Source organism: Mytilus californianus, unplaced genomic scaffold, assembly GCF_021869535.1.
Source record: "Mytilus californianus isolate M0D057914Y unplaced genomic scaffold, xbMytCali1.0.p SCAF_9, whole genome shotgun sequence".
Classification (NCBI taxonomy): domain Eukaryota; kingdom Metazoa; phylum Mollusca; class Bivalvia; order Mytilida; family Mytilidae; genus Mytilus; species Mytilus californianus.
Window position 1 is genome coordinate 19,352,252 of NW_026262745.1, and position 144,179 is coordinate 19,496,430.

Below are 144,179 nucleotides of genomic sequence, written 5' to 3' on the forward strand. Positions count from 1 at the left end.
TTGCCAAAATAAGTGTGGAGCTGCCACATGCAAAATTGATATAGTAAATCATTACGTTTAGCTTGTTTGGATTTTAACAAAAAGAATTTAAGCAAAAAAGTGCAATATTCAATAATGTGACATTTGATAAGTCTGGATTAGCATGGCAGATGATGCATGAAAAGCTGTAGACACTAACATTGTCGACTTGCCGTTTTCATTTCAATTGTAGTTTATGATATTGATCATGGCTTGTATTTTGAAAATTGATGAATGAGATTTGAACATCGATTACAACAGTTGCCTTTACTATATATCTAATAATATGATTAATTTATTAATATTATTGTTTTAAAATATGTACCTCGATCAAAAGTAAAATACTTACCATATTTATCTCGACATGATTAAAATTGATACTCCATAACGAATTACAAAACTGTATTTATTTAACTTTGATATTTAGTATATATAAACATCAATTTAATGATTGGAAATTATCTTTAAAACATTATATAATTGTGTTTTTTTGTTACACACGATGATGAAGGTCATAGAAAAAAATGCATATAAATAAATAAATGAATAGAAGAACGAAAAATCAAAACAAAAACATTATCGTGATTGAAGCTAAAAACGTAAAATGTAATACAGTACAGAAAATCTGTCAGTTAAATACCTCTCTCTCTCTCTACCTTTAATTGCGCCCTTCAATTATTTGAATAATTGTATTACTATATCTACAATTCGTCTTTAAAATGTCGTAATTTTGATGATTGACAGAATAAATGTATCATATTTTTACATATGAAAAGAAGATGTGGTATGATTTCCAATGAGACAACTCTCCACAAGAGACCAAATGACACAGAAATTAACAACTATAGTTCATCGTACGGCCGTCAACAATGAGCAAAGCCCATACCGCATAGTCAGCTATGAAAGGCCCCAAAATTACAAATGTAAAACAATTCAAACAAGAAAACTAACAGTCAAATTTATGTATAAAATAATGAACGAAAAACAAATATGTAACACAGCAACAAACGACAACCACTGAATTACAGGCTCCTGACTTGGGACAGGCACATACAGAATGTGGCGGGGTTAGAAATGTTAGCGGGCGCCCAACCCTCACCTAACCTGGGACAGTGGTGTAACAGTACAACATAAGAACAAACTATAAAATCAGCTGAAAAAGGTTTAACTCATCAGATGGATACAAATAGAAATACATCTAACAGAGTAGACGTAGACGGGTACTTGTACATCCTAACAACAAAAAGACACTAAGTACAGATCTGAGAGTACTCGCAGTTATTGACAGCTAGTTCAAAGCTAATAACAACTAATAAAAAAATCATGCATCTAAGACTAAATTTTCAATCAATACACATCCAACATCCAATGGATTTAGTATAAAGACGTCATAGAGACGGTTAGAGAAAAACATGACCTTGTGCAATGTCACGATACAGCTGGTATCGACAGATTGTAGAGCCATGAATGTGCATATGTATATAACAATCATATTTAGATATAAGAAGATGTGGTATGAGTGCCAATGAGACAACTCTTCATCCAAGTCAAAATTATTAGTTTGCTTTTAATTTACTGATAACAAACTCAATATTAATACCAATAAAAACAATATTCAAAGACCTAATTACAATGTTGAATTGGTAACCTTTTAGAATAAGTTTAGTTACAGGATCGATAAGTTTATCTGGATCGTTTCTAAATTTCCGGGCTCGGTAAACAACATCTCCGTTAAAATGAGGATGTGCTATCCCGTTAGAAATAAGTTTTCTAGAGGTACAACCTAACTTCAAAACCAATCTTTAAATCTATGGAAAAATTTAGTAAAGGTTTTAAGTAATTTGTGGTAACGAAATCCCTGACTTAATAATTTACCAGTAATACATAAATTACGTTCATTAGAATTTAAAACGTCACAACAGACATGGGCATAGCGAACGAATTATGATATATAAACACCGTAAGATGGTGCAAAAGGAACATCACCATCCAAAAAAGGAAAATTAACAATAGGGAAACGAAAAATCGTCCCTTTTGTCGTAAATTATAGCGTAGAGTTTCCCGTGTAAAACTGAAATCTAGGAAAAGACAGTTATTACCGTTTATATTTGATTTATTCAAAGGAAGTTCCTTTTTGGTAAATTTCGGCAGTATATTTAGAGAATTCTTGATTATTAAACGAAAAAATATCATCAAAAGAACGGTAAGAGTTGTTGAATTTATCATTTAAATGCAATTTAGACGGGTCTTTCATGAGTTTGGTCATAATCTGTGACTCATAATAGTACAAGATCAAGTCTTCTATAGAAGGGGCGCAATTGGTGCCCATAGGAATACCTACAACCTGTCGATAAACTTTGTTGCCGAAACATACATAAATATTATTAAGGAGAAAATTAACAGCTTCAATCATCCCATCACACCTCCAGTAAGTATATCTAGCATATTTACCTTTCTCATTAGAGAAGAAGGCTTTAAATGAGTTGCAACAACTGTATTTGCATTCAGATTTAACAAACGACCATTCAATTAAATAGGAAAACTTTGACAAGATTGTGTTGAAGTGTAGTGTAAAGAGTTGAAAAGTCAAAACTGTCAATAGAATCAAAAGGACCATCAAAAGTGCGTTATTTATTTAAAACATCCAAAGAATTTTTTACACTCCAATAATATTTCATATATTTTATTACAAAAGTTAATGATAAGTTCTTTGATACTAGTAGTAGTTGTTAAGGTACTAGTTAAAATCACTGAAAGATTAGTTGTAGAACACTTACTAGAGGCCGAGATGAAATGAAACGGTATTTTACTGGGTTTTTTTGTGTAGTTTAGGTAACCAATACATAGTAGGGACCTTCAAATGTTCAGAAGAGGCCTTAAGCTGTGATGTGGTTATGATATGATTGTTTACTATATGACTCTCTGTGGAGCGCACGGAACTGAATGTAGATGAATTTAAAATTTCATTCTTAAGAACATTCGTGTAGTATTTACGGCATACCACCACATTGTTAGCTGCGGTACAAACACAAACGGCTTTGAAAGTTCTTGAAGTTTGTTTTTTATTCTAGAAATAGGCGTATTATGAACTCTTTTATATATTTCTGAAATATTTTCAAAATGTGATATTCGAATATCCACAACATTCATACATTTATTTAAATAAGAATGAAGAGATTTTTTATCAGATTATTGCCGTTTACACTAATTTTTACAATACGATGAAAGAGCGTCTTTAGAACATTTTGAGAGACTTTGTCGGTTTCGGCATTAAACGTCCATTTCACATACATTTAATCATCCTTTCGTAGAAACTGGTCAAACGAGTAGGTTATCATTAAAACCAATGTTACAACAATTTATAGAAAAAACAAAACAAAAACATAAACACCAGAGTAAGTCCCAGCCAAATAGCGTTCTAGAGAAAAACATTACAAAAACAAATCAACAAAGATAAAAATACCAACAACCGCTGGAGTATATGTTCGATACCTTTTACCAACCGGTTAGTATTAATTGTTAATATAATTCATATTGTGGTACAGTACACAACACAAGAATTCTAAAAAAAAAATCAGTATTTTGATATCGATAATTTACATTTGTGTGAAGATCAAATTATCATTTTTATTTTTCGCTGTTTTGAATATCCTTCTATTTTGTTTAAATTTGTACATGCCTTCAACTTACACTGTATTTTTTCAAGGTCACAATTGGAAGGCGAACTAACTTGATTTATTTTTCCTTTTTATTTAATTAATAAAAACAGTATGAAATAAATACAAGAATATCACAGATCAATATGTGTGTGAACATGTCAATATACATATGTCAACAATCATGGTTAAAGCATCAATGTTTCTCCATATATTCATTAATGAAAAATCTAGGTGGTAATACAAGAAATCATATATATTTGAGATGTTATTGCTGACGTGTGATATCTACAACATTTGTATGTTCAGTTTGCAGATGTTAGACGACATTTTGAAACACATAATGCGATTTCTTTTTAAGATTCATAGACAATATAAATAAACAGATATGGTATGAGTGCCAATGAGACAACTCTCCATCCAAGTCACAATGTATAAAAAGTTAACAATTATAGGTCAAAGTACGGTCTTCAACACGGAGCCTTGGCTCACATCGAACAGCAAGCTATAAAGGGCCCCACAATGACTAGTGTAAAACAGTTCAAACAGGAAAACTAACGGTATAATCTATATAATGAACGAGAAACGAGAAACACTTATGAACGATACCAACAAACGACAACCACTGAACAACAAGCTCATATATTTAATTACTTCTAAAATGCACACATATTTGGGAGAGACAGAGGGAGAATTAGAACTTAGAAATAGTTGGTTGAAAATTTCGCATGATAGAGGTTTTAAAGGATAAAACTTAATGTATAGGCTATTTGTATTAAAAATAAATGATGCAATACAAACCCAATCATGCAGTTTAAAATCAGTTTTCTACTTTTTATAAAAAGAATTTTAAGGTAGGCATTTTGGTATTCAGTTTGCAATTAAATCTAACATGATCGTTTTTTGGAAGTTCTAGTTGCAAGACAAGAAGAGTGGAATACTGTTGAAAAAAGCACAACTTTTTACTCTCTTGTTTCTGTTAAGTAATTCTTTTCACGTTACACGTCAAGTTCCCATCAAATGAAGACATTGACATGAAAGGATTACAGATTGTCTTCAATTAGAACAAGTTCAGGATATTTAGCAGGGTATAAAAAGCCCAAAAATAATTCAATCAATCAAACAATCAAACACTCTTTAATGAATTCATTCCTATTCCTTAGTTCTATTATTTGCAATTTTTATTCCCAATTAAGATAACCGGTATAACGATGATTATCAGAACTGTTTCAAGCATTTTATGTATTTCATTTATTCATCAATATCTATGTTTACTTCAATATGTTCCTTATGGTAGAACAAGGTATTGGTCATAACAATATTCATGAACAAACATTGTAAGAACATAGACCAGAGAAAAAATATAAGGGAAAGTAGCATTATCATACTTAAGCACTACCTTCAAATGGTAAGCAATCTTTAAATGTGTTTATACATGCATTGTGTTATTTATACAAACTTTTAAAGTACATTTTTTATAATTACATGTAAAACAGAATATACACATGTTTGTTTAGGTTCTAAATGCATTTTATGAATATCATGATATAAATAAAAATACTGTTGTGTTGCAAATACACATCTCCAAATCTGCGTTTCTCACTGTATGCTAGTGAAATGCATAGAACAGAGAATGACTGTATGGAATGAAAACAATGATTATATGAACGGTGGCTGTATATTTTTAATGAATAACCTAAAATAAATAAATGAGATGACTAAGATTAAAATGATGCAACATTTTATGTTGCGTATAGTTTTCTCCTACACTGCATTTGTGGAAGTTACGTCTACACTAAAGGACCTTGAAAGAAAACACGGTCATACACAGAACAAACAGGTCAAAGATACCGGGCATATGCTTTTTGCTACGCCAGTCACGTGTAAAACATTTCACAGCGTAATTAGGCATATTGGTACAAAATGTAACGCTAAGTGCTGTTGAAAAACAGAGGCTTATAGTACGATAAAAAAAACAAATATTCAAATTGAATAAAGAAGTAGATTTGTATTTTTGAAAATATGGGCATAAAAGTAAATAAAACAATACGTTATTCTACTCATCGGAAAAAACAAACGCCAAACAAAAATGAGAAACATAACCGGGAGATCATTGGGTACTGTTTACCCTTCCGAAGCACCTGAGTTCATCCCGGTTGTTGATGGGATTCGTGTTGCTCCATCTTTAGTTTTCTGTGTGATGTTTTATAATCATTGATAGTCTTTACGTGGTGTTCCTTTTATGACATGGTGTTTTCTGTTTCGTTTCTTCTCTCTCTTTTCTGTCACATATGTGAAAATGGTTTCGGTTTAACACTAGCAATCATACATATAAAAGTTTACGGCTATGGATATGACATGAATTTTAAGTTAATATCGACAACTCTAACAGAGAGGCAAAAGATAAAAAAGGGACTTTCAAACTCATAATTCTAAAATAAACTAACAACTCCATGGCAAAAATAGAAAAGGACATAAAGACATCATAAATACTAAAGACCGAGCAACACGAACCCCACCAAAAACCGGGGATGATCTCAGGTTCTCCTGAAGGGTGAGCAAAACCTCTTCCACATGTGACGCCCTTCGTGTTACTAGAAATTAATTATTCATATTGACGTGAGTACATAAACCACCCGAGCACAAGTTTGTGATAAACATTAAAATTAACATAAAGGGATTGATTTCAAAGTGGTTCAATCTCAGTTGGTTTTTGTTCTTGAAAATTTTTTAGACAATGACATTGTGGTGTTATCGCAAACAATAATTATCAGATCTACACAAATAAGTTGACATGCATCAGGCGAACGAGCTGGAGGTATGGGATACACTGAATATGTTTGAAGAGACATATAGATACTGTTATCATTAGCATTGATATGAATTGAGCATGTACATTTAGAAAAAGATTTTATAAAAACATAATGTACAAATGAATAACAATCCATGATAACACTGTCTTCACCTATGTTTTTTTTTCGACAGCTTTGACTTATTATTTCAGTTATTTCTGCACAACACAATTCTTTTAATACTGATGCATTTTCACAAGCCGCAAGTTCATAGAATGACTTCCATTCTATCTTGATAATTTATTTTCTTGTTATTGATGGTAGTGGTGGATTTTTATTTTCATCCAGAGGTGGTTTTTCTATAGGCGGAAGCGAGTTATTCTTTTCCTTTGGCGTCTGAATATCAACTACGACCTTTGGAGATGCTGGATCGATCGCTATAAAAATATATTATTGAGAGGGAAATTATATTTTTTCATTTCATTACAATACTAAATTTAAAACTGTGAACTTGCTTCACATCTACAAATCAAGCTTATTTAAGTGTATTTTACCTATGCCATTGGCACGCTATTCATACCAACCAAACACAGACAGATAAAAAAATCATGTGAATAATAATAGCAAACACATTTTTTATTTCAATACATTTTACAGACCAGGTTACAACGATGAAAAATACAAATTGCTTGAGTTTCACCTGAATTAACTAATGCTAAACCAATACTGTTACTGTTAATGTTTGATCATGATAGTTTCATGCGACTAGTATCGAAAACCCGTGATCCAAAACGCTGTAAATTACGAAAATGAACACTTTGAATGTAGATATGTCTTTCATTGATTTACACTAACTTTTACACCTGAATCGTAAAATTACGTAAATATTTTCTATATAAATGTCATCGATCATATATAATCATAATCATAAATATAGGAATATATATTAGGATTATAATATTTAACTATTAACTGAAATAAATTGTAGCGAAAAATATATCTACTATTAGTACCATAATAATTCACTAAGAAAAAAAATGATAAAAGGCATTACATGTATTATAGTATACATATTATCTAATAAAGAAAAAAAACAGCTAATGCCAAGCCGTAGTACAAGGTAATAAATTTATTAAGCTTTCTGAATACGGTCTTTTTATGAAAACAGCTCGGAACCAAAGTTCCACATTATTGTGCATTTCGAAAAACCTATGCTGATCCTCAATATTTAACTATTTTTAATATAATACTTCAAACAGTGCTAAAATGTCCTCTTGGCCAAAATGAAAATACGTGGTTCACCTGATGGTTATGAATCAATAATTACAGGCACATTGCAATGTTAGACTTAAACAAGCTGATAAACAGTGATAAAACAGTCTCAATGTCTGCTTTTAACTTTTCTTTTGAAATAAATATGAAAAATGTCTTTAGTTCAAAGTTTTCATTCTGATGCTTAGGGATTTGAAACTCCAGTCAAATCACAAATGTCCAACTTAAAGAACCAATTTATATAAATGTATACGTTAGTTTACTTCAAAGTTGCCTTTTGTATATGTAAATAGTGCGAGTTTATATCTCGTTGAACAAAAATATTATTAGAACCTTTGGAGACAAATTAGAAAATTTTGATGTAATACACGTTTATATTGCCAATTTAATCAAATAAGTTTCCATCGATTTACTTCATTAGCAGAAACTGATACTGTTATTACTATAACCATTGATACTAAAATAATGAATTAATTCAATACTAAAAATGCATACATTTACTCACACCCTGGGTGTATTGATAACGCCTTTAGTCTTGGATTCCTCGTCTTATTTGATGAAAAAATTACATTTGTAATTACTTATTTACCTTTTATTAGAAGTACACTTAATAAAATGCTTGCTTTTGAATTTTTTAATCTATACTTTTACTTATTAAGAAGTTGATAGAAATTCATTAATCCTTTTTTGAAATTTTCATATGAGCTCATATCTACTTTAGCATAAAACCAGTAACACATATGCAGTGGGTGTCATATGTCACAACAAGAAATTGTTTTTTAAAAAAGCTGTTCTGACTGTTGTATGCATTTTTTTTTTAATTTAAAACATGAACATAGATACATTTCTTATAAAAAAAAGTAACCATAGAAGCTAGTTTTCAAATAACCGTATCCTTGTGGGGATAGATATATAGGGCAATTAAGGACCATAAATACAGAGGAAAACAACTTCTTTCACTAAACATGTTGAACAAACGTAACCCAGTAACCGTTTCAATCCTAAACAATGTGGTCATATGATGCTTTGGTTTTTTTTCCCCACCAAATTGAAATATATAGTGTTACTTTACCACGGAAGGTAGTCCTACTGACCATGTCGAAGCATGGTCTCAAACATATGAGTCTTTCGTTTTTAACTACAAAGTATACATTTATATCTGTACAAAGCACAACATTTAGTTCTACCACTTTTTTATAAACCACATAAATAACACGTATAAACGTTTAGTAAACAGAGTCTACACACAACAAATATAGGGAATACAAAGAACATAACACAAGGTTCAGGTTTTGCGTCAACTAATAACAACTAAGAAGGTATTTGAATACAAAGGAGTAAACTTTGTGATCTTTAACAATACTCATGTTACCTATGTTGGACGGAAATATAATACTACGCCTGTGATTTCTGGCAGTGGACGATCCATCTATTGGATAATTTCCATAAACAAGATGTATTAACAATTTATCAACAATGGTACCGTTGTTGGACTTATGACATTCGAATGTTTGAATTCTTATTTTATTGATAAAATTGGTTACAGGAAATTTAATAGCTATTTGAAATTCAAAATATTCGAAAACTATAATTCCAAAATGTGATGTCAAAATCTGTTAAGTTGGTCATTTTTGTTTTATCAAATTGATATACTACCAAAATATAATTATTATAATGATAACTGGTCATGACTAATTCGAATTCAGTGCTCAAGACTGTTTTTAGAAATAATAATTTGATGTTCTGGGCCCTTCGATTGCTGCTGTCACTTTGACGTATACCTCAAGAGTCCTTCTATTATTTAATGATAACAAGTTCTCAGTTTCAGCTTAAAAATGCATATATGCTTTTAACAAAGTCAGACATTTTTAATTTTGTAATTCGAATGCACAAAACTGCATAGAAACATAAACTAAAGCATTTAAATTTCTAGACAAATCATCAATAATTTCTTGTTCCTTACAATATTAACATGCATGTTTGTTAATTGATATATTTTTTACCTGGTTTTTCAGCGTTTTCCTCAGATCCATTCTGTACTTTTGATTTTTGCCATGGGAACGGTTTTTTCTTATACTTATGATAAAATATAAATCCGCCAATAGCACCCGCTATTAAAATGATGAGTACAACAATGACGCCAGCTATAATTCCAACATTAGATGAGGAGGAAGACGCAGCAGACGCCGACGTGAAAGCTGTACAAAAAGTAAAACAGTTATATCTAAATATTTAGAGATTTAAATGCGGGTTAAAAAACAAATTCGTCAAAAAGTAAATATTTTTATATATGTTTGAAATAAAAGTTAATAATAACTTAAACATATGCACATAAAATCAAAATTTCAAGCAATTCAAATGTGCAGATCTATAATGTTGATCTATTATGGTTTTCTAAAATCTTTCTTTCAACATTTTTATTTACATAAAATATTTTGAAAACAGAAAAAATCATAAATTACTTACGACAGGTTTCTGAAAGACAAACAGACATATATATCAATATGTTTTTAATATCAAATGAAACCTACACACAATAATACACACACACACATACATATAGTGACTAGAAAATCAACCTTATATATATATGATTTGGGATAAGTCGTCCTTGTTCCATACGTACATGTACGAGAAGGTAATGCCTCCCAAACGAAAGCTGATTTTTTTATCAGCTATAGTTAGAGGGGAGTATGGCGGCTGCGAAGTGATAGGTGGCGTTTCCATCAATGTAAGACCTACTCCTACATAATGCACTGTATAAATATATCTGCGTGTGTGTTTATAAATACTTTCAACTAGAAAATAAGATAAGTATCGAATCGTCAAAAATGGGAATGCTACACAAACAGAAAGAAAACATAAAAGTTTTAAGATTTACTGCAATGAAACTGATATAAAATAGTCATATACGAACAAGATGTTATAAAATCGTAAAGACAATATTTCGGCTCAAATAAAATTGAGAATGGAAATGGGGAATGTGTCAAAGAGACAACAACCCGACCAAAGAGCAGAAAACTGCCGAAGGCCACCAATGGGTCTTCAACACAGCAAGAAAATCACGCACCCAGAGGCGGGCTTCAGCTGGCCCCTAAACAAAAATGTGTACTGGTTCAATGAAAATGGACGACACACTAAACTCCAAAACATATAAATGAACTAAAATTAAAAACATACAAGACTAACAAAGGCAAATGAACTGAACTTCTTCTGTGTCACATAAAAATGAGTTAAAAGACAATATGTAAATATCTCCGAATTCTGCACAAATTTCTTTCACCTGGCTATCATTTTTTATCAGTAGCGCAAAGCCGACATTGGTCCCTTTTTTTAAATGTTTGATCAAACTAAGAAAACAATATTATCATTGTCATATAAACTTTTTATCATATTCGTAATACTTTGATCTAGAGTAATTGTTTGTTTACAGGACGGAGCACCTGCGATCAACTCCGGTTTTGTGAACTTGTTTATCTTTTCATCGTTATTTGTTCTTTGTTTTTTTTTCGCCTTTGCGTTGTCTCTTCTCGAAATGAGTTTTGGTATCTTCCGTCTCTTTTTTGTACAATGCATGTAGAACAAATATATCGGTGAAAATAAAACGGTTGAACTAAGAGAATGGGAATACCAATAGAACAATAACTATATATATGCTGACATTAAATACAGCCTACCGTAAGCTGATAACGATATTAAGACACTGGCTGCATCTGACGTCCTTGCAGTGGCGGACTGTCCCTTTTCACAGCTTCCTGGGTTTGAGCTGACTGATGAACCTGATACAGCCTAAAATTATTTTACAGAAAATAGTTATAAAATATCTAGTCAGACGTTTTAAATCTTTTGGCTTGCCATTAAAGTAAAGGGTTGTTTTCTTTTTTGTACCAGCATGGGTCTTTGCTTAACAAGAGAAGAATTGAAACCTATCATGTTGGTCATAGTGTCAGTGGACTTTATAATTCTCGAAACTTGCACTGAATATTTAGATAGGTTGGAATTTGACATTTGGTCATTTTATAATTGTTGACGAAGCTCGAAGTATGTTAGATGTGTTATTAATTTACATATTTGATGGACACATGAATATATTTACCAAACATGTGAATCTTGTACCCGTCGTGGAATCCGCATTTATGATAATAACATAACTGGTAGAACCAGAAGTTACGTATTTTGTAGCGTACAACTCACCATCGGCTGCAATATAAAAAAATCTAATTTAGAAAACTAAGTTAAACAACAACTGTAGCAGGAACTGTTTAGTTTTATACTTATCACATGATTTTTTTAATCGGGTTCATTTTGCACTTTTATGGAGACTATTATTTTTCTTTTCTGAAGTTTTCTTTTTCATGTTTACCATTACCATATTTGTATTCATCTATCTTCGACTCAAAACACTGATAGTTTTAGAATAACCAGCGGTATGTTTTCACGTTTTTCTTTTATTCAGGTAACTTTTTTATAGACATGTAATGTTTTAACATTTAAAATACTAGCATAGCATGTACTTCAAAATATTATCAAATCATCATGGATAAGGTGACATTAAAACAAACTTTAAAAGGGCCAAACACACTAAGACTTCTACATGTTGAAAATATATTTGTACTGAACTAGATTGATTTATTACGCACACTGTAATGACACTGATGAAGCCTTTTAAGAAATGTTCCTCGAAGCTTACTAAGAAAAAAACCAATAACAAAATGCATTGTTTGGCTATCGTGTGTTTGCTTTTAAAAATTAAATTCAATACTAAGACTTATTATTTGAACTCTACCAACGCAAAATGATAAGACCAAAGTGCATATTTAACAATCAAACACTAGTTAGATTGATATTATATATGAATGATATTCATGAAAAAATGGAAAACGACATAAGACAACAATCAAGACTCAAAGAGAAATGAGGTTTTATAAGAATACATAGAGAAAAATAAGCCCTAAATTTATCTTTTCCAGGTCTATTGTGCTATGGGTTGGTTGTCACGATGGTGTGTGTCCAACATGTCCTAAATGCATATGAAACCAATAAAAACATAAAAACAGTATAAGCGACAAGCAAATTACCACAGAGAGACGATAGTGAACGAAATAATAAAAACTGACAGCGGCTAATATGAACTAGAGAAAAAATGTTTCAAATTTGCTGCGGAAGAATATGATGACATCACATTAAAGTTCAATTACAGTGCTTAAGACTTTTGAAGCATATGTGTTAACAGGTTTGCTTTAAGATAAATTCATATATCAATTATGAGTTTCAAAACAAAAGCAAAAAAAGACCAAAAAAAAAAAGAGATTCGGATTTAGTTAATTTTGCAAAAAGATTTGCAACTTGCAATTGTACAATGTATCGAAGGAAAATTAACCATAATATTGAAGTCGTGATACATTTTGTGTGTCTTATCATTTTGTAATTTAAAAATGAGAATTTATTTTATGTCTGCATCTTGAACAACACAGATATTTAACAAGCAAAACTATACTTACTTGAGTCAAACATGGTTGTACTACATTGTGTATAATTAAATGAAATCGTTGTTCTATTTGAACAAGCATCCCATACAGAACCAGTACCACAAATACCGGAGGTCGAGGCATCTGTTACTGTGTAGGCGTATACTCCTAACAGCGCATCAGGAAACCATTGCTTTACGTTGGCCTGCTGATCTGAATAACAATGAAATCTTCACTGTATAATTGTTATATAAGTTTAATCTTTAGGGTGTATGAACGAACTGCAGCCTAAAATATAGTTAAGCTCTTTTCTACATGTAATTCTTTATTAGCATACAATCTAACTATTTCATACCTTAAAGTTATTTTAAACACTATGATTTACCTTTAAAAAAAATTTGAAAATCAAAGTCAATTAAATATTCCACGATATTTCATTGATAATTGAAATTTGTATTGACTCTCAGACGATTTCATCGGGGAACAAAACAAAAAAGGTAAACCAGTTTCATTATGTTACAAAAAATAAAAACAAAAGGAAACCCAATTATTCATACGAATATTGTTAAATAAAATAAAGGTTTAGAAAGATCAAAATAACTTTATGACAAACAGCCTTATAAAAACGAAAAGCCTCACACATTTTGTAGAGAAGCGTTTGGTTGGTTTTGAAAAGGTTATTATCTTCGCGGCCAACGACCAAGAGAATTACATCAAGATAACTTAAAGGATGAAAACTTACTCTCTTTTACTAAAACATGGAATTCCTCAGCACTTGGTCCAGAGGTTGGATTACATACTGAACTAATTGTTACTCCAGCATTTGCAATAGATACTTCAACAAATGACACCCTGTTACTGCCAGCGTCAACTTCTATATCTATTAGTATACAAATACAGCTTTAGATTGATGCAAATAAAAGAACATTCATTTCTTCGTTTGCACCTTATGCTTCGTCGATGAAGTAATAATGATACTTTAAAGTACATTCACATCTTTTTGTCACATAACAATATAGAAATGTTAAATTGAAATTTCAAAGATCCTTTGTTATAAATTGTTTGTAAGCCATGCGTCTTATAAATGAATCTTTTTTGTTTAATTTTCGTTACAAGATATTTTTTCTGTTGAAATATAGTCAATGCAAGTGCATGCGTTATTTTTGTTAAATACTTAATACACCGACCTCTTATACAAATCAGTAGGAATATACGACGGAAAGAATTGACAAACATGAGATCGATATTTTGGATAATGATTTTTGGATGGAGCAATATTACAGATCTTAAGGTGTTTCGAGCTGCAGAAGAAAATGTAATTCAATTGCTATCTAACATTGTTTTTACTTTCACGTCACAATATCATGCGATGTTCAAGACAAATTCAAATAAATAGAACGTTTGTTAGAATAGAAAATCAAATCAAAGTCTTGGGTATTCAAATGCAAAAACGAATTCCAGTGTTCGCTGTTACGGTTGCTACTATTTAACGATATACGTTTTTTCGATTACAGTGATGATGATACGAGTAGTATGACAATTGTTCTCTAATTCTCTTATTCCATATCAATTTTTAACATGTACTGCTGAGTGATTGACTCGGTGTTGACGTGGGAGTCAAGTAGAATTTTCTTTCCGTCCACTTATTTTATTTTAAAGTCACAAAAAGTCAGCAATACTGACACAAACTATTCGAAAGATAAAAATTTACAAAAAGGACTCGCATATCTATCAATTCATAAACGAATTTTCCCCAGATATTAAAGGAAAGACAAGCTTCTCATTTCGAAACTTGAAAACTTTAGTGTCCATAGTAGAGGAGAATCGTATCTCGCTTTATGAAGTGGTAGAAGCAAACACCATCAGAATTAGAAAGAAATATTAAATTATTAAATCAAAAAGACACAAATACAAAATTTGAAAAACTTTAAACAGATAAAAAGATTGAAGAATACAAATAACATTACAAGATGAAAAACATGGAGATGTACTCAACTGCCTGTTCGTGCTTAACAAAGAATGGTGAAAACGTAAAAGAACAGTGTACAATACATTTATACTCACTGGAATCAAGATAATAATAATAACTATAGTCGGTTATTTTTGTATATCTCACACAATAAAATCCGTAGTAAAAAGGTCCATAAATTTGTTCATTGTTGGTACTCCTGGAATTATAGTTCAATCATCATTAAGATTAAAACGTAACAAACAATCAACCACATCCGAATAAATAATTGATTTCAAATTGTAGGTTAAAAGGTATGTTTATTTTCGGTTTTACCTGTATAAGAATGTTTTTTGTGGATCAAAACAGTCAACCAAATAGTTCCTGGAAGTGAATAATTCATCAGCGATGTTTCTTAGCTTATTTTGACAAAATTGAACCAAATTGGCTGCAAAAAGCGAATTATTATTTCACTATATCACTTTCATTTATGATTGAACAAACAAAAAATACTTATTTTTTTTATATATTTCGTAGCTTATGCCCCTTTAAACGAAAACGATATGATAATAGCAACAACAAAAAAGTGATGCAAGAAATAAAAATATTTAATAATAACAACTATAATCTAAATTTGATATTGCTTGCACATAAGCAGTTGTTATGTGGAATCAGTTTTGTAAGAATGACATATTTGTGCTAAGATTTGGCATTCCAATTGCTTTTTGTGTGTCATAATCATTCATTTCATTTCTTAAGTAAACAAAGTCCATAATTTGAAACAAAGAAATAAAAAAAAAAAAAACACTCTGAACAATTTTGTCTATAAATGACTCATCAGTGACGTGCGAATCAAAAAAGTCCAGATAAAGTATGAAGTTTAAGATGACCCGATGAGTTTCTTGTTTGGCAATATTTTATTTCTATAAAATATTCATGATTTAACAAAAAATGTATTACCGTATGTTTATCTAATTAATAAAAAAGGTCACTGCTTTTTGCATAAAAATAAGTACAATTCTACCATAGGGGCTTGAATATATCGTGATTTTACCACGGGTTGTCCCTTTATGCCGATATTTTACCCCTCGCTATCGTTTTCATGCTAATGATTAAAATCAGTCGAAAACATGCGTTTTTCTCATGCCGATGTGCACATAATAATATTTTTGATTTAATAATACAATCTGAAATTATCAGTGAAGATCGCGTTTACAAATATAATGACGGTCATAAATCAAATGCCTGATAGTATGTCATTGGGCGATTTCGAAACTAAGCTATATTTCTGTTTGTTTTGTTCACACATTTTTGTCAATATAATGGAATTTTATACGACTGTCATACAGGTGAGAGGTATAGCTAGTTATAAAACCAGGTTTAATTCACCATTTTCTACATGAGGAAATGCCTGTACCAGTCAGGAATATGACAGTTGTTTTCCATTCGTTTGATGTGTTTGGGCTTTTGGTTTTGCCATTTGATAAGGGACTTTCCGATTTGAATTTTCCTTGGAGTTCGGTATTTTTGTTATTTTACTTTTTCAACATAAATATTATGGAAGAATTTAGTAAATCTAGTCATTTTGTTGTTCAGAACTCCATAATGCAGACTCTGATATATGGTATTTCCACTTATATATCTGGTTATTATATATGAATCTTATAATGTCATTACACAATATTTTGAAAAAAAGACGAAAAGACTGTTTACATGGCTAGCTATTAGACTTCGTCCATGGTCATAGGTAACACCTACCTCATAGTAAAGTTCAAATTAAACTCTTTCCTATAGAATTAAGTGACTTACTTAAATAGCCAATGAGTGCTGTCACTTTCAATACAGGTAAATTCAGACCAAGTTTTGGAAAGTGCTGTAACATCCCATCCAGATGTTAACTTTAAGTTACTGTTTGTAAATACAACAGTGCCTCGTCTGCTGTCCCATACATTTCCATCCAATACCGTTGGCAGTGTGCATGCACAGTCTGAAAGAAATAAGTTAACACTAATGAAGGTTTTCGATTTGATACTGTATGGAGAACGAGCGGGCTAGCAGTTTGTGAACCATTCAACCAATGCTTTTTCAATTTTAATATGTTATTACTGATAACAAAAGAAGGGTCAAGTTCGATATTCACGATTTTCACTTTTGCGGTCAGGAGTTATGGTCATTGATTGATTGGAAAAGGACACTTTATGTCGTTTTCATGCAATAACTTGTGAACCATTTAAACAATGCATTTCACATTGTAATATGATGTTACTGATGACAAAGTTAATGTCAATTTTGATATTGACAATTTTCACTTTTGCCGTTCAGGAGTCACAAATCATTTGAAATAAAACGGCTAAAAGAAAGACAACAATAGCAAAACAGAAAACTTATTAGTAAGCAACACGAAACAAAAAAACAAAGAAAAACACGGGATGCCCCGGAATGCTTTGTTATGACAAAGCATTCAATTAATAACAAACTAGCATTTCATCCTACATATGAATGATCTTCATAATGAATGAGGAATAACTTGTGAAAGTTTATAAAGTTAATGGATTTCCATTTGGTACCGTTTAATTGTTTCACGTTTGTATTTTTATGTCGGGTATTTTATATCTGACTTTATGATATGGGTTTCGTCCATTGTTGGAGGCCGTACGGTGGTCTATAACTGTTTTAATCCACGTCTCATTTGAAATCACACCACTTATTTCATATTACTTAGATTCATCTCTCATCAGATAATGTGGAATTCCACAAATATGACATACCGAATTAGACTTATCATCGGGTGTGTACTTATATGAGCAACACGACGAGTGTCAAATGTGCAGCAGTATCTGCTTACCCTGTTAAATCACCTGAAATCATCCCCGGTTTTTGGTGGGGTTCGTGTTGCTCAGACTTTAGTTTTCTAGTGTTTTGTAATCTGTTGTTGGTCATTTTGGTCTTTTTCGTTTTTTGCCATGTCGTCGTCAATTTATCTTCGACTTATGAGTTTGAATGTCTCTTTGGTATCTTTCGCCTCTCTTTTAGTTTAGATTTTAGTCCATCTTTAGGTTGGTATAAGTAATGGAAAATTCTTGATAAACAGTATATATATTTGATATTATAATAATTGCCCTCCATTTATAAGCATTTATACCGGCCTTTGAAAACATATCCATTAAAACGGCATATGCATGTATTTTATACGTTATTGCATTGTTTTGACAGAGCATTCAAATTATAATATTATTTTTATTGTTTTACATCAGAAAGCAAGTGCGTAGAAGATAGAAGAAGAATTTAATAAGATGATTAAACGTCCATTGAAAATTATTTTTTATATATATAACTCTTTATATGCATCTTATACTTATGTATTAATGTAACTTTACAAAATATCAAATAGAGCTAATACACAAAAACACCAGAGTGTGCTTTCATTTGAACTGTTAACTTTTATAAATTTTTTTCAGTGTACATTAACTTCATTGAAATGTTATTGAAATGAACGATCCATTGCATTTATTCACATTAATCACATTTATTAATTTATTTCATAAACTTTCAGCGTCTCAATATGGGCATTTTGCTGAAAGTTATTCTATTGTTACCACATACGGATGTTGTTCCGTTGACATATACCCCAATATCTTCCTTTTTCATAAACTCGTTTTCATGGTACATGCATTTGGAAAATACTTTAAATAATATATTCCTTAATGGAGTAATGCACATTTTCTTATCCAAATAACTTAACTTAACAAGTAAAAATTGAAATTCAGTTTGCATAGTTTTGTGTAGTTTTATAGACAATTTTGTTAGATCATTCATTATATACACTCCTTTTTAGAGTAGTCATGCAAAACTATGATTTACTTTAGTAATCCATTTTATTGATCTGAATAAAAATGAGTTTTGTTTGTATGTTTATTTCAGAATTAATTGAAAAAAATTGGAACCTACTGAAAAAGGTTATTTTCAAAAGCAATTGCGCCATATAAAGCGAAGGATATTTGTTTTTAAATTTAATGTTGTACCTAATCATAGATTTCAAAAGCAAAGCAAAACAAATCTCATTTAAAACATTTGTTTTTTTTAAGGTAATCAAAGACCCGTTGAAAGACTACGCATGTGAAATGGTTCTTAAGCCAGTGAGGATAATCTAATGGGCAATGCATTATATAATAAAACAAAATAAGATATAAAAAAACAAAACAAACCTAACATAATAACAACAAAAAACTGCCTAATTATACATTTGTTAACGAAAAAAACACAAAATAAAAACAGTAAATATACTAGATATACAGGATACATGTGCAAATGTTGACATAGAAAGAACACACAATTGAAAAGCACTTCAAATTAGAACAATCATTCGCCAATTGTGTATCTAACTTCCAAAGTAAGTTTAACATATATTCTCGCTATTACTTAGTCTAGTAAACTAGCGTCAAAGGTCATAACCATCACTTGCATGGTTTGTAGAGTGTTGTATAACCTTTCGTCGTTTTTCATTTTTTGCTAAAGTTTTGTCGGGCTATCTTCAATTAATGTGTGTCGATTGTTCCTTTGGTATCTTCCGCCTCTTTTTCGCATACTACTTCTCAGTAATCAAAGTACCAAAGACAACAGTCATGACTGTTTGTTTCACAGCGGAATTGCAACTTCCACCGTAAATTTACAATTAAATATATTTACTTATCACTTAGAAATAAGTGTTTGAATTGATAGAAAGCTTCCAAAAGCACAGCTTGAATAAGTTTATCTGTTTTTATTATTATAAGTGGAGTTGACTATAGTGTATCATGTCAAAATATACTTTGATTTCCCTGTTACAAAGAAAATTGTAATCCGATATTAAACTGTCTCTAGTCAAACGAGATCGGAGGAACGTGGTCTATATAGGCAAAAGAGAGGCGAAAGATACCAAAGGGACATTCAAACTCATAAGTCGAAATTAACTGACAACGCCATGGCTAAAAAAGAAAAAGACCAACAGACAAACAACAGTACACAAAACACAACATAGCAAACTAAAGACTGCGCAACACGAACCCCACCAAAAACTGGGGGTGATCTCAGGTGCTCCGGAAAGGTAAGAAGATCCTGCTCCGCATGTGGTACCCGTCGTGTTGCTCATGTAAGTACAAACCCGGTGATAAGTCTAATTCGGTAGGTCACATTCGGGGACAAATGTTCGGATGTATATGTGCTTTGGTTTGTTTATGTCAAGGAGATGATGTCTTGTTGACGTACCCCAATATCTCTTTATAGCTATATGTATCCATGTTTTGTAATAATGGCTAACACCGTCTTAATGTTTGAAATGTTATGACCCTGTCATCACGACTGATAATATGGTTGATTTTAAAGACTAACAGAGAGAGCTATGAACTGTACAGGGGAGTCCATATTAATGCAAGAAGATGTAGATACAGATAGATCACACAGTAATCATAGAAACAAAATAACGAACAAGGCAAATCAGTAGAACCACAAAATGACTCTAAACAGATAAGAAATGTCCTTCTCACACGTCCAGTTTACTATTATCACGGAATTTGGCGATTTCAAAGTTGGATATGTGACATAGACACATCTCTTCCTGTAAAGGTATTCAGCAAATATTAAAAAATATGTCATTAAGTTTTGCAATGTTAATAACAGTAAAATATAAACACTGATATTTCGTGCAAACACGATGTTCTTAACCGTGATCCATACGCATGACCATGTTGCAGGTTAAAATTGTCTTTTTATACTCAAAATGTTCCCTTTTTAATTTCTACGCACAATATAGATAAGTCTACAGAAAGAAACAATGGAATGTGTTTGGTGTTGTTATTTCAAACAATAAAACCACGGCTACAATAAAACATTACTAAGTAAATCCTTCTTTTTAGATAACTTCCATTTAAAATTTGGGTATCAAAACGTTGTGACCCTTATATATTTAAGAATAACACACAAAACACAATGCTAAAACTTAACTTTTCTTTATAGTTTTTAACAAGTACTGTACTAGAAAGACAACTGAAACTTGTGTTTAAATATTTGTAGTGTGTACCTATTATTACAGACTATATGAACTAATAAAACAAATATTGATAGCTTTTATTTTTTCCCAGTAAGGTAGATATTGGTTTTGTCTGCCTTTATCATTAGACTTGATGACCTCAATAAGTCTTGAAGACACATTCTCAATACTAGTAATTAGAATCGAGCTCGATTTAAACAAGAAAACACTTATTGTCTGAAATTTACCAAATGTTTACTTTCCTGATCCAGGGTTTTGACAGAAATCATTGATTTGCTTATTTTTATATGATTGCATCCTATATTCCAATTTACATTATCTTATTAAAAATTGTAAAGTAATATGATACTTCAAATTTAGCAAAAAAGTTGTGAATGTGTTGTTTTTTTTTCTTGAATGGTTAAGTTTTACTGTAAAAACAAATCGTGTACATAGGCTTTCTTATACGTGAAAATCCTTTATTTTGTCCGAATCGTCAGAAATGTAGTGCTATTGAATTATTGTCCTCCTGTACTTAGTGGAAAGCTGTTCCGTATTCGGTGACTTGAACCATGACATCTTTTGTTAGACAATTCGGAAATCACACAGGGTTAAACCTCGATGACAAAAAGGTAAACAAACGTGGAATGAAGATAGGTATAACCGTTTGTGAATAAAAACATTTGACGCACCAAATCAATTTACAACTGTTATGATAAAGTTTGACAAACAAAAAGGAACTCGCAGAAAGTTTTGGGTTGATTTTTAGTCAACAGATAACGATAGGTTAACTTCGACATCAATACCCGAAGGTTAATCAGCAGCAACATTTTTCTATCAACAATCTTAGAATGAAGTATTTTTGTCGATTATACGTTATGGATTCGTAATTAATGTAATAAAAACATGCACAGGACTAAAATTAGTATATATGCATGCAGTGGTTCGATAATTGCCAGAAACTAGTTTCATATGACTTTAAAAATATTTATAAATTGATCCAAAACACTTAGCGTACAGTCCAACTGGCCACCTTTAAGAAAATGTTACACAAGAGCTACTTATTGCCACCATGTATAATAAATGAGAGTGAAAGTATTCAATGACACCGGTGCATAGTGATGGAATCAAGCTAATACAATAGACATAAACTTTAGTCTGGGCGAACATAATTTATGTATTAGTTGTTATTAGCTTTGAAAGTAACTGCGAGTACTTTTATAAGAATAAGGAGTTGTAGATTGGTACGTTGTGTCTTTTGTTTTTATGTTAAAAGATTTTGTTTGGTTCGTTCATATTTGGAGATTCAATCCATTTCCAACTGATTATTACAGTTTGTTCTCATGTTGCACTGTTAATCTATTGATTTTCCCAAGTAAGGGGAAGCGTTGAGCGCTCACAACCGCGATCATTCCCGCAATTTTATTTATTTGTCTTTTTAAAGTTAGTGCCCTGTAATTCAATTGTTGCCGTTGGTTGTTTTCTATTATATCTGTTTTTAGTTTTACTGTTTTGTCAAAATCAGATGTTTATTTTTGTAATGTCGAGACCTTGTATACCTGACAAAACAGTATGGGTTTTGCTCATTGTCGGAAGGCCGTACGCCTTTAGCATTTATTGATAATAGCCAAAAGTAGTAGGGTATTTTTTGTGCACTAGAACACTGGAAACTCCTTCAAGACTGAACGAAATAAAGAACATAATAAACTTTGTGAATGAAGGCATACTTAAGAAATATAACCTTTGATTGCGTATGTCAATTACGGCCTATCTTCATGGGTACAATATTCTTAGACAATTCAGCTATGTTTGAATAAATCGATAATACAAGACACCTAGAGATTCAGCTTACGTACATTTGATTAATATCAGGTTTAAACAGTATACATGTACAATTAAAAACATGTCTAAACTATTGTTTTCGAATCTAACTTTTAAAACCTATTCAAATGATCCAAACATTACCTAAACGAGTAACTTGTTATGAAAAACTAGAATTGTCTCAGTGAACATTCAAAAACACCAATTAATCAGTTTTAGATATTAGAAATTACAACTTAGAATAATCGATAATTGAATTATAACTCAATCATTTATTGGCATAATTTGCTATCAATTGTATATATAAGTAGCGCAACTAGTGAAGAAATATATGACCCAAAGGGACCCAAAAATAATTTCCAAATCCATCTAAGGTAAACTTTGCCTGAAGGAGTTCGAACCCTAGTTTCTTTATGATTTTGAAAATTTATAAACGGACGATTTAAGAAATGTATGTTATAAATCATGTCAGTACAGAAGCATTGACTGATGAGCTTATGATACCATCGGGGACTAATATTTCACCAGCACTGGTATTGACCAAGTGCTTTAAAACACAATTTTGAAAAATGTATGCGTTCAAAGTGCATAATTATTGATAACGTAGTAATATGGACAAAACAAGTCTAATTATGTAAATGTACCTTCATTCCTTCGGCTAAGTGAAATTACATTTTTCGGTATTTAAAGAAACATGGTATGAGAGTACAACTATTTCCTCCTTTAAGGACATTACAATACATCTATAATCATTTATTCAAACATGCACTTGCTTTAACCTTAATCCGGAATATTTTTTTTAAAAGACCTTCACAGAAGATTTTATGGATTTTCGTTGTATGGTCTGATTTAAATAATCATACATTACATGCAATTGATGTCAAACTAAAATCATTTTCTCTAAACTCAACTGATAATGAACTTTACTTGGCTTTATGATTAAACGCAGTTTATTATTGAACACATGGATCATCTATTTTGTCTTCAAGTAGAGAAAGATCAGTACTAAGGTACTGGTTTTGTTAAAGACCCTCCAACAATTATCATAATAAGCAACACGTTCATAGTGAACACAATTTGATCTGAAAGGCATTTTTGAACTTTACCAATCTTTAGACTGAAAAATATTTGGTATGAAATGTTCAGTTTGTTAATTGATTATTAAACACATCCATTCCTTCTCAGACACTTCTGAGGTCAATAAAGGTTGTTTATTTTTGTTTTTAAACTCTGTTACACAAAACATATTAAACAGTACTACATCGAATATAAACATGATTTCTGAACAATACATGATTTTGGACAGGAATTTATCTGACAAAACATCTTATATTCAAACCACACAGAACATTTATATAATAAGACATTTCATATGATGTTAACTGAGTCTGATTTTCAACGCAGTAGTCCATAAGGTAACAGGAAGACTTATCACCCTATCCGGACACATTATTCTGACTCTGAGCCGACCAATCTTTGCTTTATTTCTTTAATGTCGCTTGACTAGCGGAGAAGCCGCAAATACAAGTTTTAAGTCTTTGGTTTCACCGGGTCTGGGTGGAACCTCAAGACGAGCACGCTACCACGAGACCCCAAATGATAGTCTTTATTTCCTTAATTCATATAAGACGGACCAGAATAGGAAACAAAAGAACAATATTGAATCTAAATGGTGTAATTATTTTTCTTGAATAAAAACTATAACTCATTAATTAATTTTCCATAAAGATATGTCAGCCTGTTTAAGAAATCATGTTACACTTTGCTTTTATTTATTTTGTTCCTTCTTTTGTATTACTGAAACTAATACAAATTTGACCTTTTATAAATTATGGATATGAAACCCTCCTCTTCGATTGAATGTCGCCAAAGCTAAAAGAAAATTATTTTCGTTAATTTTATTTTTTGGCATTAACATAAGCGTTATAACAGACTTCGCCATGTTATACCTTTTTATTTCAAATAACTTGAGTAATTTGACTTTTGTCCCGAACATAGCCGTTGTAAGTTTTTTTCTTAACAAACGGAATGTCTCATACATGTTTGATGTTGTTTGGTGAGTTAGGTATTGAAAGGACTGATATATCGTTCGAAAAGATAATAATTATAGACATGTCGGTTTGGTCAGCAAATTGTACTGTTACTCAAACAATCATTAAAATATTCAGAAAACACTGTTAACATGTGCATCTATATAACAAAACTTTACAATGTTAATAATGGTAAAATTGAAGACGTTGCTTTTAGCACAAGCAAGTTGTATTCGAAAATCGGTATAAAAGGAGCCAAGATATGAAATCATAATTATTCTACTACCTCAAACAACCTTTAACAATGCCTATTTATTTCTTCTAGCATTTACATGCTTTCATCTTAATTAAGAGTTTTTCAAAATGTCATTGTAAAAAATTTTATAAGTTTTTGTTGTATAATCTGATTAAATAATTTATCTTTAAAGACAACTATAGTTAATGTAAAATTAAAGCCATTTCTTTATAAAATCCCACTTTTGTGGAAGTGATCTGTGTGTCAGGTATAATTTTATCTGACTTATGATTAAATGCAATCTATTAACTAACACTTGAATCGTTTACTGACTCTCTTGTAACTACAGAAAAAGAGAACTATGGGACTGTTGCTGTTAAAAGACATTCCAGCAATTATCAGACTAAATAATATAGAAAACTACAATACAGACTAAATAATATAGAAAACTACAATACAGACTAAATAATATAGAAAACTACAATACAGGATATTAAGTGAATGATAGGTCTTCTACCTTTCAATAACCAAATGAAATCGACAGTTAAAAGGAATATATAATTATTCATTGCAATATGATCACAGTAGTCAGATTTTGAAATGAAAGACTATTAAAAATCCTAACTATTTTTGTTTTCAGTCTGTCAGTCAACTGTGAAACATACGTACTGCAGACAGAATATTTCATACTTGTCCGACACTCAGCTTGAGGTCAATTTAGGTCTGCTCAGTCTGTGTTTTAATATTCAGTAGCTATAATTGACCTGTGAAAACAATACATACTGAAGATTAAAAACGACTGAACAGTACTAGATCGACAGCAAACGAGATTTATGAACAATTTTGGGGTTTTGACAGGAATATACCTGAAAATACTTGTATCTAAACAGAACAAAAAATAACTGTACCATTTGTATGTACAGATATGTCATAAAATGTGTAGATCAGAATGTCTGTTTCAGACTAAGACTACTTTACTTCTTTGATAATATTAGTATATGTATTCTCAATTCTATCAATTGCAATCCATTAGGGTGAAACACATTTAGTAATGACTTAAATTTGAAGATATCTTTCATACCTTTCTTCATTGTATAAATTACAGGTACCATAACGGTTGACGACATTTTAAAAATCAAAATCATTTTGTTTAAAACTCTATCTATCAATCAAACTACACATCGGTATAGAATGTCTTGGTTTGAACCGAATAGCAATTTAGGATATACCATTGGTACAAATTTGGATGTCCCTTAAAAGTTCTAAATATATTTTCAGAGATACATGTCTTGTTGAATCTTTTTATTTTTACATCATAACTTCAAAAACGTACTAAATTTTTTTTTTACTCAATACAAATATTTTAAACAAGACTACATGTTGTAATGTACTATTATATTATTTATTTATGTTTTTCTCTGTCCTTAGTGTTCTTGTGTTTATTTGTACTGTATTCTCGTAACGTAATGTTGTCATTTTAGAGGTATTTTTAACATCGCCATATAAGCAGGAGGTTTGGCTAGCCATTAAACCAGGTTAAAGCCACCGTTTTTTCTTAAAATGTCCTGTACCAAGTTAGGAATATGGCAGTTGTTATCAAATAGTCCGTTTCTATGTATGTTGGCGTTTGTTTTTATCGCAATTCAGTGTTTCTGATGTTCCGTTGTTTCCCTCTTATAGTTGATGTGTTTCCCTCGGTTTTGTTTTGTGATCCGGATTTGTTTTCGCTTAATCGATTTATGACTATTGAACAGCGGTATACTACTGTTGCCTTTATTTACCAAGTGGTCTTACTAATAATGATATTTCAGATACGCGTAGAAACTGCAAAGGAGGAAGTAAGGGGCTTATGCAATTTAGGACAAGTTTTATCTTTGGAATATAATCTAAAGATCTGACATGTTATGGTCTGCTAACAATAATGATACATGCAGGATCGTTGAATGGTTATCCATCATGTTCATAGGAAAACATGTATATCCAAACTCATCAACGTTACCAGGCTCATAATTTTGAATGCAAGATGCTTGTTTCGTCTAGAGAAGACTTATCAGTGACGCTCGAATCAAAAACGTCAAAAGGCCAAATAAAATACGAAGATGAAGAGCATTCGGGGGCAAAGGTTTTCCATATAAGATAATCAATACCTAGGATGGAAATTCATTATTATTTTGAACAATTCAAAGTTTTGTAAACAATTAATCTAAAAATATGACAATATCAATGATAATGCATGTCAACACAGAAGTGCTGATTAAGATATTTGGCTGTGACTAAGACACGAATAGAAAATTATCTCACTTCTGAAAGTGTTGCAGCAGGGGTAGGAAAATAGGAATAAAATGAAAATGTAGTTTTGTTCTTATGTAGCATGTCGTTTGTGAGAACTAATCTGTGAATGAAAATCTGTGTCGTCTATGAAACGCATATGATTTTCCATAGAATCCTTTCTATTCAGAATATTTCCGGGTACCATGAGATACCTCAATGTAAAAATTTGAAAGTATAATTTGACAATTCACTGATGTTAAAAGTGGAAATGTGGATAGGATGTTATCAAATCCTTATTAGCTAATTAATTGATATTTATGTTATAAGATAATTAATAGTTTTGCTATCATGTATTTTCTTGCAGGAAGCTTAAGACTTATATCTAATTTTTGTCTCAAACCATACACGAGCCACTTTAATACTAGTCTGTAATTGCCAATAACACCAATGTTTAATATTTTTTAATTACTTTTCTAGCAACTCCTTAGTTTCATAATGTTTCTAAATTCCAATTTACTGTATTGTATGATTGAGTCCAATTATAAATAGTTTGTTAAACTAATACGTATGCTAGCTGTCTGCGATTGAAAAAAGTTGGTTATTTATATTTCAGTAAGTTTAGTCTTTAGTAATGGAAATTTTGGGTTATATTTCTTGTCCTGATAGTAAATTCATTTAAGGTAATTCCTCTTTTTTAAGGTTTATGCGACAAAACGTTTTTCGATAAAACAATGAAATTAGTAAGAATGACATATTACGTAGGCCCATGCTGATGTGGGTTTAATGAATAAAAAACTATATGCGTGAAGAACGTCAAGACGTTACTTGTAACAATACACACAGAAATGAAAAGACACATGTAGGGTTTAACATTCGGCTTTCAATTCACGATTTATGGCATGGTGTTGTCCGTTTTTATTGAACTTGTGATTTTTTATTGTCCCCTTGCAAACTTCGCAGACGCAAACACGAGTTTGTTGACCGTTATGGAATACAATAGATATAAGAAGGTGTGGTATGAGTGCCATTGAGACAACTCTCCATCCAAGTCACAATTTGTAAAAGTAAACCATTATAGGTCAAAGTACGGCCTTCAACACGGAGCCTTGGCTCTCACCGAACAGCAAGCTATAAAGGGCCCCAAAAATGACTAGTGTAAAACCATTCAAACAGGAAAACCACAGGTCTACTCTATATAAAAGACGAGAAACGAGAAACACTTATGAACCACATCAACAAACGACAACCACTGAACATATGGTTCCTGACTTAGGAAAGGTGCAAACAAATGCACAATGTATGTATTTTACAGATGAGGACGAATATGTTCCAGCTGTCGAAACCATAATCCCGTCCTCTTTTCCTCGAATGTGACATCACAGAATAAGACGTTCCACAGATATTTTACTTACATGAGTAACACGACGAGTGCCACATGTAGAGTAGGATCTGCTTTCCTTCTGGAGAGTCTGACACCAGCACCAGTGTTTTGTGGCGTTCGTGATGCACAGTTTTTATTTTTCTGTGTTGTGTTTTGTAGACGGTTGTTTGTCTTTTCCTCGTATTACGTTTTTTGCAATACGTTGTCGTTTTGTCATCGACTTATTAATTGAAAGTCCCTTTGGTATCCTCCGCCTTTCTGTATCATCTCTCACTCTAAATGCAAATATCATTTGTCCTGTTATTGTCGCTCACTCCATATCTAACGAAATTGTAGATGAATTCAACGGGGATTTTCAAAGACGTGTCATCAACAATAGATATTTTTTTCAAATGGAAAACTAAGAATTACATTAAGGAATGTCTTTAGATATAAGAAGATGTGGTATGAGTGCCAAGAGTCAGAGTACGGTCTTCAACACGGAGCCTTGGCTCACACCGCACAGTAAGCTATATAGGGCCCCAAAAAATTACTAGTGTAAAACCATTCAAACGGGAAAACCAACGGTCTAATCTATATAAAAAACGAGAAACGAGAAACACTTATGAACCACATCAACAAACGACAACTACTGAACATCAGATTCAGCATACATTCAAATTATAGGCATGAAATTACAAAAAAAAAAACATTCGTCTGAAAGACAAACTTTTAAACAAACTGCAGTGTATAAACATTTTAAGTAATATATATATATATATATCTCATGACGCATCAAATGTACAAAAGAATGAAGAAAGGTCACCTTGGGTTACAATGAGGAACAAATAATGTTTAAATGTTTATCTATATCAATGAAGCTGATCACATATAGACTTACATTTTATAATTCTATACCTATAGAAAAACTAGTGAAAAGGAAGGAATGAGTGGCACAGGTTCATCAAATACATATTTCTATTGATTAAAAAACTATTAATCTGATATATGAAAAAATATATAAGCCAAGTTTTATTACATGTACCTTTTTGAATAAGAAAAGCAGATTAAATACTGAATTGCATTTTTATAATAAATTTATTATTTATGCAACTGGTGCAATTTATGCAAGATTCTACTGTCATATTATTATTCATTATGGTGAGAATGTATCAAAAGTGACATTTCAACAGTTTAAATAAAAAAAAAAATTATGAATGTGAATATATGTAGGTAGGTATGTTTTTTTATCTTTAAGGTAGGTATATAGGTAGGAAGGTAGGTAGGTAGGTAGGTGTACTCATATCCGTAATTTTATAACAAATTTAAAAGAACTAAAGCCATCCTTTCATTAATTTATTTCAGCTAAGTATTATAATTTCAGAAGGTTTGTAATCCTTACTAAAACATCTCAGAGTCAGTACTAGAAAGCGTTGACAATATTGAGGCGTATTCTGGACATTTTATTAAATATTCACTGCTTTAAATAGCACACGACGTTTGTTGTAATTTGCAAATTGAGTAGTTATCTAAACAATAAACAGGAAAAGCAACCCAAACCTTAACCAAAAACTATAAGTGTACTTTGGTCCTTTGTGTCCGTATATATAAAGTTTTACATATGCAAATACATGGGAAATAGTATAATACTTCTTTTATAATTTCAACGTTCTCCTCTTCAAAGATGATCAAAGATATACCATTGAAAGGTCCAGTTCTCAACATAAAATATATAACGGGATATTACAAAATACGACTCTATCTGCAAGTCAATATAAGGGTACAAAGGAATAGAATGATATGTTTGCTCTTTGGAGCCATTATAACCCCTCCTGTCTCTGTACACACTTATACTTCAGTGTTGTATAAAAGTTGTTCACATGTGTTAGGGGTGGCTAGGGGTAATGAAAGAGGGAGAGGGAATGGTGGGGTTGGGGAAGGGTAGTAAAAATAGGGATATACTGGGAAAAATTCTTGATCGTTTTCGTCTTGGAGTAAGGGGCGGAAGTAGCGGTAGGAAGGAATTGGTAGTATTGGGGAGTGAAGTGGGAGTTTGGGGTAGGGAAGTTCGAAATCCACCCCTCATGTGGGATATGTTGTTGAATAGTTTCCATATCAATGCAGATTCATAATCATATTATCGTAGAAAAATCAACTGTTTCATATTTATGACGCTAATTATTTCCTGTGTAGTGTAAATACCCACCTGGAGTAGATCACTCTAGAGTATAAAAACCTATACTCATGTATGTAATGTCATCTGTATATTAAATATTGTGTTATTAGGAAGACAATAAATAATGTAAGGTATTTTGATAGTTGCATGACTACATTTAATTTCATGCTTACTTCTATTGTCATTAGTAGTAATTGTCGTCAGTTTTCAACTGCATTAGAATAACTGCCCAATATGTAGTATTGTCCTGTGTAGAAAACGCAATAATTGAGTACGATTTATTTTTTACGGGATATCATATTCTGTCAATACATACTTTCAAAATAACAAAAAGATGATAAAAAAGGAAAATTATTGTACCGGGTATATAAAGAGGTGCGGTTCAAAACCAAAGAGTAAAGGAACAGTGCTTTATTTACAAATATCTGTTCTTTTTGTTTTTGTTTCACAGATGATAAGTGTCTACTAGAATAGCCCTATGGTATGCCTTCTGAAAGAACGGATTTTTACCGTCACCATTAGGTTGATAGGCTATAGGACTCTTTATTATGTTGTGTCATCCTTGTTGATCTCTTTGGCATCGCAGAACTATCACGGACGGTAATACATTTCTTTCGTATAGGACATCTATATTTCTGTTTTCAGAAATAATATTTGTAATAAGCTTTTACTTTTTTTTTACATCAGATTTGATGACAATTATGTATTTTTATGGGGGAGGGGGCAATAAGTGTTAATCTTGTCTGTCTGTGCGTCCGTCCGACGTCCTAGAATTAGTTTCAGTTCTCTAACTTTAGTTTGCCTCAACCAAATGGTGTGAAACTTATATACAATACTTATTACCACAACACTCAGATCAAGTTCGAATTTGGTTGGCGTCACTTTTACCGTTATTGAGTTATGTTCCTTTATAATGTTATATGCAAGCGGCGGCATTATTTGTGTCCCATGGACACATTTTCCATTTATTTCTATAAATTCGAAAACAAAATAGGGGTTTAGTTCTTGAAAGTATTTCCTCCTCTTTCGTCAGGACACTTGAAAATCCTTTAAAAATAAGAGTAGAACCACTTTCCTTTGAGATTTTCACTTGTAGGTATAACATCTTCAGCCCACTCCTTTAACATAAACGTAGATCGCCCCCTGTAGGAAAATTGACTTTTATTCAATGTAAAATGCATTGTAATAATCTACTGATTTAAATAAAATTATCATAGCTCAACTGAAGTATTAAATGAAAATGATATAGGCCTTATTATCATACTGCTACTAAAAGAACCACAATTTTTATAAATGAAACTAATTCTTCCTAAAACATTGAAAAAGATTACCCATTTCGAGGTGAGACAATAACAGTTAAAACATTTTTTTTTTCGTTCAAGGCAAAAAGGATCAGACATAAGTAAAAGATACTTATGAAGTCTTCTCTACAAAACAATATATATAACAATACAAATTGAATGTGATCATGCATTATATAATATAAACAACATAAATATCACTTATCTATACTGAAAAAATGAAATGGCATAAAGAAAGAACGACAGAGATAAGGATGATGATGATGATAATGATGATGATGTGCGTTTTACCTAATTACTTACAATGATACACATACATAGAAACAAAAAGTATTATAATACCAAATGTAATGCAGGAGAAAAAGATCTATAAAAAAAATACTCACCTATGTAGTCAATCTTCAAAATGGTGAAAATAAGTAATCGGATCGCTAAAGTCATGCAAGATTCAACTGTCTTATTATTATTCATTATGGTGAGAATGTATAAAGAGTGACGTTTCAACAGTTTAAATAAAAAAATAAATTATGAATGTGAATATATGTAGGTAGTTAGGTAGGTAGGTATTTTTTTTTATCTTTAAGGTAGGTATATAGGTAGGTAAGTAGGTGTACTTATATCCGTAATTTAATAAAAAAAATTAAAAGAACTAAAGCCATCATTTCATTAATTTATTTCAGCTTAGTATTTTAATTTCAGAATGTTTTTTAATCCTTACTAAAACAGCTCAGCGTCAGTACTAGAAAGCGTTGACAATATTGGGCGTATTTTGGACATTTTATTAAACATTCACGACATTTGTTGTAATTTGCAAATTGAGTAGTTATCTAAATAATGAATAGGAAAAACAACCCAAACATTAACCAAATACTATAAGTGTACTTTGGTCCTTTGTGTCCGTATATATAAAGTTTTACATATGCAAATACATGTGGGAAATAGTATATACTTCTTTTATAATTTCAACGTTCTCGTCTTAAAAGATGATCAAAGATATACTATTGAAAGGTCCAGTTCTCAACATAACATATATAACGGAATATAACAATATACGACTCTATCTGCAAGTCGTTACAAGGGTACAAAGGAACAGAATGATATGTCTGTTCTTTGGTGCCATTATAACCCCTCTGGTCTCTGCACAAGCTTATTCTTCAGTGTTGTATATATGTTGTACACATGTGTGAGGGGTGGCCAGGGGTAATGGAAGAGGGGGAGGGAAGTGGAGGGTTGGGGAAGTGGAGTAAAAATAGGGATATGCTGTGAAAAATTCTTCACCGATTTTCGTCTTTGAGTAAGGGGAGGGAAGTAGCGGTAGGAAGGAATTGGTAGTATTGTGATGGGAAGTGGGAGTTGGGGGTGGGGAAGTGCGAAATCCACCCCTCATGTAGGATATAAAACAGGTCTTGTTATGTTCTGGAGAGTTTCGACGGGTTTTTTTTTCGTCTATGCAAGAGGGTTGCTACCATGTTTTTCTAGTTTCCATATCAATGCAAATTCATGATCATATTATCGTAGAATAATCAATTATTTCCTTTGTAGTGTGAATATCCACATGGAGCAGATCACTCTAGAGTATAAAAAACCTATATTCATGTATGTAATGTTATCTGTATATTAAATATTGTGTTATTAGGAAGACAATAAATAATTTAAGGTATTATGATAGTTGCATGACTACTTTTAATTTCGTGCTTATTTCTATAGTGATTTTTTTAACTGCATTAGAATGACTGCCAAATATGTAGTATTGTCATGTGTAGAAAACGCAATAATTGAGCGCGATTTATATTTTACGAGGTATCATAAATCTGTCAATACATACTTTAAAACATAACAAAAAGATGATAAAAAGGATAATTATAGTATATAAAGAGGTACGGTATAAAACCAAAAATTAAAGGAACAGTGCTTTAATTACAAATATGTTTAATGTTTAAATTATGATCAAATTTCAAAAAAACTATTAAAATACATAAGGGTATATTGGCTAAAGACGAAAATGTTGCTGCCTTTCATCTGGCCAATAGAGTAATTACAAGTTTTTGTTTCACAGATGAGAAGCGTCTATTAGAACAGCCCTATGGTATGCCTTCTAATACAACGGGTTTTTACCGTCACCATTAGGTTGATAGGCTTTAGGACTCTTTATTATGTTGTGTCATCATTGTTGATCTCTTTGGCATCGCAGAACCATCATGGACGGTAATACATTTCTTTCGTATAGAACATCTATATTTCTGTTTTCAGAAGTAACATTTGTTATAAGCTTTTACTTTTTTTACATCAGATTTGATGACAATTAGGTATGTTTATGCCCCCGCTGCAGCAGAGGGACATTAAGAGTTACATGTACCCTTGTCTGTCTGTGCGTCCGTCCGTACGTCCTAAAATTAGTTTTTGTTCAGTTTGCATCAACTAAATGGTGTGAAACTTATATACAATACTTATTACCACAACACTCAGATCAAGTTCGAATTTGGGTAGCGTCACTTTTACCGTTCTTGAGTTATGTCCCTTTATAACGTTTAATGTAAGCGGGGGTATCATATGTGTCCCATGGACACATTCTCCATTTATTTCTTATAAATTCGAAAAAAAAGAGGGGTTTAAGTTCTTGAAAGCATTTCCTCCTCTTTCGTCAGGACACTTGAAAATCCTTTAAAAATAAGACTAGAACCACTTTCCTTTGAGATATTTACTTGTAGGTATAACATCTTCAGCCCACACCATTAACATAAACGTAGATTGCCCCCTGTAGGAAAATTGACCTTTTATTCAATGTAAAATGCAGTGTAATAATCTCCCGATTAAAATAAAATTATCATAGCTCAACTGAAGTATTAAATGAAAATGATATAGGCCTTATTATCATACTGCTACTAAAAGTACCACATTTTTTATAAATGAAACTAATTCTTCCTAAAACATTGAAAAAGATTACCCATTTCGAGGTGAGACAATAACAGTAAAAACATTTTTTTTTTTCGTTCAAAGCAAAAAGGATCAGACACAAGTAAAACATACGTATGAAGTCTTCTCTACAATACAATATATATAACAGTAAAAATTGAATGTGATCATGCATATTATAATATAAACAACATAAATATCACTTATCTATACTGAAAAAAAGAAATGGCATAAAGAAAGAACGACAGAGATTAGGATGATGACGATTTACTTACAATGATACACATACATAAACAAAAAGTACTATAATACCAATTGAAATTCAGGGGAAAACAGATCTATAAAAAAATACTCACCTATGTATTCAATCTTCAAAATGGTGAAAATAAGTAATCGGATCGCAAAAATCATGGCAAAAACTTTTAAAATATGAAATAGCACCGTTCTTAATGTTGTTCTATTGTCAGTAAATAAATCCTAAAAAAAGATCACATGGCATCCATTGTTTTCTTGTAAACATAAGAACAAAAGTACACAAAATAGGTTACTAATTACAGTATATGTGAAAAAATTAACACTGACTCCTATATATTACAGGTCTGAAATCGAATACCGTTTGAATATTGATAATCATTTAACCGTTGATTTTCAATTTCAATAGCAAGGTACGTCACGGATTTTGTCTCGATAAAATCTGTCATGGGCTCAGGAGAGATTGTTCTTATCAAATGACTATTAATTAAGATTTAAATTGTTAAGATCCATAACAACAATTCTTTCTTAACACAAATGATCTTATGAATATTCATGAAAGAGTTCATACGTCCATTTTTCACGTGTAGATTTTACATGACCAGAGAGACTTTTAATTTCTCATAGGACAAATATTGTTTAATCAATCTCAAAAGGTGTATGACTTCGTAAAATTAAATGAAAAAAGTATTCATTGGAAAATCTTATTCACTGTACAGACAAGGCAACAAATATTTTCTCTCAATTGGTTTTTCTCTAATAAAAATCGATATTTTCATCCGATATTATACTTCGTATTGAAAGGTTCGAACAAGCTTTGGCTAAACAGTATAGACTAAACACAAACATATTTGAAATCTAATTGAAAGGACTCTCAGTAAGATCTTTGTGAGGTTATAAAAACTTTTGTATTGATTTACTAATGGTACATGCACATTGTCAATACCTTTCCTGTGTTAACAAAACACTATAAGTCTTTAATTTGATATTGGATATTTGTGTTCAACTTGGTGTAAGGGGCAAAACTCTATATATTTAAACTATCTATAATGTAGTGATTTTTTTTATCTAATCGTAAAAATTAAAACTTAAATTGAATGGGCGCGGATATAATTTTTGAAATCACTATGGTCACTAGTACTATTACCTATGAATCAAGACTTTCGTCAAAAACGTAGAAACCATTTCATTTGTGCTACAAAACATATTTCATTTGCTCCAAAAGAAAACACTTTATTTGAGCCATTAAAACAGATTGATATTATAAATGATACAATATTACTTTTTACAAGTTTATATTATTTACTTGTATTTATCTCTTCTGTTCGCAAGCATTTTATGTTACCCCTCGTCAGCACGGAGAGGTGGCAGTAGGTGTGGAACAGGATACGTTTCGTATAAGGTCTTTAACAAATATTTACAGCTTTTAACGTTTGCATCATAAAACTTTGTGGGTCACCAATTTATGAGTACCCTCAAGCAATCAATTAAATTCATTTCAAAGCCAACTACAACTTATAAATAAAAAGCGATTTTCCATACTAAAAGTATTTGAAAATATATTCCATCTAACTGTTGAGGTCGATGGCTTACGGACGCGAAGTTAAAAAAAAAAGCGTTCAGGTTTATATATATTATCCAACGGCGAAAGGGCAGCAACTCATGATAAATATGATTAAAAAGAGGTTATTTCAGCAATGCTTTATATCTATAGTCTATGAAGTCGTAACGTGAACAACTGTTCATTTCGCCAATGAGCCAATGAAATAAAGTTTGAATAAATTACTTAAAAACTGTATTATTTATATGATTTTTTCAAATGTAGCAGCCATTCGGTCCCAGAAGTGCTGAAGACTTGAACTTACTAGAAACTTATCAATAAATAAATATCCCAAGAAATATTAAACTACCGTGACAATTTATGATGAAATGTATATCTAGAATCAGAAATCAGGATATCAGATGGTCCGTGGAAAGGTAAGGAGAAAAATAAGGAAAGAAAAATACACTGTAAAACAAACAAACATGTGAAAAAAGAGTATCGTGTAAACAATGCAGAGTTTTAGATTTTTATATATATTGGCCTCGAGCATCACCGAAGAGAAATTTATTGTCGAAATGCGCATCTGGTGCAGAAAAACATACCGTTTAGAAAGAACATTGGGGTAAAATGCAAGCATTGTCTATTGTCATGGAAACCGTTATAGATAGAGAAGATTTGACACGTTTAGAACTGTTAAGGAAGAAATGAAGGAGAAAGTATCAATATAACTTTAAAAACTCAAAAGTCGAATGAAAATGTCAAGATCATTATATTATCGGTGTCGACCAAAACTGTCAGAGGTTGCCTTATAAGAGCTATCAAGGACGTCATTCGGTTTATCAAGGAAAGTGTTCTGTCACCTGCGTTTGCATTAAATTACATATTCTGTTCATTGAGTATGCTACAGTTCGTTAGGATTAAGTTTTGTATATTTTATTTATTTTCTAGTTGACATGTCGTTTTGGGGAAATAGTTATTAGTATTTATCAAAATGGTTCAACATCGCAACGAGAACAACAGTAAATTTAAGAGTCAATTGTTTGTAATCTCTGAAAACAAGTAAAATGCGACAACAGACTACTTCTAATCTTTATTACACTCTATCAATAAAAGTTTGAGGAGAGGATATTTACAGCGATATTTGCATCTAAACATGACAAAAACACAAAAGAAAGTTAATGTATAAAGAATTATTTCCTGACAAAAATATCCAAAATATATTCTTGACGAGAAAATTAGATTTAACTCAGTCCGTTGACAATTTGTAACCATAAAACTTCCTATGATGTTCAATTCGAATTATAGTCATTTCGTACCCTAACCATTTCATACCTTGACCATTTCGTACCTTGACCAGTTCGTACCTCATGGAATATTTATATGTATGCCATTTCGTACCTCTTGAAATATTTCTATGTATGTCATTTCGTAACTCACGGAAGATTTATATGTGTGTCATTTCGTACCTCATGGAATATGTATATATATACCATTTCGTATCTTATGGAAGATTTATAGGAATGCCATTTCGTAATTCATGGAATATTTATTTGTATGTAATTTCGCACCTTATGGAATAATTATATGTATCCCATTTCGTACCTCACGGAAGATTTATATGTGTGCCATTTCGTACCTCACGGAAGATTCACATGCGTATATATGCCATTTCGTACAATATTTCTCAAATTGAAAAAGCCATAGCAAGTTGTTTGATTGGTCACATATGGTGCAAATTCTTATGCAAACATTTTTATTCATGACTATCTTCTTTAGTGAATATCCCATTCCACTGCATTTCACGACAAAACAATTGTTAATACAATGTAACTATTAAAACAGTCGCAGACAATTATTCCTTTATTGGTTAGTTAACAGGTTTGTAACTTAGGAAAATATATACATTTCTCTTTTAAATTAAGAAACAGTTTATTGTAAAGATATTTTGTAATCATGAAACTTCTGACGTCAACTATTGTTAATTATGCATATTGTTAATATTGTTTGTAATATGCCATATGTATACACTGTATTTGAATACACTGATGAGCCGTAAGGCTCAAAGTTAATAAAGAATAAACCTTATATTTTTGGAGTTGAAAAATTAGTTTAGAATAAACCCTGCAAACAAACAAAATGTAATTAAAACTATTAAAGTTTCCATGTATTGCTTAATTAAACCAATCATAGGTCTTTAGAAATGTTCTACTGCTGGAGGCATTCTATTTATGTTATAATAAAACTTTCTCTTAATTATACATTTTAAATTTGTGTTTTACAAAATCTCCAATACCGATGGTGGGGCAAAATTTTAATGATTCACCAATATATATATTATACGAAATAGTAAACATGTATTTAGTCTATGAGGTACGAAATGGTTAATGCAGTTGGCCCATAGGGTACGAAATGGTTTGGATCTCGGGTACGAAATGGTAAATGTTGGGTACGAAATGACAGAGGTACGAAATGACTTGCTACCTTCAATTCAAAGTTGTGTACTCTTCGTGATATCGATGGATAGATCAGGCAGTATACAAGTTACATAATTAAATGAATAACAATAAAAACTTATATGATTCACAATGAATATAATCAGTTTCATTTCCAGCAACGTGTCTTCTCGCTAGGACGAATATGTTTAAGTGTGAATAATTCATTGAAATCACAAATGCCTCCTTGGTATTCCTTGTATCGATATCAGACGAATAACGAAAGGTAGCATTTGTTATACAACGCACAAACAGGTTATCTTCATTGAACGATATTGGAATAACTAAATATTTGAACACAAAATAATAAAACATAAACGATATCTTATATTCGTTTTTTATTTGGAAAAAAACATTTGACCATATCTAATTTAAAAAATATTCATCGGTGACCTTTTCATAAAAATTGGTACAAATAATTTTCATACGCAATCAAACCTAATTTCATCTTAAAAAAGAGGGGTCAATGAACTCGTTTTCAAGTTAAATCAGTCTGAATGATAAAAATCAGTCGAAAAATGCATCTTTACCCGATATGTCACAGTTTGACGTCGCGAAAATAGCGAAAATAACATTTTACGTTAGCAACGTAATTACCTCCCCTGTAACTGTATCGTATGCCCTTAAAAGGCATTGGTGGTGGGCAATAAGAATATTCTGGCAAACGTTTAGGACACTCAAGCTATTATATATACATAAGATAAGAACAAAAGCAAATGTTGTCTCATTTTGGTGTTATGGAATTAATTATAACTTAGAATTGACGAGTAGTTTTAGATTAGAAAGGGTCGATTTGTTGAAGTATACTTAGGCACCAAATTTTGTGTTGCAAAAAGGGGGGGGGGGGTTATTCTCTGGACAATCATTTTCGCCAACTAAAATCATGAAACAAACTGATTTTTTAATGATATACAGAAACAAGATATTTCTTTTTATAAATCAATACGTTTTTAACTAATTTACAAAAGAAACAAACTGTAATTTATTTTTTGCTGTCCTTCTGAAAGCAATTTTTTGTTTCCAATATATCTACCAATTATTGTTATTTAAAACCATGCCCAAACAACAGATGGATGGTCGGTGTCTTATAAAAGTAGGGAAATTACCAGTTGGGCGTGAATCGTTTTCATTTCAAATCTGGGGATAGCTACAGGTAGAACTTTTCTTCCTGAACAGCCTAAATATTTCAAGGAATAGGATATAGTATTGTTTTTGCAAGATTGAATGCCATTAGTGAATTGGTACATATATATGGTTTTTGTCTAACCCCAGGATATCACCAGATTCATATATATCTGTAAATATGAATTTTCTAACCAAAGCCATAACCGACAGTAAATGTTTAAAATGAAAACAGGCTCTCCACGACAAAAAAATAGAATGCCATTTTTACTGATAGAGACATCACATTCACTGAAAAAATAAAACAGCACAACATACAATACTGAAAACTAAAGTAAAAAAAAAAAAACAGGAATATATTCATAAAAAATAGGGGTGAACGCAATTGTTCCGTGAGGGTAATCAGTTCCTGTTCCACTAGTAGCTCCCGGCGTGCAGCTCGTTGCAAGTAAAACTCCTGTGATAAGTGTCATATATAAGGCATTTTTTATATATAATAGACGTGCTTAGTTAGATTTTGCATCCAAAGACATCATGACAAAATAAAAGTAAATTAAAACAAATTCGGAAGACAATATACGTTTACCTTCTACAGATTTTTTGTTTTTGTTTGGCGAAGTTTGGTCTTTCGTATTCATATTTTTTTATGTTCTCAAATTGCCGAATTTTTTTCACAACTGCAAATTGACCCCTTTAAATACTTTAAAGTTGGGTTCATTATCATATCACATTGTACAGCATAATGTTGCTACATCCTCATCTTTTCTTTAATTTGTTGATCTATTGGACCACAGTCCCAGGGTCGGGGGAGGATTGGGCGCACACTAACATGTTTAACCCCGCCACATTCTGTTTGTGCCTGTCCCAAGTTAGAAGCCTGTAATTAAGACAATTCAGAGGTTGTGGTTTGTTGCTGTATATCCTATTTGCTTTTCGTTTATTGTTTTGTACATAAATCTGCTGTTAGTTTTCTCGTTTGAATTGTTTTACATTTGTCATTTCGGAGCCTTTTATAGCTAGCTATACTGTATGGGATTGTTCATTGTTGAAGGCCATATGGTGACATATAGCAGATAACTTCTCTACACCATTTCGTCTCTGGTGGAGAGTTGTCTCATTGGCGATCATACCACGTCTTCTTATTTTAACAGGATCTATGACAAATGTGAAGATACCAGCTTTAACATTGTCAGCTTCTTGTTTCTCCACTATAATAGCATACCCTCTGCTGCCACCGATTCCTTGGCCTCGCCTGAATTCTTCAGGCTATTTAGGTACAGTGAAAACCGGAAAATCACGCTCTGTTAATATGCTCACCAAGAGTATAAATAGAATGTGATCATTTTCCACTTTCAGCTAGGGTTGTACTGTGATCTATAGCCCTTAAGCTTTTATTTGATATCAACACGATACTTTTTCCATTATAACCAGTTCTAATTTGCTAATATATACCCAATTAACAATGTTCTTACCTATATGTTTTTTTTTATCACAAAGTGTTCATTAGATAAAACAAATAGTAGTCCGATTTCTACAGTAGCCCGAAAATTATAAAAAAGCTCAAAATCTTGTCCTTGAAGTTCCTTTTTTCTGCATGCAGATTGGAAGAGGGGAGTTTTTGGTTAAAAAATATACTTCTGTCTAATAATGTTGATACACAAGAGACATGTATGTATCTTCCAGCCGCTCGAAAAATTTCTAAACCATTGGGAATAGCATTTCAAGAGAGATTTTGGAATTCTTATATAAGTTTATAATAATTTCCTAAGTCAAAACATGATACATAAAGAAATCCAATAAAAAAAGAAAACTCACAAGATAGTTTGTTCAAAATCAATCTTATTACTATAAACCAGATTATATAAAAATAAGGAGGCATAGTATGATTGCCAATGAAACAACTATCCAACAAAGTTCAAATGAAGTGGATATTAGCAATATTAGGCAATCGTACGGCCTTCAACATTGAGAAAAACCCATACCGTAAACTTGGCTATAAAAGCCCCGATATGAAAAATATGAAACAACTCAATTTAGAAAACTAATGGCCTAATTTATAACAAGAAAAAATACGAAAATAGAATATGACAGACATGAACCAACGACAACCACTGAACCACAAGCACATATAGTGGGTGGTGGGGTTAAACATGTTTGAAGGCGCCAACCCTCCCCCTAACCTGGGACAGTGGTGTAACGGCTCAACACAAAAACAAACTATGCAAAACAATAACCAACATTTCTCATTGATTTCAGTCCAAAATAATGCAACAATTGAAACTTCATGACTTTATGCATGCTAAATGACAACAACATGTTGAAATATCCTATTGTTGCAATTTATGGACTGCAATTTGACACCAACATATTTTTTCCTTATAAAGTTTATTTGATATGATTTCTAAAGTTGATTTGATATGCTGACTAAAGTTGATTATGTATGATTACTAAAGTTGATTTGATATGCTGACTAAAGTTGATTTGGTATGATTACTAACAACAAATAAGACTAACTTTGATTGTAATGGGTATAGTTCTTGGCCACCATTGCTTTTTTCGTTAATTTTGTCACTTTCAAACATTTATGGGGGCGGGTTCAATATACCGTCATTTACTCAAGAATCAGACCGGAACTTTAGATACACCATACCTCATATCTGGAGAACAGGCAATATATGCCCTCAATTTTAGAATTTATTCATACATTTTTGTTTTATTCAAAATTATAGGTCAAAAAGTGTTCTACAAGGATCATCAATCCTTCACCTTTCATTCAATCTGCGAAGGACCTATATTGTTTTAAATATGTACTACGTTCCATTCTTTTTGACCGAGTTCGAGTTGGTAGTGCTACATCTTACATAGTCTACCCGAATCATTTGTCATATACATAAGTTATTTCCTGCCAAGTTATTTTACATATATCTCGATGTGCTCCGTGGTTGTCTAAGTGTTTGTATTGTTTTTTGCACGCTTCAATGTAATTGTCGGGATAAATTATGACAGTACATGTTTGATTTCTTTGCCAGATTTATTTTATTGATATTACTGCATGGCTTTGTTCTTCAATTCACAGTTGTGACGTGAACGTTAGTTTGCAAATAATTCCGCTCAAACCGGTCCTAGGAGCCGTCTTAAACTTGCAGCGAGGTGAGATTTTTTGGCTCCGTGTTGAAGGCCTCATTGTGACTTTGAGATGAAGAACAGCAATAAAAGCGCTGTTCATTTGCTTTTGTGTTTATTACTGTGCACATAGTTTCATTCTGTCATGGATGGATACCCTATATCCTTTCCTTTCTAATTGAAATTTCACATACTTTTCAGTAATTGGAATAAAACCACTAAGTCTATTCCCCTTTTCTTTCTATGTTAAATTCTACAATTCCAAGCATTCGTTGCTATGTTGTCTTTAAGTGAAAGTCTTTTCTTAACAAAAGTATTCAGTATCCTTGCGTGTGCTGAAACTTTGAACATACCTTTAATTACATACAATACTGCACTTGTTCGTTCCCGAAAGTTTGGTAGCACAAATATAGGTACTTCTGATCTGAGCAACGGTAAAAAAATCCAACCTTTTTCAATTTCAATTTATTTATTTTTTTTTGTGCGTTTTTTTTTTTTTTTTTTTTTTTTTTTTAATATTTCAGCAATGGTTCTACAGTGATTCCAAGTCCTTAAGCTTTCTTTTAATACTAAATTACCCAAGTGTTTTACTTTTTTTTTACAAGGGATCAGCTATCTGCAAAGACTATTTTGTTGATACATCTAATATGTTTTACTTTCTTGTATGTTTTGCAGAACGAACCCGAATTAGTGGTTCTATCTATAGCTTATGCATGAAATTTGTTCGTTATTCATGTTTTAATGTATTCTCAAAACGTTTTGCATTTTTATTTGTCAGCTAAATACCAATCGATTTAATGTAAAAAGAGATAAAACGAAGACACTAAAAAGAATTTACTAACATCAACGCAAATCTCTCTCTCTATATATTTAAAATCTAATTACAAGTGTGAAAGGACTGTTTGATTAAAGACTACCTAATAAGGTGTATAATATAAGACAGAACAACAAGCAATGGGTTCTAGAAATGGTCAATTTGGCCTCAAATGAAAACAAAGATATCTATTGATATATCTCCATTTCCATTTCTGTTAATTTAGCATCATGAATATGAAAATTGCATGCATTGTCGGCATTCACCTCAAAAGCTAACCAAACCTTTAAACAGACTTATTCGGAAAGGATATAGTTACGATACTGTTGTCAGGTCATTAAGGATTGCATATTTTGGTGTTAACATTGATTCACTCATAGGGTCTTTGCATCGGAAATAAACACTATTATTCTAAAACCAGTTGTTGGCATGATACGGGTTATGTTCTTCTCATATATTTTATGATTGTATGATACTAAACCCCTAACGGGAGGGATTGTACTTGATTTTCATATGATGAAGACATAATCTTTCAGTCAGTTTAATTGAGGCCTGGAGCTGGCATGTCAGTAACTGCTAGTAGTCCTTTGTTATTTTATGTATCATTGTCAGTTTTACTGTGCGTTTTGCTATGTGTTTCTTTATTCTACATTGGCTAGATGTATAGGGGGAGGGTTGAGATCTCACAAAACATGTTTAACCCCGCTGCATTTGTGCGCCTGTCCCAAGTCAGCAGCCTCTGGCCTTTATTAGTCTTGTATGTTTTTTAATTTTAGTTCATTTATATGTTTTCGAGTTTAGTGTGACGTCCATTTTCACTGAACTAGTACACAATTTTATTTAGAGGCCGGCTGAGGGCTAAACGGGTGCGGGATTTTCTCGCTGCGTTGAAGACCCATTGGTGGCCTTCGGCTGTTGTCTGCTTTTGGTCGGGTTGTTGTCTCTTTGACATATTCCCCATTTCCATTCTCAATTTTATTAAATAATACATGCAAAACCACACATACGGTTGTGATACATACCAAACGAAACTGATCCGTATCAAATCGCGAAACCTATTATATAAACACTGCCTCGTAAACACAAGCCTAGGCATTTTCAATAATCTTTTGAAAGTTCTCTGTTGCTTCCGCAAATAAATGGCCGCAGTAATTGATGATGTCAAACACATGTTTTAATGATTCGCTGTTAAGAAGACTATATGAAATACCCAAGATTTCTATGATAGAAAGACATAGACATGTTAATGAACTTTGAAAAGTAGCGCACGAGAGTGCATGCTTTCGGAGATATTCAGTTTCCAGCGATTGATACCCTTTAACGTTGGACAACTGCTCAGTCAATATTTGCCACTGGATGTTAAGCAACCAACAATTATCCAATTATATTTCAATTGTCATCAGAACTTTTAGAAGAGTACTGTCAATTAATGCATTAAAATGCACACGGATTTTTTTCCTAACGACGAAACTATGCAGCGTTGATCTTGTAATAACTATTTTTGTCTGAAAAGGAATACTTGGTATTAACAAATAGAAAGTGCAACAAATAAAATTAACATGGGTCCAAAGCGTTTTTCTGATCACCCTTGAACAGGAACGCTCTAAACCAAACATTTGAAAGCCAAGTATAAATACTTGAGGAGGCATACGACCAAAAAGAACCTTGAAAGAGTAGTCAAAACCATGTCAGGTCAACTCTGTCCGAGGCAGTTGGACCTAGTTTAGGTTAAACATATTTTTTGGTTCGAAATGACAAATGGATCAGACACAAGATTTACAACTTAGTAATGTCTTCTTGGACCTGAGTATCCTAATATTTTTGTTTTAATCTATCAACGACAAAATTAAGAAATGTTTGTTATAAATAATATTATTGGCAAATAATTGACTACTAGGCTGATGGTACCCTTGTGGACTATCTGTATCTGTATCTGTCTAACTTCTGCCAGTGAAGGCACACCTCCACAAGTTGGAAGTAATGAAATTCTTTATCCCCCACCAACAACCTGATTAACATTGTACAGCACTAAATTCACAATCTATTATTAAAACTCACTTTCTCCAAGCCTCCACCAATAAAAGCTTAACGTTTATTTACAACACCCTGTATCCACTTGATATAAGTCATTAATGTCTCTTTAGTGGGACATAGCTATTTACATTTTTGACCTTAAGCAGGGATATAATTTTAAGTTTAAAAAAAAGTCTTATATTACTAATTAGTATACCTTGAAATCTAAAAGTATACAAGTATGGGATTCTGGACGACACCAAGGTGCGAACATTCTACTTTAAAAGCTATCTAATAGTTCTAGACTAGGTTGGAATATCTAAAAGCTGGTATCTTTTAGCATGAAGCTTGTAACATAAGCATCTCCAAAGAGGTTCTATCAGGTTATCAATGTAAGATATAAGAGCTTTAGAGTTCAACTGTGAGCAAAGATAATATAGATTGATTAGCAAATCAAAATTAGAATAAAGCTCAATACATATTTGGCAAAAAGCACACTGCATACTTCAATAATTAGTGGCATTCGTATAGTTTCCAGCTCGAAACACGCCAAAAGAAAATGACTCAGCGTTTCATCACCTATTTTCCGCATAACATGCAGGTTAGATCAGGATTAGTGATGTTGAATACGTCTGTTTTTTATAGTATGTAGCCCCAGTCATGTTCTTCAAACGGATTGGGATTCTTGAAATATCGCTAGTGTTAATATTTCACGTGCGATACATTCCACCAAGGTTTTGTAGAGCTGAACATTGATGTGTCTTGTTGGATCTGCTATATCCAGTAAGTGTTGTCTTTTTTGGTTAATCAGGTGTTTCCAAATCATTTTTGTTATAGTTTTGTCAAATTAAGATGTATATGGATCATCAATTGCATATTTGAGGAAATTGTTTTGGGAGCAATAAATCAGCTGTTACTTTTTGTTGTTTATATCCCAAGTTGTCTTTCTGCAATTTTCCATTATGTTGCAGTACAGTCTGCTCTGCAAATACTTCCAAAAAATAATGCTTTCTTGTATATTATTGCCTCTGCAGGTAGTAAGCCAGAGATTATATAAATTGCTGGATCAGCTACATTTACTGGTATTGAAAGAATTTGTTTAACTATCCTCTTGTACTTTTGTGTTTTTCCATTAGGCAACACTACTTCTTACCTAAAATAAACAATATTTGAAAGACAATAGTTTGTAGAAGGCTTATGACAGTTAAGGGATTTAGTCTATTTTTTCCGAGTAATGCATTAAACTATACAATGTTCTTCTGGCTTTTTTAAGTTCTCTTCGATTGATTTTTTAATTCCAATGTGAGATGATTTATTTACGACGGGCATTTGTTTATTCCTAATGAACCATTGTTCTTCCTCACACGTTACTTTTTATGGCTGGAGTGAATATCCTTCACGCTGCTTGTAGCCAAAAGCCATGTTGATCAAGACTTGTAGATCAAAATTACGAATTGTAGGCCTGCACAGGTGGGGGCAGAGCATCTAATCGGTCCTATTTTTCCACCAATATTGGACCCGTTTAAATTATTCAACAGTTGGTTAACGTAAACATTATATTAATCAGCACTTAGAGCTCTACCTTGGCTCACACCTTGTTGACTATCAAATGCTCATGAAATTTGTGCTTTCCATTTATTTTAGTACTGGATTCTTTATCAAGGTTGTCGATTAGCAGCGTGCGTTCTAAAATCCATATGATTTAATTTACTGATTAAATTTGTGGTTGTCCCCACGTCAAAGGCTGATTTCTCATACATCATTCCAAATAAGGTAGTTTTTTAGGTCTTTGTTTTCTCTTCCACATTCCATAATGAGGATTGCTATTATTGAAGCAGTATTTTCTGTAAATCCTCGTTTCAATGTAAAACATACCGCCACCAAAGCCAACCGTCTTTTGATCTTTTACTATGGAAATTGACTCCGGGGATTGACACTTCACTAGTGCAGTTTTTAAGAGTTCTCTTTCATAATTAATCTACAATAAAAAGTCATTCATGTATAGCATCTTATAGTGCACGTACTATGAAAAATAGAAGCGAAAATGTTGATTTTCCATGGAACAATAATGGGTGAGTATGTTTTAACACTAAAGAAACGTGTTTTATATGTAATTCTTTGAACATGTTCAGTCCATGTTTATTCTAGATTTTGTTTGTTGTGTGTCTGTTCACCATTTTATATTTGGTGACACAATATCCTTTGAAGCGAAAATGTTGATTTTCCATGGAACAATAATGGGTGAGTATGTTTTAACACTAAAGAAACGTGTTTTATATGTAATTCTTTGAACATGTTCAGTCCATGTTTATTCTAGATTTTGTTTGTTGTGTGTCTGTTCACCATTTTATATTTAGTGACACAATATCCTTCAGTACATATCTTTCAACTGCTTTTTATTTTTTCTGCAGAAAATGCAGGTACACAATAAATTTAACTGTAGGGAGCCCATGGTCTTGTTACCAACTATTATGTTTAGACCTTTGCATTTTTTGTTCAAGTCAAAAGTATGAAAACATGTTGGTTGATTTGTGTAGTCCGTTGAACGGTCCAATATTTTTGATTATTCTTTTTATCTTTTTCTGAATGTCTTGTTTGCAAGCTGATCAATTTTATATTCACTACGTTACACAATTTTAAAAATCATCTTTATCTATATCAGTTAAGCGCTTCAAACCTCAGTCTTCTTTCTGACAAAAATCCAACCGATCGTGTTTTCGCTCTGATAAAAACTAACATAATAACTATTTAGTTTATGAAATAGAAGTCGTACTCTTAGCTACGTTTGCATTATGGCAAAAACCGCTTGCACGGTTCGAACAGCGATGATTACGCCGCTTTCGAGGAGCGTCCTACTTTGTCAACTAACGCGAACGAGGTGTCAAAAATAGCAGCACGTTCTCGTTCACGTAAAATCAGGTTTACTAAGAAAAGAAAGACCAGCTAGATGCCTCAGAACAGAAGTGGGAAAGCAGATTTGCCCAATTTGATTCAAGGTTAGATAAAATATGTGATTTTAAGGAAACAAGACATAACCCTGGTATTAAGGGTGAGCAGGTCCAAAATGTTTCTAACCACCAGGATAGCTGCTCTTCGGGAGTGCGCAGACCTTTACAAAAAACCCAAAATAATGAATATGAACATTACTACAGATAATGGTACAGAGGTAATTTTACTGTGAGTTTTTATGTCTCTATCCCAGGATCGTTCAGAGCGACTTAATATTGGTTTATTCTAAGATGAAGGAGATGAGGCTTCAATTAGAAGTGACAATGAAAACCATTATACTGTAGCTAGATTTAGTAAATATTTACAGCAACACGGCGGGTGCCACATATGGAGCAGGATCTGCTTACCCTTCCGGAGCACCTGAGATCACCCCCAGTTTTTTGTGGGGTTCGTGTTGCTTAGTCTTTAGTTTTCTATGTTGTGTTTTGTGTACTATTGTTTGTCTGTCTGTCTTTTACTTTTTTAGCCATGGCGCTGTCAGTTTATTTTCGATTTATGAGTTTGAATGTCCCTCTGGGATCTTTCGTCCCTCTTTTACAGTGTTAGGAAACTGAGGAAAAAGACACTGATATTGACAATCTGAAACAACTATTTGATGACAATGCCGAAACTCAATCAGTATTTTAAGTCGATTGGTCTTGTTGTAAACAAGAGTCAAATTGAGATTCTTTCTGGATCTTGGTATTATGAAAAGCCAGTAAAATTAACTGAATATTGTGAACAATACAAATTGTGTTTTCAAATTCATGAAAGTTCTGAGAAATACTTGAATTTACCTAGTGTTGATAGTTTTACATTCGATTTATTTAAAATAAGACTATATATTCACCTTTTGTGATGAATTGGCATATCAGTGACAAGCTGGTGCAAAAAAGGGTATTGTTTCATCGGCTTATATTCAGCAAGCTTTAAGTACACTCTATGAAACCTTATTAGAAAGAGATGTAAATATGGATAGAGCAGTACAGCAGGTTAGTGAAATTTGTGCCAGGTCAACAAAAAAGTTGATCAGGTTGCAATAGCAGGTGCTTTTCATCACCTTATTAGAAGAAAAACAGTTATGGAAGATACTGGTTTAAATGATATTAAAGAACTTAAAAACTGTCTTATTTCTTTGCCACTTTCAAACAGTGGATCCGGAGTGTTTAGGGGGAAAATCGAAAGTACTTTGAAAGAAAGTATAGAAAAAGAAAAACAACTAAAGGAATAACTTCCGGAATTACATATTGAAAATAAAGCTGTGTCTTTTCTGGGGAAATGATAAAACACTACTTCAAATGATTGGCAAGCAAAACGTGCAAAACCTAATGTTATACAGAATTTTTTTTAATCAACTCCAAGTAATCAGCGTTCTGTTCAGAGAACTAGCACTGTTACAAGGCATGACAAGAGTGACAATAAGTTTGAGAAACCAGAACCTTATTGTCGTCCCTCGTAAAGCAACCAATAAAAAATACCAAAATAAAAACAAAGAAATTGACTATTTCAAGGTATTCAATATCATGGCCTGTCATCTGTAGATACCCGTTGGGGACGTCAAATTTATTTTCTGAAAAACTGGGAACAAATAATAAACATCAAGCGATATATTCAGACATCAAAGAGAGTTACAAACTGGCATTGCTTAAGATTCTAAAATCATAGGGATACACCTGTGCATCTGCAAAAAAATAAAAGAGCTAGAACAAGAAGAAGCTGTCGAATATGTTCCACTAAACGATATACAAAAACGTTTTTTACAGCACATTTTACTGGTCCCCAAGAAAACGGGGGAAATGAGACCAGTGATAAATTTAAAACTTTCAACAAGTATCTCTGAAAACAGCATTTCAAAATGGATTTCCTTTCTACTGTTCTCAATCTGGTAAAAAAAGGCCTAGGAGATTAGGTAATCAGTCTCGACATAAAAGACGCGTATTTACATGTCCCAATTTAAAACCATACACAAGAAATATCTGAGATTTTGTCTAAAAATGGAAGAGCTCTTCGGTTCAAAACTGAACCATTTGGTCTAATCTCAGCCTCAAGAATGTGTACAAAAATGTTGCAGTAGTAGCAGCCTACTTAAGACCAAGGAGCATAATACTTGTCCTAGACGATTGGTTTCTTCTGAGTTAGAAAAAAGTCAAATTATTGTGGATCGAGAATAAGTACTCAATCTCCTTGTCGAGCTTGGATTCATTATAAAATTTAAAAAGTCCACTTTGAATCCATCTCAACAGATAACATACTCAAGGGAAATGTACAGTTGGATCTGGTGATCATTTTACCAACAGCAGAAAGAACATCCAAACTATGAGCTTCAACCCATACAATGATCATTGAAAATCAAATACTAGCCAGGGATTTTCTACGTTTTTTAGGGATAATATAATCCCGCATAGAAATAATTACCAATGCCAAATAACACACGAGACCTGTTCAACTACATTTGTTATAGTTTTGAAAACCAGTTTCACAGAATCTGGAATTCAAAGTCCAAATTACTATGACATCTGAAATGGTGGTTAAATTTAGGCAACATTATGAAGGGCAGTTCCTTAAAACATTGGGAAACTCGTGCCACCATGACAACGGATACTTCAACTCAATAGTGGAACAAAACATCAATCGTTCAGGGGGACCATGTCAGAAACTCTTTGTCTGAAAACTTGGGAACTATTGAACAATCGATCATTAAATAAATTTGAAAGCAGCCTACATTACGGGCAAAGCAAACATTCGAGCAGATGTTGAGAAACAAAATAAGACAAACAGAACGGACACTAGAAAAATCTATAGTGCAAAAAACATTTCAAAAGCTAGAATCACCCACAATAGATCCCTTTGAAGCAATTCACAACACTCAGAATTTGTTCGGTTATGCATACCCACCATTATGCCTTAAATTCCAAAACTTCTACAACACATGTCTCATTCCAAAATTCGAATTCCTATAGTAGCTCCATATTGACAAATTTACTATCAATTTAAACAGGTCTGGATACCAGGATTGTTTAAATTGATAGTAGATTACCCTTTGAAAATTCCAAATCAAAGCAACTTTCTACATCAGCTTTAAACAAAAATCTATATTCACAATCTAGAAATATTCAATCTTACTGCATGGCCTCTTTCAACAGATTCTTCATAACAAGATGCCTTTCTAGAGACACTAGACCACTATTATCCGCCTCATGGGGAGCAGGAACTCCAAAAACTACTCTGGCAAATTCAAAACATTTTATAGTTGGTGTAATAAAAGAGACAGGTCTGTTTACTATGGCCTTCAATATAGAACAATAGCGGGATACAGGTCCATGTTATCTATAGTTTAACCACCAATAGAAAACATTCCTCCTGTAGACCAACATCCAGACTTTTGAAAGGTGTATTCAAGTCAAGACCACCTAAAGTTAAACTTATACCTGAATGGGATCTTCTATAGTCTTAGACTTGTTACAAAAAAGTCCGTTTGAACCAATGAAAAACAGTGTTTTAAAATATGGTAATTGGAAAGCTATTTTCTTATTTGCCATTACAACTTTCAGACGCTGTAGTGATCTTTAAGCTCTGAGGATGGGATATGGTAATATTAGTGCACACAGTACTGCTGTGTTTTCCATAAGAAAAGATGTTTTAAAATAACGTTGTCCTTGACACATTGATTCTAAAATAAATATTCCTATTTTTAAGGACAACAAATTGTTGAATCCGAAGAGATCATTGAAGTATTATTTGAAAATGACAGATGGTTTCTGTAATTGTGACAGCAGAAGCGAAAGTAAATAATTTGTAAGTGTAAAGAGTCCGCATAGCCCGGTTTCTAGCTAGACAATTTCTAATTGGATTGTTCAATTTATTCAGGTGGCATACAATGACAAGAAAAAGTCTGTGAAAGATCAATGTACCAAAGCTGTTGAACCTTCATGGGCCCTGTTTGAGAGTTCGTCTATAAAATCGATCATGAGGCAGCAGACTAGAGTAGAGAGTCTACTATTACAAATTTTTATTTCAGAAACCTAGACCCACGCGTTTCATTTAATTATTTGAAAAGAACATGCAGAAAAGAAAAAGAAAACAACATTTAAAAATAAACGTTTAGAAAAATGTACATTTATGTATATATATATATACAGAAATCCTCATTTCCGACGAGATGTGGTGGAATTGGTTATTAGAAAATGAACGAAAGACTAAAAATTATATCAATGATTGAACTACAGAGTATTAATTTTAATATAAGTGTAAATGAAGGCTGGCACTTTACATGGACAAGAGAAGGAATGATTTTCTTGTTATAAAATGTACAGTGAAAATGTATAAATTGAACACGAAATTACTACCACCCACAGAACAAAGTACTGCCTTGAATTCTGGGTGTATTCAATTTTGTAAACCTATCAGGTAAGTGTAACGTAGTGAATATACAATGCAACAATTTGTTCCCAATTTCAGATTTCTAATAACAGTTATACATACAAGTGAGAATTAGCATTTATTTAATAAGAATATAATTCGCGTTAACTAGTTGTCATCGCAAACATTTGGGTGATCTAGAATTAAAAACAAAATCCATTGTACGTCAATCACCTGCAATATATGATACATTTGTAGTGATTTTTGTAGCGCTTAATTGAAGTGTATATATACACATGTCTACAAATTCACAAAGGGGTGTCGATGGCACTTCACTGGCATGTATAACTCTATCATTACAAATCTCAACTTGGGAACAAATTGATTCAGTTTCAATGATATTCATTGTACATACCAGTGAGAATTAACATTTATTAACCTATAATTAGAATAAACTCACCGATTACAAAGCAGTGTTGAATCACTCAAAAGATGGTGAATGAATTTCCTTCTCGTCAAGAAAATTAACAAATACAATTTCTATAAACAGGATAAAATACTATCACCATAGCCAAAAACACTATTTGCATCAATATACAGCTACATGCTTAGGCACGTACATGTTCTCCCAAGGAATTGTCAGAGCACCCAAAACCAAAAAATTACGTTGAGGAATCCAATTGCAAAACAATTCTGTTTGCCGATTTTCCCATGATGCAAAAAACCTTTCAATGCATATGGGGATCCCCAAATCTGACAACATCTGCTGCACTATCGATTTGTTCAGAGACCATTCTGTTGGAAAAAATCTTTCCAGACTCAAAAGATCCGCTAAAACATTATTTTTGCCCATTATATGCACTACTTTCAACACTATATTGTTTTTAATTGCTATCTGCTATAGCTCCCAAGTCAAGACACATGAATGTGGTGACCTTGTTCCACCTGGAATTATGTATTGTACTACACTTGTGTTGTCGCTCCTTATCAGACATGTTCTCTTCAAAAATTTCAGAAAATGCTGAACTGTCAAAATTACAGCTTTCATTTTCAAATAAAAAATGTGCCAATGTTTCTATTTTAAATTCCAAACTCCTTGTCGAGGTAAACTGACATTCTGATATTTTGGGTTCTCAGATATTCAGCTACCACTAACACCAGTTTTGGTAAAGCTTTGAGGAGCACATGCTGGGCCTAGGCACATTGCTTTTCATTTGTTATACAAAACCTCATGTACGGACAATGTTTCTGAAATATTGGTACATGGAAATATGCATCGTTCAGATCTATTTAAATCGCCTAATCTTTTGATTTCACCATTTGTTGTTTTAGGAACATCAAACCTGTTTGAAGCATTTATTTGAGCCTCGGATCTGTTTGGCATTCACAAAATTAAACTTGGGATTTTGTTTGCCAATCGCGGTTAAAGTCTGCCTACTTTTCCTACATGTAATTCAGGTAATAAACCATTCAGTTTATCTTTCTATTCCTTGCGTTTTTCAAGGCATTGATTTCAGATCATTGCTAAAAACACCTTCACCTGACAAAGGTAAATATTGTGTTTCGTCCAACCCCATAAATCTAAATCTTGCATTACAGCCTAACGTCTGACCAATTAAAACAATGCACCAGTCCTTCGAGACTGGTCTAACAACTTTGAAGTCATTGCGAACAAATCTTTCACAATTTTGCAACATTCTTTCTCCTCCTGTTGTAAAGATGCATTGTTTGTTTCTTATACATACCAGACATAATGTTCATTCCTTGGTATCAAAACTTTTCAATAAGTTTTAACGGCTTAGTATATATATGTCTATGGCTATCCCAGGACTTTACTGCCTTTGTCTTTCCGGATTCCGACACTGCGAGGAGTTTGCAAGTATACTGACTTGAGTTTGGTCCATTATCAAACCAATATTTCCCTCAGCGCTATTTGAGACAATATCCTCGCGAATCTACTCTGACAAAACATTATGTCTTGTGTCTGAGCTTAACTCATTGTCTTAGTTTACACCATTTCAAACAGATGTTATTTGTACATGTTTCATAAATCTTTCACCTTTTTTATCAACACTACCTGTTGAGGACTATTCAACTCTGACTTTGCTCTCTGTATCTGAATCAATATCAGAGCGAATATCACCATGCATATCCCTTTGTATTGGATTAACATGAAATAATATTTCCAACCTTGTATCGAAATCTGTGTCCCTAGGTGAACCGAAATCCTCGTCTAGAAACTAGAATACTGGGCCGTTCTATGTGTCTGATCTGAGCATTGCGTATCTCTATTCTTACCCTTTGAGTCTGTATAAGTTTCAGATCTGGGCATACCTTGTGTACTGTGTGCTTCTACAAATGTTGGTGTAGTCAAATTAAAAATATATCCTCACATCGTGCTCAATATTTTATCAAATAGGGTAAAAACAGTAAAACCCGTATGAAGCTTGCACAAAATCAAATTAAACACGAAAAAAAATCTTCTCAAATAGAAAGTGAGGGTAAGAACAAAATATATATCCTTTTTTTGTCTGTTTACTTGTCATTGAATATGAACCACTTAGTATTTATATACAAAAAAAAGACAATGGTACAGAAATATGTTTATTTCCTGAATGTCAATACTTTGAATGATTTTCTACCAGAAGGCAACTACTGTTATGCAAGAGCAAGAGGGAATTATCATTCTCAGATCATTTTAACTCTAAAGAGAAACTATATTTACAATAGAAATTCTGTACCAATATCAACAGGGCAATGTAATCAGTTTTGCACATGAAGCTGAAACTCCATTTAGGCTGATTTTGTCATAAAACAAAATTTTATAATTCAATCTATAATATGAAGACTCGATAAATTTTGATGTCAATAATTGAAAGGCAAATATTATTAAAGTTGAACCTTGGTACTAAAACCACTCCATTTCTTTTTTAACATTGAAATACTTGGTTTATGTCGATTAAGTTATCCTAAGATTTGTCATACGATGCGTTATGGGCTTGATTTACGATGGTCTTAATACTTTGTTGAGACATATTTTGTGACGTTAAACCATGCTATCTTAGGATTGTCTAAACGTATATCGTGTAAGACCTTCATAAGCTGATGTTATGCTTGTAAATAAATATCTTATAAATAAACTCACCATAGATACCTGGATTAAAATTTCGCACGCCAGACGCACGCTTCGTCTACAAAAGACTACATCATTCACGCTCAAATCCAAAAAGTTAAAAAGTCTTATAAAGTACAAAGTTGAAGAACATTGATGACTACAATTTCCGAAAGGTGTTGCCAAATACAAAACGTTTTAACAAAAATACCAAACTCATTATACGCGGCGGATATATCGCCCTAAAGCAGTATATCGACACCAGACTACGTCTTCAGTCGATATACTTCTTTCAGGTCGATATATCCTCATATCGACCTCATACAAAGGGTATAATTGTAAAATATCAAGTGATACTAAAATATTCTAGAATTATTCATTTCTATATAGTAGAACAAGGGATTGCTTTACAGTATACCACTAACATGATTTATGAACATAAAACAGTAACACATATATGGAAATTAAGATAATCTCCCTTAAGTACAACTAGTCTTTAGTTTCGTATGTAGTGTTTTGGTGGGGTTAGTGTTGTCCAGTTTTTAGTTTCCTATGTAGTGTTTTGTGGACTTGTTTGTCATTTCTCCGTCTATGGTCATGGCGTTGTCAGTTTTTCTTCGACTAATAAGTTTTGAATGTCCCCTTGGTACCCTCCGTCTCTTTTTTCACGGATTTATACATTCATTCCACTATTTGTTAACATATAAATTCATCTTCATATCAAATGCAGTCCACGTAGAAGTAATAAAATATAAAAACAGCATAATCCAATAGCCGTTCCTGCAACCGTGACTAGTATTCCTAAGATATACTGCAACATTGTTAAACTTTATAGTTTTCTAATGTCATGTATAAACATTACATATACATACAAATAGTTATAATTAGCATTTTATAATATGATCGTCATATAAATAGATAGACAATCGTTTTTTTTTTTAATCATCACACCTTAAAAGAGTATTTATAAATAATATAATGGATAATACATTCAACGATGATATAAAATTACATGTTGGGTAAAGCTTTCAAAATATTTTAAATAATACATAAATTTAGAAGGATTAAATATCTTATATATACACACATTGATATGATTCGAGAAAGACAATCATGACTGATTTAATTGAAACAATAATGTAAAGATGATAACACAGTCTTCACATGTCTAATATTTAATAGCGTTTTATTTATGTTTAATTATTTCAGTCATTTTTACACAATACAATTCATTAAATACTGGTGCATGTTGAGAAGTGGCGAGCGCATGTATGACTTCCATTCTATCTTGACATTTTTCCAGTTTTATGGTATTGTTATTGATGGTCGTGCTTAATGTTTTTTAACATCCAGAGGTGGCACTTGTTTTTCCATGGGTTGGAGTGAGTTATTCATTTCCCAAAGCGTCTGAATACCATCTTGAGATGCTGGGTCGTTTTCTATGACAATATATGATAAAGAGTGAAAGTATATTGTTTACTCATTACAATAATAAAATTTAATTTGTGAACTTGCTTATAATAACTACAATAGCAAATACAATTTTTATTTTAATATATTTTACAGATCAGGTTACAACACTGAAAGAGGGACGAAAGATACCAGAGGGACAGTCAAACTCATAGGTCGAAAACAAACTGACAACGCCATGGCCAAAAATAAAAAGACAAACAGACAAATAATAGTACAGATGACACAACATAGAAAACCAAAGACTAAGCAACACGAACCCCACCAAAAACTGGGGGTGATCTCAGGTGCTCCGGAAGGGTAAGCAGATCCTGCTCCACATGTGGCACCCGTCGTGTTGCTTATGTTATTACAAATCAGGTAAATAGTCTAATTCGGTAAGTCACATTCGTGAAAAGGGAGGGTATTGTAGTTACGACATAAAAATGCAAATTTCGGAAGCTAGATTTTAATTAAGTGATACTTAGTCAAGACCATTGGTGAAATACTATTTCGTCTGGAATGCATGACTTTATTTCTGATAAAACGTTATAGAGAACATATATAAACATATCTATAAGGTACAACTATAACATTTATGTGTGAACAATACAATGAAATTGACTTTGAGGACAGACTTCTTGGAGGACAGACTTTCACATTTATAACTTTGATAAATTCACATATGTTTTCTAATATTACAATATTTTGGGAGTTATTTTTTTGATATTATGGTTTGACAATAATCCTGTGGTAAAATTTTTTTTTTCTTTCTAACTCAAATGTTCTACAATTTCGTAATGTAATGTACTCGTCACCAATGTCGTTTGAGTCACAGAGACGTGTCTGTCTTCTCTCGGTAAACCCTGCCACCTTCCAGACTCAATCGGCAGATGGTGACTACCACATCTGTATTTACTAAATATTTAAATGAAATTACTGGATAAAAGTAAAGGTTTCATTCGACAAGTGCCTAGAAATTGTGATTCAACGCGTTGTTGGTTATAAAAAGAGCCCTTTGAAATTTATTGACATACGCTCACCATTAAATGTGAATTCAAAATGAAACAATAACGTGGAATTTCCTACTAGAAAAATCATGGATCATATCAAATCATAAACATAAATATGAGAATTTATATATTTATATCTATTTACCGAAATGCTATGATAATAAGAAAAAAAATGTTAAACAAAGTATGAACAAAAATACCAAATTTTAAGTTAATTTCAAAAAGGGGAAATCAATCAAAACTTACAAATTAAATGTTTGGGAGTTAACCATAGGAACGAACGGAAAACTTCCTAACTTGGTACATCCATTTTCCGAAGAAAATGATGGATTAAACCTGGATTTGTAGCGAGCTAAACCTCCCTTCTGTGTGACATTCGGACTTTTATTTAGTTTGTGAGTTAATCGCCCCAGTTTACCATCAATAAACAATGTGTTTAATTCATTTAATTCTTACCGCAAACATACAACTGTTGATAAACGTTTTATTTTCATTGACATTTATTTACCGTAAATCAACAGTTGACATATCGTAACTAAGGCGTGAACTGCCATATTGACTGGCTGAAATCCATAAATGTTCGATTAGTGCAATAAAATCGAAAACGAAACAACACATAGAAAATATGTATCTAATCCTATAATATTTACATGCATATTGAATTAAATGTAAACATTACACGCATTTGAAAGCAATGTCAATATCTGCTAAAACTTCACTTTGACAATTTTCTTTTGTTTTAAGTTTTTATTCCGATGCTTATGAATGTCAAAATACATTTAAAGAACCAATTAAATATAGTGGGTGGGCGGTAATCTTTAGCTTCAACTGTACCGGCTACCGAAAGTACTCGATTCCCCAAGTCTATTTCAATAATAAACACAATCAGTAGTTATATTTCCTCGGGTTTATACTTTTTTTGGAAGTTAGGCACCTAAGGGAAGGCCACCCCTCCAGAAAAACCAGTTTTATCCGATTTCAATTTTCAGGTTCATATTTGAGCTCAAAATGCACCATAAACCTGCGAAAAAGGACAACAAATAGCCTTAGGTTGGAAAAACATGCATCAACTTCGAAATTAATGTCATACAGTTGACCTCTGAAAGTATGGAGAGCAATTTGAGCCCAAAAACGGTATTTTGGGTAGAGGCCGTAATATTACGGCCACCGCATGGTAAGGGATACTTCCTAATTAACATTTTTACAAAATGTTTAGACAAGGAAAGATTTATAGATAGATATGCTGCATGCGTGGGCACTTATGAATTGTCTACTGTTGGAAATAGAACGATTAATTCGATACCTATGCTGTAGATTTTTTCCAAGAAAAAAAATCAGCATGTGTGATTGATGTTTTGCTACCTTCGGTTCATGCTGTCTCATTCACGTAAACCTCAAAAGAGTCCATTTATTCATATGAATGTAACTTTAACCATCCAAAGTCCTGTCCTTTTTATTTGTAACCGTCAAAATCTTAATTAAACAATTGTTGAAAAAAGAACAGTTTTGCATAATTCAGTTTATCTGTCCAGATTTTAGTTTCAGAATACACGAGTGCCTTGTACATAATTAGAAAATTTTTATTCTGGATCCTTGAAAGCACACATCTGTATAGAAACATGAACAACAACATTAAAATTTCTAAAGAAAGCAAAATTCATTAAAAAAATTTCTGATTCATACCTTATCAACATTTTTGTTTTTACTTTATCAAGAAAGTGTATACTATATACGGTATGTACTATCAATGACAAAAAAAAAATTGGTTGGTGACGTCGATGTCTGATTTACGTCACTGATGATTCTTTTGTAGATTAACCGCGCGTCTGGCGTACAAAACTTTGGTCTTGGCATGTATGATGAAAAATTACTATTTACTATGCCTTCTTTTGCGTCATTGTTAGATTAATTTGTTATGTTTGTATGAATTGTTTTAGTCGGTTGTGTTATATGTCTGTCACAGTGATGAATGTTTGCACAGTTTTGACTGCTGGATTCGTATTATTGTCATATTAACCTTTTATGTCTGTTTGGGTTTCTTACCCAATTTTGTCGATATAACGGAACTATAAACAAGTGGAAGGTTAGGCTAACTATAAAACCAGGTTTAACCCACCATTTTAATAAGAAAAAAACCTGTACCAAGTCAGGAATATGGCAGTTTGTTTCGCTTGTTCAGTTTATTTACAGCGTTTGATTTTGTCAGATGTTTTATGGACTTCTCCTTTTAGAACTTGCCTTTTTGTAATTACCTGGATTTTCAGTGTTATCCTTTGATCCATTCTGTACTTTTGATTTTTGCCATGGGAACGGTTTTTTCTTATATTTATGATAACATATATATCCACCAATAGCACACGCTATTAAAATGATAAGTGCAACTACTACGCCAGCTATAATTCCAACATTACATGGGGACGCCGGAGCAGCTGAGGTAGATTCTGTACAAATGAAAAACAGTTATATCTAAATAGATTTAAAAAAATGGTTAAAATCAATTATTTAAAACAGTGGGTTTATTACTATAACAATAGGGTTTACAAATTTTCTAAATGCATCCGTTTAAATGAAGGACATAATGTGCTTAAAAACCATTGTTCAAGTAATATATGTTTATAATATTTTATTTTGAATGTGCCAATTTATAAATTGGTATTTGTTATGGTTTTTCTACAATCTATTAAAACTTTCAATTTATTCATATAAAATTTTATGAAAATAAAACAAAAATAATATATTACTTACGACATGTGTCTGAAAAAGAAACAAACACATAAGTAAATAAGTTTCAATAATGAAATGAAACCTAATCACACATATAATACTGCGTGTATTATGATAAGTCACCCTTGTTCGATACCTACGATGATAGAGAAGGGATAAGGTGGGCTGCGCAATCGTAGGTGGTGTTGCCATAAAAGCCAAAGTAAAAGGTTCAGGTTTCAGTGAGGAAGTAAAGAAAAAAATCTGTTTCAACTCTGTTAGGTTGAATTTTTGAATTGTTTGGCACTATTTTGTATAAAAAAGTCTTAAGGTTTGCGCAAATTGTTAGATTTTATAAAAAAAATGATTCTTGTCTCCGTAATATAGCCTATTCTAGACGATCGCTGATTGGTATGAATCGCTTCCTTTATTATTTAAAGAAAAGTATTCCGACAAATAGTCAATTTCCATAGTCCATAGCGATCTTCATGACAACTTAATGAAATTTGCCAATATTGAGAATGTTTCATTTGACAAATATTTCGGTTCTACAAATGGTATTCTTCAGTCAAATATATGTCAAATGAAAGACATAAATATGTTTGTAAACATATTACGCCCATTATTCTTTCAGTTAAAATTGAGAATAGAAATGGGGAATATGTCAAAGAGACAACAACCCGACCAAAGAGCAGACAACAGCCGAAGGCCACTAATGGGTCTTCAATGCAGCCATAAAATCCCGCACCCGGAGGTGGTCCTCAGATGGCCCATAAATAAAATTGTGTGCTAGTTCAGTGAAAATGGACGTCACACTAAGCTCCAAAACATATAAATTAACTAAAATTAAAAAACATACTAGACTAACAAAGGCCAGAGGCTCCTGACTTGGGACAGGCGCAAAAATGCGGCGGGGTTAAACATGTTTTGTGAGATCTCAACCCTCCCCTATACCTCTAGCCAATGTAGAATAAAGAAACACATAGCAATACGAACAGTAAAACTCAGTTTAAAAGAAGTCCGATGTCAGAATAGGTAACAAAAGAAACTAAGCAAAATGACAATGATACATAAATGAAAAAAGGACTACTAGCAGTTACTGACATACCAGCTCCAGACCTCAATTAAACTGATTGAAAGATTATGTCTTCATCATATGAAAATCAAGTGCAATCCCTCCCGTTAGGGGTTAAGTATCATACCATTATAAAATATATGAGAAGAACATAACCCGTATCATGCCAACAACTGGTTTTAGAATAAATGTGTTTATTTCCGATGCAAAGACCCTATCAGTGAATCAATATTAATACCAAAATATGCAATCCTTAATGACTTGACAACAGTATCGTAACTATATCCTTTCCGAATAAGTCTGTTTAAAGGTTTGGTTAGCTTTTGAGGTGAATGCCGACATTTATATGCTTTGTAAAGAATATTACCATAAAATATTGGATGTGAAATACCTGAACGTATAAGATGTCTGCATGTTGATTTATATTTACGAATGATGTCCTTGTACCGATGATAAAATTTAGTAAATGTTTTGACTAGTTTGTGATATCGAAAACCCTGGTGAAATAATATTTCAGTAATACAGAGATTTCTTTCGTTGAAATCAAATACGTTATTACATACACGAGCGAATCGAACACGTTGAGATATATAAATACCATAAGGGAACGTCACCATCTAAAAATGGATAATTAACAATAGGAAATGAAAAATCATCTCTTTTATCATAAATTTTGGTATTAAGCTTCCAGTTTAAGATAAAGATATCAAGATCCAGGAAAGGGCAGTGTTCATTGTTAGAATGAGCTTTATTTAAAGTCAGTTCGGCAGGATAAATCTCTTTAGTGTACATACTAAAGTCGTCATTATTGAGAGCCAATATATCATCTAAATATCTAAAAGTGTTATTAAATTTTTGAATCAGATGTTGTTTCGATGGGTCTTTGCTGATTTTAGTCATAAATTGTAACTCATAACAATACTGAAACAGGTCCGCAATAAGTGTTGCACAGTTAGTCCCCATGGGAATTCCGATAACCTGACGATATACGGAATCTCCATGGCGAACAAAAATATTATCTAGTAAAAATTCAAGGGCAGTTATAGTATCAAAGCAGGTCCAATTGACACGGTTCTTTTGTTTGTTGTTACTAAAAAATGACCTAAAAGAGTTTGAGCATATATATTCGCATTCCGACTTTTTAAATGCCCCATTTAATCAGGTGTGTGAATTTTTTCTTAATAAGACTATGAGGCAACGTGGTATATAGGGTAGAAAAATCAAAACTTTAAACAGATTCGAAATCACCAATATAAGCATGCAATTTATCAAGTACTTCCAACGAATTTTTGACACTCCAAAAGTAATTAATTTCACTATTTTCAAATGCCTTATTTGAACAATTTTTACCAGGTTTTTTATTGTACCAAGTGTACTAGCAAGTAGAATAGATAGTTTAGTAATGGAATAATGGCTTGAAGACGAAATAAATCTATATTTGTATGGAGTTTTATGCAGCTTCGGAAGCCAGAACGTAGTTGGAACTTTCATTGTATTTGGTTCTGCTTGTAAAGAGGTAGCTAAAAGTTTATGTTTGTTACAGATGTCCTTTTCCGAAAATGGAGTCAGTTGGAATGTTGGTGAATTCGTGATTTCCTTTTGTAGAACATCAATGTTAAATTTACGTCAAACAATAATGATATTGTTAGCAGCCTTATCAGCCGGGACAAAAATATATTCCTGGGCGAGTTCTTTTAGCTTATGTTTGATACGGGAAATTGGGCTATTATGGTTGTTGTTAGGAGTAAAATAATCTATAAAATGTTGAATACGTATATCAACTATGTTCATTACCGAACTAAAAAAAGAATCTAATGATTTCTTGTCAGCTTTTTCTCGTGTTATCCATTTAGAGCAGTAAGTACGGAGTGAGTCGTGGATGATGTTACGACACTCATTCCAATTAATAATTGACGGGGGACGATATTTAGGTCCTTTACTGAGGAATGATTTCAACTCTCGGTCACGAACGATGTTAAGGTCTCCTGTTATAACATCAAGTTGTCCATCAAGATGGTGTATTAGTAAAGCTGACATTGGTCCTTTTTGGGATGTTTCATCAAAATCAGAAAAAAGATCATAATTTTCATATCGACTATTTATCTATATTCTTAATGCTTTGGTCGAGGGTATAATATTTACTATTTGATCAAGAATATGAATAATTTTCAATGAAAAATAGTATAGGAGTCAATGAGGAGAAGGATCTGCTTACCCTTCAAGAGCATCTGAGATCAACCCTGGTTTTTAGTTTGGTTCATGTTGATTAGTGTTTTTTTTTCTATGAAGTGTTTAGGGAACTTGATTGACTTTTCATCGTCTTTGATTTTTGCCATGGCGTTGATAATTTATTTCGACTTATGTATTTTGCGTGTTCCCTAGTGTTTTGTAAGATGTATGTACAAGTTTTCCGTGTTCCCTAGTTTTTTGTAAGATGTATGTACAAGAAATATATCGGTAAAACTAAAACGGTTGAAAAGAGAACGGGAAAATCCTAGGAAAATAACCAAAAACCTTTTAAATCCAACTATATATGTTGACTACGAAAATGAAAAAAGCCCACCGTAAGCTGATAAAGATATTAAAAGACTTGCTGCGTCTGACGTCCTTGATGTGGCTATCTGTCCTTTTTCACAGCTTCCAGGATTTGAGCTGACTGATGAACCTGATACAGCCTAAATTTGTTTTACAGAAAACATGTACAGAACACAGTTTTAAACATATCTAGTCAGAAGTTTTCAACATTATAAATATCCATGAAACAGGTTGATTTTCCTTTTTAACCTACAAGAGTCATGGCTTAACAAGAGAAAATAACATGACTTTAAAACGTACCATACTAGTTATAAAAAAAATCAGTGTACAGTATAGATTTTTCGAAGCTTGCACTGAATATTTAGATAGGATGACTTTTGACACATGGTCAAATTTTTGGTTATTGCTGACAAAGCTGGAAATATTTTAAATGTGTTGTTAGTTTACAAATTAAATGGATTGTAATTATATATTTACCAAGCAAGTGAATCTTGTACTCGTCGTTGAATCCCCATTGATAATAATAACATAACTGGTAGAACCGGAAGTGACGTATTTTGTAGCGTAAAACTCGCCATTGGCTGCAATAAAAACCAATATTGTGTTGTCACTCAAATTCCATGAACAATAGGTAAATCGACAATTATAGCAGGAACTGTCTTGTATGCATCGTTTCGTGTTGGTTTTATTTTTGCAGACTAATTTTTTTATGTTGTCTTTTTACCATATGTTTACCCCTTTATCTTCGACTTTAAAAAAATCTTTCAGTATCCATGGTATCTTTTTTTCAATTAAAGTAACTTTACTAAAGCCATATAGTATATGAACATTTTATATACAAACACAGCGTGTTTTTTAAAATATAATCTAAACATTCATGGATAAGATGACATTAAAAACAACTTACAAAGTGCCAACAGTGGTCAATAGTACTTAAATCCTAGACTTCTACATTATGAAGATATATTTCTACTTCACAAAAAGAATTTATAATGCACACTGTATTGAAACTTATAAATCCTTTTAAGAAATGTTCATCGAAGCTTAGTAAGAACATAACATTAACAACGTGCTTTGTTTGGCGTTCGTGTGTTTACTTTATAAAAAAATGCTATGTTTGAATTTATTATCGGCCTACAAAATCTACCAATAAATTAATTTTTTTTGGAAACATTTAACAATCAAACACAAAACGGATATAATATGTGAAAACTACGCAAAAAAGAGACTGAAAAATCGAATTTACTGTAAAGGATGTAACAATACAAATCCTGAACAAAAACAAATAAATTCAACAACTAATTATAACAATATGAAAAAAACAAGTAAGAATCAAGGAGAAATAGCATAATAATACAGAGTAGAAATAATCAGCAAATATGTCTGTTCCAGGTCTACCGTGCTATGGGTTTGTTTGACTCATTAGTGTGCTCCAAACATTTCATTAAATGCATAGGGAAACACCATAAACAGTATATATGACAAGGAAATTACCACATATGGCAGTGGTAAAAAAATCGAATCTTAAAACAAGCTCTTTTAACAACGGCTAATATGAGCTAAAAAAATGACGTTTCAGACTTGCTGCAGAAGGATACCATGAGACCACATTTACATTCACATTTCGAAGCCAATGCAATTACTTAACACTTTTCAAGAATATCAATCGACATCGCATTTAGTTAATTTTTGCCAGAACAAGTTTGCAACGTGCAATTGCATAATTTATGAACTGAAAATTAACCGTTATAATGAAATCGTTATACGTAAGTTCATTTAGTAATTTCAAAATGAGAAATTGTTTATATTATGAACTGTTTGTATTATGAACGACAATAAGTATTAATCCAAAAAAAATATACATACTTGAGCCAAACATTTGTGTACTACATAGTGTATATTTAAATGAAATTGTTGTCCTTATTGTGCAAGCATCCCATACAGAACCAGTACCACAAATACCGGAGGTCGAGGCATCTGTAACTGTGTATGCGTATACTCCTACCAGCGCATCAGGTAACACTTGCTTTACCTCGGCCTGCTGATCTAAAAAAAAACATTGACAAAGTACCGAACGTGACCTATTCCCGAATATGACTGTTTTACTGAGTGTTAATTCACATTGCTATAAGATGTGTCTCGGTATTTGTTCATCCAGCGTTCATGTATTTAATTACGAAGTTTTATTTGTAATTCTGATCGGATATTGTTTTGTGTCTTATCGTTTGTAGTTGTGATTCACTTTTAATTTCTATTCGTATGTAAAAGTAAAGATAATTAATCACCCAGTTCATTTGTATGATTTTAGTTTAAAGCAACTATGTGCACAGGATTTATTTGTTTTACACAGTTTGATTTGGAAGAAAGGCCGACATAGTTAGTTGCACTATTACTAACACAATTCTATATTAATATTCTTGTAATTGTTGTAAAATACACCAAATAACATAATAAGAAACTTAATCTTGATATATATACAATTTTTAGAAATTTACCTGTGACGTTACTTTTTGTGGCGTTGATCCATTCGTGTTACAGACACACACTTCGTAATTCTATTAAGCTGTTTTTGTGTACTGCCCTAAATTATTTAAGTTATGCATTGTTGTTCTGTGGTTTACATGTCGAAATGTACTATTATATTATTTATTTATGTATTTCTCTGTCTTTGGTGTTTTTGCATTTATTTGTACTCTGTTCCCGTCTTGTAATGTTGTCATTTAAGCGGTATATTTTACATTGCCATAAAGCGCGGAGGTTTGGCTAGCCACAAAACCAGTTTCAACCCACCATTTTTTGTTAAAATGTCCTGTACCAAGTCAGGAATATGGCAGTTGTTTTTTAATAGTTCGTTTCTATGAATGTTGCATTGTTGTTTGTTTTTTGTTGCACTTCTGTGTTCTGTTATTTCGTTGTTTTCCTCTTACAGTTGATGTGTTTCCCTCGGTTTTAGTTTGTAACCCGGATTTGTTTTCTCTCAATCGATTTATGACTTTTGAACAGCGGTATACTACTGTTGCCTTTATTGAAACTTTCAATGACTTAATGTCAGATAAGTACAATTTTTAGGATGGACTGCCGCCTTAAATATAGTGGAGACCACAGGTAATTTTTTTTATCAGTGTGCAATCTTAATCTTTTCTACATTAAGGGTATTTTTAACACTTTAATCTATCGTTGAAAAAAACCTTTAAAATCTTGTCATATAAATAAATCCACGGTATTTAATTGATACTTGACCGAATGTCAAACAATGTTCATTGATGAGGAAAACGAGGTTTCATTATGTTACATAGATGTAGAAGGGAAATCCCATTACTCCTGTGAATATTGATAAATAAAATGAAGGTATTGTTAGATCAACATAACTTTAGGACAAGCAGGATTACTAAAAATAAAAGACGTTTGTATCGTTTCATTGGTTTGAAAAAGTCTATGACCTCCGCAGTCAACGACCAAGAGAATAACATCAAGATAACTGACTGAATGAATATAAAGGATAAACTTACTCTCTTTCACTAAAACGTGGAATTCCTCAGCACTTGGTCCGGAGGTTGGATTACAGACTGAACTAATTGTAACACCAGCATTTGCAACAGATTCTTCAACAAATGACATTCTCACACTGCCAACGTCAGGTTCTACATCTAGTAGTAGATATATATATATATATAGCTTTAAACTGATATAAACAAAAGAACATGTGTTTCTTCGTTTGCATCGTATGCTTCATCGATAAAGTAAAAATGATATTTTAAAGTACATTCACACTTTTGTGATACATAACAATATAGAAATGTTAAATTGATTTTTCAAAGATCGTGTTTTATAATTTTTTTTTTTGTAAGCCATTTGTCATCTAAATGAACCTTTTTTGTTTAATTTTAGTTACATATAATCATTTTTCTGCTGACATATAGTCAATGCAATTACATGCAATATTATGTTTTATTATTTATTGTACCGATCACGTATACAAAAACAGTGTGAAAATACGATGGAAAAGAATTGACAAATAGGAGATCTATATTTTGGATAATGATTTTAGGATGAAGCGATTTTACAGATCTGATCAAGGAGTTTCGAGATGAGGAAGAAAATTGTAATTGCTTCCTAACAGTGTTTCTCCATTTTGTGTATTTTCACGAGACAATATTATTTGATATATAAGGACAAACTCAGAACATCTTTATTAAGTAAAACATAAAATCAAAGGTCTAAGGTACTAATTCCAATGTTCATTGTTACGGTCGCTGCTATTTAAAGATATATATTTTCACGATTACAGTTAATGTTGATCCGAAAAGTATTTCGATTAAAAGGTATCGTCTTCTTATCTCAAAAGTTCTCTTATTCAATATCGATTTTTAACATGTCCTGCTGACTAATTGACTCGGTGTTGACGTCGGATTTAGGTAGAATTTTCTTTCCGTCCACTGATTTTATTTCAAAGTCAGAAAAGTAAGCGATACTTTTACAAACTAGTTTAAAGATAAAAATTTATTTCTATAAATTCATAAAAGAGACGTTTCAACACTGCTTCTCGTATAAACAATGTTCCCCAGATATTTAAGACAAAAGGCAAGCCTTTCATTTTGAAATTTCAAAATTTGAGTGTCAGTAGAGAAGAAGTATCGTATCTCACTCAATGAAGTGGTAGAAGCAAAAACCATACAATGAGTTTCCATAGAAGAGGGAAATCGCATCTTACTGAATGAAGTGGTAGAAACAAACACCATAAGAATTAGAAAGAAATATCCATTATTAAATGAAAAGGCACGAATACATAGTTCGGAAAACTTTAAACAGATAAAAAGATTGAAGAGTACATATAACATTACAAGAAAAAAACTCAGATGTCTGTCGGTAATTAAAATAAGAAACGCGAAAACTTCTAAGCACAGGGTACAATATTTTATACTCACTGGAATCAAGATAATAATAGTAACTAAAGTCGGTTATTTTTGTATATCTCACACAATAAAATCCGTAGTAACTAGGTCCATAAGCTACTTCACTGTTGACACTCCTGGAAGCATAATTCAAACATCATTACGATTAAGACAAAACGTTACAAACACATTCGAATAAGTAATTATACTATGATTTTAACTCGAAAGTATTGTGGAAATGAACAATGATTTTTGCTAATAAAAAAGAGCTGTATAATCAAATTGATCAACGATCGATTTCAAGATTAAATATACTAGACGCGGACCAATGATAAACTTTATAAAAATTATTTGGATTTTTCTATTGTTGAATAACGTATGTCAACCTCCAGACGAATTTTTAGTATTGTGTGATTAAGTTAAAATCGTGTTCAAATCTCTCCGACATTTTCGTTCTTTAAACGGAAACGATTTCATTAAATATTGATATGATAACAGCAACAACTAAAAAGGGATGACACCAAATAATAATATTAAATAAAAACAACTACAACTTAAATTGGATATTGCTTGCACACTAACAATTGTTATGTAGAATCAGTTCAGTAACAATGGCATATTTGTACTTTCATTTGGCATTCAAACTGCTTTTTGTGTGTCATAATCATTAATATGATGTCATAAGTTAACAAAGTCCATAATTTGAAATGAATAAAAAAACATACTGAACATTAAATATGAGACGTATCATCGATACAAGGCATACAGTTTTGTACGCCAGACGCGCGTTTCGTCTACAAAAGACAATGTGCGAATCAAAAAGTTAAAAAGGCCAAATAAAGTATGAAGTTTAAGAAGCTTGAGTACCCTATGGGATACTGATATTTGTTAACTGTTGGTTCAAAAGGAAACAGACGGAAATAAACGTCGAATTTGCTATTTGATGTTTGAAATAAGTAGAAATGTTTTGTATACATTCATGTTTGATCTACTTATTCATTAGAGAATAATGAGATCTACGACATTGTACAAGGTGTGCTGTTTTTCAGGTTTACAAGATGAGTGTTTTAATATTTTAAAAACAAAATGTGCTATTTTTGATGAATTTTTGTTTCTACAAAGGAGCGGATATTAAGATGCAGTATTAAGTCGAGAAAAACAGACAACACCATGGCTTTAAATTTGACCAGAATTATCTCTTGTCTTACTTTACAACTTTTAATCGCTCTTCGACTTCGTTAATGCGTTAGCCAAGGCTCCGTGTTGAAGACCGTACTGTGACCTATAATGGTTTACTTTTATAAATTTTGACTTGGATGGAGAGTTGTCTCATTGGCACTCATACCACATCTTCTTATATCTATAGACCTATTTTCTTTTTTGAGTCACTGATACGTATTATGCAGAAAATTCAAAAAACGCGTTTTAAATCATAACCCTTGAATATTCGATGATTATTTCTCCTTAAACATTAATTTTATAATTAAGTAGTACTTGTTGATTCTCTATTTTAATGCATACACATGTAGTAGAATATTAAAGTTTGTTAATGAAACATAATTTTAACAATAGCTGGGAGTTGGCACTGAAGCAATATGATTTTTTTTAAGTACATTTATACGATATCGGAATTCAGATAAATAAACAAAATTAGTTCTCATCTTTGGTTAAAATTTTAAAGGAATATAAAATCGACATAACATTGTTCAGGTTTCCACTTTTGTAAGTGTCGTGGATCCCATAAATGAATTATCAACACCTTATTCCCTATCAAGAAATGATGATATGATGTAATTTTCAAAAAAAGTACCTATCTTGTTTGAGGCTTTGTTAACGGGACAACCAGATTTTGGTCATTCAGATAGGGCAAGTGCTTTTCAAAAATGTAAATTATCTGTTTATGTTATTGTATAAACTTATATTAGCAAATCCAAAAACCTCTACAAAATAAGCTGCAATATAATGCAAAAACAAAGGATATATTACTGCATTTGAATAAAAGACTTTGAATAGAGTTCTATTGTTATTTTATAATGATGTGTATTTACAGTTGTTGTGACATCATCACTTGTCTGTTATACCTTTTTTTAATTTGACTTTATTGAAGGCTTTAGAGTGACGGTTGACAGTTGCGTACCCTTTTGATATTAATTGATTATAGGAAACACGCGAAAATGTCCCAGATTTCTGATAAACGGCGATAAAACTTGAAAATTGTGGAGAAGAAAGAGACAACATTATTCATGTAAAGGAATGATTCACAAAAGAAGTTGATTTGTGGTTATTTATGTGATGAAATTATGCAAATTGTTATGTTTTGTTAACTCATAATTCATTTTATTTGATATAATTTGTATTTCTAATTGATTTCAAATAAAAGTGGCCATAATGCGGCCCTGTCTTACTCGGCGCTTCCTTTAGAAAATCCTTCTTTGTCAAAATTGTAAGCAATAATAAATAGTGCAGCTTAGTGTTCTGCCATTTACACAACATTTAACCCCCATTTTAGTATAATATGAGGACGAAAACAAAACACGCATCAGTGACGCTCGAATCAAAACTGTTAAAAAGGCAAAATAAAGAACGAAAATGGAACGACTCTTTTGAATTCCATCTGTTTGTTTAAATAAAAAAAATGTTTTTAATTCTGTTTAAATATACGATTTTGTTCGAAAGAAAATGTAAAACGAGTTCCATGCTCACCTGACAAACAATACAGAATGTTGTAGAAACTGATTTAAAACACGCTGATGTGTCTATCTTCTCCGATTTCATGTACTCTTTATTAAAATTTGATTTAATAATACTTGAATAAGATCCGAAAAAAAAATCTATCTGAAGGACGCGTTTACACATATGATGACATAATACCATGACCAATATTGGTGGCGATTCCGTTGTTAATCTTTATGTCAACATAAATATTACGCAAGAAATTTGGTAAACCTAGTTATTTTATTTTCAGACTTCAATCATTAAGACTATGATATTATAAGTTATCTACGTTCATATCCGTAGATATGGATATTTTAACACCCTGAAGTATCCAAGTACACCCTGAAGCGCAGCCGAAAGGTGTACAGGGTACTGAAGGGTGTTAAAATATCCATATGTACGGATATGATCGTAGATAACGAATTTATTCCCGGTCTTAGTCTAAATCTGGCGATTTTTAGAGAAATTCGACCACAAAGTTTAACGTGAAAGCAACGTTTTTTTTCATTTTTTAAAAAATCTTTTATTGAAATCTGGGAATTTGACATATTTTTAACGGGGTGTAGGGTACTACCTTTGGTAGAACCCTACAGGTAGACAAATATAAGACGTTTTTAAACTAGAGACAGAGAAACTGAAATGGGTCGAATTTGGCGCGCAATGTTGTGAGAGTTACATCATAAACGGTGTGACGTCAACGTGGGACATTTGCATAGCTAGGTCAGTAGTACCAATCATTGACAATGTGGCTGCATAGCGATGCATCTACTAAAATGAGTGCAAATGAACGATGTAATAAGATAAAAACGTTAGTGGATTACGTATTTAATTATACAGACATCATGGAAAATCTACAGAATTCTATATTTCATAAGGAACAACCATGGAACTAAGGAAAACGCGCGTGAAATTCCCCGATCTAATGGGTAGCAACGTCCGGGGATATGGGTTAGCAACACCCAGGGGTTATGGGTTTTGTAACGACGTGCGTTAACCAATCAAACTCCTAGAAATATACTAAGCCGGGGATAAATGGTATTTCCACTTTATATTTCTGGTAAATGTATATGATTCTTATATTGTCGATGCACAAAGTAAAACCGAATGATTTCCTTAGTAATACGAAGCAAAATAATTTATTTAATTTTGATAAAAGAGTAAGACTGTTTTATATGGCTAGCTAACAGACAGTCCTCGTTCGTTGGTAACACCTGCCTCATATCAAAGTTCAAATTATTCTCTTTTCTATATAATTTAGTGACTTACTGAAATAGCCAATGATTGCTGTCACTTTCAATACAGGTAAATTCAGACATTGTTTTGGAAAATAATTGGACATTCCATCCAGATGTTACTGTTAAGTTACTGTTTGAAAATACAACAGCGCCTTGTCTGCTGTCCCATATATTTCCATCCAACACCGTTGGCAGTGTGCATGCGCAGTCTGAAAGAAATAAGTTGACACTAATGAAAGTTATCCATTTGAGGTTGTATGGAGGGTGAACGGGCTATCAGTTTGGCGCCTCTAGTTTGTTAATGATTTATGAACCATTTAATCAATGCTTTTTCAATTTTAATATGTTGTTACTGATAAGAAAATTTAGTTCGATATTGACGATTTTCACTTTTGCGTTCAGGAGTTATGGTTGTTGATTGATTCGAAAATGACACTTTATGTCGTTTTCTTGCAACGACTTGTGCATTTCGCATTTTAACATTGTTTAACTGATGACATAGTTAAGGTCAATTTCGATATAGACGATTTTCACTTTTGCCGTTCATGGGTCAAAAATCATATAAAAATAAAAAGGCTAAAAGAAAGACTGTAACAACAATAACAAAACAGAAAACTGACAATTTAGCAACACAAACCCAATAAAAAAACTGGATGCTCCGGGTAAATAGGCAGTATACACGTACTTGCTACAGATGTGGCACCCATTGTGTTGCTCAGGAAAGTACAAATTAAGTGATAAGTGGCATTTGGTTATGTCACAATCGGGCAAATACGGACGGGGTTGTCGTTCCGACAAGTAAACATTACTGATTGCATGATCATCTGTAACAGATATTCTATAACGGTCAACTAAATCGTGATGACATAAAATTTTTAGTGAGATGATTTCAACTGGGAGATTTATACAAAAGAACGGCAGGTTTACAATTGAAAAAATTGAAATCATGTCTTTTGTCGATATTTTAAACAGCACTTTGGTTGCACTTTTAACCCTTATTAGAAAAATGACAAACTGCAATAATTTAGAATATTTTGTTGGTGTCCTATAAAAGGAGCGTTTACAAAATGTAATAACCATGGGGACGAAACTAAATCCTTCATCTATAAGCATTTTTAGATAGAACTCCACAGTCAGGGTTGTAATTTCGCATTTTGGACCAGGTGGATTTATCAAATATGAAAGCCAGTGAGCAAGAAAATTAATTATGGTTAGCTAAAGATTTATATAGCCTTCAAAGTGGGTTTATATGATCATCAAGATTGTGTAATGTATGTATTATTTTCCACCTTTTTGTCGCACGAACTTTGTGATTCAATTTCATTAAATAATGATGCAAAAGACACCCAATTTTTATTTGATCATATGAGAGTTTAGTGTAAATATTTTCAGAAAAGGTGTCAAACCAAATTAATTTTGTGGGGGAACATGTGACATTTTCATGCCCCTTTTTGTAATATTTTATGGTATATATTTATTAGTGGTAAATAAATGCCGAATATTGCCATGGATACACAAAACAGGAATTATATTTCACCATTTTTAACTGTTGAAAATCATATTTATGGAATATTCTGATTACATACATATGCACATGTATGACACACAGTTGGCTAAATGTATTAGAAACCCAGGACTAGAAGATGATTAAACATTTTATGTGTCAATTTTAATTTTATTTCCTAACTGTGGAGTGTTACCATATCAGAATTAAGACCTCAATGCTCTTCAACTTCGTTTTTAATTAGGCCCTTTAATATTTTTTTTTTTTTTTGTTCGAGCGTCACCGATGAGTATTTTGTAGACGAAACGCGCGTCTGGAGTATAAAATTTTAATCCTGGTATCTATGATGAGTTAATTTAATACACGTTAACACAAAAGTTTGATTCCATATGAACTGTTGCTATCTTTAATAGCTTTCTTTTCCGTTTATATTTTCTTCAATGAAATGGTATTGAAATGAACGATCAATGAAATGTATTCCTATCTATTAATTTTTTCATAAAATTTAAGCTTTTCCCTATGGGCATTTTTATTTCGACATATACCCCATATAATTTATTTTATCGTACTCCAAGACACCAATAAATTCATAAACCATTGGTTTATATGTAAATTCTTAAACCGTAACTTATGACAGAATGTGAAAGTCTGAAAAAGGCAAAGGTACTCAAGGGGCAATTAAACTCAGAAGGGGAAAAGATAAACAGAAAACAAATTGACCAAAGGGAATCGAGGAAAAGGCTATCAACATTGTCCAAAGCACTAAACAAGAAACTACTAAAGATTGAGCAATACCAACCTCATCCGATACCTGGCGTGAACCCAGATACGGAAGGGTCAGCAACTCTGGTTTCCTCTGCCAAAACAACTGACCGTCTTGCAATAACTCAAATGGTGTTGAAACCCCAATCAATGAAATCAAAGTGACCAACATGAAGTAACCCAAACGGTGTTGAAAACCCAATTAATAAAAACAGATATATTAATAAGTTTGTGTCCAATCTCTTATAGGTTAAGAGGACCCTCTTCCTGATGTGGATTTGAATCTAAACAGTATTCTCGTTACACATAATTCAATTTCAAAAGCCAATGTTTCCCATATGGAGTGCAGTTCTACAGTTGATTCAGTTCGAGGAGAAATTGTCATTATAAATCCAAGTCTGTAAAAGAACATATTAAACTTATAGAAACCAGTTTTCCTGATATTGACAGAAATAAAATTCATAATTATATGTTGTGCCGTCTACGGGATTATTGTCTCTTTTCAGCAGTGGAAAAACAAAATCAATAGGCATTAAAAGATAATTTGAACATTCATGGTTAACCACAAAAACACTTTCTTTTTGCTTTATGGAATTTCATATTTGTAGAGGGACAAGGAGTTCATTGTTTACTTTGTAAAAAACATAATATGAAAAATTCAAGAAATAAATCATCTGTATTTGCAGAAGAACCTAGTAAAAGAATTAAAAATATTGCTATGCAGTATCACATTGAGAGCAAGAAACATGAGACTGCAAAGTATGTATCATCATTAGAACAGATGATTACATACATTCAATATATTGACCTAGTTACTTAAACTATGCGATTTGATTTCCTTTGCACTGTAAATTTATTACACAACTCTGTGTCTGCTAATTCTGAAGCTTTATTCCCGGTATTAATTGAAAATCTAGAATCCATGAAGCTAGACATTAAACAGTTTCAGGATTGTGCACCGATAGAGCTAGTGTGATGCTCGGTAAAAAGGGAGGTGTTATGACAATTCACTTATTGCAACTCATTGTGTTTGCCATCGTCTCGACCTGGTCTATATTAACACAAATTCATCTCTGAAATATATTGGCAATGATGAAACCTACATGATACAAATGTGGAAGTTATTTCATTATTCGACTAAGAAGATGGCATGTTTTCTTAAACATCTTGAGGGTTACCGAAAATTAAACTTGAACACTTCTGTCACAATGTACAAAAATTCTTAAACGTGCATGTAAGACAAGGTGGTTAAGTTTTGAAGCCTCACACTACTGGAATAATGCCGCATAGATTAGCCATGAAAATGTCCGTAAAAATGCTGGTGATTTTTACAGTGTTTGTCACGGTTATTTAACGGTGGGCCGTGAAACTTATTCGTGACAATGCCGTAGAATGACTGTCGTGAAAAAGGCTGTGAAAAGTTTGTGAAAAGGCCGCGAAGAGGTGCCACCTGAAAACTTGGGTGAAAAGACCGTAGAAACCCTGTGAAAAAAAATGTACACCGTGAAAAAGTCGTGATAATGCATTATGTGCCCATTGTGAAAAGACCGTAAATGTAGATATAGTACAGTATATGCCTTTAGTTGTCGTGAAAAGGCCGTGAAAAGGTGCCAACTGAAAACTTGGGTAAAGAGACCGTAGAAACCCTGTGAAAAACAAAAATGTACACCGTGAAAAAGTCGTGATAAATTGTGTGCCCATTGTGAAAAGATCGTGAAATGTACATGTACTACTGTGATAAACAGCCATTCACTGATTGTGAAAACTCCTGTAGAATGTTAAATGTATTTTTCAGGCCATAATTTAACAAAAAAATTTAAATGCTGTTTCAATCAAGTGAAGTGAAATGCCTGAAAACCTAGTGTAAACATCTACAGACAACTTATTCAATTACAATGCAGGTGAGATTATGAAAAACCATATTAAAATGCTGTATTTTTTTTAGTAATAATTGTGACAAAGAATAAAAATATTAATTTTAATAGAACTGTAGTAATTATGTAAAGAAAACATAACAGCACACAAATGTCAATGTGATTAAGTAGCTAAAGTCACTAAAGTCAAATATGTATTGTAGAAATTTTGTACATCTCTTGGGTCTGATTTTACCACTTCAGCAATATTTGTCTAATGTAATCTTTCACTTCACTGCCCTTTTGAATAACTACTCACTGCCCTTTTGAATAACTATTCCAGAAAAATATTTATAGAAGTTCCTGTTAATTCCCAGGAAATACTTTTAATTGAAAAGCTCTTCTTTCCAACTGGATTCCTGAACTATTTTATATAAAGACTGCTATATCATTTTGCTCTTCATTCCTAGAATAAATAAAGAAACATTACATATATTATACATGTATATAAAAAAACTATTTATATATTCAAATTAATTTTTGGCATTTATGTACATACATGTACTTAAAACAGCTACAATATTATTCCATGCAATACAGGACTTCACGGTTAATGACACCCATATTGAATAGGGGCAGATTTTCATACTGGAGGTGAAAATGGTATGAAAATACTAAAAAACATCATTGAAACAGAACAGCCACTTGGAAACATGCATAGGTTTTCCGATATTTTCACACCATTTTCCAGAAAATCTGCCCCCTATCCAACATATATGGCATCATTAGTTAACGAAGTTCTGTATTGTCAACTCAAATTTTTTTTTTTAGATTGTTTCAAAGACTAAAGACACTTTTAAGACAGACTATTAAATTTAAATGTTTCTTTGAAGTAATAATATGTATGGCTATAGCCAAACTTGTCTAGACTTAGTGGCCGTAATGAGTCACAGCTATTTATTTTACAGGGGGCCAAGGGCGTAGCAACTTTTACTGCAGGCACATTCGCCATACCAATTATTTTTTAAACACCTCATTGCCACACCAATTATTCTTATGATATGGCACAAACCCTTCTAGAAAGGACATTTTTCCGTACAAATATTAAATACTTTCCCTGCTACGTCACTGATTAATCCCTTTTGAACTCTGTGTCCCGACGGCCAAGTCAGAAAATACTTAAATAGCTCCCGACACATTCAAAGGGGGTACGCCTCTGATTATCAGAGATACTTATTGCTATTATAATCATTTCCAATTATCTATGTCTATGTCTACGTAGTGTACTGTACATAAATGTCATATTTTTTATGTGGCCAGTGTGGGGAAAAAGGACACCCCCTTTTTTCCCCAAATACATAAACAAAACAAAACCGTAATCGTATTTAAAGGATCCGGTAAGTCTTAGAAAACATTAACCGAAATGATTAAAGGAATCAAGTGCAACAGACTCAAATATAAGTGAATATATCACATGCATGTTTGCGCGGTTTCTGCAAATTCAGTGAAAATCAGTTCAATGGAAATGCTCACAAATGTCATCAACAATTTGGTAATATGATGCATAAAAGAATAAAATATTAATAACTTAACTTACCTCAAACTTGCTGTCACTCGTCTTGCATCTATAAAGTAAATATTAATAATCGACCTTCGGCGTCTTTCCAACCTTGCGGAAATGTTACAATTACTCTAAAAGAAACACGAATCTGGATACGGTCAGATTTTCCGGGAAGTTCTCGTTTTTGCATGTTTTGGTTCCAATCAAAATTAATGTTTACATTGTTTATAATAATGCACAGACGAGAAGCAAAATACTTTTCTTTAAATACAAAATATTTATTGGCACAAAGTCATTAATTATAACAATGAATGGTTCAATTTAAAAGTCAGTTCTGTACAGTAGTATTGCATATAATAATATTTAAACAGACATTTATTTATAATGAAAAGTTTATAGGATATTTAGAAAAATGTGAGTGGAAATAATTAGACCATACTACAAAAATCACATGGGATGTTTTAAATCTGAATTAGGATAAGAAATAATTGACATGAAAAAATATAACGGCCTTTTCACTGGTTTCAACAACCAATGAAAAGGCCGTGATATTTTTTATTAAGCATGAAAGGACAAATTATCACGGCCTTTTCACGGGATAATGAAATTTCACGGTCTTTTGTCTAACATCAAATATTTTTCACGGCCTTTAGAAATATTTTGTTTACAAAAGTCACGGAGTATTTTCACGGGGTTTTCACGGCCCTGTGATATTTCACAGACATTTCACGGCCTTTTCATGGGCTGTTGTGACAGTAGTGTCAATTATTGCAGTTATTGAAGATTTCATCCAGTTGGTACAAACTCTGAATAAACTATCAGACAGTGATGCAGCTGCATTTGGTTTACTGAAAAGGATGAATGCTGCCTACTTTGTAGGACTCATCTTCATTTTACAAGCAATTTTGCCTGTCTTGGGTATGATTACTACATTGTTTTAAAAAGGGGTATGTCAACTTTGGCTCAATAGGTATCATATTAGACTGTGCCATTTCTGAATGACGACAGATATCAGAAAGTAAATCTCCAATAAATGTTGCAAAAGAGGAACTCAAACCTGGTGGTTGATTAGAACTGCTTGAAATATCTGCTATTGATTTTACAGAGAAGCAATTTGGTCAAACACTCACTAATTATATATCAGCACTTATTGAAAACGAGGAAAAACGTTTTCCGGACATATCTATTTTAAGTGCTTTAAAACATTTTCAATCCATGTATTGTTCCTGACAAGGATAGCCCTGAGTTTTTTAACTATGGAGATGAATCTATCTGTGTTATTCACAAGCAATTTTATGAGGCATCAGGTACATTAATTGATGAATTAAAAGCTGAGTGGAAGTTGATGAAATATCACTGAAAACTGAAAGCTGAAAGCTAAAGTACCTGAAATAAATGGTTTCACTCCACTAGAATGGTGTTTAATGGAGATTATTGGAAGTAGACATAAATAAAATTAAATCTGTCCTAGTCTGACAAGACTGGTTGAAATAATACTGACTCTTCCAGTGTTCAATGCCTGACCTGATAGAGGTGCTTCAACGGTCAAGCTCATAAAACAGGTCTGCTAAACAGGCTCAAAAATGATATGCTGAATGGGTTACTATGTGGTACAGTGAATGGATCAGATCTGTGTTCAGCACAATGTGATGAAGTTGTAAATACTTCTGCGTCTTATTGGCTTAAGACCAAGAGCAGGAGAAAACTTCCTACCGGTGCCAAATGCAAAGGTAAATATTTCAACAGGCTCAAGGGCCAGTGTCAGTGGGAGCTTTTGCAATCACTAAGCATCCTTGTCTGTCCAGAGTCTGAGAAAACTTTTCACATTTTCATCTTCTTCTCTGAAACTGCTATGACGATTTTAAACCTTTACATGCAAGGTGAGCGATTCATGTTTTAGGGGGCATCCAGCTTTTGTTTCCTTTTTGATTAACGTGCACAGTTTATTGTAAACTAGATTAAAGCTCATTATTGAAGGCTTAACTGCAAATGTACACTAGAATGAGAACATCAATCAAAGCATTGTTCCATACTATAATGTATACTGCATTATCTGCTACAAATAAAGTATAAATATGCGTTAGGTTTTTTCTCATTTACATTAATTTCTATTTCCTTTCACATATATTAAAATGAAATGTTCATTCTTGTTATAATATCTACTGACAGGTGGGCTCACTGTTTTTAAATTCATTTTTAACTCACTGATTTTTAATTTATTTTGAACTCCAAAAATTCATCAATATTTGCCAATGACAGTTCATCCCTGTCCAGTAATTAAATTATGGATGATATATCAATTTATGCACAAAATACAAATGTACAATACTGGTCTTTATTGTTTTTTTGTTTGTTTTTGTTTGTTTTTTATCTGCAATAGTGGCATGCAACTTTTTAAACAGTCAGGTTATACTTCTATTTCGTTCTAAAATTCTAGTTTCAGGACAGGAAATCCAAAATAAAACTGTCAAAAGGGAAGCAGTAATACACAGACTGATCAACAAGTTGATGTTGTAGAGAGGCCTGACCCCCATATGCGAACTTACTTTTTTTAATGAACTAGAATCAGACGGAGATGATATTCCAGTTGATGTTGACAATTATGATAAACAAATTGAAAATACCCTCCTCCAGTTAGAAATTGTTCGATCATAGAAAGAGGCAGAGCACTAAATTACATTTGAATCATACAGTGAATCTGAGGATGAACTTTAATTAATATTTGCTCCTTGTATTAAAACAATCTAACCATGGTTTTGAATTTGATTTGGTAACCTCTAAATATAAATCTCACCAGTTTTTAAATGACTGACTAAACCATAAATTAATGTTCTGAATGAATTTTATTTGAACTATAATACAAGTAATAATTCAAGAAAAACACAACATACTACTAATCTTTGGATTATTTCAGTTAAACCATGCATTTCAGTAGCAGCAAACCTGCATGCAAATGTTAAGAAATGTATATTAGGTTATGCAACTAAACACTGACTTTGAATATAGCTACAGTCAAAATATTATTTCAAAATTGACAAATCTCTTTTCAGAACATCTTAAATTAATTGATTGGTACATGCATAGTCTTTATTGCTTTTATATCAATCTAATAATAGTGTAAGTTCATACAAAACGCTACTTACATATAAAATTAAAATTCGAATTGATGATAATAAATAATGGGGTCGCAAATATTATGAAACTCATCGCCCAATTTTTTAAATAATTATTAAATAGCACAGTCTCTACAATCGCTTTAAGTTAATTAGCACGTAAACATAAATCACATGTTTCTATTTGGTCTTTTTTAAACCAGGCAACAATGGTAAATAAGTTATTTTACTGATCACACTGAATGTACAAATAAACAAATTTTTCTGTCATGCGCTCAAATTTGGATCTTCGTCTTTAAAACGTGATCACAGAATGTTTCCCCGTAAAGTATATATTTTTATAATCTTAAAAAGCATTTGATTATTCAACATGATTGAATTGAAAACTAAAAACTAATTATCAGGAAATTAATATAACACTTTTCACAAATTATGTAAATAAACAGGAAATATCTCAAAGGTTATTTCTATTCTGAAACTAACCTCCAGTATTTTATATGAAACTCTTTGTAGAGCACATTCGTAAAACAAACTTGACATTAGGTGCATCCACCTAAACCAACATTGTATTTGATACCTTAATTTTTCTAAAGAATATTTAAACTGCTTATCAGTGTTACATTTACACTTTTTTTAAATTCACGAGAATTCCATTTTCATATTCCGGATTGCACAATTACGCCATGTCAGACATTATGATAACATTAACAAGCTTTTCTCCAAATTTTTCATAAAATTCCAAGAATGTTATCAAAGATATTGATGTCTAAAAAAAGCTTTAAGCACAGACTGAACTTATAGTTGACAACGCCGACAGATAGGATCCTTAAGTCTTGCTTTCGCGACATTACTGTCTCAGGCTCGATAAAATCAGTTGAATAAGGCCGAACTCATCAAATCAATACGCAGCACAAAAAATGCATATTTTCAGCACATGTTTATGAGAACGGATGTTAATTTTTCTGCAGAAAAAATATTATATCATCATCGAAATGGTTTCGCAAAATTGGTTTTAATGATAAATTTACTTACTCTTACACCATATACTTTATATTTTGAAATAAATTTTGTTTTGTTTTAGGTTTGTTTTTGTTTTGTTTTTGTTTTGTTTTTTGTTTTTTTTTATTTTGAGGGAAATATCCGCAAACATTTTTATGGTTTCTTTGAGGTGCTCATTAATTACTATATCCGTGTAAAAAAAACTATCACACCAATCTTTTTGAAGTCTGAGGGTTTTAGCTGTTCCTTTAAATAATCGGTAGTATCTTTCCGAGATTCTTTACCGATGGATTTTCCGCTTACCAGGAATACAGCTTTGCATATAACGGTATCGGTTTGTAATACAAGTTTGTTCCTACTGGTTTCCCTTTCATTGTCATAGCATTTGTGCATCATCATTTGGGACATAATTTGTTATTTTATATCTATATTTTACTCTTTTTATATTTTGAATATTAGCGAATCATGTGAGTGTAGGTGTTTGTATGTTTAATTGCATTGTATCTATTTGTGTTTTGGGTAAGGTAAGCTTTCTGCTAGCAAGAACCATCACGAAAAGGCTGAGAAACTAGGTATGTTAATGCTCTAAGTAATCTGTTCCGTAACAGTGCGCCAAAGGTCCTACTTTACACCATAACTAATAGTGGTGCTCCTAATTCAAGGAGTCTTACATAGCATTCATATATGAACAAAATTACTGGTAATGTTAATTGCAGGATGAGTTAAGTATACAAGAATTATTCAATGATTTTGAATAACTATGTACCATGAGGCGGAATCCATTTCTTTGTACATTAAAACGAAGACAGGACAAGAAATATTGGACAGTACAACATACCCAACCAAACACCAACACCAGATTCTACCGAAGAACATAGATGTAAACACAAAGACAAACCACTTCAGACACATGTTTTTTTATATATAAGCACATAATGTGGTGAGGTATAAAACTCTCATTTAAGATACCAGAATGTTTAACCTGCCAGATACGTGTTTCGTCTACGTAAAACTCTTATGCAGTTCAGGTCAAAATACTTGAAAGGTCATTACATTTTTTCTAGTTTAACGCTCTCAAACAAACACATCCTCTTTGCCTATCTAGACGAAATGTGCTTTGTTTTTGAATCGTTCATAGTCTTACAAGTAACATGTTTAAAAATGAATTGCAGTAGATAATAAACAACAGCAAATACTTTGGAAATACCAAAAAATCGAAATGTTCTCGTTTCTACAGAAAGATTAAAAAAAAGTAAGCATTAGCTGAGTATTGTGTACTTACTCCTAAAACGGTTCACACAGTTTCTTAATAAAATTGAATTGAAATCAACATCGTGTGAGAGACAAGTATTTTTTATTAACAACTCACACCTGTAAAGTGTCCATTGTCTGTAGAAAATTTTAATTGAAGTGTAATTCTATCAAGATTGGAATTAAAATTCCATACTTGTAGCTTACACTTAATTGTCAAGAAAACAAAATGTATGTCAAATTATATTTAAGCTATCACAGCAAAGAGTAAAACCGTTGTTTAATTTTTATGAAATAAACACGAATGGATGCTAGATAATTATACACTAAAAAAAACATAGAACATCTAAAACGTAATTGATTGGTACATGCATAGTCTTTTTTCTTTTACATGAAATTAATAAAGTTTTATGTTCATACAAAATGTTACTTTATCAGATTGAAATTCTTCGAATTGATGATAATAGATAATGGGATTGCAAATATTATGAAACTCATCACAAAAAAACCTTTAAACTATTATGAAAAACACAGTCTATACAATCGCATTAAACTATTTAGTTCGTAAACAAAAATTACATGCTTCTATTTTGGGTTTTTAAACCCAACAATTAAAAGTTACCGTAGATAAGAATATTACTTATGACACTACATGTTAAAATAAATGAATAGTGTATTTCTATCATGCGCCCAGAACTTTCGTCTTTAATACGTGATCAAAATTACATGTTAAAACCCGGAACAATTTTCTCTGCATACTTCTTTTATAAAGATATATGAATGAGTCCGCACTTCAATTCTCCATAAGTAGTTGATAAATCTGGAATTCAAATGAAAACAAATCCCAAGATACATAGGTTACACACTTTATTTTTAAATTTTCCTTAAAAAACAAAAAAAAAGAAGTTTACAGAGTGTTTCCCCTTAAACCAAGTTTATCTTTTTTCTAATTTTAAAAATAATATTATCATTCAAAATGATTGAATTGAAAGCTTAGAACTAATCATCAGAATAAAATGTGACCCTTTTCAAAAATATGTAAATAAACAGGCAAATCCCTCAAAGGCAATTTTATTCTGAAACTAACCTCTAGTATTTTATATGAAATTGTTTATAGCATCCTTTCGAAAATCAAAGTTGCCGACAGGTTCATCATACCTAACACAATATTGTATTTGATGCATTAACATTTCTGCAACATATTTTAACTCCTTATCCGTGTTGAAATGAATTTTTTTTTATAAATTTATGAGTGCTAAATCCATTCTCCTTCTCGTTTATCGGATTGCGGCGTTACGCTATGTCATACATTATGATAAAATAAACACGCTTCTCTCCAAACTGCATTAAAGTCCAAGAGGGATATTGATGCCATAAAAAATCTTTAACCACGGACTGAACCTTAATGTTGATGACGAGGACATATAGGATCGTTATGTCTTGCTTTCGCGACATAACTATCGCAGGCTCGACAAAATCAGTTAAATAGGGCTTAACTCATCAGATCGATACGCAGCACAAAAAAAAAGCATATTTCCGGCACATGTTGATGAGAACAGACGTTAACTTTTCTGCAAAAAGAATCTTTCAACATCATCGAAATTGTTTTGCAAAATTGGCTGTAATAACAAATTTACTTATTTTTGCATCATATACTTTATATTTTGAATTATAATTTTGTTTTGTTTTTGTTTTTTTGTTTTTGTTTTTTGTTGAGGGAAATATCTGCAGATATTTTCAGGATTCCTTGAGAAATGTGCTCATTTGTTTCTAGTTTCCGTGTGGAAAACTATCAGACTAATATTTTTGATATCTGAGGGTTTTAGCTGTTCCTTTAATGGATCGGTAGTATCTTTCCTAGATTCTTTATTGTAGGATTTTCGGCTTACCAGGAATACAGCTTGGTATATAGCAGTATATGTTTGTATTACAATTTTGTTCCATTTGATATTGCCATTTGATTACGGACTTTCCGTTTTGAATTTTCCTCGGAGTTCGGTATTTTTATTTATCTAACTTTTTCCTACCGGTTTCTCTTTCATTGTCATGGCATTTGTGCGGTATCATGAGTGACGCAATTTGTTATTTTGTATCTAGTTTACCCTTTTTATATTTTGAAGATTAGCGAATCATGTTAGTGGAGGTATTCGTATATTTAATTGCATTGTATTTTTTTATGTTTTGGGATAGGTTAGGTTGCTGATAGTAAGAACCATCACAACTTGGCTGAGAAATTAGGTATGTTAATGCTCACAGTAATCTGTACCGATACAAATGTCCTTTACACCATAACTAATAGTGGTGCTCCTAATTAAAGGGGGCTTACGTAGCATACATATATCAACAACATTACTGATAATGTTAATTCCAGAATGACTTAAGTGTTTTAAGTGTTTCTCGTTTCTCGTTTTTTATATAGATTAGACCGTTGGTTTTCCCGTTTGAATGGTTTTACACTAGTATTTTTTGGGGCCCTTTATAGCTTGCTGTTCGGTATGAGCCAATGCTCTGTGTTGAAGGCCGTACCTTGACCTATAATGGTTTACTTTTATAATTTTTGACTTGGATAGAGAGTTGTCTCATTGGCACTCATACCACATCTTCTTATATCTATTGATAGAGGTTTTGCTCGTGCTAACGATTTTAACCAAGATGAACTTTTACAATTTAAGAGAAAAGGGTCAACACAAGAGTCCCGTTTGTGCTGACTTACCATCCTTATTTTGACATATGTTTATACCTCAACTAAGAATAATGGAATGAAATCAGAAAATATCATAAACTAAGAAAATCACCCGAGCCACGTATACTCGCTTTCCGTAGTCCCGACAAGCCTTAAAGTTTGGCTGGCGAGAGCTAATTTAACCTTCTTAATTAGGCTCTTCGTCTATGGGCTCATGCAATGGTTGTGAGAACAAAAGGTGTCAGACTTGCAACCAAATACTGAATACCCAGACTTTTAAAAGTCACTCGGCAAGTACAAAAAGTCTGAGTAGCAGATTGCAGCTGCTACTCAGACTTTGTAAAACGTCACCACTGTCTGAGCAGATAGTTGATTAACCAGGGGTATGTCAAAGAACGTCTCGTCCTTTTTCTAAAAAAGTTCATCGGTAAATACCAAGACCTTGTTGATAAATATTCCGTATCAACTTCACAAATAATACACGATAGTCTTGTAGTATAGATTCTAGGTACTGACGTTGTTTATCATCTTGATAACGTGTTATAGTATTCTCTTATTTGTGTTTGTAGATTATTTCTTTTACTGTTTAGTCTATTTTTGGTAATATCCATTTGACGTGGCTCGGTACTTATACATCCCCTCATTGTGTTATTGTGCTATGGTAAATTTTTGTATACTTGTCCTTCGTTTTTGCTAATGTGCTTTGTCTATATGCCTTTTTTTCTTTGTTGACAAATTTGTTTGTTTTTACAGTGATTAAGATTATAACACAATGTTGACTGCTGTATCCCTATTTTCGACATTTTTTCCTATTATGTCTGTTTGTTTAACTAGGTTTAGCTAGCTACAAAACCAGGTTTAATCCACCATTTTCTACATAAGAAAATGCCTGTTCCAAGTCAGGAAGGACTATGACAGTTGTTATCCATTAGTTTGATGTGTTTGATTAGGGACTATCCGTGTTGAATTTTCCGAGGAGTTCGTTTTTTTTTTTTGTTGTTCTACTTTTTGAAATGTTAATTGCAAGCTAGACTACAAATGCTGTGTATCGTCTATAGCTAAAATGTAATAAATAGAATGTTGGTGAGTCAGAAAAGTCATCGTTGTGACCATGAATGCAAGCCAGACCTTCCTCTCAGTCGACATTTGAGATCCCCTGACCACATTTTGGCAAGTCACAATCAACAGACTCTTTCCATCAGAGACCATAATATTTCTTGGTCTAGGGAGGAGAGAATCACTTGGGCAAAATTTAAGATAAGAAAATTCAAAACGATGGCGCTAAAAGGGATCAATTAAAATGTGTAGTTTAAATCGCGCAGTGTTATTCCTTTATTATTACGAAGTCTCTGTTGTTATTTATTTTACCTTTGTCAGCTTTGAAATTTTAGAATTATTCAGGTTCAAATCGCACAGTACTATTCATTTTGAATACATATCTATGCAGTCTCTGTTGTATTTCCGTTACCTTCGTCAACTTTGAAATTTAAGAACTATACCAGTTCAAATCGAACTGTGCTATTAATTTTGGATGTATGTCTACGCATTCTCTGTTGTAATAACTTAACTTAACCGACTACTAGACTTTTTGATTGCAATACGTGATTGAAAAGGGCATCGGAAGTATCACGAAATATGTTAGGTTTCATTGCATTACCAATACCCTTCCTTGTTTTTCCACTGGAAATTGTATATCAAATCAATCGCTGTTCTCTGTACTTTTTTTGTGATCGTTCTATGGTATAGTTGACTACTGACTGATTAAATTTGATTTTTCCTTTGTATGGCATTTATAAACTATATGTAGTTAAATTAGATTTATTCAATTATAAAATTTAGAAGTAGTTTTGTTAACATTTGATTTGCATTTAAAAAATTTAATTTCTTTTATTTAGATTCCAAGGAATTCATTTGTAAGTTGTTCCATATAAACTTGCACAATAGCATTTCTTAACACTTTTTTCTAAACATTTGAACATGTTGAACACTCAAATTAAGCTTGAAAACATGCAAAGTACTTTTGAAATCTGAAGAGGGAAATCTGTTAAGAAGTTTTTGTGCAAAGATTGTGTGTCATCGTTGCAATATTAGAATATATATGATGCAAAGTCAATACACCTGTGCATATGATACTTGTTTACTTCGAGACGACAGTTTTTGTCTAAACTATCAGTTCATTTCTTCTATATCATTCCTGAAAGGTTCGTATTTATGTTGTTGTAATATGTTTTTAAGGAAGATAATTACGTCATGTGTTATGATTGTTCATCTTTCAATTGCATTTTTATCTATAAATTCAATTTCATTCAACCTTCACTTCAATTTGTTTGTCATTCTAACCGCGGTAGTTATTTCATTTTCATTTTACTAAATAGTAAGAAATTTGAATTTTTAAATGAGCATTATTTCATATAAAAATAACGTAAAACATCGAATTTTAAATTTTTGACTCTCTGACAAATAAATGTAACATACATGTACACTGCATAGTAAATTCACTAAAGAGACAACTTCATATTAATATGAAGGGAATTCACACGAAAACTATGCAAGGAATGAATATAAAAGTAATATATATCAGTGTCAATTCCATAGAACTGTTTCATGAGGAAAACAGCAAATTACAGTTAAACACATGTATAAACTTCAAATTTCAAAAAAAATTAATTTGGTTCTCCCTAGGTTATTTGTTTACTATATAATAGATTTATAATATGAATGTATTTTAAGTGTCGTGCGATAAAATTTAGGAATACAGTCTTATTTTCAAATCGTGTATGGAAATACTGGAAGCTCACATACATGTTAATGTCAGATACCTAGCAAGACTGGATATACCATCAGTGAATTTTTTGCCTTGGATCATCTCAAATGTGAAGGGTATTGCATATTTTGTATTAGCTAAATGTTCGTCATACATAATTACTATACCATATCATTATCTTTATATTAAGGACACTGTTCGTGAATCTGATGAAATATGACTTCGAATTAAGTTTTTTTTATGAAACTATGGCAATTCTGATGAATAGTTTTTTCTGGAATTTTAGATGACGAAAAACATTTCATTTAAAACCCTGTCTAAAAAGCTACAATTACAGTTACATAATAGAACCTTTCGTTACTACTGAAGTAATATTAATGCAGAATTTTCAAAGTATATAATTCCGAATATATCAAGAATTATACCATTATAAAAAAAAATTATTCTGAACCGAATCATAAATTGTAAATTTAGAATTGCCTTTTATTTAGATTTGGAATTTACTATTTTTGCTAAAACAAAAGCCCATCCCTTATATAAAAACAACAGGAAATCGTAAACGCAACAATATAATGTAAAAGTTCTAGAGGGAATACTGTATTACACAACTAACATGATTGTATCCAAAATAGAAAAAAACTAATGAGAGACATGCATTGTACAAGTACATTATGTAAGATATAGTGGGTTGTAATCGTTATCAATCAGTCAAAAGATTTTGTTCATTGAAAAATTTCGCACATGAGGTAGAGGTGTCATGTTGAGGCTATTGGGATACATGTCATAGCTTGCTTTCTTAGTAATTGCCTTAACTTATATTTAAGAAGAAAAATCCTCTGTATTGAACATGTTAAAAAAACAAATATCCTACCAAGAAAATTATATTAAGTGAAATATGTTTAACTCCGCCACATTTTTTATGTGCCTGCCCAAGTTAAGAGCCAGTGGTTGTCATGGGTTGTTGTCTCGATATTTGTTTATAATTAATTTACCTGTCCGAATTCCAAGCCGTTTATTTTCTGGTTTGAATCGTTTTACATTTTGTCATGTATAGCCCTTTTTATAGCAGCCTATATGGATTTGGTCATTGTTGAAGGCTGTTTTGTACAGTCACTTACAGTTACGTGCATCCAAGTCGTTGGGACTCTGCTGGAAGGATGTCTCACTGCAATTGGCAACTTTGAAGACAAAAATATTATGATCAGGGAAAAGGGAAACAAAATCTGTTAGAGAGTATTTGCTTCAAAAATATTTAAGAAAGAATTTCTACATGACAAAAAAATAGTTTGATATTTGCATGCACTAGTAAACCCGATTTTGATCTGAACAGCTTATATAAGATTGAACTATTTATTACGTCGTTTTCAGTTTTCAATCACTTGTGTCCACTTATTCACTACGGTAAATGCAGTAATGTTCAGACATTTCGCTTGCAGTTAATTAAGATATGTTCAGTCTATATTCAGACTGTTCACTGATATTTACATGTACGCATCAACATGCATAATACTAAATTGTCTGATATGCTACTGAACCGTACTGAATTTACAGACTAAAGTTCATTTATTAGTAGTGGTTCGAAATAAATTTTCAAAATGAATAAAAAACACTTCCCCAAATTCAAATGGTCCCTTGTATATTTGTGTTGTTTATTAGTATCATTAAACATGATTTACAGATTGGTGTTTGTTTAACTGTCCAGTGGCGAATATTTCATGCATGCTAAGGAAGAGAAAGCTTAACAAATAAAACATGTAGATTCTGCTAGGTAGGACAATCAGAATTAAGGGGGAAGGGTTTGGCAGAATTTGGACTACCACTGGAAATAAGGGAATGTTTGATAGTGGCAGAAATTTAGCCTTGTAACTAGAAACCCTACAGAATTTCAAAGAGTTGTTTCTTTAACAGACAGAGAGTGTGACACTCTCTTTCCACGAAGCATCATATGCAATGTATGCATTCACTAAAAGAAAAAGTATAACTTAAAAAAGGACAAATGAACCCAGGGTTAACAGATTATGTGTGCGACCGGTTGTAGGGCACAAATGTTATGTTTGGCGACAAACACCATTCCATGGTTATAGGTTATGTGTAGTTTTCTACCTTATGTATCAAATTGAGTAAAATTAAATCTGGAAGGAAATGGGATCATTTGTTCGATTCAGAAATAGTTTGCAAAGTAGGTTTTGATTTTGATGGAAGGTCCTACGAGGGATGAAGTTATATGAATTTGTCAGTTTGATGTCAGAACTGTGAAATTCTGTGCTGTTAGGCTATATGTTGAAAAAGGTGGATATACTTCAAAGGATAATTGTTAGGCGGATACCCAGTTGAAATTAAACAAAAGAAATGGAACACTTTGTTAGAGAAGGTAAAAACGCCGAGTTGGTATATTTGAATTGTTTCCTCTGTTTCTATGGGCTTTAAAAGTTTAATTAAGGTGCATAATCTAGGATAGTATACCTCTTATGTATGTTTTTTTATTAAAATTATAGTATGAACCTTTGAGATATTTGTAAACGTTTAAATTTTAGAAATTTAAAAAAAAAAGTCGATTGAGTTGACTATTGTCGACTATTCTGTCTTGAAAATATTTAAAGCAAAAATATTTGATACATCATCTCGCTTCAGATTCTATTAATTTTATATTTTTAGGCTACAGGTTGATGTTATAACATCAAAATTCACAGTACTAAAAAATGAAATATATGGGTCAAGTGAAATACATTTCTAATGAGTCATAGCAACAGATAAGGTGTGTTCGAATAACAAATTTTGACTAAAAGTACTTGACAACAGACTTTTCAAGTGGATCTTAAAAATGCATAACTTCACAAAAATTTTCATTGTGTGTGTGTGTGTGTGTGTGTGTGTGTGTGTGTGTGTGTGTGTGTGTGTGTGTGTGTGTGTGTGTGTGTGTGTGTGTGTGTGTGTGTGTGTGTGTGTGTGTGTGTGTGTGTGTGTGTGTGTGTGTGTGTGTGTGTGTGTGTGTGTGTGTGTGTGTGTGTTATACAGGGTTATCAGTCTTCAACCTCTGAAAAATTTTAGTCTGCCCTTCCACGAAATATTTATTCAGAAATTTTTTTAATGTTTTTGAACTTTCAAAAAATCAACCTGACAACCGATCAGACAATAGTTTAAGGTTGACTAAAAGCAGGAAAGTACTTTAAATGATGTTCAATGGCTAGAAGATACATTTGTCATTTAAAATATTACTGACATATAAGGATCGTAATGGTGTTATAAGAATAAATTTATCGGTTTTCAAGAGCTAAATTGGCAGCACGTCATCCACAATGGCTTTCATTTTTAGATTGTAAAAACTAGCTGGTGTAATGCGGAGATAATTTTGACGAAGTACAATACTGACTGTTGTGGAAATTATTGCACACAAATTTAACTAAGGTTTTAGTCACTCTTACTATGGAGTAAATTGTCAATGAAGTGTCGTACATTAAAATTTAGATTGAGCACTCACATGCATGTTTCATTTATGACAACGACGGTTACATAATCCCGTATGCTTGCAAGAGAGGTAAGTTTTGACACTAGATTTCTATGGTCTCAAATCGGTCGATAACCAACAGACTGTCAACATTGCAGTCGTAGTATAGAAATATGTTTTTATAGATTTTACCACGGATTGACCCTTTATGCTCATATTTTACCCCTCGCTGACGAAATATTTAGCATAAAGGGCCAACCCGTGGTAATATCATAATAAATTCAAGCCCGATGAATTATTTCTTATTTGAAAAATAATTTATTCAAAAATCTTCATATTATTGATTCACTCCGCCATCAAAGATTTATACAAGCGGATAAGGAGCGTATATTTTCAGACAACACAATGGTCAAACCCAATTCGATATATATTTGCGTCTAGGTAAAATAATTATTTGTGACGTCAAAGAATTTTACAAAATTTTACAGTTCAAAGATTTTTGCATTCAAGCTTAAGAGAGTATATAAAATTCAATAATATGCATATAAAGGCGTGAAAATGTTTCCTTGAAAGAAGAAATAAGACTATAGTATTATATTTTGATTTTGATCATCAATCAAGATCAAAATATGATTTGAATATATGTTATTTTAATTTTTTTTTCAATTTTTGTGATAATAACCTTTGGCAGACGTAATATAAGTTATCTCAATCTTAAGTTCTCAATCATCGAAGATGACACAACTCGTTTTTAAATTAAATATTTTTTTTAATATGAACAAGACGATTGACATTAACGTGAATCGTGCATGTGTATTAAAAGATTTGAATGTAATTAATGAAGAACGATTTGATTTCTTGAATATGATATAAAGATCTGACATGACATTTTATAGACTGATAACAATAATAATAATACAAGCGTTAAACAAATATTCACAGACTAATATGTGTAACATGATTCGGGTATGACAATGGCACCAGTGCAATCGTACTTCTGACATTCAACGGGAATAAGAAAATCAGTATGAAATTTGAATGTCATAATGATTATTATCTCGTAAGCCATGTAAAGGGCTAACATTTGACTCTTAAAACACTATTGAAACTTCTACAAACTATATAAGTATATTGATAGTCTTCGGATGTATCATGTGATACTTTGTGCCTAAAAATATTGAGATTTGGTATGATTATTTAAAATGACACAACTATTCACCAAAGACAAAATGACAAAGATGTAAATAAAAATTAATAGGTTATCTTACAACCTTCAACAAAGTGCAAAACCGTTTCAAACATGGTTTAAGTATCACTTAAATCTTTCATCCTTTCCGTTGAAGGACATTTCGATTTTGTTCTTGCATGTAATTGTAGTTATCAACATGTCACTCTATATTTTGCTCATGATAGCGTACCGTTTATGAAATTTTAATTTTGACCCTGCTTAATCGAACAATATTTTCTGTAAGAGCTATTTTAGGATAAAATTTGAAAAAAAAAGGCAGGATGAGAAACTTGGCAAAAAAAAAAGGCAGGATGACAATTTATGTAAACAAAGTAGGATAAACTAATAAAAAAAGGCAGGACCAAATAGAGTGAAAAATAAAAAGGCAGGACAGAGATTACAACTAAAAAAAATGCAGAACAAACTTTTTCATCCTAGCCCCCATAAAAAGTAAATGGTAGGTCCCTAATTCAAGGGAAAAGTACTTAGAAAATTCATATTTTAAAATCGACACTGGAAATTACCTTTTCTAAACTGTGTGTTGCTTATCATTTCTTTTATTTGAAAGGAAAGTACAAAGCAACCTATGTTATTGTAAAGTTAGCTATCTAATGGCTTATGGCATTGGATGTGACCTTCTGTCGAATTATCTCCTTTATTTCAAGTGAAAGTACGTAGGACATCATCTACATAAGTAAATGTGAAGGATAATACTAATTCTTTTAGTTTTTTCTGAAGAATCACTTGTATACCACGTCTGTCTTATATGAATAAAGCCAGTAAGATGAATGAGCACAGTTGGTTCCCATTGGAATGCATTTTTTATGTTGAAAAATACAGTCTTTCATACGTAACAGATATGTTGTCAATCAAGAAATCAAGCATCTTTATAGTGTCAGTTTCATTTGTTTGAATCACATTTTTTTTTGTACGAAGTTTGATTTATCCCTCCCTAAAATGATATATTTATATCAACATTGTATCTACGTTATTTTTTATGAAAGAAATAAGGACCAATTCTTTCAATTTGTTTTTAAGTTTTGAATGGAAAATAATTGTGTAAAGGGTAGAAAAGTCAAATGATTTATACTATTCAAGGGGAAACAGACTTCGATAATACGTGATCTGACGAATATTTGGATTTTTTTAGTATCTAAATGTGATTCACAGCGCCTCTAGAGGAGATTGTTTCATAATAACTGCGTAATCCATCTTTAGTAAGTGTCGTGATGTTATATGTTTTAGTTTTCGATATTGACGACTTGAACTCTAAACCTCCTGAAAGCATCTGTGCTATTATCCATTCATATATAATCCGGTTTTACATTTTTAAATTTTAGTCGCAATATGCTTAGTATTTGTATAAGAAATGTAAGGTACAGAATGATCTTTAAAGAAAAAAAATCATTTTTATTTGAGCTGATTAATGATGAAGGATATAGGCAAAATTGATGACATTGAGACTGTTGTTAGCAAAGAAAGGGTTCAGACAAGATATTTTCTCATTTTCCAATGCGAACCCTTCTTAAAAGCCTGATACTGGCAATATCCGAAATTATAGCTGTAATTTTGTAAGCGTTTGGCGGGGATTTGTATTTTTTAAAGCATTAGTTTTGCAGATAATTAATTTTTGAAAAGATTAGTTAATAACATGACGTTAGATGACATGAATACCTTTTGCCTTCTGTTCTGTGGAACAAGGTCATTAGTAGAGACATTTTGGAGAGTAGATGACAATTATCTATATTAGGCCAATATTTTTATATTGATTAAATGCAGTGTAATAGTAGCTGAATTCAAATCTAATTCCTATACATATGGCTTAAATCCAATTTTCAAATAAAACAAATTAAATGACATATTGAATTTATGATACCAAATATACTGTAATTAAGTAGTTAGATCTACATGAACTAATAAATGAGTCGATTTCAAGATGGAAGTTTAAGTCTTTATTTCTTTTATACCAAATTAAATGCATGCTTAAGATAAAATGCCAGGCAAAAACTTCTTCAAGTTCATACAAAATATGAGGTCAATATTCAAATTGTAAACTGTAAATTATCGGATCTTTATTATTATGAAATTCATCGCAAACACTTGTTTAAAGGTAAGATAGTATCGTTTCTATAGTGGCTTTTCAACAAACTAATTCGTAAAGAAAAAACACATGATTTTTTTGTTTTCTTTTAAACAAAGGGTTTTATATTCATCGCAATAACTGCTTTAAAAATATGAAAGAGAATATGTCTCTTATATCTCTTCTAACTATTTTTTCCCGTAAAGAAATATCACGTGAAGCTATTGTTTCTTCTGAATATGACACGTAATGACAAATACATTGGTTTACTAATTACACTACTTGCAAAAACACATTCACATTTATGTCCTGAAATCAGAGTAGATGGTTAGTCTGGGAAACTTGATAGCAAATGTAAAAAAAAAGCAAAAGATACCAAAGTGACATTCAAACTCATTAGTTGAAAATAAACTGACAACGCCATGGCTAAAGGAGAAAATGACAGACAGACAAGCAAGTACACAAAACACAGCATAGAAAAATAAAGACTGAGCAACAATAACCCCACAAAAACTGGGGTTGATCTCAGGTGCTCCGGAAGAGTAAGCATATTCTTGCTCCACATGTGGCGCCTGTCGTGTTGCTCATTTTAATACCAACTCGGTATTATGTATAATTCGGTATATCACTTTCATGGAAAAGGAGTCGGGACTGTGGTCACGACAATTGGAACATATCCATCGTCATCTGTGAAACAGATATTCCATAACGGTCAAGCAACTCGTGATGGCGTAAAATAAAGGCAAAATATCCAATGGATACCAACTGATGATAGAATTAAGGTAAACCCAGAAAAGTGTATCGAAATTTATAAAGTGTTATTTCATTTTCCATCTGGTGTCATGTTTTGATGTATTGAATCACTTGTTTTGTTATATTTATACAGTGTATGTGTACGATGTATGACAGGAATTGATGTTAATTAAGTATAACATATCTGTAATTAAGATCGACTAAGTAGAAGAAGTATTTATTATGCATTGTTAAGAAAAGCTATGCAATACTAACTGATATAAGTTTTTCATTATTTCTTTTGAATGGAATTTGATATGTTAGACTAAATCTTTATACAATTCTTCATTACACATTGGATGATTTCATTTGCAAATGGCATGGACATTTCCTATTTAATAGAAAAACAAAGAATATGGGGTGTCCATCAATGACACAAAATCAGTAGCAACAAAAATCACAAAAAGCAAAGGAATAGCACTTTTATTGCTGTTCTTCATCTAAAAGTCACAATGAGGCCTTCAAAACGAAGCATTCTTCTTTATGCTTCTTTATTTTTCAACATGGTTAAATATGACTTTGGAGACCCTTGTCCAAATCTGTATTGCATGATATTTTAAGACTTTTGCGATTTGTTTTTGGCAATATTGTGAATGTTATAGGACCATTTTGAAATTCGAGCATACAGTCAGTTGTGTGATACAATCTCCGGGATATTCTAAACCTATATTTTCAAATTATTTTACTCCTCAATAGACAAGTTTTCATAAAATATGAATAGTGCAACATACATGTGTTTGTTTATTCTACTTTGGCTAGAGGTTTAGGGGGAGGGTTGAGATCTCACAAAACATGTTTAACCCCGCCTGTCAAAAGTCTGGCCTTTGTTAGTCTCGTATGTTTTTTTTTTAATTTTAGTTCATTTATAAGTTTAACAATAAATTTCAAATTGTTTACATTTTCGAGTTATTCATGTTGTTAGAATGAGTGAATAATGTATACTGCATAAGTAGAAATCGAGGAAAAATACATGCCAGAATCGACTAAGATAATTGAATCTGAGGTTAAATTTTAGGATTTTCATTCTCCAATTTATAGCCAGACATTTATATATCATTCCGGGCAAACTATTATAGTTAGTTATCGTGTAATAAGAATCATTTCTAGAAATGTAAAATAACTTCAAGGGATTTCAATTTAATTGGCTGTAAATGAAAAGTGTAATTAAGATTTACCGCATTTTAAAGTATAATCTTAGTTTTAAAAAAAACCCAGATGTGTTAACAAGAACCGAGCACTCCTTCTAAAATACATCTTTATATACAAGTTATTTTTGGTATTTGTTTATTTATTTTCTCATGTTCTCGGTCTTGAATACACATTTTGACCATTGTATATATTTTTTGAATTTTTAGTCGATCTTTAGTTTAATGGATGTAGTAAATATGTTGTATATAGATTGATTGTTGATTAACTTTAAGGAAACAAAGCCAACCGATTGAAAATTTTCACACCAGAAATTCTAGGGGCGGTATGATGAACTGCAAAATCGTCACAGTGTTCAGCTTTTCATCTCACTGGTCGCATTTTGACTTTGTTATAGATGTTTTAAGTTCAATAGTGTTAATCCATTTTGTTCGGCTCTTGCCATGTTCACAACCAAGAGTTCCAAGTAGTGAAGTTAAAATCATCCCTTCGAACATGTTACGGCGGATATGTTCCAATTGTCGTAAACACAATCCCGTCTACTTTTCCCCGAATTTGATCTCCGAATTAGATTTATCACTGGGTTTGAACTCACTTTTCGCTTCTCTTTCATAACTTTGACACTTACTACTGAATGTCACGTTGGAATTGTGGGATGTAGTATGCTTGCATCGTAGTAGATTTGTAACCGTGAAGACTACAATTTCTTGTGCAAATGATTTATAACTAAAAATGGCACTTGAAGGTTAATAACGACACTTAATGTTTAATACTATCTCTAGAGAAGGAAACATTAGAGTAACACTTCATGATACAATTTTGTTTAGATTTCAAGAACTGAAGCAAAAAAGGCGAAGAAGATATCTAGAATGCATTAAAAAATATAAACATAAGACAAAATAGACATTGCAAAACAGTGAACATACATCAAAAGCTCTGGATTTATCGATGTATCTTATCTTATCCGAAGACAACAACACATTCATAATACATCAGTTAGTTTACATTGTATGCCGTAATATTTGACAAAATGGGAAAATTTGGAAAAATGGGGAGAAGAACCCAAGGGGCAATACAAAATCAGAAGTGGCGAAGAAAAACAGAAAAACACATTGGTCAAAGGAAAATTGAAAAAAGACAAAGAACAGTCCAAGAAGAAACACTACACTAGAAACAAAGGGTTGAACCCGGCTAACATAAACGGATGTGGAAGCAGATCCGGAAGTCAGCAATCATTATTCTACTGTTGTCGTCCCCGTTTTTCTTGTTTCAATCAACTGATGACAAAATAGCCGGCAATAAAGCATCACTTTATTTTGAATCGTTTTTTTTTTCCGATAAGAATAGAAAAGACCTTCATCTTAAGAGCATCACAGAAATTGAAAATGATGATTAACAAACAGGGACTCTTCACTGGAATGCTTGACTAATGAAGAACATTGTTAACAGCAGAGGTTCAATTTTTTGTTTTGTTTAAAAACAAATTGAAAATATTCCGTTTTAAATAGACAATTACATTAAACAGATAAAATGACACCCACGTGTATAACCAAGAAAATGTTTGATGGATAAGCTGTATTTACGAGATAGGAAACAGAATAAATTTATTGACAAGTAAAACAAACAATTTAGCATTCAAACATTTTACAAAGTGCTATGGAAGTTTTGCGTTCATACGTCAGGACACATTCATCACCAATATTCAATAATTACGTAACAATCTGGCTGAATTTTTTTCGTTATACAGAAAAAGGAAAACAAGAATTACCAAAAATATTGAACAGTACAATAGACCACACCACCCAACAACACTCCGACTGCGTCGAAAATGGATATAGAAACAACGACAAACAACATAAAAAACATGGTTAAACAGCCCGACTGTATACTAGTAAGCACAAACATGGTGGGGTTAAAGAAAACATTAAAGATACCAGGCTCATAGCCCGACAGACATGCGTTTCGTCTACCCAATAATAAGAACCTGCACAGTCCAACCACCAATAGGACTTCAAATAATAATAAACAGGAAACAATTTGAAAATGTCGAAGAATAAAAATGAAATCGTTCTACAGGAAGCTAGCAACTGTAGACTCAATTGTTTGTGATGTACTTCACGCAAGAAAACCAAAAAAATCAGAAACAACGCTGCAAATAGGTTTCATGAAGTCGCTACATAAAACTCAATTGCAATTTGGAATATTTGTGAGAGACTAGTAGTTTTTTAACAATCCACCCCTGTATGTAGTAAATTGCCCATAGTCTGTAGAAATTTAATAATAATTCAAATGCAGTGTAAAATTACCCCGATTAAAATTTAATTCCCATACATTCAAATATCAAATAAACAAAATATATGCCTTATTATATTTATGCTACCAAAATACTATTATACAGTAGTTAATGTCATATTACAATAAACAATTAAGAAAATAAAATAACTAAAATTGATTCATAAGTGCAGACTACTAAGTCTTTATTATTGATACATCAAATTTTAATTCATGCCAAATAAAATAGTCATATATATAATACAATAAGTGCGTACAAAAAGTTACTTACCTATGAAGCCAATATTCAAATTGATGACAATAATTAATTGGATCTCAAATATTATGAAACTCATGGCAAACACTTTTTAAATGTAAGATATCGTCTCTGTAGTCGCCTTATAACAAATTAATTCGTAAAGAAAAATCGCAATAATCAATTATTTCTTTTAAACTTGACAGCTTATAGTAAATAAGTTATTTTACTTATTACACAACATGTATAAATACTTATTCCAAGATGTCGTTAAATGAAATTGGATACCCTGCATTTATCATGCTTTTCAATAACATATGGTCAAATCGCTGAAAGACCCCCGCCTAAATTAATGAAAACTATCATTCTGCATTGACAACAATATCTTGGTGTAAATAAAATACGCCCTCAAGGTGTATCTAATTCATAAACATTTCTTTCATTTGTGCGTTTAAAAAACTGTATCAAATGTAAATATTTCATTTATGAGTTCTTAGTATAAGTATTTCACAAGTAGTTGATAAATCTCGAGATATGATAACCATACATTCCTGAAAACCCCCTATTGTTATATATTAAAGTGTTGACTCACTTGACGCGTAATGATTTCATTACAACACAAATTCTATTGTACAAATTTGACATAATCATTTTACTTAACTAGACATACTGAATTACTGATTGAGTAACATAACTAGTTCATTCGAATCTATATTCAGTCAAGATGTCAAAATCGAGATCGAGAATAAGACACGTGCGGTAAGTTTACAGTTGTATTCTGGTAGCTAAAGATATATAAGACTTTTTAAACATGTCACTAGAGAGCTGAGACACAGAAACACAGTATCGATCATTTTATTCGTCATAAAACTTGTGGAGTGTCGATGTCAGCCGTTTTTCCTCATAACCATAGTAAGGCAATTTTAGCATCAAGAGCATACCCCAGTTAGTAAATCGGTTAGATAGTCTATATCATTGTGTTTCATTCATCAATCAATATAACAATGTTGAGGTTCAATTTGCAGTTCCTCTGTTGAACGAATGGTAATGAACTCACAATTCATCACGGATTGTCAACATATATTAAACGTCTCTACGTGAACCAGTTAGCTGTATCACCCTTCATCATAATGTAAAATAGTGAAAGTTATCAAAGGCAGCTGTTTCTAGTATTTTAAAAGGGGCATTAGCCGTCAAATTCATGTTCACTGATTTGACTAAAATTCTCATATTTGATTTATAAAAATATTTAAACGTATATCTAAATTACAAAATTTCGAAAATAAACAACTAACAATACATGGACTCGATAATATGTATCAGTATTTCCTGTGTGTTATGGTCTAGACGCCATCTAATTAACCATCGTGATAGCCTCCGAAGACTGCAGATGGTCATATTACTCAAAATAAACATGAATATAAATATAAACAAAAAGCGACCACATGCAATTGGAATTTTCTAGGTCTATTTGCTTTCATGTAATATGCTAAAACATATGCTTATCATCGTTTTTATCTGTATAAGAATGATTTTTTTTAGATCGAAAAAGTCAACGAAATGGTTCACCCCTGTTTCACTTCCAATGTTAACATATATTTCTATTTAATAGATGAGCACGCCTAGTACATGCGTAATCCATCTCAAGGTAAGGAATTAAATAGAAGGTCACATGAATACGGATTCAATTGATGTTGAATTATTCGCCTGCAAGTTAATAATACAACAGCTTATTTTGACAAATTTAGGCCAAACTGACTGCTTATAAAGAAATATTATTTCAAAATTCCGCTTTCATTAATACTTGAAACAAAAAGAATCGTATTTTAATTTTTGGTCTAAACCGAAGCTAATGTCTCTTTAATGTAGTCTTATAAAAACATAAATCTTGATATATACATTCTCTACATCGTACAGTTAAACCGCAAATACATCTGGTGATACAGTAAGTTATGTTCCGCTTTGTATGTGACACTGGTTATAGAATAGATACTTAAATTAAAGTGGCTAAAAATCCCAAACACTCTGTACTTGTTTCCATAGAAATTTAATTTGAGAATATAATACCATGAAGTATAGTAAATGAAACTTCCTGTTTTAATGAAAGATTATGCATATTTGACAACGAGACTGTTTTTTCTCAAAATATATTTATTACAAGCTTAAAATAGGTAATAAGACAGACGAACAACTTTCATGTAACAATTTCGATGGCGCAATGTCAGTCATACGCAGTTCCAGTGATGAATGAAATCATTAAGACTTTTAACATGTATGATAGCAGAAAGTTAATGATATTGAGTTATATCATAGAACGTCTCGTCCTTTTTCTAAAAAAAAGTTCATCGGAAGATATCAATACGTTGTAGATAAATATTCCGTATCAACTTCAAAAATAATACATGACGGTCTTGAAGTATAGATTCTAGGTACTGGCGTTGTTTATCATCTTAATAACGTGTTATAGTTTTCTGTTATTTGTCTTTGTTTAATAATAACCTTTACTGTTTAGTTTGTTTTTGTTAATATCCTTTTGGCGTGACTCGGTATTTATACATCCCGCCATTGTGTTATTGTGCAGTGGTCATTTTTTTGTATTCTTGTCTTTCATTTTTTCTTATGTGCTTTGTCTATATGCCATTTTGTTTTTCTTTGTTGACATAGTTATTTCTTTTTATAGAGATTAAGAGTATAACACAATGTTGACTGCTGTACCCCAATTTTTGACATTTTTACCTATCATCATGATTATGTCTGTTTGTTTTGTTCACACATTGTTGTCAATATAATGGAATTGTATTCCAGTGTCATACAACATGTGAGCGCTTTAGCTAGCTATAAAACAAGGTTTAATCTCCACTATTTACTACGTAAGGAAATGCCTGTACCAAGTTAGGGATATGACAGTTGTTTTCTATTCGTTTGATGTGTTTGAGCTTTTAATGTTGCCATTTGATAAGCATCTTTCCGTTTTGGGTTTTCTCTGGAGTTCAGTATTTTTGCTATTTTAGGTTTTCGTTGATGTTTATTCTATTTCAAATACATAATTTTATATAATGTGATATTCCGGGGTTTTCTACTGCTTTTCCGGCGTTACTTATAAGGGCCTCGAATGAAGTAAATAATGATAACATCATAATAGACATTTGCGGAAACTACGTCTTTACCTAGGATTACACTTAGACTTACGATTACAGTTGACGAAAAACAAGGGGTCATCTCCAAATTAAAAAAAAAACAACAACAATAGAGATAGCTAGTAAAACCAAATGATTGATTTTTGTTATGTAAGTAAAACGTTTCCACGACTCACTAATGCAGCTCAAATGGTCACAACAGATTTGAATCGCTGTATTGGATATGTCACAAAAAAATCCCCATAACTTTGTATTTTTTTTGTAATTCTCCGATGGCGCTTATAGTGTGTAATAAGTCTATTTGATTTTTTAGACTTCGTCTACATATCCTGGGGTTTTCGAACAATCTGTTGTCTTGTATAAGGTTTATAATCTTTTTGTTATAGTTCCAAAATTGTGTCTTACCTTATTTTAGTACAGCAAAATCAGCAAAAATTCGTTCAGAGGGTACTCTACAAACGGTGCACTTGAAAATCAGGGAATATGCGATAAGCAAGTAACGCACTATAATTATTAAGCAATGCTTTTGAAATATCAATGTCCTTCGTTTTCACGATTCCATTTTGTATCCGAAACTGCTCCCTAACCGTCTTAAATAGTTTACGATTTTTTTAAACAATTTCTTCTCGGCTGATATACCTTTGCACATTTTATCCCTGTTAATCAACGAAATAATTATGAGCGTCATAAGTGCACTCTAGAGTACAGTTGTACCGGTCTCAGATCAATAGTTACTGCTCATGCTTCGATCAGACCAGACCCATGTTTATTGGAGAGAAATTATTATAGACACCGTGAAAAACCGTCTATACTCAAATGATTCCGAAGATCTCTATACAATCTATACAAATTGCACAAAAATAAACAACTCAGAACCCGGTAGTCATTTTTACATGCGTCGTTGAAGGCGAAAGCCGTTCTAGTAACCGCTCGACTTAAGTCTAGACCCGGTTTTGGTTTTGCTTGATTTGAGAAGATAGATAGTAAAATTCCAACTTCTTGATTACACCTATTTTGCATTTCAACGAGTATGACGAATAGTTTAAATTACATATTCGATACAAAGATGTTTATTGATAAGGATGTTGTGTTTTTTTCGTATATTTTTGATTTTTTTATACGAAAACGTGGACAAATGTGATTGCCCAAATATATGGAAACTATATGTCTAAGCATAAACATTAGATATTGTCAACATGCTTCTTAGTTGGTTTTTTTCTTTACACTAAGTCTTGTTGAAATTGATTTATAATTGTCACAACCTAGCCAACGACAATACAGTTTTTTTTTTGTGTGTCTCATGTAAAACTTATTAAGTAATGTTTGTCCATTCTATCATACTCCGTACATGAACACGATGTTCAATAGTTAATGTGTACATATTACTTCATATATTTTTTAAAATCCATTTTGTTCAACTATAGAAAAACATCATGATAGGAGTTAGAATTTGTTTTGGAACGACGGTTCATATAAACGCTTTGATACAACCCAAGATTTGAATGCTACCTGAAAGTGTAATTGTAATCCTAATCGTAGGTGTATGACAGTTTCCGCAAATGTCTTACAGTAGTTCATATACTTTACACCCCAGTTCTATTGTTATACTTCATAGTTTCTATTTCTGAAACAAGTTTAGAACATACTCACCCCTTCTCGTCCAATGGAAAGTCAGTTTTTCCCTTCTAATTTTCATAGTACATGGCGTTCCAAGCACTATAAAATGCTTTACATGAATGACTTTTCATTGTAGATTAATTAGGAAAGGGAACTCTTGATAACTAAGCTAACGAAGTGTACAATCCCCTGAGGCATTTTCCTTGAGAAAATAGCCTACTGGTTAAAGATGAAAAAGAATAGAATTATAAAAAAACATTCTGAATTTTGCAAATGTTTATCATGGTGCATATATATAACAAACAAACAATGAAATGAGGGCAAAGATGTAGGTAAAATAATCTTTTAAGAAAACAATGTCAGACTGCTGATATATAAAGCAAAGGATTTTTTTCGAAAAAAAAACCCACAATACATGTACATTCATCAATAAAAAGTAAGCATCTGATGTTGAATGGTTGTAATTCAAATATTTATAGAGTGAATTTTATAATTATCAAAAAATATACAAATTTCAAAAAGCTGATTTATATAACATTGTGTGCTTTTTAAAATCAAGAAGTTTAAGGTATATTAGTATTAAATTTTACCTGAAGCAGAAGAAAAACTCAATGTTTGAACAATTTATCCTTTTTGTCGTCACTAAACTATGTTAGTGCTATTTCATTCCATCCATTGAAATGATCATTACCTATGGTATACATTCCTTTTGTTAACCTAGTTAACACTTCATTATAAAAAAGTGAATTCTTATCAAGGTTTGAATATTACAATAGGAAAGGATAATTTTGTAAGGGTACTCGAAAGTGTGAATATGTTCTTAATTGGTCAGACAATACTTGGTCATGTTTTATGAACATTTAAAACCCTCGGCTACCCCTTGGGCTTTAAATCTTCATAAAACATGACCAAGTATTGTCTAACCTTTACGTAAATTGAATAGATCTATTGTTACGAATAACAATGGATTTTGACCACAGGGTGTGACGAGCGGAGTTTCTGGGAACCCCTGCTTCTACATCCAGAAAACACAGTCCATTGTTATTCATAACAAAAGAAATTGAATATTTTTTAAATAGCATGAACATAAGAAATAACTAATAGTGTTCACTACAAGTTGTTACAAGATATTAAAAAAACACATTTTAGGAAATTCCTATAGCGAAAAAAATATTAAGCATCTATTTTGAATAAAAAAAAATCCTTTAAATATACCTTTGCTTGAAGGTAAAATTTTTGATCCCAGTCATATGTCTCTATTCTAAAGCATTGATCTTTAAAAAAAAACAGGATTCTAACTCACGGACCCCCCCCCCCCCCCCCTGGATTGCCCCCAAAAAGGGATTTCCGAAATAGTCAATCTGTATTTTTGTATGTTAGGCGTGTCATGGTCGTCGGGTTTCTAATCCAGACACACCTATCCCTCAGTATGTCCGAATATGAATGTTTGTTTAATCTTGAGAAGAGAGGGTTTTTTTTTTTTATAAAAACGTTACATACAAAATACATTTATGATTACCTTCATTAAACTGATGCAGATAAGTACTTTGGATTATAATATTGCCTTAATCTTTAGTCTCTTCTACCAATTCCAACGCTTGACTCAAAATGTCGTCCGTCTTATACCCGTCCATATTGACAACTGCATGATGTATGTTTTTGTAATAAGAATGCACGAAACGATCAACCTTGACCTGCTGATCCATATTAGCACATGGATTTAACGGGAATATGCAAAACAGCAAATTTGACATTTGTAAAATCTACTCACTTGTCAATTTTTGAACGAAGATAGCCAAAGTAAGGTTACTAGTGGGGTTTCATGTAAAAAAAATCTTATAAATCATGGTTTGATATTGTCAATAAATATGCTATCCGTTCATTTTCATTTAATAATCAATGTTAACAAATATACGGTTTAGAATCGGGTGTGAGTTAGTTATACACCTCGGGATACGGCGTGTCTGGATAAGAAACCCCTCCGGTCTCCGGCCGTCGGGGTTTCTTATTCAGACACACCTATCCCTCGGTGTATAACTATTACGTATCACTTGTTAATTGAGTAGTCATCAATAAAAAGTACAGTGGTTCGTAAAACCTATCAATAGCATAATACATTATATACAGTACAGCTATGGGTGCAATTTTCCCAGCAATATTAAGAATAGTTTTTAATAGCAATCGATGCAGAATAAATCTACTGAGTGATTTGAGACTATTTATAATCATTTTGGTGCAGATTAGCTGACCGCCTGAATAATAGACTGATGAATAAATATATCAATACTTTATCCCAATTGTAATGCTCTTTCACCAATTTATTTCACTTGGTGCAGCAAATTATGATGTATATTAACTACTAACCGTAAGGAGACTCTTGTCCGGTAATGAACCAGTATACGATTGACAAAGGGAAGTAATTTGTTTAAAAAGTGTGTAATAACAGAATCAAATCGGTAATTGGCAAATGAACTATTACGGTCAACCAACTTATGGTGATGTCAGTAAAATTTTCGAAGGGATGGTTTCAACTTCAACACTTATAACTATTGTTTAAATATCTTTCGTGTAAGCAGCAACCCTCTATCAAGGAAGTCGTTATTAGAAATGCAAGCAATGCAAAGTTGATTTCGTATTAAATGGGAGATATATAGTCCAGGAGATATATAACCTTTAACTACTAATTTCATTTTGTCTTTGGTAGAAGGTAGGCAATCATTTCACATCTTCGTATTTGTATATGTATGTACATGAGACTGTCATCATGCAAATACAACTCTTACTATTCTTTATCTCATTCAATGAGCATCTGTGTGTTTATTCCTATTTGATTTACTAGTCATTTGTGTACAAATTTTTTTACGATTATTGATTATCTTATCAAATTTAAATTATCTACTAATTTATATTAGCTATGGAAATTTAATCACTATAAAAAGTTTATGCAACGTTCGTGTTGAAGAATATAACAGACACATAACAGTGTTATTCATTTGCTCGATTTTAATATCATTTTACTACAAATGGTGATTTCAAAACTCTTATATTTATTATCATTATCATATCGTAAACATCAGTAAGACTTTTACATTTTTTTATATCAAAGGAAATGAAAACAACATTGCAGGAAATTACCTTTCTAATTTAGAAATGTTATGTTAATATTTTTTTTGTTTCTTTAAAGATGGACAGGTTTAGTTCGCATACAAATTCTCTCAGAAAAGAACAGCTTGTATCATACAACAAATTGGCAGTCCCATTTGTGAACTTAAGACGACTACACCATCTGTCGGGAAAACTCGCTCCAATACGGATATCTTCAGGTCCTAGGCCATATATGTTCTGAAAGGACTGTCCTGTTGTCCATGTACCATTGATCAAGCCGATCCAAAAAAACTGCGACGGTGAACCTAAATAAACCATTGTGATTGAAGATTTAAAAAGGACAAGACCTTCCATCATGTAAAATTTATAGATTTGGCGAAATAAATATGTAAGCATAATTAGTACATGGTCTTCTTATTAGTTGACTTGGGTCCAGTAACTGCGAGTATTCTTTAGTTTGTACTTTGTGTCTTTTTTTTATTATTTTAGTAGGGTTTCTGTGCTTAGTAACGATCTGATGATTCTAGCCCTTTTTCAACATAGCTTTACAGTTTGTTCTGTTTTTGTACTTTTAACACCACTGTCCCAATTTAGTGTGATGGTTGAGCGCTCACAAACATGTTAAACACCGCCATATTCTGAATGTACCTGTCCCAAACCAGGAGCATGTTATCCAGTGATTGTTGTTGGTTGTTGTCTGTTTAATTTTCGTTTTTTTTTTTTTTTAGTTTTTTTTTTTTTTTTTTTTTTTTTTTTTTTGCATTGATCAAGTCTCAGAATCGTTTAAAATTTTTTCATCTCGATGCCTTTTATAGCTTGCAAAACGGTATGGGTTTTTCTTATTGTTGAAGGTAAACTTACAATTAGTTAAACTTGAATTGAAAAAAGCCATTTTTTCTACTGTCTGTACAGTAACAAGGTCTCCGCCTTCTTCATTACACTGTTGTCTTGCATCATACCAATTTCGTTGTGTTGAATTAAACTTAAAGCATGTACTGGAAGTAACATCATAATCATATCCCTGAAGATCACAGTCTGAAAAATATTTGTATTTAAAACAAGTAAGAAGATGTGATATGATTGTAAATACGACAACTCTTCACCAGAGACCAAGTGACGTAGAAGTTAACAACTATAGGTCTCTATACGGCTTTCAATAATTAGCAAAAACCATACCGCATAGTAAGCTTTAAAAGGCCCTGAAATGACAAATGTATGACAACTCAAACGAGAAAAAAACTAACGGGCTGATTTATGTACAAAACAATAAACAAAATAAAATTGATATACAGCAACAAACGACAACCACTGAATTACAGGGTCCTGGCTTGGGACTGGCACATACAGAATGTTGCCGGGTTAAACATGTTCTCTGGGACATGTTGTAACAGTACAGCATCAGAACAAACTATAAAAATCAATTGAAAAGGATAATTTCATCAGATTGATTCAAAAAGCGAAAAAAACACGAAAAAAACAAAAAAAGAAACAAACTACAGACCTGATAGTACTTGTCAGCTAGTTCAAAGCCAATAACAACTAATAACAATCACGCATCTAAAACTAAATTTCCAATCAGTACACATCTAACACCCATGGATTAAGTGTAAATTTAAGACGTTGTTAACAATCAGAGATTAACTTTTCCCAATGCGATGCAATAATATATGTATCGACAGAGTGTAGGATCGTGAACGTACATATATGTATAACAATAATATTTAGTTTGGTTTTAATTTAATGATAACAAATCAATATGTATACCGATAAAAACAACATTCAAAAATCGAATTACAGGGTTGAATTGGTAACCTTATAGAATAAGTTTATTTAAAGGATCGATAACTCTACTTATCGTTGTTCCCACTGTCTGTATCACCTTGCTCAGCCCTTCAAGGCATATTACGGCTTCGTGACGTCAAATACATTAAGCCGGCCTTAATGACTTTGACCCGAATATACCACCGACGTCAATATATGAACCGACTCGAACTTATCAAACAGTAAAATAACAAAAATAGATTATACCGAACTCCGAGGAAAATTCAAAACAAAAAGTCCATAATCAAATGGCAATATCAAAAGCTCAAAACACATCAAACGAATCTTAGTACAGGCATTTTCTTATGTAGAAAATGGTGGATTAAGGTTCATCTTCCGGTTTGCTGGTGAAACAAATAAAAACACTAGTTTCTATCATGCAAAGTACATAAATGCAATCCGATAAATAGATTATGGGACAATCATAGAATACAAAATATAACCTCTGAATATCTTATAATGTTTTGCTAATAATAATGTTTATCGCTTTACTGATAATACAGGTTTAATAAAAGTTTAAATTCCGTATTTATTCTCGAGTCCCCCATTTTTCTCTCCATATTCTGAACCTTGACTGCGTCTATGACGTTTTTGGTTTGTGACATCACTTGCCTGCGTCACTTTTAGAATTTTATAACGTTTGATTGGGAAGCTTGCTTAACCTTTTTTGCGTGGGAAACACAATTAAGATCAATTAATACACTCAAAAGTATATGATAGATATAAGAAGATGTGGTATGAGTGCCAATGAGACAACTCTCCATGCAAGTCACAATTTTTAAAAGTAAACCATTATAGGTCAAAGTACGGTCTTCAACACGGAACCTTGGCTCACACCGCACAACAAGTTACAAAGGGCCCCAAAAATTACTAGTGTAAAACCATTCAAAGGGGAAAACCAACGGTCTAATCTATATAAAAACGAGAAATGAGAAACACATCAACAAACGACAACAACTGGACATCAGATTCCTGAATTAGGACAGGTGCAAACAATTGCAGTGGGTTTAAACGTGTTAATGGTACCAAACCTTCACCCTTATCTGAAACAATAGTGTAACATCACAACATAGAAAGACACACTATAAAATATCAATTGAAATAGCTTAACTCAATCAAAAGACATATTAACACAAGTGAACATACACTGAACGAAAAAATTTGATCTATGATACAATGTAAAAACAAAATCAATAAAATAAGGGATGAATAATTAAAGTAAAAGTATTATACCGCTGTGAAATGTTAAATAATTTCAGAAAATCAACAATAACTCTATATATTGTGAATAGTTAAAATGAAATAATCTGGCAACAGCACGCGATTTATGCGAGAAATATTTTACTAGTAATTGGTTGTAATTTGGAGGAATGAGGATTTAAGGATTTTTTTTATCGTTTTCACTTATTTTACGTGAATACAATACAAATGTGCATCTATTATAAGAATTTTCGTTCAATCGTATCCAAGGATATAAAACAATTAATTTAAAGACGCTTACAAAAATCTGTGATATCGATTATTTACTGGTCCTTAACCTGCAAAAGATATCAAAGGGACATTCAAACTCATTAGTAAAAAAAAAAACTGAAACTCGAACCTCCACCTAAAATGTTGATTTATGTTTACACAGTTTGGCTGCTGAATCCCAATTATTGTCACTTTAACCAATGTCAGTTTGGGTTGCCCTACCCAATTTTGTCAATACACAAACACATCAAACGAATTGATAACAACTGTCATATTCCTGACTTGGTACAGGCATTTTCTTATGTAGAAAATGGTGGATTAAGGTTCATCTTCCGTATTTTTGAGAATACCTTTTTATTAAAAAATAATTGTCGTACAAGCGAGTGGTTTCGCTAGCTATAAAACCAGGTTTAACCCACCATTTTCTTCAGGAAATTCCTGTACCAAGTCAGGAAATTCCTGTACCAAGTCAGGAATAAACAGTTATTTTCCATTCGACGTTCCGTTTGTTGACATAGTCAATCGTATGATTTTGTCATGTTTTGGACTTCCCTTTTTTGAATTTTGAATTTACCTCGGAGTTCCGTTTTTTTTCTGTGAATACCTTTTCATGATATTTTGAACATAGAAAATATGATATTGATAAACAGGAAAAAGAATATTCATTCATAGAAATTTTGCCAAGATTCCCATACATACCATGCAAACAATTACAAAAACAAAGGAAAATAGCGAATGGTTTTATATTGATAATGTTTTTTTAAGACAAACATATAAAGCGGTACATAATATAAGCAAACCTTTGTGTTTGGTGAAAAACAAACTCCAATTATCTGTAGTGAACATATTTGTCGACAATATCAATGAATTGTCCGTGTGTAACATGCACTGCTTGTCGTTATACAGAAATCTGCTACAAAGTCCGAAATCTGCAGCGCAAACCCAAGCACACTGTATTACACTATCAACAGACACATTTCTATATATACTGTTACCATAAGGACAAAGGACCCTGGATTTTCTGTATTCTGTATCAAAAGTCAGAACGTATGGAATAATCAAATAGAATAGTAACCACATCTTATATGATACTCTTTGGCTAAACCTATTGAGATATAGTAGTCGTAGCATCAGTTTATAGTTTATAAAGAACTTAAAATATATTTCAAATCTCACGTTGTTTGTCGAATCTGACCTTTGGCTAGACATTGTATCCAACCGTATCTTATCTATTTGCTGAATCCCATTGAAACGTAGATTAATTTGAAATTGAAACTATATCAATTTAGTAGAAAACAGCAGAAAAGTTTTTTTAATCTTCAAATGCGATATTTCTTCAAAGGGTGCACTAAATGATCAGTCAATATCTGTATTATCAAGTAGATATATCCTGTGATAAACAATAATGTAAAAAAATAATTTCACAAATGTACCCTTTTTCCCATGAGATAAATAAAGATGAATGTCTTTCAAATTTATTTTGCAGTTTGATTATAAACCTTACATTATACATCAATTTCTAATTTATTGTTGTTATCATTTGGCAATAATATCAAAAATGGGTAGAATTAAGAAACAATCATTATTAGTTTTGGGGTTTATTATTTTATAAAGCCTTTTAGCGTCTAAACAAATATGCGAACGTGTTTCAAAATGACAGATATATTAATTTAAAATACCACAAAAGACTACTTTGCCGCAACTAGATTTGTTCTCCGCCACTTTGTAATTGCACAAAAGAAGTAAAATAACAAAAATACTGAACTCCGAGGAAAATTCTAAACGGAAAGTCCCCAAGCAAATGGCAAAATCAAAAGCTCAAACACATCAAACGAATGGATAACAACTGTCATACTACTGACTTGGTACAGAGCACATTAGAAAAACGAAAGACAAGAATACAAAGTTATAGTCTCAAGAGTAGCCTACAAAACATTGTTAGATGGTAATATAGCGAAGAAATATGAATATATTTCAGCTATAAAACTGAATGATGTTTATAGTGATGCTCCACCAGCTCCTTCTCTCCTTCTTATGTCGTATTCATTTCTTAGTTGGTTTGTACCCGCGTGTTTGCAGTGACGTCTCAGATTTCAATGAAAGCAATATTTTCATTACAGAAATCTTTTTTAAACAGGGATAAATATATATCATAAAGTAAGCAAAATGTTCATGCATACAAAATACAGATTCAGCTGGAATCGTTGATTATGAATACAACAGATAATAAGAAGGCAATTTCCCAGTTTCTACTCTTAATTTTACGCATGCACATGGGAAAAAAGGAGACATTGGGAATATGTCAATAAGACAAAACCCGAATGTCATAAAAACCTACATGATATCTACAGATCAACGAATCCAAACTTACTTACTTACTTATCCTCTTCATCCCCAGTAGGACATAAGGCCACAACAAACTGCCTCCACTTCTTCCAGTTCCAAATGGTGAAGTTGAAATCATCCCTTCGTGAATTTTACGGACGCCATCACGAGTTAGTTGACCGTTATGGAATAACCGTTTCACAGATGATATCGGATATGTTCCTTATGTCGTAACTACAATACCCTTCCCTTTTCACGAATGTGACCTACCGAATTAGACTATTTACCGGATTTGTAATAACATAAGCAACACGACGGGTGCCACATTGGTACAGAATCTGCTTACCCTTCCGGAGCACCTGAGATCACCCCTAGTTTTTGGTTGGGTTCGTGTTGCTTAGTCTTTAGTTTTCTATGTTGTGTCATCTGTACTATTATTTGTCTGTTTGTCTTTTTATTTTTGGCGATTGCATTTTCAGTTTGTTTTCGATCTATGAGTCTGACTGTCCCTCTGGTATCTTTCGTCCCTCTTTTCTCTCTGTCCTTAGCTATATACTGGGCTTGGCCCCAGGTGTATCCCATTGCTTCCAATTCAGTTGTAACAGTTCTTCGCCAGGTGATTCTAGGTCTCCCTGGTTTCCTTTTTCCTCGTGGTGTCCAATATAGAGCTGTTGTAGGTGTGCGATATTGTGGCATTCTCAGTACATGACCTAACCATCTAAATCTTCGTTGTTTGATTTCTGCTGTTATGCTCTTAGCATTACATTTCTCCAAAAGGATCTTGTTGCTGATCTTATTTGGCCAGAATATTCTGTTGATCTTTCTTAGGCAGCTAGTATGGAATGCATCTACTTTTTGAAGGTCACTTACTAAAACACGCCAAGTTTCTGAACCATACAGTAGGACAGATTTTACATTGCTGTTGTATATTCGTAGTTTGGTCCTTAAACTGTACTGGTTGGACTTCCAGATTGTATGAAGTCTTGCAAATGTTGCACGTGCCTTAGATAGTCTTGCCTTTATATCCTTTCCTGTCCCATTATCTTTACTTATGATGCTTCCAAGGTAAGTGAAATTTTCAACACTGTCCACTGGCAGATCATTAATTGTGATTGGTGTTGAATTTCTAGTGTTTATTGACATTACCTTGGTCTTCTTGGCATTAACATTCAGACCAGTTTGCTTTGCATAGTTGTTAAGTATGTTGGTGTTCTCCTAGAGGTGTTTACTTGTTGTTGATAATATGGCAATGTCATCAGCAAAATCAAGATCTTCTAGCTGGTTAAACATGGTCCACTGGATACCCCTTTTCTTGTCTGATGTTGTATGTCTTTGTATCCAGTCAATAACCAATAAAAATAGGATGGGTGACATAATACATCTCTGTCTTACACCAGATTTAACTTCAAATGATTCTGAGATAGAGCTATCAAGGATGACACTGCATTCAAAACTGCTATAGAAGGCTTTTTTTAGCATTAAAATTTTAGATGGAATTCCATATGATTTAACAATTTTCCAAAGAGTTTCTCTATTTATACTGTCAAAGGCATTCTTGAAGTCGATGAAATTAATGAAAAGTGGTGTGTTCCATTCTATTCTATGCACTGCTCAATGATGTTCCTGAGTGTGAAAATTTGGTCAATGCATCCTCTGCCTCTTCTAAAGCCTGTTTGTTCTTCTCTAAGCTTTTCAACCACAATTTTATCAATTCTGTTTAGACGACTTTTGCAAAATACTTTACTAGGGACAGAAAGTGGTGTAATCCCTCTCCAGTTGTCACAGTTGCGTAGATTTCCTTTCTTTGGTAAGTTCACAATGAGGCATTTGCTCCAGTCTGATGGATTGTCCCCTTCTTTCCAGATGACAAGGAAAAGATTGTGGAGTACTTTGGATGATGTATCTAAGTCTGCTTTTAACATCTCTGTGTGGATGGATCAATGCCTGGTGCCTTGACTATTTTCAATGAATTAATGGCATTTCTTACTTCTTCTATAGTTGGTGGTTCTGTGTTTATGTTTAAATAATCTTCTGATGGTTCAGGGTTAGCTATGATATCAGGCTCAGGGCAGTTTAATACCTCTTTGAAATGTTGGACCCACCTTTCTGCTTGATCCTTTTCTGTTTTCAGTGATTTGCCATTTTTGTCGTTTACATGTGCTGTCTGGATATTTGATGTTCCAAAAAGTTGTTTGGTGATTTTGTAAACTGTACTCAGCTCTCCCAGAATGGCTGCCTTTTCTGCTTCTTTTGCTAGGTCCTCCAGATATTGTCTTTTATCTTTTCTACCACTTCTTTTAACTTCTTTGTCTTTTGCTCTGTATGTTACTTGTAGTTGATCTTGTAACCTTTTGAATCTTGCATTTACTGCTTTCTGTTTTATAGTTTTTCTTTCTTCAATTTTTTGCCAGGTTTCCGTTGTTAACCAATCTTTTTTTCTTTTTTGTCTTGTCACCAACTGTCTTTTCTGCCGTCTTTACATAAATATCTTTGATGTTATCCCACTTCTCTTGTACCCTCCCTTCTCCATCATCAGAGTTGTCTAGCACACTAAACCGATTTTTTAATTCTAAGCAAAAAGCTTTCTTGACATTTGGTGACTTCAACCTTTCTGTTTCTAATCTCTTTCTGTTCTGGTTTTCAGTAGGTGCCTTTCTGAATTTTAATTTGATGGTGGCTTTCAGTAGATAGTGATCACTGTTTACGTCTGCACCCCTGAGTACTCGTACATCTCTTAATGATCTACGCCACTTGTTGTTCACCAATATGTGGTCAACCTGGCTGGTTAACTGTTCTTCCATCAGGTGATTTCCATGTTAGTTTATGGATGTTTTTATGCGGAAAGATGGTCCCTCCTATCACCAGTTCATTGCAAAGACAAAGATCGATAGCACGTTCACCATTCTCATTTTTCACCCCGCAACCATGCCTGCCCATGACATTTTCAGCATCAGTGTTGTCTGATCCTACTTTTGCATTACGATCTCCCATTATTACCAGCATGTCGTGTTGAGGTACTTTAGAAATGGCAGTCTGCAGCTGTTCGTAAAAATCATCCTTGGTCTCATCTTCAGCATCATTTGTTGGTGCGTCACACTGTATGATAGAAAGTTTACAGTAGTCTGGGTTAAATCGTGCCGTTACTAATCTTTCACTGATTGGTTCCCATTCTAGAAGTGTTTTGCCTTTTTTCTGCATATATTTATTGCTACACCATTAATATGTCTGTCAGTGTGTCCAGAGTGTAGGATGACATTTCCACTATTTGTTCTAGTCTTTCCTGAGCCAGTCCAACGACATTCGCTCACACCAAGAATGTCCAACATGTAGTGCTGCATTTCATTGATGACCTGTGCAGTCTTTGATGTTTCATACATGGTTCGAACATTCCAGGCTCCTATATGTATTTGTGCTTTAGGCCCTAGAAGACTCACATTCATTTTTCTAGTTTCCACAATAGGGCTTTCACTAGGAGAAGTCATTCCGCTGTTGTTTGAGTCCCCCGTTTAACCTATAACAGAGGGTAATCTAATTTCGTTTGTTGTGGTTTCTGTAACTGTAATAGTTTTTACAGGATAGGGGAATTAACCCCATGCCCAACACTCCAACCTGGAGGACCAGGGAATTTGTGTTCAAGCTAGGTTTCCATCCTCTAGAAGGGCTGCTGTCCTGAGCTAATGAATCCATTCTATCCAGGTTTGTTTTCGAAGTTTACCATCTCCTAGATGAGTTGCCTGACTGGGCTACGACTCTCATTTAACGAGTCCACTGAAATATACACGATTTTGTAAATAACATTAACGGTGACCAATTGTTCTGCACGAGATGCGCCTTTCGGCAATAAATGTCTCTTCAGTGATGCTCGATGTCAACTTTTTTTAAAACCAAAACTTATTTTAAAAAAATGAAGAGCTTATAAACTAAATAAGTTATGAAAGTTGGTATTAAATATGACTGATAATATTTAAGAAATGTAATTAACACCCTTACCTTATCCACCCTTCCTAGTTTTTTGTCTCCCAACGCTCTGCTTTAAATCTCAAACTTTTGAATAATAAAAGCTACTTAAAATGAATTAAATTCCAGTACAGGAAAATCATTTAACTCAATTTACTTAACCTGGCGATATCAAATCATGCCGTCCTATACTCGAATATCTGAGATTGTACTTCAGAAAGGATCTTAAACAGCAACGCCGTACACTAAATGAGGGTAGGATTAATACAATACCTACTGGTGACTGGTTTTCAAGTTCCACTTTTGTGTTGGTCGCTTTCAATCATTGCGATCAATAAAGAGTTGATCATTTCAATCAACTGATTCAATATATTTCATTACAGTCGATGCTTTGCATTTTTGTATTGAGTTGACAGTTGGTGTTCAATCTTGATCAAACGAATCTATAGTTACGATCGAGGCTATATGGGTTTTTTTTATCAAGTTGACAGTTGATGTCAATCATTAGTATGTCGTTACGATAGAGGCTTCCCAATTGTCATTGAGTTGATTGGGTCGATGTATCAACAGATGTAAAAATGAACTGTTGTTGTATATATCGGTTGTCGATTACTGTGTAACTTTTATGTGTCGGTGTAGGGAAGCGAAAGCCTTCATATTCCCGACTGTGTCTTAACCACTGTCAACGACAGCCTATGTACCTTAATTATTCAACTTCTGTTCCTTATTCTTATCTGTTCCATCAACTACGTTTTCCTTTTCTCCGGTATAAGCACAAGGTTAAGTTGAGTTAGATTCCTACCCGTAGGTTCCAAATCTCTACTGATATTGGAGGTCTCTGCTTTCGACTCCTTGTCTTCTAGTGTTAATATATACACATTTTCTAGCCTAAGGATAGATTGGTTTGAAAAGGTGAAAACTTAAAATCAATTTTAAGAACATTGTCATTATTGCATCTATAAAAAGTGGTGTCGATTTTGAGAAATATTGTATGGCTGAAAATTACTTGTGGTTTATTGAAATTTTGCATCAACGAAGAAATATGAAAGATTACACTTTTACGGGAATATTCATGTCTATTTTCTACATTAAAATAGGTGAACGTGATATTTAATTTCTTATAAATTTACATTACATGTTTTATTTTTCAATTTTCGCCATCTTAATGATTATTACTAGTGTACAATGAAAATAAACACCTTTTATATCAGGGAGACTATCTTATATAAAGATGAATGACTCACTTTTGATAAATCAAAGAAGTTGTACATCTCTACAATGCATTTCTTTGGACTACTTTTGGGAATTATCATAATATTTTGTGGTTTGTAATTTTCAATATATTTAGATATTAAGTCTAATTGCATCTACTTTAAATTATACCTGTATTTTAAACTCATTCCATGTAATGTACATTTTATTTGTAATTTTTACTAAAAGATGTTTTTTCAATACCACAGAAAAAACTTTTGATCTAAAATAGGCTATTAACTAAATGTAATATTTAACTTGCAATAGTTTTTCCTTGCATTTTTGTGTATTGAAATTTTAAACAACTTTGTCATTAAACAATGATATTTATTAATCAGTATCTTTATTGTTTTTTTTTTCAATTGTTCCATTTTTCAGAATTATCTTTTGGCCTCGGTAATAGCTTATGCAATGATGCCGCAGCAAGTATTACAGAATGCTCTTGGAAGGCAGGTTTGCTTCTTGATCGTTCCACATTTATTCTTGAAAGTCAACCCTATTTCACTGTGTGTACAATAAGGTAAGTTTAGTAGTGTAAATAACGAAATAACGTTATGTTATCATACAGAAATAATAAAATTTCAATATTAAAAAAGATAAAAAAAAATTTAAAAAAAATTCTGATGAAAATGAATTCTGATCTTAAAGGCATTTATGAAGTGCCACCCCAAATGATATTTCTTTAGCTTATTTAATAACATAACGATAAAACCCGAAATATAAAAACAGACATATCAAAGCAAATATTGACTTACCAGTGAAAATCAGGACAAAATATCATAAAAAATCATTTATCAGTGGACATCAAACCACAAATCAGCAATATAAATCCACCACGATTTTGATATCATTAAAATCATTTTGCAGTCGTATGACCAGGCTATCCCAATGCTACGAGAATGTTACTGACAGTTGCCCAGACTACCGGGGTGATGGACCACAATTGATGGACAAAACCGCATATAAAGCATTCTTGATTGGGACATGCTTAAACCAATATGGTAAGTGAAAACGAAAGGTTGTACATGTATTTTATCAAAATATTAATGCTTTAGAACAAAAATTTTTTTTATATTAGTTATATGATTTTTGTTTTCATGAAAATTAATTCTTCAAGCACAACTGACACATATCATATCAACTTTTAAAACTGTCTATTGTATCCTGTAGTTGTAAAACTGTCTATTGTATCCTGTAGTTGTAAAACTGTCTATTGTATCCTGTAGTTGTAACACTGTCTATTGTATCCTGTAGTTGTAAAACTGTCTATTGTATCCTGTAGTTGTAAAACTGTCTATTGTATCCTGTAGTTGTAAAACTGTCTATTGTATCCTGTATTTGTAAAACTGTCTATTGTATCCTGTAGTTGTAGAACTGTCTATTGTATCCTGTAGTTGTAACACTGTCTATTGTATCCTGTATTTGTAACACTGTCTATTGTATCCTGTAGTTGTAAAACTGTCTATTGTATCCTGTAGTTGTAAAACTGTCTATTGTATCCTGTAGTTGTAAAACTGTCTATTGTATCCTGTATTTGTAAAACTGTCTATTGTATCCTGTAGTTGTAGAACTGTCTATTGTATCCTGTAGTTGTAACACTGTCTATTAGTTGTAACACTGTCTATTGTATCCTGTAGTTGTAACACTGTCTATTGTATCCTGTAGTTGTAACACTGTCTATTGTATCCTGTAGTTGTAACACTGTCTATTGTATCCTGTAGTTGTAAAACTGTCTATTGTATCCTGTAGTTGTAAAACTGTCTATTGTATCCTGTAGTTGTAAAACTGTCTATTGTATCCTGTAGTTGTAGAACTGTCTATTGTATCCTGTAGTTGTAAAACTGTCTATTGTATCCTGTAGTTGTAAAACTCTCTATTGTATCCTGTAGTTGTAACAATGTCTATTGTATCCTGTAGTTGTAACACTGTCTATTGTATCCTGTAGTTGTAACACTGTCTATTGTATCCTGTAGTTGTAGAACTGTCTATTGTATCCTGTAGTTGTAAAACTGTCTATTGTATCCTGTATTTGTAAAACTGTCTATTGTATCCTGTAGTTGTAGAACTGTCTATTGTATCCTGTAGTTGTAACACTGTCTATTAGTTGTAACACTGTCTATTGTATCCTGTAGTTGTAACACTGTCTATTGTATCCACTGTCTATTGTATCCTGTAGTTGTAAAACTGTCTATTGTATCCTGTAGTTGTAGAACTGTCTATTGTATCCTGTAGTTGTAAAACTGTCTATTGTATCCTGTAGTTGTAAAACTCTCTATTGTATCCTGTAGTTGTAACACTGTCTATTGTATCCTGTAGTTGTAACACTGTCTATTGTATCCTGTAGTTGTAACACTGTCTATTGTATCCTGTAGTTGTAAAACTCTCTATTGTATCCTGTAGTTGTAAAACTGTCTATTGTATCCTGTAGTTGTAACACTGTCTATTGTATCCTGTAGTTGTAACACTGTCTATTGTATCCTGTAGTTGTAAAACTGTCTATTGTATCCTGTAGTTGTAAAACTGTCTATTGTAGTTGTAAGAAACAAGGATCAGGAGACAAAACCATCATTAGTGTGTTAAAAGCTTGAATTATCATTTCACCAAACAAGCTATGATATAATGTACCGTTAATGCAACCTTTTTTATTTCAGTATATGAAGAGGGTTTGTTATGTATTGGAAATAAGCTACCGGAAATGAAAACATATGTCAACCAGAATTGTCTTTCTTCGCAGTTCTATTACGATACTGTATGGGATGCATACATAGAAATGGGCGACTGGAATTGGCAAAAGTTTTGTAGGTAAGTTTAATGTTAAATAATAGAAAGTTAGACTTTAATCTATTCATAACTTTTGGGAAGTTTCCGTTTTTAAAGCTCTATAACTTCGTATTTGATTGGGCTTTCCGACTGTTTTAATTAGAGCGCCACTGATGAGTTGTATGTACACGAACAGCACGTCTGGTGTACACAATTATTAGCCTGGTATCTTTAATGAGTTTTTATAACCACTATAGAGTCGATGCAACTGCTAATGAACGTTTCGTCCCCGAAGGTATTACCATCCAAGTAGTCAGCACTGTTGTGTTGACATGAAATATCATTTTCTGTAAATGTACTGTTTACAAAATTTTGAATTATTCGAAATACTAAGGTTTTCTATCCCCAGGTATAGGTTGCCTTATCCGTCGTAATTTATTTGGCTTTCCAACTATTTTAATTCGAGCATATAATACATGCCACGGGATGTTTAACACCAATCTATCATCATGATCATCATCTTCTGTAAAGCTAAAATTTCTCTTTTTGTGTGTGTTTTTTTTTCGTTTCAGATTGGTTATTCAGGGTATCGAATGTTCTGTCAACAAATCGACTGAGTACGGATGTTCCGATGAGTTTCGTGATATGTTGATATATTCATCGTATGTCCGTTTACCAATTGAGTGTCGTGAACCGAATTCAACAAAATTGAAATGGCTTGACATTTACCAGGAAATACCAGACAGCCTTCCCGAGCCACCAGACAATAATTCTTCTACTCTGTCTAGTTATTTCTCGACATGCTTAATTATAATATCCAGTCTGTTTTTGTTTTGCATAGTAAAATACACCAGTGCCTGAAGATTCTTAAATATCAAAATGATCGTTCATGTCTATCTAATGTTGTTTAAGATTTTTACATTTATGTCAAATCTTCACGAACTACAAAAAAAAAGAAAATAAACAATACGTGCTTTTTTTCAAATAAAAGGAAAGAAAACTTAAATATGTTTTCAGTGTCTTGTCACTTATTACCATTGTATTATAACTTTTAAGCTAATTTACGTAATTAGAAACTAAAGTTCCAAAACCATCAGACATGACCTATTACAATGCTACATGACCTATTACATGGCTACATATTTTTCCTTACCTACCTTCCTTCTCCAGTGGCGGTAAAATTTCTCATATTTCATCTATTTCAAACTTGACGAAATGATTTTTTGTATTTGTTCTCGTCCTGGTTAGGTTTTGTTTGAATAGCAAGTGATCATCAGTTTCTTGAGACAGATGTGTGCATGTAGGCATGCCTTTAAGACATAAGTTAGCTAATATACATACCAAAAACAACGATAAGGAACTACATGCATTGCTCTACAAAATATTTCTTCAAAATGTTGCTGAATGTTATAGCCAAGTAAGATAATGTTTTATTGCCCGTGAGACAATTATCCATCGTAAGGTAAGCCACATATGCCCCCCTTGTTTCCTCCTACCCCGTAATGACAATGTGAAACAAATAAATCAACGTCCTGATGTATGCTAAAACAGTATACGAAAGACAGTAACCAATTACAATCACTGATTAAAACCTATGCTTGGTACATGCATGTCGAAAGAATGTGACGGATTTAAACATGTCTTTGAACACTGAATCCCCTAACCTGGGACAGTAATGAACACAACATAAGAACAAACTGTATATATCAGTTGGAAAAGGCATGACTCGTCAGTTCGGTGCCAGGCAAAAAAATAAACAGCAGCAACAAAAAACAAATGACTAAAGACACAAAGTATCGATCTAAGAGTAGTTGCAGTTTCTGAAAGTAATAAAAGTTTCCAGGACTAAAATGTCAATTAGTACATCACAACGAATTCAGTATAAAGACGTCATATATGCAGTCTGAGAAATGGATGACCCTGGGTAATGCCAAATTATCGACAGGGTGTGGTCTTTAAAGCTGAATAGCAATAAATTTTTATAGATTAAAACTTTTAAAAAAAAAAGTTAGTGTACAATGTAGAGTGTAAGTTCAAACGAGAAAACTTGCGGCCTGATTTATATATTACACGGAAAACATATAAGACAGACAGCAACTAGCGACAAACACTGAATTCATGATATGACTTGGGACAGACAACGAAAGAATGTTGTAGGGTTTAACATGCGTGTTAGCGTATAATCCTCTCCTTACCCACAGGACAGTGGTGTAACTGGACAACGTTAGTGCAAACCGGAAAAATCTGTTGAAAGCTAGGGTTACATTGACTCGAAGTCGCGACAAAATCAACATAGTTCAAAGAATACAAACAAAGTACCAATCTAAGAATACTATAATAGTCTCGGATCATAAATAACCGCGAAGGATATGATCTGCGGGGGCAAAAAGTATACAATATACAATAATATTGTATTGACTAAAAAAGTGCCCTCATGAGAGCAGAATAATTACAGTTTACTTATCGCTACAAAACACACAATGCTAAACATGATTTCAACAAGGATTTGATTTCACTATACAAATCCTTGATTTCAATGATTAAGTAGATTAATAAAATAACATATATTCATTTATAAAAGAAAAACTGCATTTGATATACTGGTGAATAAAAACATTAAAAAACAGATTCCACTTGGAACACAAAATTTACACAAACTACATTTTCAATGCTTTTTACGTCCATTTAAAAGTTAATTTGTATGTTAGAAGCAGTTTTCCAGATTTTTAAGTTGATAACGGGCTTATAAACATTAAATACTACGAGAAACAGGGGGTTGGTGGATAGGGGAAAGTTAACCTTCTGTAGCGAATTCTACAAAATCTACAAAAAGTTCCTTTTAACGTACGATGTAGAGTGACATTCTCTAAATACATACGGGTCCGCAGACAGACTCTCCGTATTAAAATATTACTGTAAACGAGAAACTAATGAGAGGAACAAAGTAAAGATAAAATGTTAATGCAGAATTATGTCCACATGTAGAAAATCCGCAAAGAGGACGATCTCTCATTTAGTATGCAACAGTTACTGTAATTAATGACTGACATAGCCTTCGGCTGTGTTCTGCTCTTTGGTCGGGTTGTTGTCTCTTTGACACTTTCCCCATTTCCATTCTCAATTTTACAATAATGAATGTAAATTTATATACTAACTATTAAAATAATCTACGTGTACTTCTCAGAATAATTGCACATCTGTAGATTTTAAACTAGCCATCCGAATTCATGCGTCAAATAGACCATCGCACATCAGCGAACGGACCATCGCGCTTCGGTGTAGACCATCGCACTTCAGCGTGACCATCGCACTTCAGCTTCACCATCGTACTTCCGAGTCCTACATATATATATGTGTGTATAATATACACGTCTAAACATGTGACAACTTTATGACAGACAGTCTCAATCGGATAACACGTGGTTATACAGGGCTAACACCAATATATATATATACATATATAATTCGTCTCGAGTCAAATTTAGCCCAACAATGTACCTCGGATAACGCAAATTTTTGTTCTTCCCTCAGCGGGATTCGAGCCCTTGCTTCTCTGGCATCGTGGCTAAATATAATTCAAAAACTTGTATATGATATCTATGTCTTCGTTGCTTAAAAGTCAAATTAGTTTGTTTTCATCAGAAAGTTTATTAAAATTCTTATCATATCCTGCTACTGATGAAATCCTACAATAAAGCTTCAAACACTTATATATATATATATATTTTATTCAAGATAAAAAGGCATGAATTTGACAGATACAAAATATTACAAAGACACAGATACAGCACTAGACATAGTTTATAGACACTAAAATGATATACATGTTTACTAAAAATTTTAAATTAAGAAATAAAAAATAAAATTATGAAAATTTTCATGATATTTTGATAATATGATTAGACTAGATTAAAAATGAGTGACATTTAACTTGACTAGATTTTACACTGTAGCCTAATATCTTAGGATGACCCACAAAAGTTAGTAAAACTTATTTCCAGTGGGGTCCTTTTGTTGTCACTTGAAGTTTAAAAGTAAAACCCTTCCTTTAATCAAAGATTTTCTCCGTCTACTACTTGAAATTTAAACCATATAGTTAACAATTCAGTCGAAACTCGTACGTTCATTTCATGAATTTACAGAATGTGGTTCGTTGTAGTATCTTTACTATTGGTTATTAGTTATAAGTTAAATGATTCCGAAGTAGGGCAATCTGAAACGTGTCATTTCGGTCAATATTTACTTCTTTTTTATCAGATTTACATTATTTTGCATCAAACTGATTTTATATTTTATAACACCATTGGTGTTTACATAAAATAAACTATATTTATAGATGAAAATATAGGCTGAAGATTTTTTTTTATTAGCACGTAATGAATATTTACTGCGAGGTATTGTTTACCCTTAGCAACGGCAATTTTTAATGGTGGAAATGTGATATCTTTTTTTTTTCTTGTTTATATAGGTAAAATGCTCATACTATATCAAAACTGGAATGACGTAGTAATATGTTTTATCTGTAGTAAAGATTACTGTATTGCATTTCGTCATTATGTCATAAATTAGGTGGACATAACACCATACACAAAAAAATACGCAAAAAGAACGGACCCTTTATGAAAGACTTCACATTTGACTAAAATCGGCCTTCTTTATTTAGGGTCCCAACCCATAAAGAGCTATACTACACTAATCCTTACCCTATAGCTAATCGTAACCCTATAGCTAACCGTAACCCTATACCAAACCCAAACCATGCATATACATAAGTTATAACCAATATTAAACTCTACTAACCCCAAATCCTTACCACCATAGAACAAACCCCAACTTAACTCTAACCGTAAATAAACCTTATTGCTATATTTGAATCTGCAACACTTGAAAAATTGATGTTCTACAGCAATCACTTCTTCTTAGACAAATATCGTGTTGCTTCTATGAATAAGTTACACCGGTTAACTTGATATGTCATTGTACACCAATCTCAAATTGTTTTTATGAATTAGTTACACCAGTTGACCGAGGTCAATTGGCGTAAATGATGTCATTAAACAATTGGTTCTTACTGTGATGTAATAACATAAGCATTGTGACATAGGAAATTTACGGGAAAGTGCACGAATTCGTAAGTCGTCTATTAGCCTGGATGTTGTCAATGAACAATCAGTTATTACTGTAATATACAGGGTTTCAGCTGGCGATCGGCACTTTTGCATTTTGCAAAAATATAAAAATTGTGCCGATTAAAATTCATTATTGGCGAAAGAAATATAACGGTTCGTTGTACGTCTTGTTTATATTTATTGGACTTTTTCCCGGACTAGACAATAACTGGGATTTCACCTTGAACTCGTCACACATTACGATTTTGACAGAAAATCAATAATCAGCTGATTGTATTTTAATATTGCTGCCGGCAACAATAGATTAATTAATAAAGGTGTTGATTATATTGTTTAATGAAATTGTGTTGTTAAATGGCTTCATGTGTCACATAAAGGATTTTTTACGACTTTGATAGGAATAATTGTTTTGAAGTGGGGATTTTTATGATGCACACGTTTGGAGCATAGTTTTATGTTTCAACTTTTATTTGACGATGGTGCGGGAAAGAAAACTGTTATTATGAAATTGTTAAAAGAAAAATCTTTGACTTTAGCCTCTATCCTTCAATTTAGATGGGCAGTATCTGATAAACTTACTGTAAATTCAGAAATTATTGCGTGCATTTAATATTGCGATTTTTCAAGAATGGAAAAAATGCGAGTTTTATTATTGCGATTTCGAAAAAAAGTGCATACATGTCTATATTTCAGTTTTCAGAATGCGAGTTCTTATTATTGCGATACTCACCCAGTCGCATTATTCGCATTTATAAAAACCTCGCAATAATTTATGAATTTACAGCATTGAAGATGAATCCCGTGTCCCCAGAAGTCAAATATGATGATTTCCCGATTTATGCAATTTTACAGTATCTTTTAAAAAGTAATTGAGTGTTTATTTATTACAATGTACATTGAGGATTAAGAAATAGATGTGTAGAATTATAATAGATTAGACAACAATGCTGCGAACTGATGTTAAGTAGGAAAATGTGAAAAGAAAAATATGTTTAAGTAAGTTGGCGAAAAAAAATGAAAGTGGCAAAAAATATTGTTTTGGGTAAAAAGAAAATTGACCCAGGGAAAACCCAACATAAGCATTGTGACATGAAATGTAAAGTCAAATTTTACGGGAAAGTTGTGATGTCCATTAATGGGATAGAAATAGCGATACGGTGTATTAACTTTAACCCTAGAGTACAGGGACCGCTAAAAAGTAGACACAGAAATCATTAACTGAGACACCACTTTTACTAAGTGGTGAAACGATTCACCTTAGAATTGATGAACAATTGTTTTGCCTGGTTCAAATTTAGATTAAATTCATCTGTATTTCAGTTCAAGTCTGGATAAATTCCAATTGTCATAATTTTTTATCAGCCAATCAAAACTTGTGTTACAAATTGTTTCATATTGAATGTCTCTATGAAAATGGCTGGCATATGAATGGGTTCTAATGTTGAATGTTGGTTGAATAAATATTTAAAATCTTTTAGCTACACAAAAGGAACAACAAGTTAAATAAACAAAAAAAACAGAACAAAGGTAGTTAGCTTTAAGACTACATATGTACGTGTGTACATGCATAATAATTCAGTGTTTGGTCTTGATTATGTATCATATCGAAATGAATTGTAACATCACTACATGTAACTGGGAAGATTTTCAAAATAACATTAGTTCTGTGCTAGATTTCTTATTCCTGGGAAAAAAATCAAGGGTTCTAAGTAATCACTTAAAGGATTCTCATTCAAGAGCAGTTTTCTGATTTTAGCTGTTCACAAAATTCCTTTAAACACTATTTTGGAAATTTTTACCACCCATCAGACCTCAAACAGGCACATTTTACACAGACAGCAGTAGAGCTCTTTATTTGTACCAATTGTCCATATTTCGACAACATTTCTAGTTAAAATATGTATGATGGTTAGCAGACAAAATTCTACTGTTTATCTCCCAACTGGAAAATAAATGTGTTTTTTCTGAAATTATTATAAAATTGTGTCGACCAGTGTTAAAGGACGCTTGTATTATACATGTAGAAATCAACATTATTTGAATTGCTTTTCTGACTGCAGCTAGACATCCAGTGTCAGAAATATCTTATGATGAAGCAAACGGTCATGAAAAGGACAATGGAAAGAATTTGTGGTCGTAAAGATGACATGGAAGCTTAGAATAAGCTTAAAATAAATGACCAAATATTTGCATAAGTACAAAGAATCCTTACATTTTCTTTATATATGGTGTTTAATGTCTTCAGAAAGGGGAGAACACAAAATCAAGTGCACGACTTCAGTTGCAGTAACACAGGCAAACAGAACTGCTTTTGACTTTGTGGTATAAAAATATTGTTTTCACAGTGAGTTACAGATGTAACAATACTTAAACTAATTTCTCAATTTTGTTTCACAATGAAAGATGGATTAAATAAATTGAATGGAATAAATGTTTTCTGCATCTCTAATACATCACTCAAACGGCGTATTTCTCAGGTGAGCATAATGATGCTCACCTCAATTTCTCACCTAATTTGCATGTTACAAATCATGTGCAGCTCACCTGAGCCGCACATCATAATCTTACCTGAGCATCTCGTGTGCAAATTGTGAGAAACAATTGGTAAGGGCAGTGAGAATGCAGGAAATTTTCAAAAAAAATCTGGGGGCATGCTCCCTTACCCCCCTGGAAGATTATTCGCAATGCTCACTTGTGACACTTCTTACACATACATATACCTCAAAATATTGACAGAAAGGATGCCAACCACTGATGGTGACTACTAAATGGGATAACAGCTCTGCAGCATCATTCCTTAAACTGAAACAGATTTTAGTGCATTTAATTCACCTTTTGCTTATATTTTTATTCTAAAAGAATTTTAAATTGAAGTTCTGAGTCATCATGAGCATTTTTACAATTTGGTCACAAGTAATGGTCAGAAATAAACCAAAATGTTGTTCAAGCCTTTGGACATGTTAGACACTGAGTACTGAGTACAATTTTAAATTATCCTCATTCTGGTTTTGAAGATGCAAGTGGAAATTATGATGCTTAATTGACCCTCTTATGTTCCCCTGCATCAATTTATTAATGGAAAAAAAAACGTGTCATTTCTAGTCATTATAATGACCGCATGAAAATTAATGACTCTTTTGTTTATTATGAAAATAAAAAGAGTTTAATTCTGACCTAATTAGTAAATTCAAGCAGTTTTATTTTGAGTTGTTACAGGCAAGTTTTGAGTATAAAACTTGATTTGAATTAAATATATATATATATGACAAAACTTTGTGCTTATAATTTCTGTTATTTTGTAGGTTAGGGAACTGTGATCATGGCGGCGACGTTGCCGCCCATAAACAACAGAGGGCAGAATGGTGTTGGGAATAGAAATGTTTTTATGCCCACTCCACCTAGAGGCCCACCTAGTGGCAGATTACAGCCTATTAAGGTACCAGGCAAAGCTGAAAGGGATTTGTTTTTTAAGCAAGAAAAATTAAGACAACAACAACCTGAATTGAGCAAAAAGCAGACCACAAGGTACTTATTATTCATATTGTTTTATATATATTAATTACCAGCAAAAATCTTATCAAACCAAACTTAAATACTGCTATAAGTATTTATCAATTTAATCACCACTAAATTTTACTACAATTGATATGAATAAAAGGAGATATGTAGGTACGTATATATGTCAATGAAATAGTAACTTACTGTATTCAACAATAGACTGATTTCTATACCATAACCAAAACATCTTAATCTCCACTGAGGCAAATTAATAGTCTTTTCCAAAACAACAAAATTATATAACATCAAATTTGAATTTACAGTCTTTTCTTTCCAGAAAAAGTTGATAGACAGTTTGTATTTACAATTATCTCATATGTTAATAGGTTCAGAAATTCATATAAACATAACTTGTGTTTGGACATGCTACAAGATGGATATCATAAATCATTCAGTGAACTTTTTGCACTTATAAAACAACAAGAAGAAGAAAGACAAAGACAAGGTGAAGAGTCATTGATGTGGACAATGGTCATGTTAAAAGACCAACATGAAAAACTGGACATGTTAAAACAACATTTGTGTAAAGCCGAAGAAGCTGAAAGAAAAGGTATACAAACATTGAAATTTTAGGAATTTCAAATGTGACTAATGCTGTATTCTTGATTAAAAGAGCTTTTGTTGTGTCTTTTTTTAAGTGAATGTTAGAATATTGTTAACATTACTATGACACTTTTAAAGATGGTATTTTTCTGAGTCCAGACTCAATGTATTTGATTGATATTTAGACTATACATTGTATATATTTAGGTTTCCAATACCGGTATATGTTGAAGAGCTCAATTTTCATTTTACTGTTCATCTGTATTGAAATTTTTATTGAAAGCTGGTCTAAGCTGGTTTTGGCTGGCTCCGTGTTGAAGGCCGTACTTTGACCTATAATGGTTTACTTTTACAAATTGTGACTTGGATGGAGAGTTGTCTCATTGGCACTCATACCACATCTTCTTATATCTATTTGCTTGTTTGGTCAGTTCAAATCAAGATGTAACAAGAATTTAATAATAGTATATAAGGCAATGCCAATTGCGTCACAGAATATTAAGGCAGAAGACAAAAATACCTGTGTTTTGGCTTAACTTGCCTACCTTAAGATTTTTTTGTAACTTTTGAACAAACACTATTGAAGTCAGATTGTTTCCCCTGTTTGAAAAATAAGAGTTTGAAATACCATGATTTAAGATATTAAGTCCTGAGACTATAAAGAAATTAACAATGGTAAAGGATAATTTACTCTTATGAACTCATGCAGTTATCGGTGATTATTGTTTAGTGTGATTTTTACAGGTGATTTTGGTGAAGTATACAGAAGTAGATATGAACTTGCCAGGTATTTTCAATCAGGGGGAGATAAGTGGTTGGCTGATCATTTTTTTACAACTTGTTTACAAACCAGTGCCCAGGTCAAAGGTGATAATGGAAAAACACAAGCACAAGGATATTTAAATGTTGGATTAGCTTTAGAGGAACAAGGTAATTATGCAAGCTATAACTCATTTTATTGTTTACAGATAAAAGATTTAATGTAAATGTGGATGAATTGACAAAAACAGCAATACCTTTGAGAAGAGGTCATGGGAATATAGATGTACATGAGACAAAATTTCCATGATATGCTGGGAAATAATTATTAATGTAGCACATGTATATTTACAAAAAAAACATCTAAAGCACTGTTTTGGGGCTATTTATTGCTTTTTTTTTTGCTTTTTTTTTGCTTTTTTTTGCATTTTTTGCCTGATAAGTTATTAAAATAGTTACATATGAGCAAAAGAAAAATTACGTAATTGCTGTCTTGTAATCAAAACTATGGAATTATACAATAGATTTTATGTTTTTTTTTTCCCCAACGAAACAAAACCATTTTATAGACATGCATAAATGGTTGTTGATTTGCAAAGACAGTTAATTCAACTTCATGCAATATGGTTTCATGATACATTGTACATGTAAATTTAACAAATTCATTTACTCATTGTTTGTGCACATTGAGTAAAAAAAACATGCACACAAATCAAAAACCAAATATGGTAAGAAATGACTAGTATTGTGGGTTTTGCAATTGGTTCAAGTTGATGCATACACAATGACAGAATACTAAAGTAAACTTATTTTACAAGGGGATTATATATTTTGAATACAGCATATTGACATAAGGGGAGAGTAAAATTACTATTCAGAAATATTAATGTTATATGGTAATTTTGATTTCCATAAAGTTTTTTTTTTACTCACAGGAGATGTTTTATCAGCTGCTGAACATTTTGAAGCTTATTATAAACTTTCTGTGGACCATAGAGAATGGATACAGGCAGATAACTTAACATTCCACACAGATGCTTGTATCAATTTGTGGAGGATTTATTCTTCAATAGCTGCTAGTATAGAGGAGGAAGATTCACAAGAATCTTTAGATTATTTGATAAAGGCCCTCAAGTTAGCTACAGAAAGTAAGTTTTAAACCAGGGTTGCATTCAATATCGTAGCAGCTCATATAGCAGCTGTGTCTTATATATCTATCTATGTTGAACGATATGCTATGTAGCTATGCTATCCAATTGACGTCGTCGATAATAACCTATCCGCCGCCATTTTGGATTCTCTAGATAGTATGAATTGCTTAAGCTATATAGATCTATTTAGCAGCCAGACTAGCTATACGTTCAGTAGTCAAAATCTACGTAGCCCTACATAGCAGCTATGATATTGAACGTACCCCTGTCCATTTCAATAGTCAATAATTTGTCTGCATGAACTCAAATGAATTTCAAAATGAACCATATATTACCGATGATTAATTTGTAGTATGTAAAAAGTTTATTATTTTTTATACTTATATTTTGTAACGTGTCAACTGTCATATGTACAATGAGTATAAAAATAGAATCATGTGCAAAACAGTGTAGCTGAGACCAATGTTCATCTGTAACGCCCACAACTCACGACGTATTTATTATAAACATTTAAACTGTGGGGTTGCCAAAGGGTCTCAGTATATATACGAACTACAGTGCACAGTATATTATATACATATTTTATTTGCGATCATAAAAGTACGAAGTCGTCCATTACTATGTAAATTGGGTCGATTAAAAAAAAAGCTGAATATGTTTCTGTTGCCAAGGGTTTTTCACAAGTATAGTAGTTAGCAGAAAAGTTCACCAAACTATACATTTTACCTATTCAAAAACGTTAATGCAAATTCCACAAGGCTTGATCCAAATAGCCTTTTTATTGTCTAATAACTTGCAAATACGAAAAAGACAGGACAGAAGTATATTTTGTCTATATGTTTTGTGTACGCACACTTTTTAAAGTTGATCATGCATTCGTTCTAAAATAAAATTTTGACCAGATAAAAGTTAAAAGATGACATAATTGGACAACCGCAATTGTTAAATCGCTTTGACGTCCGAAAAAAAAGATAATAATCAACATATGCATCGTAACTTTTAAAGCCAGTTAATCCTTTTTCTTTTGCTGAAAGAACGTGCGATATCATAAAAATTGATTATCAAAAGATAAAGAAAACACAAGTAAAGAACGTTTAAGTATTCAATATAAATCAAAACACAAAGGTTATTCCTGATTAGTTTTTCGAATTATTTTATTTAGGCGCTGAGACCCTTTGGTGACCCCACAGTTTAAATGTCTATAATAAATACGTCGTAAGTTGTGGGCGTTACAGACGAATGTTCACCTAATCTCACCCAGTCAATGGGATATTTTAGCCTGCCAATCAATGGTCTCGGCTACACTGTTTTGCACATGATTCTAAGTGTATAAAATATGAAAACAACACGTTATAAATTTCATACGTCCAAAGTGCTTTTTCTGGATTTACCTTCATCAGGAATGCTCAAATAATGTATGATAACAAACTGGAAACAAATCAATGACTAAAACATTCAAGTAAATAGGAAATAATAGTTTCCTCTATTTATCTACACTTGTCCTTACATACTATGGTATAATCAAGAGGTATTGTTTATATAAATGCGACAGAGTTGTAATTTATTGTTTTGTATATTTTAGGTCAAGACAAAGAGTTACAAGGTATAGCATCATACAGATTAGGGCATGCTTATGAACAGAATGGAGATGGAGAGACTGCTCTATTGGTTGGTATTTTACCTCTTCTTACCCAGATTTCTTTGTTCTTTTATCTGTCAGACAAATTGGAAGTATTGAGGAATTTAAACACATTTGAATAAAAGCAAGTCTTTTTAGCTCACCTGACCTGAAGGGCCAAGTGATTTTTTCTCATCACTTGGTGTCCGTCGTCGTCGTTAGCTTTTTACAAAAATCTTCTCCTCTGAAACCACTGGGCCAAATTTAACCAAACTTGCCCACAATCATCATTAGGGTATCTAGTTTAAAAAATGTGTCCGATGACCCCGCCAACCAACCAAGATGGCGGTCATGGCTAAAAGTAGAACATAGGGGTAAAATGTAGATTTTGGCTTATATCTCTAAAACCAAAGCATTTAGAGTAAATCTGACACAGGGTAAAACTGATTATCAGGTCAAGATCTATCTGCCCTGAAATTTTCAGACAAGTCTGACAACCTGTTGTTGGGTTGCTGCCCCTGAATTGGTAATTTTAAGGAAATTTTGCAGTTTTTGGTTATTATCTTAAATATTATTATAGATAGAGATAAACTGTAAACAGCAATAATGTTCAGCAAAGTAAGATCTACAAATAAGTCGTCATGACCAAAATTGTCAGTCGACCCCTTTAGGAGTTATTGCCCTTTATAGTAAATTTTTAACAATTTTTCGTAAATTTTTTGTAATCTTTTACAAAAATCTTCTCTGAAACAACTGAGACAAATTTAACCATACTTGGCCATAATCATTATTAGGGTTTCTAGTTTAAAAAATTTGTCTGATGACCCCGCCTTCCAACCATCATGGCTGACTTGGTTAAAAATAGAACATAGGGGTAAAATGCAGTTTTTGGTTTATATCTCTGAAACTAAAGCATTTACAGCAAATCTGATAGGTGGCAAAAATGTTCATCAGATTTAGATTTATCTGCCCTGAAATTTTCAGACAAATCCGACAACCCGTTGTTGGGTTGCTGCCCCATAGTTAGTAATTTTACAGAAATTTTACAGTTTTTTGTTATTATCTTAGATATCATTATAATATCTAATATCTAATACTATTAATTATGATTTTAACCTTATTTTACATGATTTCCAAAGCATCAGTAAATACAGGTGAGCGACACAGGCTCTTGAGAGCCTCTAGTTTGTACTGCTTTAGCGCAGGATGACAATATTATTATTATACATATAGATATAATGATTTATTGAACAACATTTTACATATGCAGGTCAGGTAAAAGACCAGAATCATTTCAAGTGCTACATACATTTCCACTTGACCAGTAAAAAACAACATATTTTATTACAATAAGAAAAAAACTGCTCAATTTTTATTTCCTCCACATTCATTCAGTTACTGGAACAAAAATTATATTTTTGTCTAATAAAGTCTTGTTTATAACTCTTTTTGTTAGGTGTAGCAACATGAAAATTAAGTAACTGATTTTTTATGAAGTTGATTATCTAAATGTTCCTCTGTGCAAACAAGTATTGATTTGAACATGTGGTCAATGTCTATTATGTGTAAGAATAATTTATATAAATGAAATATAGGTCATTTTTCAAATAGACACAATATACAGAATCCTTGATGTTCGTTTTATGTTACTTAAAATCAGCAGGTCTATTGTACCTTTATTTTTATAGTAATTATGCTTTATTCTTAAAAATTTATTCTTTGAATAGAGTTTTACTTTCTTATTACTATAAAGCATACTCGTTTTCTCATTTGAATTGTTTTACATTTGTCATTTTGGGGCCTTTTATAGCTGACTATGCGGTATGGGTTTTGCACATTGTTGAAGGCTGTACAGTGACCTAAAGTTGTTAACTTCTATGTCATTTGGTCTCTGGTGTAGAGTAGTCTCATTGGCAATCATTGCCCACATCTTCTTATTTTTTTTATCAGTATAGTAATTTGTTTTTTCTATGTACACTGTATGTATAGGAAGTAAACAAAGTGGAATCAGCTGATTTTTTTTCATTTCATAAGTCAAGGAAATGAGTTGTGTAATTGTTTTCCATTTGATTGTTGCATGTACTGTGCATTATTTGGTTGTTGGTTGATAGTTGTCTTTAATTATTGGAAGTCGTACCACATCCTATCTTTATATTAAGGTTTTAATTTATTTATTTTTCAGCATTTAAATGAATATTTGAAAATTTGTACAGCTGAGAGTGACAGTGAAGGAATTGGTAAAGCTTGTGATGCAATCGCAAAGGCTTATGCAAAGTAGGTTTTGTTTTTAACTAGAGTTATCTCCCATACAATGTGCCTAAACATCATGACATTACACACTATTTTCAAGAATGTATGAAACAAAAAATAAGCTGAACTAAAAATTTAAAATTGTTTATACATTTAATTTTCTTATTTGTGAATTGAACACATATCTAGACCAACTAATATACAAATGCAACAACATTAACAGGATGAAGTATTCGTTAAAATAGTTCATACGGCCTGGCCAAAATATTTCATCATGAAAATTGACTGTAATTAATATACCGATTCTTCATAAAAATGGGAAGATCTTGATTTTGTCTTAGAATTGTTCGACTTTTGCTAGATTTTCCATCTATTATTAAAAACTTCAAATTAAACATATCAGAAATACAGCAATTCAAGATTTTACTAGTTAGATTACCCCACACTTATCTGATTATGATACATTGGCAATGGAGGAGAATATGTTTTTCACATTGATATAATTTATTTTACAGACAAGGTAAAGTTGAAGAAAGTATCACCTACCTGAAGAAATTTGTTGAAGTCGCTGAGAAAAGTGGAGAGGAAGTGGCTCTTAGCAAAGCTTGTCATAACTTAGGAAACATATTTAATTCTCTGGTAAGCTGAACATTGTTGATATTAAATTGAATTTCACATGTATTTTTTTTTCTTTAAAAATGTAATTACCTTTGTGGTCTTTTGTAGCATTCTTTTTGAACATATAAAGTTGAGGGTTCAATCCCTCAGTGTAGGTTCTAACCATATATTCTTGAGAACTGGTATTGTATTTTTCTCTGCTAAGGACACGGCATAAGCATTGGTCTATAATGTGCCGTAAGGTAACATGTCTTTATGCAAACTCATTAACTTAATAAAATCTGACTCAGCATGTTGTTCACTCATCAATACCATTATACATTTTCTTATTTATTTTTTTTAGGGTCGATATTCAGAGGCAACAGAATATTTCAGTAAATCTTACAATTTGTCACGGTCCCTGGGAGACAAAGAAGCCATCAGTACAAACAGGGTACAGTTTGGTATTGCTATGGCCCACAAGATGATGAAAGGATTAGACAGTCACACAGTAATGGGAACTCGTCCTGCGTTGGAAAGATTGATCGAATGGAAGAATGCTAGAGTTGATGATTTTGAAAAACCCTTCCCAGAACCTAGTAAGTTTCAGTTTCTCTACCAGTTTTCTTATACACTTTTTCCATTTGCCATTCTGTTTTTAAAAAAAATTATAGTTTAGAAAAAATATAGATGTCACTTATTTTTACATTTTATTGTAAAGGATTTTATTAATGTTTTACATTTTGATATATCTGTAAATATATATTATATATCTGTTAAATATGTTGAAATATCTACTGTATAAAATAAATGTAGTTTATTTATGTGTGAAAATGGAAAGTCTTGCTTATCTTTAAAAAAAGTAAGCTATCACATGTGTGAATTTCTCTTAATTAAATTTCTATTCACATCATTTTCAATATCATAATGTTGAAAAGCAGTATTTTCGGTTAAAATATAAATGTATACATAGCCAGTAGAACATATTTTCAAGTGAGGGGTCAGACAAGATAAAAAAAAAAGTCCCTTTATACAATTATTCATGTTAGGTAAGGGTTTTAAAGGCCATTGAGTTTTTTGCAAATATTTTAACATTTTTTAGGGGCTAAATATTGGAGTTCTTATGTTTTGTCCACAACTCCAACCTTTTGTGGTTGAACAAGTGTCTTCTTTGTCCCTTTTGATCCAATGCCTTTATTATAAGATTTGGAATAACTTTTTAACTAGTTATTGATTATGTAATAAGGACAGAAAGTATATATAAATTGTCTTCTGCCAATGTATTCATTGTAAGTTTTTATGCTTCATAAAAATGTTCATTATCACTGATAAGTACTGTAAATTCAAAATTATTTGCCTGCATTATCATTGCGATTTTTTAACAAAGGACAAAAGTGTGAGTCTAATGATTTTCAGGAAATATTGTATACAAATAATGTTATCAAAATTTGAAAGGCAAGTTTTTATTTTTACAAATTCTATGCTGTGCCAGTTTTCGCAATAATTAAAAAAACATTGGAAAATTTTCTGATCAACAGAATGTGATAATTCTAGTCATTTCGTTACTTAATAAAATTGATTCTATTTGTTAGTCCCTGAATGGGAGCTTAGGTAAGAGTGCATTGACAAAATGAACTTTGGTTTGAATTGTTTTGCAGCTAACTGCTGTGTTTTTGCTTTTTTTCTGATGGCATTTTATAATAGGCTTACAAGAAGAGATAATAACAATTTTACTGAGTGTTATTTTAAAGCATGGATGAGATTATTATTCTCATTGTTTACATTATTCAAGAAGTTATAATTATGCATGGAGTTTTTTTTTTGAAAAAATAACATTCATTACTTTGATAATGGATAATTTTCAGGTGTGAGGAGTATTGCTTTTTAACCTCTAACATCATTATTATATGACATAAAAAATAATACATGGATACCAGAAATGGTTAGATGAACACAGAGTATAGCACATTTTTGTCTCCAAGTGAATAAATTATCCTACATTATGTAGTCATTGGCATCCTCAACATTTAGGTTCAGCCTGTGGTTTTTGTTATTTTACTATTCAATAAATTTGTTAAACCTTCATGGAATTTATGAAATATGTACAGAAACTTCTCCATGATTAAGGGAGCAAAATTAGGAAAACAAATTGTTTTTAGTTTTCCGTATTTTATGGAGGAATGGACATAGTTTTTGCAATCTCCAAATCTTACCCATTAACACTTTAATTAACACTAAATAAATAAAAAATAACAAATGAAATAAATTTCAATATATAAAACTATATAATGAAATCAGCAAACACAGACGTGACACACTGTTCCATTGAACCCTTGATTAATTAAATCTCTAATTGTTCCATTTATATGTCTTTAACACTGATTTTACAAAAACTTAAGGTGAAAAAATGTACAAGTGAAGATGTCTTAGGTGTCTTTAACTGTTATTTTTAGGCCCTTATTGGTAATGTTTATTTCCTTATATATTTATCCCTCTTTCCTTCCCGAACACTAAGCTTAGCTGCATTGCAAGTTCATGGTGTACATTGATTTAAAAAATTGTATCTTGTTAAAGCACAAATTTTGGTTTTATTTTGATACATGTGTTAATGCTATAATACCCCTGCAAACAAAGTTTGTGAGATATATAGGAATCATCCTGCCTGTCTGTCCATCTGTCTGTTTGTGTGGCTGACTAGCTTGTTTTCCATCTGTATGTTCATTTGCCTTCCAAGTACAACTCCTCCTAATGGGCTGGATGAATATATAGATAAAACTTTACACAATTAAAGAACAGTATCTGAAGATGTGCTTAAAGGAATATAGTCCCAGTCCTAAATGTTACAGGGGGGATAATATAACTAATTTATTAACTTCAATATTGCAATATGTTCTAAAAGTCTTTCAAAAGAGCAAACAATTTTTATAGACTCAGTCGTTTATATTTTAAATATCATAAGAGTATTAAGGGGCATGGGTAGACTTTTGTGAGTTCACTAACAGTTCCAGTTAACATTATCAGTATTCACATACACATATACCCCTGATGAAGTCATGAAAAATAAGAAAAGAAAAAGAACCTGGTCTCGAGGAAATATAAATCTCAACCAAGAAAACGTTTGTTCAGAAGCTGTGTTATAATGTGTTTTGTATATTTTGCTATCAGTTGGCAACAAGGTTTTTAAATTTTTTCAATATTTTATTTTCAATAGAAAAAGATGCTGATATATATATATTTCTGGTACACTGATTAATAATACAGGAGAAATCTATACAAGGAACTTTGATCTTTTTAATAAATTACCAATTAGGGTCTAAAATTTCATTTCATTGAAAATGTGAAAATTTTATATAATAAGATAGTTTATTATGTTTTTGTACGATAAAAGGCAGTGTTAATTTTTCTGATCTTTTTAATATTTCAATATTTTATCTACAGAAAAAGAAGAGCCAAAACCCAGAGAGCCAACGCCCCCACCACCACAGTCTCAAGTGACTGAGGAAACTGAACAAGAGCCACAAGAGGAGGAGAAGGTAGACGATAGCAAAACTAAATCTGAGTTGACTGATGATACATCATCTGTCACTGAAACTACCGCTAGCTGAAATACTACAGACAATTAACATATCATTGTACAAATATATGTCGATTCAGTATTAAATCAAAGATTTTCTGCTGAATATTTTGGTTATTTCAAAGCAAAGAATTAATAGTTACAAAGTCAAAGGTTTCTTCCAATTTAAAAAGGCAAGATAATGCTTTTATATCCCTTCCCCGAAAAAAAACCCTATAATTAGAAGGTACAATAGTCCCTTTTAGTATTCCTTTTCCAATGGATATCTTATGATATTGGTGAAATTTTAGTATTTTCTCTATGCTGTCTTTTCATTTAATATCATCAGAAGTTTTTACTGAAAAGGAGTGCAGGATGTAATATAAATACTGATATTCGTTTTTAGTAGGCTTAAAATTTCAAACTTTTTTCCTTATTATTACAAGATGTCCTTGCTAGCAACTTATTTCCACAACTTAGATTTTTTTTTAAAAGTATATCTATTTGAAAAGCTGTAGGGAATTCTGTATGTCATCATTCTTTTAAATATCAGCAGTTTAATTTCATTTATGAATTTTCTCATTCTTGTACATTATACTTAATTGGCAGCATTAGAAATTACCTTAAATCTTTTCTGTCTTCCAGTCTTAATCTTGAATGAACTTAAATAGGTGCCTTTTTTGTATTTTGATCTATTGTGAGTGGCTTGTCAAATTTTGTAATGCTCTGTTCTTTCTTTCTTTTTTTCAACAATAAAAGGAAATTTATTTTTATATTTAGCCTTTGTTTTATTGTTATATCAATGTGCATTACTTCATTTCATATTTTATGAATTATTATATATTTATTTATATGGAAAATTTAAGATATTCCGTCCATTTTAACTTGAATATACAGAAAATCAATTTAGAGGTTCTGTATCGAGTTGTATTACAATTCTGTTTACATTTTTTGTTTTCATTTTAAGTGCTGCTTTTAAAATTGTCGATAGGATGTATTTTTATTTATGAAATGTTTTCAGAGATAAAGCACTTTAAAACAAAATTTGTATGTCAGAGATAACTGTTCTTTAATGCAAAATTTGCTTGATTAAGTTCCTATGAAACAAAATAGGTCAATACTAATTTAAAGTCCTATTTTAAATAAAAGTGTTTCATTTTCCTACTTAAT

General features: G+C 32.2%; 2 protein-coding genes and 2 long non-coding RNA genes across 11 annotated transcripts in view; 3 read left to right on the forward strand and 1 right to left on the reverse strand.

Annotated features, from left to right (window-relative positions):
* Positions 1–5,340: 5,340 nt before the first annotated feature.
* Positions 5,341–102,738, reverse strand: LOC127715500 (uncharacterized). 7 transcript variants are annotated; one of them, XM_052221556.1, is made up of 9 exons: positions 32,739–32,889; positions 16,964–17,141; positions 15,271–15,374; positions 13,949–14,086; positions 13,240–13,419; positions 11,835–11,938; positions 9,742–11,527; positions 8,234–8,286; positions 5,341–6,903 (listed from the first exon to the last, which is right to left on the reverse strand). In XM_052221556.1, the coding sequence occupies exons 1-7, from the start codon at positions 32,821–32,823 to the stop codon at positions 11,384–11,386; spliced, it is 933 nt and encodes a 310-aa protein (XP_052077516.1). In that variant the 5' UTR covers positions 32,824–32,889; the 3' UTR covers positions 5,341–6,903; positions 8,234–8,286; positions 9,742–11,383. The 7 variants fall into 7 exon arrangements, with proteins under 7 accessions (XP_052077516.1, XP_052077517.1, XP_052077519.1 ...); XM_052221557.1 differs by lacking the exon at positions 8,234–8,286 and adding an exon at positions 8,811–8,876; XM_052221559.1 differs by lacking the exons at positions 8,234–8,286; positions 13,949–14,086; positions 15,271–15,374; positions 16,964–17,141; positions 32,739–32,889 and adding exons at positions 69,368–69,505; positions 70,784–70,887; positions 74,732–74,909; positions 102,445–102,732.
* Positions 90,405–110,663, forward strand: LOC127715504 (uncharacterized). The gene is made up of 2 exons (XR_007988455.1): positions 90,405–90,627; positions 110,347–110,663. It is a non-coding gene; the product is annotated as an uncharacterized LOC127715504 (long non-coding RNA).
* A 10,341-nt stretch (positions 110,664–121,004) lies between these two features.
* LOC127714466 (uncharacterized) lies at positions 121,005–124,752 on the forward strand. The gene is made up of 5 exons (XR_007987741.1): positions 121,005–121,164; positions 121,470–121,611; positions 121,959–122,092; positions 123,743–123,893; positions 124,424–124,752. It is a non-coding gene; the product is annotated as an uncharacterized LOC127714466 (long non-coding RNA).
* A 3,501-nt stretch (positions 124,753–128,253) lies between these two features.
* Positions 128,254–144,179, forward strand: part of LOC127713923 (tetratricopeptide repeat protein 29-like) — a 16,194-nt gene continuing 268 nt past the window's right edge. Inside the window, exons 1-11 of one of the 2 annotated variants that reach the window (XM_052219868.1) lie at positions 128,254–128,319; positions 132,283–132,505; positions 132,865–133,088; positions 133,826–134,011; positions 134,776–134,988; positions 136,574–136,659; positions 138,792–138,883; positions 139,375–139,498; positions 139,821–140,055; positions 141,049–141,067; positions 142,895–144,179. The exon at positions 142,895–144,179 is cut by the window's right edge and continues 268 nt beyond it. In XM_052219868.1, coding sequence (XP_052075828.1) covers positions 132,300–132,505; positions 132,865–133,088; positions 133,826–134,011; positions 134,776–134,988; positions 136,574–136,659; positions 138,792–138,883; positions 139,375–139,498; positions 139,821–140,055; positions 141,049–141,067; positions 142,895–142,955 — 1,446 coding nt within the window. In that variant the 5' untranslated portion in view covers positions 128,254–128,319; positions 132,283–132,299 and the 3' untranslated portion in view covers positions 142,956–144,179. The remainder of the gene's footprint in view (positions 128,320–132,282; positions 132,506–132,864; positions 133,089–133,825; positions 134,012–134,775; positions 134,989–136,573; positions 136,660–138,791; positions 138,884–139,374; positions 139,499–139,820; positions 140,056–141,048; positions 141,068–142,894) is intronic. The other variant, XM_052219867.1, reaches the window with a different exon arrangement.

Excerpts from the sequence above, each read along its gene's own strand:
- LOC127715500 (XM_052221555.1), bottom strand. The coding sequence starts at position 32,823 with ATGAATAATAATAAGACAGTTGAATCTTGCATGACTTTAGCGATCCGA. Across the intron at positions 13,420-13,948 it reads CCATGTTTTAGTAAAAGAGA|ATCAGCAGGCCAACGTAAAG; the intron begins GTAAGTTTTCAT and ends ATTGTTATTCAG. Across the intron at positions 11,939-13,239 it reads TACAACCATGTTTGACTCAA|CCGATGGTGAGTTGTACGCT; the intron begins GTAAGTATAGTT and ends TTTATATTGCAG.